General features: G+C 46.1%; 4 protein-coding genes and 1 pseudogene across 6 annotated transcripts; 3 read left to right on the plus strand and 2 right to left on the minus strand.

The window, feature by feature from the left end:
* Positions 1-11,831: 11,831 nt before the first annotated feature.
* LOC149334774 (NADH dehydrogenase [ubiquinone] iron-sulfur protein 5-like) lies at positions 11,832-16,098 on the minus strand. Its single transcript, XM_089551395.1, has 3 exons — positions 15,979-16,098; positions 15,669-15,886; positions 11,832-12,017 (listed from the first exon to the last, which is right to left on the minus strand). The coding sequence occupies exons 2-3, from the start codon at positions 15,849-15,851 to the stop codon at positions 11,895-11,897; spliced, it is 306 nt and encodes a 101-aa protein (XP_089407521.1). The 5' UTR covers positions 15,852-15,886; positions 15,979-16,098; the 3' UTR covers positions 11,832-11,894.
* Positions 16,099-16,327: 229 nt separating this feature from the next.
* Positions 16,328-76,142, plus strand: LOC149334775 (histone-lysine N-methyltransferase SUV39H2-like). Of its 2 annotated transcripts, XM_089551397.1 has the most exons (11): positions 16,328-16,636; positions 16,842-16,973; positions 20,976-21,016; positions 26,517-26,641; positions 36,412-36,559; positions 39,704-39,946; positions 42,915-43,148; positions 47,869-47,970; positions 63,817-63,987; positions 71,092-71,227; positions 74,278-76,142. In XM_089551397.1, exons 1-11 carry the CDS (start codon positions 16,465-16,467, stop codon positions 74,373-74,375), a joined length of 1,602 nt encoding a protein of 533 aa, XP_089407523.1. In that variant the 5' UTR covers positions 16,328-16,464; the 3' UTR covers positions 74,376-76,142. The 2 variants fall into 2 exon arrangements, with proteins under 2 accessions (XP_089407523.1, XP_089407524.1); XM_089551398.1 differs by lacking the exon at positions 16,842-16,973 and having other exon boundaries at positions 16,329-16,636.
* LOC149334776 (uncharacterized) lies at positions 53,486-54,422 on the plus strand (annotated as a pseudogene).
* Positions 76,143-79,109: 2,967 nt separating the features above from the next.
* Positions 79,110-101,645, minus strand: LOC149334777 (uncharacterized). 2 transcript variants are annotated; one of them, XM_089551399.1, is made up of 10 exons: positions 101,255-101,645; positions 100,132-100,239; positions 99,972-100,064; positions 99,345-99,472; positions 98,806-98,998; positions 91,926-92,120; positions 89,820-90,005; positions 86,874-86,971; positions 84,126-84,220; positions 79,110-79,382 (listed from the first exon to the last, which is right to left on the minus strand). In XM_089551399.1, exons 1-10 carry the CDS (start codon positions 101,405-101,407, stop codon positions 79,315-79,317), a joined length of 1,317 nt encoding a protein of 438 aa, XP_089407525.1. In that variant the 5' UTR covers positions 101,408-101,645; the 3' UTR covers positions 79,110-79,314. The 2 variants fall into 2 exon arrangements, with proteins under 2 accessions (XP_089407525.1, XP_089407526.1); XM_089551400.1 differs by lacking the exon at positions 101,255-101,645 and adding an exon at positions 100,352-100,621.
* A 434-nt stretch (positions 101,646-102,079) lies between these two features.
* Positions 102,080-124,550, plus strand: LOC149334778 (large ribosomal subunit protein uL16m-like). Its single transcript, XM_089551401.1, has 6 exons — positions 102,080-102,225; positions 102,718-102,783; positions 104,910-105,067; positions 109,406-109,537; positions 115,898-116,029; positions 124,263-124,550. Exons 1-6 carry the CDS (start codon positions 102,159-102,161, stop codon positions 124,455-124,457), a joined length of 750 nt encoding a protein of 249 aa, XP_089407527.1. The 5' UTR covers positions 102,080-102,158; the 3' UTR covers positions 124,458-124,550.
* Positions 124,551-143,136: the final 18,586 nt, after the last annotated feature.

A 143,136-nucleotide genomic window follows, 5' to 3' on the forward strand; every position in this document is an offset into this window, starting at 1 on the left:
CATCGTCATCATGTCATCTCGAGCAATATCCGGCTCAAACACAAAGTCCAAATCACTGTCGGACACTAATTCCATGCCGTCAGCAACGCTGCTTTCGGTACTACTCCAAGAAGCACCTGTTTTTCTCCAAGCATCGCCGCCACCAACATTCAGGTGAAGAGCCATCATGAAAAGGCAGTTGCCGGGCAAAACGTGTGCGAAAAGCGTGAAATACGGTTTTTCATGGACAACTATCGCCCTCTAGGGATGACATTTGGAACAAAGCAACAGTTTACCGTAACATAGCGGAAAATCGGGCCGGACGAGCGTGACTCGTCATTGGTATTGGTACAAACTCCCATGATGAGTACAGCTCGAGGTTGGAGGTTAAAGGGTTAAGGTTGCTGCTTGCAGCTGCGCTGTTGTCATACCAGCCTTCGATCATGGCTTCATAGCAGAACTAAAGTACCAGTTATGAATTTCAGCAATCGTTTGTTATTTGTGATAAACGTTAAAGATGAGGCCCCAATGCATTGCAATCCACCGTCATGATGGGTTAAACATGTCCCACGCAGCACACGCAGTTGGTGCCAGCTAGGAGGTCCGAGTGAGTGTGCGTGTTCGTATCCACTTGCAACAGTGCTTTATTGAAGCCAAGGGCACCTTGTAGAGCTTAGAAGCGGATCGCAGCCCTGGCCTTGCATCAGGCATGCCTTCTACGAGGGCTGACCTCTCGCGTGACCATACACTAAGTGTCTGTTCACATAGTATCGATATCCAGAGGCGGCAGAACCTACCCTTGAAAACTGCGATCTGCCCAAGGTGCAGCAGCGGAGGAATGAAAGCATCACCGGCTCTGTACGGGGGTCGGCCTACAGTTACCCTTCGGCTGAAATAAACAGACACACCCCTGAGAAGGAGGAGGCCTACAAGCGCACACCAGGACGAATGGGCACGCCAGGAGCGTGATCTGGTGTCGCAGCATGAGAAACTATGGTTGCCCGTGGAAGGCTCGAGGTATGTGTGCCTGCGTGCAGTTGGCATACTTGCAGTAATTTGGGGGCGGGTCACTACGATGCCATGTGAAAACAATGGAAATTTGTGCTCTTCGATTGGTTCAAGCCCAAGGACAACTAATTCCCTGCCTAGGCACCTAGGTACATTACATGGCTTAAAACATCGGGTTTCAGCATCGCAGAAGGCTTTTCTCTCAACTACATCATGTAAAATAAATATCTCTTCTGACTGGAACAGTCTGCTCCTTATTCCGCACTTCGGAGGAGAAAGCAAGAAACTTCGGGACCATCACGAAGTACGAACAAATTGTTCATTTGGCACAGTCAACAGGATTTTCCAACAACAAGCGAATACAATCAACAGCGGTGGACACCGGACAACAGGGCTGGCATGGATGGCAGACCCGACAGTGTCTTTGAGCAGGCAGCTACTCGCCATGACCAATCTCTCCAGCCCTGTGGAAGAGGTGAGCATCGCGGAGAGACTTCGGAAGTCGGGTGAGTGCCTCTTGGTTTCCTGTTGGGAACGGCTGATGACGGTGTCATGCAACTTGTGAGGTGGGGAGAATAACACCACAAATATGGAGTCGGACGCGGATGAAAGCTTGCAGGAGTTGGTAGTGACCATGTGACGTGGCAGGCGATCTGAGTAGCGTCATGTACGTCCGAAACAGTGTCGGAGTAGCAGATGAAGATGCTGGAGCTTCGATTTAAAATTGCTGAGGAAGAAAAAAGCAGCGCTTAATTCTGGAGAGCCAGAAGATGCGAGCTCAAGAGCAGGCCGAGTCCCAAGAGAACAGTAGCAGCGGAGCACTGGCTGTGGGTAGGTCAGAGGAGTATAGGCGTTTAAAATATGTGATATTAGAGGAGGGAGTACTAGCACCAATGCAGAGTTGGGAGTTTGTGGTGCCCGGATAGTTTGAGGGCATAGAGGTGACTTGATTCGTATGGCGTCCCATCAGAGTGGAGTACCGGGCTGGTCTTGCCACATTTCAGTTAAAGGACATGCAAACTGCGTTTTGTTGACAGCCCAAGAAAGAAGACTAAGAAAATTAAGGATGTTCTAGAGGGCACAAGTCATCAGATCAGCGGTACAATAGAGAAGGCTGTTTGTGGGGTGGCAAAGGCGTCATATGAGACGGGCCAGTTCGCAATCCAGCTAAGAAACTATTTCAATTTATATATGAAAACCTTGAAGGCAAGAAGTTCTGCAGAATTAAAGCAGCGATTGACTCGGGCAGGTTGAAACGGCAGGAGGAAATGGAGAGCAGCTGGTACGAACTGTCTCACAGCTGTAAAGTTGCAAACCTCGGACCAGTTAATCATTGCTGTGCTTGACTCCGGAGCTGAAATGATTGTCATCAGATGGGCATTGGTGCCAGAATGTGAGGCAAATAAAGCTGAGGGGAGCAATCTGAGAATTAAGCGCTGAGCTGGCGTACGTACGTTATTCCTCTTACAGTAAAAGAAGGTCCACTGTTCATCGTTCGACGATGCGCAACCAGCTTTGCTATGTGCGCTGACGGAGAAATTGTTGACTGGAGTAGATGCGCTCATAACTCCAGCAGGCTACAGTGAACTCCTTAATGAACGGCCAAATGCAGGGGATGTCATATTTCAGAGGTAGAGTGAACATAGCAGCAGAACAGAAACATGAGCAGATGGGTGTACCCTTGGCAGTCATGGGAATAGAGAAACGAGCTGAGCAAAAGCAGAACGCGCGACAAGTTTTTCACGAGGCAGAAGATAATGACTTGTCGTTTCAAGATGCTTGGAAACGGGATAGGCCTGGCAAGCAGAGAATGGTGATCCAGGGTGATCTACTCTATCATCAGGGCCACGTAGCGGGACGCATGTGCACAGTTAGTACTGTCATCGCATAAACGGCGGGAGGTGCTAGTAAGAGGACATGATTCGCCTTGGTCATGTCACCTGGGGGAACGCAAGACCTTGCATTGTATAAAAGCGTCATTTTATTGGCCGAACGTGAGCTGCGATGTCGGAGAGTACTGTCTATTGTGCCACCAGGGTCAGATTATTGCCCCTATGAGAACACAGGACCATGTACCCATAATGGCATTGGTCAGGCCTAGTGCACCATTCCGGATGGTATACATGAATTGTATCAGTCCACTTTATCCACCAAAGGGACACCGTTATGCACTGTGCATAGTCAATTTGCATACCAGATGGCTGGAACTTATTTGTTCGAGGTCTTTCACAGCTAAGGCTACCTAGCTGTGATGCGCTCATTCAGATACTTTCCTGAATGGGTGTGCCTGAGACCATATATACTCGGATCAGGGCAGAAATTTCACGTCAAGTTTGACTCGGATTGTGCTGCAGACAATGGGAGTGACTCTTAGGTTTTCCACCCCAGATCGTCTACAAAGCAGTGGATTGCTATAGAAATGGAGTGACACTTTTGAAAGGATGCTATCTCACATTGTAAGTGAGCACGGACGTGATTGGGGTTGAATGGTACCATTCCTGTTAGGGGCATATCAAGAGGTGCCACACGCTATCACGGGTAAGTCGCCACTCGAGCTCATGTATGGAAAGGTGCCTGTCGGAATACTGGCTGTACTGCAAAAGATGTGGTCAGGAGACTGGGTCTTGCTGACTCGGTGGCAGTGCTGGCAGCAGACCATCTCGAGAAATTACGAAAGGACCTAGAGGGAGCCAGTGAGAAAACCGCTAGAAGTAGCGATCTAGCTAGCACAGCAGGCTTATGTGGTTGAGGACAACAAGTTACGTCTGGGAACTAGGTCCTTTGGCTGGAGAAGGCGGTGAGAATATAATGGCGCATAGGAAAGATCCAGTAACAGTGGTTGCGAAGATGCGGCCATAAAGCTATGTGATGGTAACGCCAAACGGCAGTCTAAGCACAAATACGCCTATATGGAAATACAAAGGGAGTAAGTTGTCCTCTAGCCTCCTCTGTCCTCCCTTTTATAAAAGAGTGTGCCAGATGAGTGCTTACTCCCATTTTACGCCTTTCTGTTTAGGGTGTGTGCATGTGAATAAGCTTAGGCCATACTTCTAAACGCTAAAGTCAACAATATGTTGCGACGGGTCACCAACAACAGCATTTACTGATTGGCTAGCTTAGTGACAACCAAAGCATATCTAGTTCCACCGCGAATAGCCAGCTAGCACGCGGGTGCATTTTGTGTTTCGTCTGCATTGAAACGCGGCCGTTAAGAACTAATGTAATCTTTCTGTGGTGTGGACACGCAAGAGAGGATTTTACACAGGTCAGAACCAGCTGAATAGTGCAAAATCAAGGGTGTAATAGATGTTTTAAAAACTGAAACAGCACAATGCAAAACTTTGATAATGTCTAATTCTGGACGAAGGACAGCATAGAGTAGAAACAAAAGAAGACCATGAGGCAAACACATTGAAATACCCACAGAAGAATTGATACATGATCTATAAGATTGCTCAAAATTGTTAGTGAATAGTACAGCATTAGAACAAAAGCATAAAAAAGTATGATAAGTAGAGGTCTCCCAATTTAGCCTGCGTTTAAATGCTACTTTAGGCGTGTAACATGGGCTGTTGGACTTAAAACAGATTCAGCTGTCCGATGTGTGAGCTTATGGGAGTCATGAGTCATCTAAGTCCTGTTGCAGCCTGGGTTCGTGAGAGGTTTGGCGCTCGTGGCGTCGGTGGGGGGGCAAGGAGTGCTTGTCGGCAAATATGAAGTTGTTGCAAAACGTTGAGCCCTTGCGTCAGGTGTGTTAGGTACGTGCAGCAAATTTTGAAGACTGCAGCACAGTTCTGTGGGAGGTTTTAGGCTCGACATGCCCCCGCTCTCCCTCCACCATGCGACGCAGGCAGAAACCTGAGTGAGTGTACGTGTTCGCGTGCACTCATGAGCAGCAAGTTGCCTGCTGCCCGGTTGAGAGAAACTGCTGCTATGTTTGCGAAGACACCGATGCGTTATTGAAGCCAAGGGCACCTTGTGGAGCTAGAAGCGGATCGCAGCCGTGGCAAATGCTATGTAAAAGAAGCGCAGATTCCGGAAAAAAAAAAGCAAAATACAGGCCCGGACTGCCATGCAGCCACATAACCTCGGTTTTGTTATTTTCTCACGTTTTGGCGTGTGTTTTCCTTGTGCCGCGCTCACAGGCCTTATATATTTATTGTATCACATTTCCCTAATGGCAGTCTTGTTTTTTCTTTGCCTTTTCACCAATGTGTGCACCGCCACTGCAAGTACCACAGAACTTCACAGAAGTGATATAGCTGTACTGGTGTCAGACAGGCAAATTAAGTATGACTGACTGCCAGCGGGTGCATTTCATCTCATGAAGTGTCACTGTGGCGAGACATGGTGCTACACTTAGAAGAAGTAATAAGGGAGTAATTACTCATTGACGTCCACCCGAGCGCAGCTATACGGCTACTCCACCTTGGGGGATTCCCCTAAACATTTGGTCAACACTGTTCCCACTTCGAGTTATTGATCAATTCGCTCTCGTCCTACCATAAGCTTGCCGTCCCGGTTAGCTCAATTGGTAGAGCGACTAATCCGGTGAAGCGGTGGTCCCGGGTTTGAACCCCGGACCAGGACGAATTTTTCTTTAACTATGAAATTTCTGAGAAAGCTGTATAGCTTTCCTTTGTAGCCGTATGGCTGCGCTCGGGTGGACGTCAATGAGTAATTACTCCCTTATTACAAATCTACTCCACCTTAGGGGATTCCCCTAAACATTTGGTCAACGTAGAAGTGGTGCCATTCGAAACATACTTTTTCCAGCAACGTACTATGCATGTGCAAATTTCCCTCCACTACTTTTATAAGGCAACGCATCAGTGCCTGTCTTCTATGACAGGCACTGGGCAAAGACACGACGAACTTCGGGATTATACAGTTGTTGCTGTGCAAGCATTTTTTGAGCCCGCACAGAGGTGCAGGGACTTTCCACCCTGACCTACCTCAAAACTCAAAAAAGGCATGGTCTGGTTCATTAGCGTTCTTGAGTCGAAGATTAAGCGGATTAAACTCAGTGTTGGCAGCAGGTGTGTCCACGGATGGTGAGCGCAACTGTTCCCCCAAAGTAAATTACACCAGCGTTACAGAATAATTTTCGCCGCACAGGAAAGCCGACTGTTCACGCGCATACCGTGTAAGAAATGTTTCAACTTTCAGCCGAGTGGAGAGATCTCGTCGAACTTTCTGCGAGGCTGTCATTTTTGCAGCCAGTTTCAGTGAAAATCGTGTGACACTGCACGAATGACTCTGAATGCAAGTGTCACTAGTTTAAAATGACAGTTTGGCCGTGTGACAGAGTATTATGGTCACCAAAATTTAGGAGCTTCGATTAATTTTTATACGCTGGTGTGGAAGCGAATTGGTCACTGCAGATCATTCTATGTGAGTGGTTAGGCGCGTGAAAGGAGTTTCGAGGGAATGAAGATTTCTTTAGCACTGTAATTATCGGCAGTGCCAGTCTTATACAAAACATAAATAGGGGGATATTAGGAAAATAGTAACTGGAACTAAAACCTTCCACGGATTAATTCGCTGTCCCCTCCCCCCCCAAAAAAAATCTATTGTCTCCGTATTCGTGTGACAAGTAAATCTATTACCCCTCATCAAGTAAACAGCGCCACGTATGAAGTTAATGATAGTTAAGCGCGCATGATATTCAGTGTTATTATATTCCTCTCCATAGATTGACGTAGTACACATGTTGCTCGTCAGCAGCAATGAGCTTAGGCGGGTGACCACGCGCACTTAGCCTGGTATCAACGTTACTCGGCCGACAATGGCATACCTTTCTCTGGTTTGACCAGGTAATATTTGCTGTTCATTTAAGTGCTGGGCATGATGTGAATTCTTAAACGTTTGCGCAGTTTTCTGGGGCAAACTTTTCTCACTGTTGTGATGTGCACATGTGTAATAGCCGTAAAGCTTAACAGTAATAAACAATATATAAATGCCTTACGAAACCGATTAACACAGAGAGAAGAAAAAACTCAACTTGATCATGCAGATGGAGGGCATAAAAGAGCCTGTTCAAACTGCTGATGGCGATGTACAATCGCTGGGTGGCTGCATTCAGTTGTATGTACGGCAGCAACCTGTTTGTTGTGGTTTGACAGGGAACTTAACGGCATTGTCGCGGCGTTTAAGACGCCGTGCTGCGAAGAATCTGCCGTAGACCGACAGGATGTCATGATCCAGCATTACGTACTGGATATAAACAATTATCATCTTTATTGGAGCGTAAGAGGCAGACAAGTAAATAGGAGTGCCCTAAAACCTCGAAATAAACAACAATCACGAGGAATGTCTGTGGCACACGTGCACGTAAGGACGTGAGCGGGAGTCCACTCTTGGTCCACCCCATAGAGATGACCGCTAAGAGGTCGGTCCGAACTACTTCGTCCTCACGCGGCTTCCTTCATGCACACTCTGACTGAAGCTTCAGGCTGGCCTTCTACCTCCTACTGCCTCGATAGTAGCTAGAGTTCCGCTTTCTTGAGGAAGCGACACTCCGGTTTGGACTTCACTCTGTAATCTCAGTTGCAGGCCGGAACGGGCTGTTCCACAACCAAGCTCTGACCTGTGGAGCTAGCTACCTCTTCTGTGGTTGCCAATGAATCAGACTCGTTATTCTTCCACCCGGCCTCTCCAGGGGTAAGCTCCACTGGTTCCCTGACGCTCCCCAAATGCTGAACTTCAGCAAGCTTCCTCAGAAGGATTGCTTTCTCTTTCAAACGCTCTTTCGGCCTCTTCCTCTCCCTTTTTTCGTTCTCTCTCTTCTTCTCCACGTTTCCTTTGCCTCTTTCTCAGCGGCTTCTCTAGCGCGCTGTCTTTCTCTCCCTCTTTCTTTTGCAGCCCTCTCTCTTTCCTGATCGACCCATTCCCGCAGTTCGGCTCCAGACATCCTCATCAGGATGCCAACTTCCACTATCTCCTTCAAGCTCATATCTAAAAGAATGCAGCGCGAAAAGGCAAGGACAAACGAAGAAGTGGACAGGACTGGCACTGACTACCAACACATTTATTCCGAAAAATGAGCGGCATTTATAATGCCATCCAAGACCCATGCGACCAGATAAAGCAGCAGACGTGGGAACACTAGCGTCGGTAACCAAGGCAACGGATATCGGCGTGTCGTGGCGGCATGACGCAAGCTTCAGACCTTCAGGCAGAACTACAGATTCTGTCGAAAAATTCACTGTCCACAGTTCAGTGCTTCCATTGGTGACGGAAACCATGTCATGAGGAACCAAGATGTTTTTCATGCAGTTCAAATGGTTCGGCTCCACATTCGTATCAAACACGTCGAGAGTGGTATCGGGGCAGGAAACTGGTACACATACAGCCGAAGAAGGAGGCACGACAGTACCTCGGGTAACGCAGAACACACTCTCCACTGCATGAGCCTTCCACAAGGCCAGTGGTGGAACATTTGCCGACGCTGAGCTCACCGGTGTGACAGTCGACGTTAGTGCCACACATCTGCAAAAAGTCGAGGCCGTGCGTGAATAACGTCGTGCGTCAACCGGGCAAGCACCGCCATTTCCATGCTAAACACTTCACCACTCAAGGAAACCTTAACACTACACACCCCAACTGCTGGCAATAGTTCGCCACTTGCACCACAAAACTGGACATTTTTGTCCCATCGAAACAAAACTTTCATCCGAGGAGACACTTAAACGCAACACTCATAACTGAAACAGTAGCACCGGTATCCACTAAAGCTATCACAGGTACATCATCCACTAGCACATGCACTTTGTTCCCTAACATAACTACAGGCAGGGGTATCGCTTCCGGCGGCAGACTTCTAGCAGCCTCACCCCCATTGGTCGCACCGACTAGTTTTCCGGCGGAGGCAGGAGGAGTGGCGTTGGGGTGATGGAGATCGACGAGTGCTGAAAGCTAGAGGCGGTGTCACACTTCCATCCAATGCCGGCGAACGATTCCGCATTTGTGCAGGCCATGGGTTGCCGGAATCAGGCGGGTAGGATGGGTACCAAGAAGAAATGGGTTGGTAATCCGGCTGCGGAGGATAGGTAGAGGAGCCGTGACAGGATGGTTTTCGCTGGGGACAAAATCGGGAGATGTGACTGGGTTGACCGCAGCGGTAACAAACAAGAGAGGGACCGGGAGCAGGCTGCACCGGCAAGTAGTCATCATACGAAGGAGTGGGCCGAAAGTTCTTGTTGTATGTGGCTAGTGTAGGCTGGTAAAAGCGAGACCGGTGCTCCGGGGGTGATCACAATATGTTGCTTGGCCGCAGCCCTCACGGTACCCGGTGATCCTCAAAGTCCGCTGTGTTAACGGTGGCTGGCGGAGTAGGGCGTGTGAGATACACAGGAGGGAGCGCTGAGGAATTTCGAGCGAGTTCCAGCGACCTGTTCAACTCTTCGCGAACGATCTGGTGGATTATGGAGGCCAGATCATATGACAATAGTGTGTCTAGAGCTGCCACCATCATCACCCCGGCCAAACGTCTAAATTTTGGTGTGATGCGACGCATTTTCAATGTCTCAAACGTGCAGCAGTGCTGGGTGATGTCGGACACGGACTCAAGACTTTCTTTTCCGATAAGAAAATTTAGACGTCTCCGGAGAATCCTTTAAGTAAATGGCCAACTTTGTCCTCCTCTGTCATGACAGGAGAGACAACCTTGCATAACTTCACGATTTCCTCAATGTAGTACTTTGCACATGTTTCACCGGGAAGCTGAGCACTTTGCGCAAGCGCTTGTTCAGCCCGTTTGTTCGCGACTGAGTCACTGACGCACTTCTTGAGCTCCTCTACAAAGTGGTCCCATGTCGTGAGAGAATCCCCGTGGTTGTCATACCACGTTAGGGCCGTGTCGGTTAGGGAAAACACGACACTAGCAAGCCGGGCGGAGAAGTTCCACTTGTAGCGACTCACCCGTAGGTAGTGGGTGAGCCATTCATCGACGTCGTCACTGGATGAGCCTGCGAACAACCGTGGCTCCCGATAATGCTGCCATGAACTGCTGAGCACAGACCTCGGAGCGTCGCCATCCAGGGGCATCATGGGCACAGAAGGCGGCAGACCAACAATGCGACGACTGCGGTGAATGTGAAGCTGGGGATCCGTCTTTGGAGGAACGTGTATACCCGGCACCTTCCACCAGGATGTTACGACCAAGGGTGTATTCAGACCACGACGGGCGACTGAGATCCATCTGGGTCCACTTGCTGAGCATGAGACACATCCTTGTTCTCCTCATCTTCTGAGTAGTCAGCGATGCCAATCAAATAGAATAGGCATCACCTCTTCATGGGCGTCACATTATATTAACTCTTTCCCTACCGCGCCCATTGAGCATCGTTAGCCCACTAACGATGGTTTCATGCTCCGATTTCAGAACCTTCTGCACTGATATTGACCACGCTGGAGATATAGCTTGTATGCAATGAACCAAAGTTTTGTTTCCGATGTAGTTTTCTTTTGTCCCATGAGAAGGCACTGTTTAACGCGCTGTGAACAAATGAAGACGCGGACCTGCGCTGATTGCCCGTCATGTTTCCCGCAGATGACGCCTTCGCCGCTCGACTTCGGAGCCTTCCGCGTTACTTACAGGCACGATGCGCATCTGGCTTGTAGCTGGAGAACTGAAGTTTTGTTTCCGATGTAGATTTTTTTTGCCCCTACAAAACACCACTTTTTGAACGGCTCCGAAGATGCGGTGCCATCAAAGTCGCTTGGCAGCCTCCATATGCGCGCCACGCGCTATAAAACTTTGCAAATCTCAGGACTTCATTTGGTCTGCGAGTGATCCAATCGATGACCCATGCAACAACGAGCCTGAAAATGTTGCAAGGCGCTGAAGATTCAGTTTTCACATCGGTGATGATGGAAACCAGCGTGCAACACAGGCGGCTGCGCTCCGACGCACAACTATAGGATTTCCAGTTATTGTTTTGTAGCATGAATGCTATTCAAGATGGAAATGATTTTTTTTGCAGATAGTGACCAATGGAGTAACAAACATTTTGAATATTTCAGAAAATTTTTTGCATTTTTTTCTTTTTAAATACAAGCGTGTCTGAAAGTTTTGTTCACCTTTTTCCTAAAATCTCGTTTTTAACACATAAAAATTTTTGTTACAACATGCAATTTGTTGTTGAAACTTATATGAATAGAAAGCACCTTAATTCAGCTCTCTTTTGGGGTATTGCAATAAATATTGAATGCAATAGTTTTTACAGAAAAAAAAAATGTACTGAAACCTTCAGAAAATGGCCACTTTCCCCATGGTATGAAAAGAGTTAAGGGAGTAATTAATCACCGAAGTCTACCCAAGTGCAGCCATACAGCTGCAAAAGAAAGCTATACAGCTCGCACAATGCAATACCCTCTCTTTTGCTGTAGCTGCTACAGGCAGCTCCTCGCCCGTGCAAACTTGTCACACAATGAAGTAACCCACCCGCCGCTGTGGCTCCATGTTTGAGCGTTCGGCTAGTCAACCTGAGGGTGCTGGGTTCCCATGGAGGCGTAATGCACCGTGCGATGTCAGCGAACATTGCAGAACCCCGGACAGTCGAAATTAATGCAGAGCCATTCCCTAAGGAGCCTTTTTTTATTCCTTCACGCCTCTCCTCAAGGTGCAGTTGGGGTGTCCACTGAGAAATGAGGTAGTTACTTTCCTCAAAAACCAAATTTCATTTTTTGTGCACAGGCTCTGTGCACGCAATGGTAGGTGGCAGAAGGTGAGGGTGTTGAGAATTTTTTCACGAGCTATCCGTGCCCACAAGCCCTCCAAACCCCCTGCGAAAGGTAATGAAACAACAATATAGAAAAATAAAACAGCCTAGCTGACAGTGTTAACCTGCAAGGGTGCTGCAGCGAACACCAATTTATTTCCTACTATACACAACACCAGGGGATCAGTTGTAGGGATTCCGCATGTTGTAGCCATCCATGGTAGCAGGCTCGGCATACTTCTGCTCGCGCTCGCCATTCTTGAACTGTCTCTCCCGTTCCTTTTGCATCAGCTGCACTCGCATCCGCTGTGAAAAAGACAGTGGGGTGAGGCACAATGGCAATTTCTCTGTGCATACTGTCAGCCCCTAGGGCTACTCTCAAACACTGCACACTTTAACCTGCATTTGAAGCAGCACTTACTCAACTGATATGATTTAAAAACGTGTCGGGGCAAGCAGTAGTGCCACCAAAAGAAAAAAAATTGGAGGGGAAACTTAAGCTCCGCATTAAGGGTATGACGTGATAGTGTAGTGGGTTAATTCCCATATATGCAGAATGTCATTCCCTACTTTACCTTAATAGATCCTTAGGAGCCCTCATACCCCTCCTACATCAGCGGTTAAGCAATGCGCCACTGCCCTGCAATGGTAGGTGCTCCCAGCGGTGGGCCTTGTGTGGCCTAGGCTGATCTCCCCGAGTGACCAATTATTAATTTAACTGCCGCCAGCCACAGTGGACAGTTTGTTCACTATCCGGTGGGCAGGTTTTGATAATGCTGCGGGGTCACGTGACCTAGGTCGCCCACCTACTTCCTAGGCTGCTCTCCGGGCACCACCTGCGGGAGTCATGCTCATGACTTTTTGCTCGCAACGCCGACATCATATTTTCTGGATAATGAGACCTTCAACGCTATCGCATTAATATGACCAAAAAGGAAACATTTTGTAATCGCAGCTCAAGCAGATCATGCTGCCGGCACACAGTAACTTTACCACTGAGCACAAAACAGAGACAACGAGGATTCACACAAAGCAAACACAGCAGGCAGAGCTCAACATTCATTCTGCATGGCAGTCTCTCACAGAAAACGACAACCTCAGTGCCAATATAATTAAAGCGGTGCATTGCTTACTCAGCCAATCTACTCAAAACTGTTCAGGCTGTAAACATTCCGTTGTGAACTTTCTGGCGTGCTCTATACTCTGCAATGCAATGCAAAGAAAGACGCAGTGCTGTGACCAGAGTAACAAATATGAATATGGCTACGGAGAAACGACACAACAAAACTGCTGTTAGGTTCAGTCCTCTTCAGTAAAGTCTTCAGCCTTCAAAGGTCACAAAGGTAGATGAAGACTTCAGCATGCCTCTGAGCATGCCTCTGTTTATGGTGATTTGTGTGTATGCATCCATGTGCACAACACCAATCAGAGCTGAGAATAAATGAAATGTGCTTGCCTACATAGTCTTGTCTGTGTACAGACAAGAACTTTACAGGACGTGGCTTCAAGGAAAAGAAATTATTTCAGCATGGCCAGGCAAAGTAGGTCAATTTGAAGTATAGCAGCAGGAGCATGAACATGTGTGCTCCATCCATTAGAACAAATACCAACTGAATGCCTAGCGAGGCAATGCAAGAATGAATTCTTTTCCGCAATCCGTAAACCTTTTACTCATGACGGTCATGGCCACAAAATTATAGAGTATGCTTCAACTCCAAACTCTTCTTATGCTTTGCAGAGTGAACATTAGGAGGTACTTAATTGTAAGGGCCGCTGGTGCGCTCCCATATAACCCCAACAAACCTTCACACTTTTTTCTATGGAATGCACAAGAACAAACGCTGAAGCGCGCTCCCCATTATTTTGGCTGTATCTGTACTGGCTGTTCCACACTTAAGAGGGAAACTGGGAGCATGTGGCCACTGCGCTTTGTGAAGCGCTGCCGCCGACAGTGAGGGAGAATCGGCAGCAAAGACGCAAAACAAGTGTGGCCGGCTGCTCTTTCCGCGCATGCGACTTAAAGCGCCAATTCTTGCTGCCTCTCGCCGGCAGCGGTAGTTGAACCGCGGCAGCGGTAGTTGAACCGCGGCAGCCACGTGCTCCTGGTTTCCCTCTAAGTAAAGTAAAGTTTACAGACAAGCGCAAGTTTTGAGTTTTTAATATATTACGTGCTACTTCAGAGCGCACTGCAAACGGGAAGCAGTGGGGTGCAGACAACTTGTCTGCTCCACTGCCGTGAACAAAAGTGGTGTCAAAACATGTTAAAAAAGACAGGTAAAACATGCAGGTGTACACACCACTTCATCAAATATTTGTTCTTAGTAGGAATAGATTCCGTGGCTTTTTCTGTCTATGTTGATGTCTAACTGGCAGCAAAAGATGCACTGGTTGCCGAGAAGATTGCATTAAAGACTTTCCCTGCCACCCAATTCAAGCTCGCGACATCTACACTGAAAAGAAATCCATGAGCAACATTGTGAACAGAATGGTAGCGTAGGCCAGCCCCAGTGATCCATGCTAAAAAAACTGTGTTGATGCATGCAGTTTACTTTGTGAAATCTACCAGTGATGGCGACACCTATCGGTGGAGATCAGTAACCACCATCATCAATTTGTCTTCAGTGTCCTTTCTAATGAAATAAGCTGCAATGCTGCGCGATTTGGCGTCATCTTTCTTGCACTACAGTGCTAAAATGGGGGCTAGTTGGTTTTGTTTTGTTTTTTTGTGTGACTGTGTTGTAAAGTAGCACGCTTAACAATGATTTCTTGCACTCTTCTTTTACACTTGTTTGGTAGAAGTGCAACAAAGAACTTTAGTTGCAGAAGCTTCCATCAGTAAGCACAATGAATGGCATACTTGCATAGTATACATGCACAGAGTTTGTGGGATTTCACTTTGTGCACTTCCAGGACTTTAGTGTTTTAAGAAGGCCAGAATGAGCACTTATTTTAAACTGCATGATGCACTCGCATCTTTACGAACTATCAGCCAGCCTCCTGAAATAGTGAGCAAGCATATTTATGTTCTTGCAGCATGGATACGGCTGTCACAGGCTCTCCCACATGAAAGAGCAATCAACATCATTTGAGCGAGGGATGACCTTGTTGATCAGGAGAAGTCTCTTGGAAGGAGTTCTAGGCCACATTTCACACCAAACTGTGCAAGAAAAAGAGCACACGAGGTTCATAGGCTGATTCGAATCAACATTGTGTGTATGTCTACCCACTTCTGAATGCCTTCCGTTGCCACACTTACTTTGGCTGAAACAGATGGTTGCGTTCCAGTATGCACTTCATTATATTGCAATGCATATATGCTTGCTTTATGTCCCGCAGCAGCTCAAAGACACCAACTAGCCCCCACACAACTGTTACTACCTGCACTTGCTCCCGCAAATTCTTAGGTTCTAAAGTGCCTACTTTCACGAGTGAAAGCAGAGCTTTTGATGAGTGCCTTTTACAGCCTCCATATGTACCTAAGGCACCGGAATGAGGCCTAGTTTGATAACCAGGCTGCCTTTCACCTCATTTTCATAGATAGACAGGTAGATAAAGCACATGTTCATCATGAAATGGTATTCTCCCGTTCGAATCAGATGTTTTCACTCTGTTCTCTGAAACTGAAATGGAAAAAAAAAAGGTGCAACGTACGGGGTGGTTTATTTTATTCAATACAGAAGAACCAAAAGAGAGGAATGAGAGTTGATTGAAATAGGTTAAGCAGGATAATAAAACTTCGGTACAGTAAAGTCGTGCTTTGAAGCAGTGAAAAATGTTTCATCTCTATTGAAATGAAACAAAACTCCCTACACATAGCTCCTGTCGACCCGCTATGGGAAAGACGCTGCCACTGACCAGTACTAACGCTCATTTCGCCCCGCCAGGCACTTGCGGGCGACACCTGTGACCACAGCAAGGGACACAGGTAGGTCGGCTTCAAATTGCCGGGGTACTCGCCTGCTTGAAACCGAACATGCACTCTTTGAAGTCCTCGTCCTCTGCCTTGCACTTCTCAGGAGCCCTGTTCAAACCGTAGGCCTCCTTGCAGAGGGCTAACTGCATGGACAACTTGTGGCACTTGCGGTAGCCTTCCGTCTCGACTGAGGACGACACCAAGTCCGTGAACGGTGTGCGGAACATCGTGGCAGCTGCTTGTATCTCGGCTTCACACAAACCTGCAAAGTCGAACGGTCGACGTTGCTGCTCACCCCGCACCAATATGGCTTAAATCAGGGGCCCTTTTAAAGAAACCCAGCAACAACCCGACCTTGCAATGCGCTCTGGCAGCAGACTGTCCGGTGGACAATACAGCTTGCTGGATTGGCTATGTTTGGATTGTACAGCCGCCCAAAGAACTGGACTAAAGTCACTTCTGGCTTCTGGACTGCAGAAGTCCCTTTAGGCCCCTAGTGGAGATCGGTGGATTTGAGCCATACTCGTAGAAAAATTCGACAAATTGAATGCTTACAATAAAAAAAAACGCCTGAAAAAATATTTGATTGTCTAGGTCTATTTGTCTATTTGCTCAACTTTAGCCGAAACTGTTTACGACCTCTTCTGCTCAACGCGCAGTCGCGCACTACTTCAAACATAGAAACTCTATGACTTCAAACGGTCGTGCGTTTGACTTGTGCAGTACCTCTAGCCGGCTGATCGTCGCGTTCGCTCGGCGCGCATTCGCTTTGCCTTTCTTTCTCGGCGGTGTTCTGGCCGAGTTTTTCAGAAGAGTAAACTTAACCACAGGCTTTCGGCGATGATCTCGCCTGCGAAATCAGACAGTCAGCGGTGCGTCACTCCCTCTGCATTCTACGCCACCACTCTGAATGGCTGTATAAAGCGACCTCGCTCGCCGACAGCGAGTCCGTTGAAGCGGTCCCCACCACGGCCTGAGACAGCCGCCACCGGCAGCGTCACCGACGAGCCTGGTGAGCGTCTCACACTGTTTCAACCGTCCTTACACTTGCAACCGCCTTGGGCGATTTTGTGAGAGGCTGCGCGCGAGGCGCGGTCGATAACAGTGCTCGCTCCTTCGTTTGTTTACGTCGCTTATTCCCACGCCGCGCGCGCGCGCCGAGCAGCAGGGCGCTCATTAACAGTTGCGTGAACTTTGTGCTCCCCGCGATTCCGTAGGTACCCCAGGCGACGGAAGTGTAACTTTCGACGAGTGCCCACGCGTGTTACTGAAGCGGCTTACCGAAGAAGAGATTTTTACCGCAACAGGTTACTGCGCCTCGCAGTATAACGGGTCAGCCTTCAAGCAAGGTAAGAAATAATTTCGAGGCCCTGTAGCGGCGTCATTTTGCATCATGCGTATCGACAGTTCGCATCTGCTAGCATCCTAGTGGCCGCACCCGCGGTTCGAACCGCCGAGCGTTCAGGCAAATATTCAACAGGTGTCGGGCTGGTTATCCGACACCTTCCGACAGTATTCACAGTAGCACATCCTCTCATCATGTCTAACGACACACGTAAGCGCTTTTTCCCGAGAAAATCAAAAAGAAACAGTAACGGAACCGGGGGTGAAAGATGCGTAATGTGCGTCTTTGAAAGGAGTTAGTTCTCTTAATCTATCAAAATCTCGGAGAAAGTGACCTCTTGTTTTCTTTAATCTTTGGAAAGTAGTAATATATAGAAGCGATGCTCGTTCCAGTATCTCTTGAACTCGAAATGAAGGATCGCTTTATCTGCCTTTGATTGTTTTATATCTTGAGTACAGACACCATAACAGCTAAAGGCTATGTACTGGTATGTTTAGCATGTCCAGGAGTAGGTTTGTGAGTAATGATAATGATGAGGGGAGGCCATCTAACACCTTATTTCATAGATTATGCATTAGCTACATTTCCAATAGCCGAAGAAATGTGAACTGGTGTAAAGAATGAAGATGGAAGCATTGAGACATAGTTCAGACAACTAGTAGTTTAATGTATAAAAAAAAAAATGCTTGTGACTACAACTGTAATACACATACACACAAAAATAATAAATACAGAGGGTGACAGCTAGGAAGATCAGATGCAAGAAAAAGTGCTGGGAAGTAGACGAAGAGAATAAAGTGTATGCACTGACCCTTTCATGAAGGCAAACTCTTCATCAATGACTGACAGGGATGGCTTGCTGACACTCTTTGACCTTCTGTCATTGATAAAAAAAAAAAAACTCTTCTGTGATTTCTGTTGCTGTTCAAACTTTCGATGAATCCTGCCAGCCTTGGCAGTGCAAAACTGTGTTGCCACCATATCCATTTTTTGCCTGCTCATTATGCCTCCTTCCCCTGTCATTATAACAGTTTTGTTCTTGTTTTTTGGGCCAGTTCGCATTTCTTCAACTATATCTGGTAATGACCAGCTAGCTCAAACTACAGTTTTGCTATAGCTGAATCTTGTCAAGGTTACCTACTTGTTGTTCCCAAGCTTGTGAGTGCCATTTGGTCACAAAATGTTTGACACAGAGATTACAGAGGAAGGCACAGATTGCATGTGAAGTTTGTGTGCTGGCTGATTAAGTGGAACAAAATCACTTGTGCTGCCCTCTAGGTTATGCATCTCAGGGTGCTTGCCTGTCAAGACCTGTCATCACAGTTGTGTATCTAGGCTTGCATGAGCCAGAGTTTATATTGATTTATTTGAAAGTGCAAACCCATGTTGTGAACAGTATCTGAAATCAGAGAGGTGGGTTCTAATCCTGCATTTCCTTTTTTTATTTGAGAAGTAAATGTGCTTGATACATGACATGTGAAGGTTGTGCATTCAGCTTGCATATTGTTTCTTCTCTTTGTCTGTTGGCTTCCCTAAAGGGTCAGCGGTCAGCATTTTTCTAGTTCGTTGTGAATGACAGAAGAATGAAATTTCAGCTTTCATGTTCTTTCTTTGGTTTCAAGGACTGTTAATGGCCTCTTTAGGTTGTACACCCCAAGTTCTTATCTTTGCCTCTGTCACGTGCTTGGAATTTCATGGGAAGTTCCTATGCTCCACAAATGTTCTGAAACACAGTCTTTTTCTAGGATAACTTTCTTAGTGCATCTCTATTGAAAGAAGCAGTGTCATTGGACATGTTGAGGTAAAGTTGCAGGCGAACAGAGCTTCGCTGTGACTTTACGTAGTTGTCAAGTTTAGTGAAAAACAGATAAAGATTTTGATGGCTCAGTGCATGGACTAGACAAAAGAAAAACTACACGAATGGCAATGCTGAACTTTCAACTTTCGTTTCAGAAAAAAATAAACGAGCTCATGTTTACGATTTCATATCGTGGCACACGACTGAGGAAGCTAGGCAAGATCTATTTGATGTGAAAACATTATATCATGAGATTCCGAAACAAAACCAATGTGAGAAGAACGAAAAACTTGAGTTGAAAAAGGCACAAGTCATCAAGAATCTGCAGGGGTGTTTTTGACAACAGAACAGGGCAAAAAAAAAAAAAAAGCCAAAGGCTTTTTGAAAAGGAGGACCAACAAGAAACAGCAAAAAAAGAACATGGTGAAAAAAAAATACAAAAATTGAATTGATGATGTTCAAAACTAAAATTGATAAAAGGTCAAAGGTCAACAAGGAACATGCCAAAAATCCAAAAGAGAGAACAGTGCTAAAAGCCAAGCATAATACCATGAGCAGTGGGTGAATAACGCACAACCAAAAAGCTAAGAAGAGTACAACTTGCTACTACAGGAAACTTGAAACAGGAAATAAAAGAATACAACAGGAAACATGATTTACATGGCAGAAAGCTAGAGTTGCATCTCTACAATCGGGAATCTTGTGACAGATAGCTCTTTTTCTGACAATGAATTTGAAGGTCTGTTTATGCACTGGCTCTTCATCGCTGTAGTAGGATACACCTCAAGGACACAGCGGCAAATGCCCCTCAAAGGAGACCCTCCAACCAGTGGCGTTATGACTAATTTGAAAAAAGGAGCTGCAATGAGTCGTCCACATCAGTGAACTATAGCTGACTGTCAAACTGAACTATAGCTGACACTATATGTACTACAGTCGTGAGCAAAAGTGGTATACAACATGCAGCCAGTCATGGAGCTCTGAAAACTGCATTGCAACGCCATCTAGCAACAGATATATGGGATCGAGACTATTGTGGTTGTGCCTCATTTTATCGACAAGCATTTCAGTTAGCTCGGCTCGATGCGTCACTTTCCTTCTCGCCGAAACGCTCCAACGCGATAAAAGTCACTTGTGTAGCATTTTTTCTTCTAATTTTTGTTTTTACTGCATGGTCAAGATACGGTCCGCTTTGAGCTCTGAGTGAGCTATGAGTGCTTTGAGTGAAAAGGAAAGGTCGACAAATGTTTCTTGGTAAAAAAACAGCCGTTGGCTTGCTTCAGCATGACCAGAAGCCCTTTTTTAACCGATTGCGTAATTTTTATTTCAGGCAAATTTTCATTGCTGTTTTTTTGGTTAAATCTGGAAAGTACTCACCTAATGGTGTCTAAAGATATTCTCCAGTATTTGACTCGGAACAGCTTTCTTTAGTGAATACGAACACGGGTTTCGGGAGGGCCTTTCAATGGTCACACATCTACTGGATTGTATGCTTGATTTTTGTAAAGTTTTAGATGGCAGGGGGGATAGATAGATGTTATATGCCTAGACTTCAAAGGAACTTTCGATAAAGTTATCACAGAAAACTTCTAATTAAGATAAAAACAATATTGGAACATGACTGCATAGCTACATGGGTAGAGGGCTTTCTCAGCAATTGCACAGTGTGTTGGCATTGGAGGATAAGAAGTAAGATTTTTGCAAAGTTAGGTGTGCCACAGGGGTTAATCGACTCTATCCAGTATTCACGAGTAAAAGTAAGGCTGTTCACAGACAACAGCACCATCTATAACGAAATCATAGCTGCTGATGTCCAAGTTCAGCTAAATGATTATTTATTCTGAATAGAAAATTTGTGTACTCAGTGGCAGGTGTCCTTGAACCTGCATAAGACAGTTTGTGTGATAACTACTCACAAGTGTGGGCTGCTGAATTATGCATATTCTTTGCAACATAGCCCGCTTCCTCATGTAAATACTTATTCTTCAATCCTTGGCTAGTCAAAACATGTTGATAACACTGTCAGGAAAAGAAATAAAAGATTAGGCTATATCAGACGCATCGTGAAATATTGTTGCACGCTGAAATATTGTTGCACGCGGAAATATTGTTGCACGCTGAAATATTGCTGCACGCTGAAATATTGCTGCATGAAGAAATATTGCTGCATGCTGTTGTGATAGTCTGATGATTAACTTTCTGTTGCAGAGTATGAGGTGGAAGATGTCCTGGCTATTAAGAAGGAAAAGGTGCGTGAAACTTGCATGTTTTGGTGACAGCTCTTGTAGTTAGTACTGTGAAGAATGTTTTCACAGTGAAGCCTGTGGTTGAAAATACTCTGCTATCACTGCTGAAAATCCGCCTTTTCTGCAGGATGTGGCACCCTCTCTGCTGCACAAAAAACTCAAAAGAAATGCACACGGGTGCTGTTGTGCCCACTACAGGCACGGTCCACTTATGCGATGCGCCAACTGCGTATGTGCAGCTATTGCTTGCACATGATTCCATTCTCTGATAGTACATTACCCAAACTTCCAGTTTTAGCAGAGTCACCTAGGAGCGATAGGGGCAATTTATGACACTGGACCTGAACACAAACGAAAGCATTCGTTCCTGTCTGTTCTGTGGCTCTTTTGGATGTGCAAGGTAGCAGTTGGAATCCCCTCGCCAGCATTTCCCAGTCTTTTCCTTTTTTGCACCAAGAACTAGCAGCTTGCAAATCCTTCGCAATCTCTCTTATGTATGTGTTACCTTTTAGGTCAGACTCTCAGATGCTTTGAGCCGTATAAAAAGCGGTAAGACTAGCTGAGAGGCGGAAGTTGGTGGTGCACTGTGCCCTTGAAAGAATGGAATTGCTCATCGCTGCGCATGAGCTGCACGTGTGTGTGACACACGCAGGTGGTTTGTTTTCAAGCAGTGGAGCATGGCAGGAGAGGAGAGCTGCTCATGAGCAGAATGACCGTGAAAAGGGCATATTGGGAGTGTGTGCACTCATATTCGTTGTGTGTGACTATTTGAAATTTCCCAGCCGTGGCAGTCTCATTTCGATGGAGGTGAAATGCTGGAGGCCCGTGTAGTGTGAGATGTCAGTGCTCGTTGTAGAACACCAAGTGGTGGAAACTATCCACTACGGCGTCTCTCATAGCCTGATTCGTTTTGGGATGTTAAACCTTATAAATCCATTTGAAAAATTTAAATTGTTTGTGAATAGTTGTTACTATTTTGTTTGCACTGCACTTTGCTGTTTTTAAGTACCATAGCCTTTCAAATTTTAGAAAACGTGATACGTGGAAGGAACTACGCTCATGTCATCTTTCTATGATGAGGTGGTAAGGCAACGCATGCATTGTCGGCACCTTGCAGAAGCGCATCTCTGTTTACCTTATTGCTGCGATCTGACCTGTGAGCAGAAACTATCTGAAAAATTGTAAACAACTTATTTATTGTTATCTGATCAGAGTTAAAAAATTCTCACTTGTAAATGAGCTCAGCAGAGTGCTCTGCTACCGACTCCACACGTCTTGCCAGTTTGCTGCTCTCGGGTGCTTTGTTCCCATGCTCGATTCAGTTTCCCACCAATCACATGGGAAACCTTGCTTAGTACAGCTCGAGGCACCAGCTTCCAATGCCGCAGAGTGTTACAGCGGTAGCTGTTAGGGCTACCCTGAACACTTTGCTGGGGTAGCTTAGCACAGCTCGAGGCACCAGCTTCCAAAGCCGCACATCGTTACAGTGATAGCTGTTAGGGCTACCCTGAACACTTTGCTGGGGTAGCTTAGCACAGCTCGAGGCACCAGTTTCCAATGCCGCAGAGTGTTACAGCGATAGCTGTTAGGGCTACCCTCAACACTTTGCTGGGGTAGCTTAGCACAGCTCGAGGCACCAGTTTCCAATGCGCCGCAGAGTGTTACAGCGATAGCTATTAGGGCTACCCTGAACACTTTGCTGGGGTAGCTTAACACAGCTCGAGGCACCAGCTTCCAAAGCCGCAGAGTGTTACAGCGATAGCTGTTAGGGCTACCCTGAAAAGTTTGCTGGGGTAGCTTAGCATAGCTCGAGGCACCAGCTTCGAAATCCGCAGATTGTTACAGCGATAGCTGTTAGGACTACCCTGAACACTTTGCTGGGGTAGCTTAGCACAGCTCGAGGCAGCAGCTTCCAAAGCCGCAGAGTGTTACAGCGATATTTGTTAGGGCTACCTTGAAAACTTTGCTGGGGTAGCTTAGCACAACTCGAGGCACCAGCTTCCAAAGCTGCAGAGTGTTACAGCGCTAGCTGTTAGGGCTACCCTGAACACTTTGCTGGTATAGCTTAGCACAGCTCGAGGCACCAGCTTCCAAAGCCACTGAGCGTACGCATCTGTGTAGCGGTTATAGAGAAAGGCATTGTAGCAGTCTCACAGTGGTTGGACACCTGCCATGAAGGAGAGGATTAAGAAAGGCGTGAAAAGCGCTGACATTAAAACAAAAAGCTGAAGATGTCTTTGCTAGCTCTCATTGAATTTCATGATTTATGCAACAAACGCAAACATTGTTTATCTTTATATGTAGAAATTGCCCTCTGTAGATTTGCGGGATAAAACAGTGCATGACAAAAACCAAAGCCACCAGTTGCTGCAGACCCTGCTCAGTGTTGGCTATGTTTTGCAGCTTGGTTTCTCCTTTGGTCACAGTCACTTAGACAGCACCAGAAGCGTCATTTCAGGAAGGCAGTGTGGCGACTTGTTGAATGATGTTTGTACAAAATGCTGTGATTCGTGTTAATATTCTTCAATATCATGCTACTTTCACTCACCGCACTCTGCGCCTGGAAATGTAGTACAGCATGTCGCTGCTAAGGGTGGCTTTTTGCACTGATATCACCTTTGCAGCACCATCAGTGGAGAAACCCGATAATGGATCACGGATTAGCTCAGAACTTTTTTTTTATTCTTGCACCTGACAGTTTATTTTTTTGGAGGAGAAAGTGCAATTTCTGAAGGCAGGAAAGGTGTAGGAGCACGTGTAACTACCTTTTGAAGTTGCACAGTGCAATTTGCTGACCAAAGTCAATTTATTTGGAAGTATGCATGCATTTCTGATGAAGCCTAAAATTTTAACTAAAGGATTTAGTCTTGTGTTGAAAAGAATATACAAGCTTTGCCAAAAAAATTTGGCCGATGGTTACCACGACTATGTAATGCCACGCTCTGCAACACCAGTATGCGGGACGTCTGTTGTGTCTTGGCTATTGCGGCACGGAAGTGCACTTTTGTCACCTTTTGGTTTTGCCACAGCGCTTGCGGTTCTGAACTTGCTGTATAGAAGGGCTACATTCATGTTGAGTGCACAGAACACGAGGTGAGACTCGTCGTCTGTGCTTGTCTTGGCTTTCTGCCGGTCATCTGGTTTGCACTGTTTTAATTATGAGACTCCCCTCACTCTTGACTATGCTTGTCCTGTTGCTTTCTTATTATTTCAATGGCATTTGCCCATTGACTTCAGAACAGCATTGCACGAGAAAGCGATGCACCTTTTGTGACTGGCAAGTAATAATTATTGGCTGCGGGGAAAGGAAAGAAAGACAGAGGAGCTGTCTTGCTTCTTGGTCCTGAGGGTAGGGAGGAAATGATGAGTGAGGCACTGTGATGGACAGCTCCGGAATAATTTCAACCACTCGTGCTTCTTTAATGTGCACCCCATGTGGTCGAAGTTATACCGGAAGCCTCCACAAGGAGCGCCTCTTGTCACTAGGCAGAATTGTAGCTTAGGAAGCCTTGAGGGGTATTGCCACATATACTTCGTTTTTACGGAATTTTCTCTGTTTTTGGTAAAAATTGCGTACTTGCTCGGGTGGCCTTAACCTGTCAGGTGATGTGGTACTGTTTGCAGATAGCCAAAGCTAGCTGCAACTCCTCTCAGATGTCTGTGGGAAGGAAGTAGCAAACATTGCATTTGAATTCAGTGTTGAAAAATCGGGTGTTATGGTATAAAAACAACAACAGGACTAGAACAGTATCAGTACTGGGACGTGAAAAACCACGCATAGAGAAGTACAAGTATCTGGATGGCTGGTTTGTGGGTTTTAACGTCCCGAAGCGACTCAGGCTATGAGGGATGCTTCAGTGAAGCTCTCCGGAAATTTCGGCCACCTGGGGTTCTTTAACGTGCGCTGACATCGCACAGTACACGGACTTCTAGAATTTCGCCTCCATTGAAATTTGACTGCCGCGGCCAGGATCGAGCCCACGTCTTTCAGGTCAGAAGCCAAGCGCCGTAACCACCGAGCCACTGTGGTGGCGAAGTACAAATACCCAGAGGGCTGTTATTGAAGCAATAGAGTATTCAAAGACCCATGAAGAGCATCTCAAGGCGAAAGGAAGGAGGAATGTGACTATAGTGAAGAATGGAGCACTGTGGGGATGCAATAGATATGAAGCATACGAGGACTGTGGGAGGGTGTAATGGTTCTGGGACCGACTTTTGTGAACGCGGTACTGTGTTTAAGCTCGGATGTTGTTCAAAGACTAGAGATCGACTAAAGAACAGTTCTGTTCAGTTTATTACATCAAAGGCCCCGTTTTTTTTTGGGGGGGGGGTATTACATAAGGGGTGGCATTTCTTTGAAATGAGCAAACAAACAGCGAAAATTATTTAGCATTGAAGGTGGTTGGTTGCACGTTCTTGAAAAGTAGGTGATGAAGCAATATTGATGATGTCGTGGGGTAGGCCATTCCAGTCCGTTGCTGCTCGAAAAAAGAATGAAGAAGAAAAGGTGATAGTGTGCGATGGCAGCCAGGCAGCTTGTAGGGGATGACTAATGCAGTGAGATATGTGCGCTGTGGCTGTGGTATATGGTGACCGATTAAGTGCAGAATGAAATAATTTGTGACAAAGGGTGAGTAAAGCAAAGATGCTGTGCAAAAAGAAAAACACGGACATGAAGACGACTAGGACGGGCGCAGACTCTCGACTGGGTTTATTCAGAAGAACATGGATATTTATGTCGTCATGTCTGCCAAAACATTTGCTGCGTGTGTGCGAGAAACCTGCTTTCTTTCTGATACTACTTTATCAAGGTGTCGTTGACGCAGTCATCCTTTTTGTTCTTAATGAAAAAAGTCTCAGCAAGCTGGCGTGCCATCAGGTCGCCACTAGGCCTCAAAATTTTGGTTCTTCCCAGCAGAGGCAGGCGTGGATTATCGCGGGTAGTCGAAGGGCATGGGCCGCAGTGCAACAGCAAATTGGACCTTTTTCCAGTCCTTATCGAAAGCTGGCGATTTGAAAATCTTGATCCTATAGATACCCTGTTGATGTAAAAAAGTGGCCTTTTTTCTAGTGGCTTGTCTTGGATGCTCCTGTGCCTGTGGCATGTTAAAAGTTTAATTATCAGGTGGAGTCCCTAGGCTCACAATGTCATTGTAGAGCACTTCAGGCCGTTTGCATTCAAAAACAAAATTGGCCATAATAGGCAATCGTATTGATAATATGCCATGTGCCTGTACAGCTGAAGGTTTAGACCATGATAACTGCTATGTATCAAGTTTTGTGTCAATAATTTTTTAAAAAGTCTACATCTATTCTTAATGATGTAGTCAAGTTTTGAACAAACTCTCCTAGCAAAACTTGTTTCACCATGATTATTGAAATATGTTTTGTAAGGAGAACTTTGAGCAGTGCCTGGCTCAGTGAAAAAAAAACCTGATGGGCTCATTGCTAGTGAAAGTTAAAAGAGCTTTTGAAGGCCTGATTTCAGCTTCTCATTTTCCAGGATCGAACACTGTTCTTCATCAAATGGAAGAACTGGAGCAGTAGGTTCAACTCTTGGGAGACTGAAGAGAGCGTGCAGAATTGCATGTCCTTAGTTCTAGACTGCTGCATTCGGACTAACTCCAGGTTTGTAGTTTCCTCTTCTTTGATATCTCCCGCGCTGTTCATTTCTTTTTTCTCCTACCAAGAAGGTAAATCTTGTGAGGTCTTGTAAATCTTGTGTGAGCCCATGGTGCTGCTTCTGCTGTGGGACTGCATGGCTCTGTTGTATGTGTGTGTGCAGGTTAATTGTAGAAGCTGTTTGAATTTTTGCAGTAATAGCAGTAATATTTGCTCAGTAGTGTGAAATGCCTTGCAAGTAGGAGTGTCTGAATATTTTAAATCTTGGATTAGCGAATCGAATGTTCTGTTCGATTTGTTAAACTAATCAAATAGTGAATGCTCGAAATCACTTTAAACAAATCAAATTTATTCTCAAGTTTTTGAATAGTTGTCACCAAGTTCAAATAAGGCTCGGTGTAGTCTTCGTTGACGAATAGTATTGTGAAAAAAGGCCCACTCCGATGCCATTTAGCATGCTACCGCGGTCGATCTGCGTGGGATGGAAGGTTCAATGCAGTCCATTCAAGTTGCAGTGTTCCGAGTAACTAGAAGAATAAGAATGGGGTGGAGCGCATATGGCAGGTTATCTCAGATCATGAATGGCAGTTTACCAATATCTCTCAAGAGAAAAAAGTATACAACAGGTGTATCTTACCGGTACCCACCTATGGGGCAGAAACGTGGAGGCTAATGAAAGGGTTCAGCTTAAGTTAAGGACAACACAGAGAGTTATGGAAAGAAAAATGATAGGTGTAACGTTAAGAGATCGGAAGCGGGCGGAGTGGGTGAGAGAACAAACGCGCATTAATGATATCCTAGTTGAAATCAAGAGGAAGAAGTGGGCTTGGGCAGGGCATGTAATGCGAAGGCAAGACAACCGCTGGTCCTTAAGGGTAACAGAGTGGATTCCAAGAGAAGGCAAACGTAGCAGGGGGCGGCAGAAAATTAGGTGGGCGGATGAGATTAAGAAATTTGTGGGGATACGGTGGCCGCGGCTGGCGCAGCAGGACAGGGTTAATTGGAGAGACATGGGAGTGGCCTTTGCCCTGCAGTGGGCGTAGTCAGGTTGATGATGATGATGAGTACTCATACGCGGCCTTAAGATTGGGTGGCACAGAAGAGCTCTGGCAGAAACCCTGCTTTGATGCCCAGTCTTGTAAGCCATAATTCTTGTGTAATGTAGGACGTTTTCCAAGGCACCGTGTCGATAAACGGCTAGCGGTACAGTCCCGGTACAGACCAGAGGCAATGATCAGTGTAGCACGCGCACGAGCATTGGCACGGTTTTCATTTGTCGTCGTCTTCTTCCTTAAGCGCCAGCCGTCGATGGTTTGGGAGCCGAAGGCCTGTCTTACAACTGCCCCCGGGCGAAAAGGCACCATCCTGGCGGCCTAGGGTGATGTGACGATGGCGGGGTCGTAGTATGGTGAGAGGCGGTCGGTGTGGACTATTTCACGGCCTCGGTGACGATGATCAGTGGATGGAGTAAGGGGTTCGATGAGGCAATAGACGGCGGATGTCTGCTTAAAAATGTGGTAGGGGCCCTGGTACTTGCTGAGAAGTTTGGAGGAAAGGCTGGGACTTGAGGAAGGCACCCACAGCCAGACCAAAGAGTCGAGGATAAGTGGGAAGAAGTGCAGAGGGATCACGGGTGCTTTTTTGCTGCTGCTGGGCGTGCGAAGTGAAAGACCTGGCAAGCTGGCGGCATTCTTCGGCATAAGTGGTGGCTTGAGAAAGAGTCGTAAATTCAGAAGCATCAGGGCGGTATGGGAAAATGGCATCCATTGTGCAAGAAGGCTCACGGCCGTAGAGGAGAAAGTATGGAGAGTATGGTGGTGGCTTGAGCAGCGGAATTATAAGCATAGGTGACGAAAGGTAGAATGCGTTTCCAGTTGCAGTGATCGGAAGCTACATACATGGCCAGCATGTCGCCGAGGGTGTGGTTAAAACGCTCAACCATTCCATTTGTCTGCGGATGGTAGGCAGACATGGTGCGGTGAACTATGTTGCATTCCTGAAGGAGAGCTTCTACAACTGCAGATAGGAAGGCCGGTCCTCTATCACTCAGCAATTCTTTGGGAGCACCATGGCGAAGAATGATGCGATGGAGGATGAAAGATGCAATGTCGTGGGCTGTACCAGATGGTAAAGGCGACGTTTCGGCGTAGCGGGTAAGATGATCGATGGTAGATGATCCAGCGGTTGCCGGTTGATGTGCTGGGAAGAGGGCAGTAGAGGCCAATGGCAACACGCTCGAAGGACTGCGCTGGGCAAGGCAGTGGTTGCATAGGAGCGGCGAGGTGGGTTTTTGCGGCGTTGGCATGCGATGCAGGACTGAATGAAGTGGCGAACATTGCGGTACATCCCATGCCAGTAGTACCGACGTCGTAGACGGGTGAAGGTTTTCTAAAGCCGGCATGGGCACATTTGGGATCATCGTGGTAGAAAGAGCAAATGAAGGAGCGCAGATAGGTCGGCATGACAAGTAGCCACTTGCGACCATCCTGAAGGTAGTTCTGGCGGTAAAGAAGCTCGTCTCTGATGGCGAAATGGTGGAACTGACGACGGAGAGCACGAGAAGGAGGTCGAGACGACTGGCCAGATAAGAAATCCAAGAGGCAAGCGATCCACGGGTCTCTGCGTTGCTCGGAAGCCATATCAGCGGACTCAAACATCAAAGAATGCAGGGCGGATATAGAAGGCACTGCCTCAGACGGCAGAGGGGAACGTGAGAGGGCGTCAGCGTCGGCATGTTTATGGCCGGAATGATAGACATTGTGAATGTCGTACTCATGGAGTCGCAGAGCCCAGCGCGCCAGTCGACCAGAAGGATCTTTCAAAGAGGACAACCAGCAGAGGGCGTGGTGATCGGTGACATTAAAAGAGCACCCGTACAAGTAGGGGCTAAATTTGATGATCGCCCAAAGGATGGCTAAACACTCCTTCTCGGTGACAGATTAGTTGGCTTCAGCTTTTTTGAGTGTCCGGCTGATGTAAGCGACAGCGTATTCGTGAAAGCCAGGCTTGCGCTGAGCGAGTACTGCACCGAGGCCGAATGCCGCTGGCATCAGTGTGAAGTTCCATCAGGGAACGAGGGTCGAAATGACACAGAATTGGCGGAGTGGTCAGAAGGCGGCGGAGTGTCGTAAAGGCTTCATCACAGGCTGGTGACCAGGCCAAAAGGTAGTGGCCAGAGAGGAGCTTGGTCAGAGGGTCAGTGATAGTGGCGAAAATGCGGACAAAGCGGCGTAAGTAGGAGCAGAGGCTGACAAAGCTGCGGAGGTCTTTTACAGAAGTGGGTTTCGGAAATTCTGCTACAGTTCGCAACTTGGCCGGGTCCGGAAGAACGCCATCCTTTGACACAACATGTCCGAGAATGGTGAACTGCCGAGCTCCGAAGCGGAATTTTTGTAAATTGAGTTGGAGGCCAGCGTTGGCCGGGCAGCGAAGAACAGTCTCATGGCGCTGGAGGTGAGACGAAAAATCCGGGGAAAAGATCACAACGTCGTCTAGGTAACAAAGGAATATGTGCCATTGAAGCCCGCGGAGGAGGCTGTCCTTCATACGACGAATGTAGGGGCGGGGCATTGCAAAGGCCGAAGGGCACGACATTAAATTCATAGAGCTCATCGTGTGTGACGAATGCAGTTTTTGGGCGAACGGCCTCTGCCATTGGCACCTGCCAGTAACCAGAGTGCAAATCCAATGAAGAGAACTCAGTGCCCTGCAGGCACTCGAGGGCCTCATCTATACGAGGGAGAGGGTGAACATCCTTGCATGTAATCTTGTTCAGACTACGGTAGGTGACGCTGAACTGGATGGAACCGTTTTTTTTCTTGACCAGGACCACCGGCGATGCCCACGGGCTGTGCGACGGCTGTATCACATGGCGCTTGAGCATGTCGGTCACTTGTTCGTCAATGATGCGGCACTCAGCAGCTGACACGTGGTACGGACGTTGGCGCAAAGGGGCATGGGTGCCAGTGTCAATACAGTGGGTAATGGTGGTTGCACGGCCCAATGAAGATTGCTGGTAGTCAAACGAAGCTGTAAAACGGTGCAGGATGGCGACAAGTTGGGCTCATTGGGTAGACGTCAGTGTGTCGTCTTTCGCGCTGTTTTTCAGTAAGATTATGTGGGTAGAGGTAGTAATGACTGATCCGAACCTCAGTCTTCTGCCTCTGCAGAGGTCGTACAGGTATTCTAAGGAAAAGTGTAGAGTGAGGAGACCGAATGTATGGGCACAGAATTTTCCCACGACTATGTTCAGAAAAGACCAATAGGTGCACATTTGCCTATTAAGCACAGCTGCCAGGAAGGGGTGGTTAATGGTTTTGAAAAATAAAAAACCCTGGAACAAGTTGGTGGACAGAAAATGCACGAGGACTCCATTAAAGGTTGAGGACAGAAAGGTAGATTGAGTTCCCGCGGCAAAAAGACGAGTTCAGATTCCTCTTCACTGCACCTTTAAGGAAGCAAAAAAATTCTGTCGACGTATAGGCTCCCTTTGATAGCGCCCCAGAAAAGCCACAAAAATTCTATGTAGCCTGTGTATCTTCTTCCTCGCACAGTGCAGCTCTTGCAGCAGTGTCGCAGCGCAACGTCGCAATGAAGATGTTGCAAATCTGTGTCCGTGCAGACACGAAGTGCTGCCAACACGTCCTAGCATGCTTTTTTTTTTATCATGCTCTTTTTATGAGAACAAAAGAGGGTGACGTCATCAGCATTAGCCAAAATCTTGATTTTACACTGTGCTATAGAGAAGCCGCAATTAGCTGCGTTTTTTAAGATACTGAGCTACAGGTGCTCGAGATATATGACGCAGATTACAAAGGCGATGTCGAACAGGCGATTTAAAGAAATTATGTTTAATGTGACCTCTTGGTTATTAGGGAGGGCCAGTGTTCCCACTAGGCTCTTGTTGGGTTGGGGGCTGCAGGGGGGGGGGGACTGGCAAGTTGGGTTTGGGTCGACGGAAAGGGTCTGCCCGTATATAGCTGCCGATACAGAGCAGCTTCCTCTCTCAATAGTGTGCGGTAATGTGAAGGACACATATGGCGGTCCTGATGACGCCCATGTAAGTACTCATTGCAGGAGAAATTCCCTGCACAGAGTACGTACATGTGTTGTCGTTTTCGTTCTTCTTTCACCTGTCCTGTCCCATTCGCACATTCCTACTTTTTATCTGATATTCCCGACTCACATGAGGGGAGACCAATTACTCGCACAACGGCATATAAATCATATTTCATATATATCATATGAATCCTAGCATTGCATAGCTGATTTATGTGAATTTTGAGTTCATTTGATGTTGCTGCTCTTGCCATAAATTCCTATACTTTTGCCGCAGAGAGTAAATTAAAGTGGGTGGAGAGAAGACATTACAGAAATTCAGAATTTTTAATTTTATTTGCCATTGTTGCACAGAAAAGTAAACTGCATAACAAGGTTGATTAAAATCCATCTGCGTTCAAAAAAAAACTTTTATTTTTGTCCTGAACCCATTTGAACCAGTCTGAACCAATTTGTTGATTTATTTATCATACTCCTCTGGGAGTATGATAAATAAAGAATATGAATATGAATTGAATATGAAACACAAGAATATGATTAGAAAAATACAGCAGAGAGACAAATTTAAATAACACCCTGGGTATACAGTGCTAGCTATAGCTGCGCGGAACATTCCTGTCGCGCGAAGTAAGCGGCAAGAATGACTGAGAAATGTATTTGTTGTTACAAGAATCGAAACTGACTTAATGAGGATGGTCAGTACGTTGGATGCATAAAACGGCTGTGATATGTATAAGGCGACCGTGCAGTACAGGATGATGGTACAACTTGTGAAACAATGTGATACGAGACACTTTTCGACGAAGTGACTACAATAGAAGTGAAAGACTAGACTTCGTAGTAGTTATGCTTGCAATGTGGTGGTAATTAGTGAGGATGAAACGCGCAGAGTTGTTTTGAACCATCTCAAGAGTGATAATATGACTGTCATAAGGAGGATCCCAGACTGGTGTTGCATACTCCAGTTTGGAGGGAATTAGTGTTTTATATAACAAGAGTTTCAAAGAAGGAACGTTGAAAAAATCACGACGTAAGTAACCCTAGCATGCAATTAGCGTTGTTGATTTATGCGTTATTTGTGGTTGTTCCTTGAAATAGCTGTACACAGAGTTCACGGCACCTTTTGAACTGAAAAACTACAAGCTTTGTGGCATAAAAGCTGTCTCCTATTGTGCAGTGGGGCACGGGGCACTTCCTTTCCTTTGAAAAGCCATGCAAACACCGCTCTGTAAAGACTTGTGTGAAAAAAGCTCCAGAGTACGCTTTGTGACAACTGCAAACAGCGCTGTCATAGGCCCCTGCTACTGCTTTGCCATGTGTTGGGCAAGTGGCAGAAATGTGACACGCCCGCTCCATATCCAAGGTGCACCAATCCAACACCTCTCCTCTTTTCTACTGTAGTCGGAATTCACCTCCAGCTGAGTGATTTTGCAGGACAAAACCGAACATGTCTGTGAAAAATTCTTTGCTGTCGCACCACAGCTAACGCTGAAACTTTCACATTACATGCTCGTAACCATCCGGTGATTTTTTTCCTCGCCTGATGGCAGGGCTAGTTCCATGGGGCTGTTTAGTTTTTTTTTTTTTTTTAATTTCTGAAGTAGACTGGAAAAGGTATTATTTGTGCATGAGTTATATGCAAAGAATTCAGCTGTATGCGTAGTAAGATTTCTTTTAAGTTGCTGGTACTGCATTTGCCTGTCCCCTTGTCCTGCCAGGTCCCTTTTGTTCTCATTTTCTCATTTGCTGCACAATTTCAAGGCTGTCTTAGGTGAGCCTTATGGCTATTAGGATGTGTGTGGATGCGTGATCGACACTACTACACAAGAAGTCGCGGGTTTTTCCTTACTCGCTCCTGTGTAAATGTGGTGAATATCTGGTGTCCCTGTCTGAAACTGGTGATGTATGGCACTGGAACATGGGAGACCTGCTAGAGTTTCCCCAGCCTAGAGTCATACCTAGTGATGACTGAAGTGCGTTTTCTTCACAGCAGAGACATATTTTCCCGTGCAAAAGTTAGCTGGCTAGAGAAAGTTTCTTGTTCATTCTTTGAACAACAAAGGCTCAATTTTTGGCACCAGTTTTTGGCCAACTTTTGGCCAACTTTTGGCCAACTTTCAGTCATGTCACTGGGACAGGCTCCTCTTGGCACTTTTCCCAGCCAAGTGGATGCAGTGGCAATATGTTGTTCTTTTGATTATTAAGTGTTCATTTTGTAATTTCATGTGAACGCCAAGAGTGTATTTTTATTGTCTTTTGTTTGTACCCCCTCCTGCCTTGGCTGCCGAAGGGCAGCCAAGGCAGTATTGGATAAGTAAATAAAAAAAATGCACTCATGCCAGGCACCCTTGTGCTTAACTCTTTCCTTAATGCGAAAAAATGCCACATCTTGACTGTCCTGAAATAAAAACTGTTTCTTCAAGAAGTGCTAAATGTTTTGTGCATTGTAGTGCGTAAAATGAGCTTATCGGTTTAAACTTTCGAGCAAAAAAATGCCCGAGTTTGTCGGAAAATTTTTGAAAACTTGTTGGTTAAATATGCTGGTAACACAAAAAAAAACATACAAGCAATACAAAGATAAACCAGTGCACTCAGCCAGAAGTTAATTACAAAAAAATTAAATATACAATACGTTGCACATCTTGGCTACCATTCTTGCAATTTTCAGCTGCGTACGTAGTACACTGCGCTTTCTGTGTCCTTTCAAGTTAGGGAATAACTGCTGTGCCACTAGAGAAAGCATTCGCGAGAGGACCTGAAGAAGAGGTAGATATGGGATGTGCTGCACATTACACTTGTTCCAAGTTCTGTTCTTTTTTTATAGCGGAGCTTGGAGTTCCTCCTTTTCGTCATTTTTTTTTTCTGTGGGTAACAAATGGGTTCAGTGGGTTGAAAAGGGCCGTGGCCTTCCTTGATATCATCATAATAAAAATTCTGCTGGTGTATTTGGTAAAATATCTTGGCAATAGGTTGCAGAGACCCTAAAGCGCCAAATAAAACCAATCTCATTGTTTACAAATGAAGTGCACTATGATTACACTACATAAGAAGCGCACTACATAAGCGCACTGGTCCCCGGACCAGGACGAATTTTTCTTTAACTACGAAGTTTCTGAGAAAGCTGCATAGCTTTCCTTTGTAGCCGTATGGCTACGCTCGGGTGGACGTCAATGAGTAATTACTCCCTTATTACTACATAAGATACAGCGTGAACGGTAAAACGATGCACTTGTGAGCACGTACTGATGTCCTGGGCCTCCGGGACTAAGTCTCTCAGTCGAAACTGAAATCTGACCATTCCAAACGGTTGTCTAACTCGCTAAAAAAAAATAAAAAAAAGGACGGCATAAGAACTGACAAAAGTGCTTAGCGCAGCCTTTCGTCTTTGAGGTGAAATGGACGGCATGCTCAGCAACTGGCAGACTAAGTCTAGTCAAAGTTGCATTTTTCACGTTGCTTCCCCATGGTAGAAAAGGAAAAAAGCAAAACTGAAACCAAATAGATGGTGTTATGGAAGTAAACTAGATGGCGCAGCTTGTCCAGGAGTGCAGTATGGAATTTTTGGCGGCAGGTTCAAAACGTCGGTCATTTGTGACTGATGGCCCCTGGCCTAGTAGCGAAAGAGTTAACGGTGCAGCATATTGCGTGCTGCAAATGGCAACTGTTAAGACAAATAAAGAAGTTTTTGTTATACCGTATAAACGCGTGTTAGGGCCGCACCCGTGTATGGGCCGCACCCCATTTTCCCGAAGGAAATGTTTAAAAAAAATAAATCCGTGTAAGGGCCGCACCTGAATTTTCCATGACCCAGGCGGGAATAGCCTTCTAGATGCACACGCCGTGGCCTCCGCGATCAGCTCCGGCTGCGAACAACGATGTGCTCGATCGCGGAGGCCAAGCACGCGCACAAGAGCTTCCAAAAACCGTCCATGGATGGCGCCCGAGGCGGCAGCCATCATCATCGTCGTCAATTTTTTTTTTCCCCGCGACCAGTCTTTTACGGCGTGTTAGCGCGTTCACCGTAGTTGTGGCTTTCGCGTGCTGCCACCGAGCAATGCAGTTTTAGCCCGATGGGCAAGCACCTTATCAGCTACAGGGCTGGGAGTTAGCTCTCAAACACGGCAAGCGTGTGGCGGACAGGGAATTCGACGTGGTCGGGAAGTGCGTCCGATGATCATGCAATCAAAAGGGTGCTCTTTCCGAGGCGAGCCGTGCAGTTCCTCGAACTGGAAAAAAGAGCTGCTCTGCTATGTGATGGAAATGCGGAACAACGGCTACGCGTTGACGGCGGACATGCTGCGCGGCTTCATTGGGATGAGCGTGCACCAGAGCACAGCACCAGCTCAGAGTCTAAATACTCCGTGAGGGACGATTGAACGTAGAATAAATGCCGCTCATTCCCTGATTGGTGTGTTTTTGCTTTGAAAAAATTTTTTTTCGTAAATCGCGTGTATGGGCCGCACCACGAAAATTTGCCCCCGAATCTGAAAAAAAAAGTGTGGCCCTTGCACGCATTTATGCGGTAAAATTGTATGCCGCAACAGCTTTGAGAAGTGAAACTGTGCCGGCAGCATCTAGAGGCCTTCAGCAAACGAATGGGAAATTGTTGTTTATTGTGTGACGATTGTGCGCCCAGAGCCCTGTTTGCTGTTCTTCAACGCTGCCTGGTTTGGTGTGGAGAGGACTGATGGATTGGCTCTCACTTTTTGGTGGCGCAGCTACAGAGGCAGCCTCGTCCAGAGGGCACTTCGTCTTGCCTGCAGGGCTGAAGATCCAGATGTGGCCGTGCTGAGCAGGCTGTGTGGCTTCAGTATGCCGGACAATGGCTTTATCAGAAAGCAGAAGATTGCCGACATGAGGAAAGAGGTGCGTTTTTTTTGCTTGCTTGCTTTCCATGGGCACCATAACGACAAAGTCACTTACCTGTGAATGTGCAAAAATACAATGGCGAAACGGGGGAGTTGGTGATACATGCTTGAGGAAAATAGCGCAAAAAACGGTGGACGGAAAGAAAGGTTGTGAATTAGCACTCGTCCTGTTGTTTGCTTTCTTTCTGTTCTTGTTTCTTGCGCTTGTTTCTTGCGCCCGTGTCGGCTTGCCGCTCTGTCATCGGCGGAGTAATACGTAGTAGTCCGTAGTAGCAAATAGTCCGCGCCTATTTTTATTTCTGCGGGCTTATTTTGCGGCTATATTATCTGCGAATGAAACTATTTATTCACAGAAAACTAAAAAACAAAATAAAGCGAAAGCAAAGCCTCCACGGGACTGGGTGAAAGGCGCTCCACGCGTTGGTCGACTCCGCCCACCGTACGAGGCAGAATTAAAAAAAAAAAGGCGGGAGCCGGACGTTAATTCGTTTTAATTGGGGAAATCGGCCACACAGGGCAATAAGTCACTGTTTCTAAGAATGCTAGGAACGTGTGGATCGAGTTCCCGCGGCAAAAAGACATGTTCAGAATCCTCTTCAGTGCACCTTTAAGTACACAAATAGACTGGTGCTGATTTGAGCCTTCCACACTCGGTTCATCGTGCCGGTAATTTCCTCGTGCATCCTTCCCTTCACAGTCTCAACAAGCTTTGCGTTTGCTGCTCATGATCCCTCATCATGCAGTACAAATATCATCACAGCTGGCACATTTTTTGGTATGGTGAAGTTCCCTGGCTGAAATGCTTTGTCTGTAGTGGACAGATATTGCAAGCGCTCCACTGTAGATTATACGTATGTGGAAGCCGACAGCAGTAACGCAGTAGGGAGGCCATGGCATATTAGCGGCACGGTTGAAATACATGGTTGGATGAGGCAAGACTACAACACCGGCAGTCGCATGTGGACTAGTGGGCTCGCCTCTGCAGGCATTGAGAGTGTTTAGGGGCACAGCTTCCAGGAATCTCTGATGGAGGAGAAATGCTAGAGGCCTTTGTACTGTGTGACGTCAGTTGCCCTTTAAAGGGACGCTGAGGAGAAATTGAAGTTGGCTTGTATCGATAAATTACCTCCTCCTGATTACAAAAACGCCACTTATACTGACAACAAAGCTCTTGCAATGTAGAAGAGAGCAAGAACCAAAATACAGGTATCGCCGCCACAGGCCAAACTTGCAAGTACAAGCGTGGTGACGTCATAGGACAAGACAGTGTTGCTAGAACCAATGGGTCTAGCAACACTGGGACACGAGAAGCCCCGAATCACTGAGGCTGACAAACGAAGGCTACGCGGTTGAATACTGAAGTAAGCTTTGTTTTGAAACCAATAGTGCGCTTTTATCACACAAGGAAGACTGACAAAAGACAACCTGAATGTTGTAAGCGAAGAAAATCAATACACAGTGGCGCCACAGGCGGCCAGATGAGTTTCGGTATATCATGGCGCTTCGCGTCTGTGCGCTCTGCATGCCCGCGTGGTTTCGTTTTTGATGCGCCTCGATTTACAAGCGCGGAACAGCAGAGGAAATCCAAGTGCCGCTCCAAATGCTAGTTAACTTTTGAAGGAGCCTGTTAAGGTTGGTCAGATGATCGCCACTGTCGATGAAAACTATTTTTTTTATTTACATGATATACTCAGACCTTTTTGGTCCAAGCAGGAAGGGCAAGCAACATGAAAAATGGAACGGCAATGCCAATGCCACACATCAACGAAGGCTTCCATGGTGTGTGCTGGTCTTCACATATGGGAAGTCTTGGCTGATCAAGAGAGGCCACACCCATAATATGCAAATGACATGCTTATAAGTGTAAATAATATAGCAGGGGCCCATTGGTTTCGGTTTCCTCTACAGTCGGAGGACGGGCGCCACGAACAGATCCGCTTCCCCAGGGATCATTAAGCTCGCGTACTATGCTGTGAAGCCTTCGGATAAGAAACACAGAAAAGGCATTTTATTTTGCGGAGCTAAAAAAAAAAAAAGCTTTTCGAGCGACTGCTGCCGTCCATGGTGTGCGTGCACCTCAATGCACCTAAGTGCAGCAAACAGCACACAGCACGGGGTGAGAAGTTTGCAAGGATATGTTGGCTGCAGCTGACAAGGGAGGGTTACCTAATTGGAGAGACATGGGAGAGGCTTTTGCCTTGCAGTGGACAGGCTGATGGTGATGATGATGACATTCACAAAAAGCAAACCGCACAGGAATATATTCGACGAGTTTTTCGCAGTAAATGAAAAATGCGAAAATTACCTGGATTTTCACACAGATGGTTCTTAAACACCACTACGTTGGGAGTGTGGCAGTACAAGGGAAATGGGAAAAAGTAGCTGGGCTGCCTCAGTGTGCATCAATTTTTTCTGCAGATTGTTGCGCCATGGTTGTGGCTGTAGCTTCTAGGAAAAATAATAAAGGAAAACATTTCAAATAACATTATCTTCACTGACTTAATGAGTGTAATCACTGCACTGCACACCAGAAACTCAATTCAATCCATCATATGAGACATAATATATAATGTAATAAAAGCAGAAGCACAAGGACAAATAATTAATTTTTGCTGGGTTCCTAGCCACGTGGGAATCAGCGGCAATGATAAAGCTGATGCATTGTTGCAGCAGCCCGAAATGCAAAAATACAACAAGAAAGTATTCCACATAATGATGTCCTGAAATCTGAACCGGAAAACAAAGCAAAATGGCAGACTTCATGGGATAATGAAATAAACAGTAAACTATACACCTAGTGAAGCCGATTATCGAAGAATGGAAGTGATTTAATGTAGTCATCAAGAGCTTCTCATTGACGTAACTTTTGTTGCCTTCGTATCGGACACACTCTTTTATATGTGCAGAAAAAGCCTTGTGCTGATGGGCACTTCTGTTAGAATTGAGCTCACATCAGTGTTAAGAGTCTGCCAGTTGTGATGAAATATACTTTTCTGTGGTGGACAACGTGCGGGAAACAAAGATATCGATTTTCCCACTAAGCCATTCCGGAAATTTTTGTTTTATTTGCTATGTCCCGGAGGTTAAGGGTGTCTTGCTCTTGACCATGCGTAAGTGCAACAGAATTGGTGGCACATTACAGGTCCTGAAACTGTCGACGAATCGGTCAGCGCAGATGGTGCGGGTGTCGAAGGTTTTTGGGTCATGGGAGTCATTTTGTCGGCTTGTCGAGGAGAGGCAGGAGTTGGCCAAGACAATCCGCTTCTGGGAGCTCTACATCCAGGTGGCTTCTGGCGCATACGACACCTGCAGCACCAAGCCCCTGCTGCGCGTCGAAAACCACGTTGACCAGGAAGCGCCACCGACTGGCTTCGTCTACATCAAGGTAATCTGGTTCTCTCGGCTTTGTCGCAAGCTCACTGGTTGTGGTATTCCTCTGCTTTGCCTTCTGCTGTTCTGAGACTTTACCTGCTGCATGCAAGACACCAGTGTGGTGACGTGAGAGAGAGGAGATTGGAGACTTTCAGTTTAGTGTGACAGGAATGAAAAGGGTCCGTACCCAGAACTTGTTGAACACTTCTCACAGTGCTATTATGAATCAGTTCAAGAGTAGCGAGTCCATGTGGTGGAACATCCTGCTGCTTAACCATTTGTGTCTGTCAAGTTTTACGTGCTATGCAGTCATTGCGGTCAAGCTTAAGTTAAGAACAACGCAGCGAGCTATGGAAAGGAAAATGATAGGTGTAACATTAAGAGATCGGAAGAGGGCGGAGTGGGTGAGGGAACAAACGCGGGTTAATGACATCTTAGTTGAAATCAAGAGGAAGAAATGGGCTTGGGCAGGGCATGTAATGCGAAGGCAAGATAACCGCTGTCCTTAAGGGTGACGGAGTGGATTCCAAGTGAAAGCAAACGTAGCAGGGGACGGCAGAAAGTTAGGTGGGCGGATGAGATTAAGAAGTTTGCGGGGATACAGTGGCGGCAACTGGAAAATGACAGGGTTAATTGGAGAGACATGGGAGAGGCCTTTGCCCTGCAGTGGGTGTAGTCAGGCTGATGATGATGATGAACATCACAAAGATGCGCCACTAGTATTGTGCACAAGCAGCTAGTGTTATGCTGACTCTTTAGATGAACTCTTTAAACATTCTCATGGGTTCTCAGTCTTTTTTGCGTCAAGGAACCCCAAGAGTCTTCACTGTGTGCCAAGGGAGCCCCACCTCCATGCTTCATGTCAGTGCTCGCACAGGCAGTCTCAGTGTTTTTTATTTTTTATTTCAGATATCTCAAGGGCCCTTGGGGAGGGCTTTACATAAGGGTTGGAATAACAACCTGGCGTTAATAAATTATTGTCTTGATGGCTTTCTTGAAATGGTCCGGGTTTGTATGAAGGGTGGCACTTGTGGGAAGACTGTTTCAGTCACGAGCTGTTTAGAAGAAGGAATGCAGGTGGGTCCGGTGCAAGCAGGAGGGAAGATACTGCAGGGCAGATACTGGCTTCTTGGCGTAAACATGCTCACCAGTGGCAAAACTTTGCTGCGGTGCCGACGGCAACACCCATGGGGACCACGATGCAGCCCACACCTTCAGTCGCCATACACATGTACACGTGGCGCTACCTGCCAACGACAAATAGATGTGCAAATGAAGGCAGACAAAGATGTAGTGAACTTGATTGCAAAATGATGTCAGGTGTAATGCTCCAGCTGCCAACGCTTGGCCCTGACATGTGAGGAAATTAGTTTTAACAAGCCACGCCTGGTCCGCACGTACCTGCAAGAAGTGTTTTGAATAGGATGACTAGCCAGTGTGGGTGCTCGCAGAATCCACAAAAGCAGCCTGCGACACCCAGTTTGGGAACCCCTGCCTTAGTTGAATGCCATGATCTCTCTGCTGTTTTTGATGGAGGAGGATGGCATTTATTGCAAATGGCAAAACAGGTAGAGAAGACACCGTGCGCTATCTGCATCCGGCTGGTATTTTTTTTTTTTGTAAAGTGATGCCAGCATCGTCTTTATGCATGTAATTAATAATCAGTAGCTTGTTTTGTGTATTAGGAGGCTCGTATTTCATGAGAAATGCAGTTCACTGCTTGAAGATTTTGTGATTTTTGCCATTTCTGGTCTAGCGCTATAGAGTGTACCGTAAAAACCCGCGTATAATACGAACCCGAATATAATACGAGGTGAAGTTTTAGAGACGCGAAATGGGAAAAAAAGTTTTACCCGCGTATAATACGAGTGACGCAAGCTCATAGAAAACTAAATATTTATTCAAATCGCATTCCGCACTCCACTTCAATCACTTTCTTCTTCAGTAGCGCTTTCTTCGGACATTTCTTTGTCCGACAAATCATCCCAAATGTACTCATCTTCCGTGCTATCGAGGGCGTTCGAGATGCCAAGCTTCTTAAGCCCGCTTCGGCCGCCCGGTTGGCGTCACTGCAGGCTCACCTGAGCGCATCCACTCTGCGTAGCATCGCTTGATTGTGTCCTTGAACGGTTTGTTTACACAATCATCAAGCGGCCGCGAAAGCTTCGTCGTGTTCCGCTGCACGCGAAAGGGGCTTCTTTATGTTGTGGCCATCCACGAATGCTTCCTTCGACAACAGCAAACTGCCTCCCGGCCGCACCGTTGCCGATGTTCTCCGCAACTAAAATCACTTTTCGCTTGAAAGCAGCCAGGTACTGTTTTCGAGACCCTGACATCGTGCTCCCCAAAACAATATCCACTTCACGAAGCGTGCCTTACATGCGAGCACGTGCGTTGTCAACAGGCACACGGCACACCGCGACCCCGCGGCGCACCCAACGGATCAACAAAGAAACGACGTCGTGACGTCGTTTGTCGAGAGTAACGAAGCCAAGCCGTAGCCACGCGCCAATAGCAAAGCCAAGCCGTAGCCACGCCGCAAAAACGAAACCAAAACTTCGAGCAACTTCGAAAATTTTTGTTCGGATCTGCAAATAGTACGAGGCAGAAATTTAGGACGCTAATTATGGGAAAAAAACCTCGTATTATACGCGGGTTTTTACGGTATGTGCTGCCCTGCAACATTGTATTCCAGCAGGCTGTGTAGTGCTGTGAAGCTTGCGTCTAAAACATCCAGCTGAGGGTTTCTTCTGGGGGACAGCCGTGTCTGAGCAATGGGGCTAGAACCCTTGAGCACACTGCTGTACGCTGCGCTGCTTTTGCCCAGCAGCCGTGCCACAAAAATGACCAGAGGGCGTTAAGCCATTCCTATTGTTCCGTGGCCTCCGTGTTCAACTGCCGTGTGGTTGGGTAGCCGGGAGTAGTGAACTACCTTTACAGAAGTCTGACAACAGTGTCTGCTTGTGCAATTCTCGATGCAGGACTTTCTGCCGGGACCAGGCGTGGAGTTCCCCGATGACCCCAAAATGGGCTGCAGCTGTGAGGACTGCTACCAGGGCCGCAAGGGCTGTTGCCCGGCATTCAACGAGGTCAAGTTTGCCTATACGGCCAACGGCACGCTCTGTGTCCCCTTTGGCAGCCCCATCTTTGAGTGCAACCGCTACTGCAAGTGCGACATCAGCTGCCCCAACCGTGTTGTCCAGCGAGGCTGCAAGGTCTGCCATTTCTCTTGGCCTTGCTTGTTATGCTCACACACTGTAAAATACTTCCTCTTTGCAGCTTTGTTCCGTTTTTGTATGAGGTCGCTGTTTTTGATGGTCTCTAAATAAGTCACTCCCTCTAGAGCTTCTTCACCTATAGATCTTCCTTCATACTGTCTTGCCGCCTCTTCCTGGGCACTACAAGGGAAGGCTATACAGCTTTCTCAGAAACTTTGCAGTTAAAGAAAAATTCGTCCTGGTCCGGGGTTTGAACCCGGGACCACCGCTTCACCGGAGCAGTCACTCTACCGACTGAGCTAACTGGGACAGCAAGCTTGTGTTAGGGTGAGGGCGAATTGATCAATAAGTTGAAGTGGGAACAGTGTTAATCGAATGTTTTAGGGGAATCCTCCAAGGTGGAGTAGATTTGTAATAAGGGAGTAATTACTCATTGACATTCACCCAAGCACAGCCATACGGCTACAAAGGAAAGCTATATAGCTTTCTCAGAAACTTCGCAATTGGAGAAAAATTCGTCCTGGTCCGAGCTTTGAACCCAGGACCAGAGCATTACCGGAGCAGTCGCTCTACCAACTCAGTTAATTATGACGGCAAAGTTTCTGAGAGCTGTACAGCTTTCTTTTGTAGTCGTATGGCTGTGCTTGGGTGGATGTCAGTGAGTAATAACTCCCTTATTATACTCCGAGTCTTTTACTGCAGAATTAAATATTTCATTGGTCCAGAAGATATTTCATAAATGCATGAATTGAGTATTGCTGGTAGTCAGTTACCGCAAATGCCGCCGTGGTGGCATGGGGGTTATGGTACTTGGCTGCTGACTAGAAAGACACGAGTTTGGTCCAGGGCCACAGTGGCTCTATTTCGATGGAGGTAAAAGGCCTGTGTACTGTGCAATGCTAGTGCACGTTAAAGAACCACAGCTGGTCCAAATTTATCCGGAGACCTCCACTACGGCATCCGTCATAGCTTGAGCCTCTTTGGGACATAAAGCCTCATAAGACTATGGAACCAGTCAGGTATCGCAAATGTTTTGGCTATATCGCTGGCCAACAAATGTATAATATCAATAGTGTTACTATCAATAATGTTACTATTGATAGTCTTACTATAGACAGTCACATTATCGACAGTCGCACTATCAATAATTTTGCTATCAATAGCAATACTATCGATTCTGCTGTCGATAGTACAGTGCAATCTACTTATAACGATATTGAAAAAACGGGAAAATTCGATCGTTATAACCGATTATCGTTATATCTGGACCGCCAAAAAAAAAGCAAAAAAAGCAAACGAGAGCACGCATGCATTTTCCCGTGCATGCAGACTTACCTACTTGCCAGCGATGATTCAGTCGGATAGAACAAAGCTAGTCACTAAAGAACACTGAGCACTTTATTGCTGTACATATAAAGAGAATAAATAGGTTAATCACGCTTAAAAAAGTGAAATCCGCGCTTGCTTGAGCGGCAGCTGAAGCTTAATTATTTCCGTATGCATCGTCTCTAGTTGCTGCGCGTACATGTGCGGCAGTCCTGTACCATGCATAAAGCCTATCAGCGACTGGATGGACTGTAAGGCACTTCGTGAAGACATTGGAGCTGGCATGATGGTGTCACTGCCATCGTTGTCAATGCTGCCGTCATCGTCATCACTTTTTTCATCATCGCTCGATGCCGCTTTTTGTCGCAATAGCTGCTCCTCGGCAATGGCCTCATCGGTGAATTCCTCACACGAAGCAGCAGCGTTGTCAGCGTTCAAAAAGTCGTCTAAGAGCGCTCCGCCGGCGTTGTCGGAAGCGGCAACATGATTCCAGAGTGCACCCACATCGGCAGTTTTGGGGAGCAAGTCATCTGTCCCTTCCGAGACCGCACAGTCGGGACGCACGAAGCCTGCTTTTCTAAAGCAGTTCTTGATTGTGGACTGCTTCACCTCGTACCACGCACCATACACAAACCGCACCGCTTCGATCAAGCTCACCTTCAGGTGAGGAGGCCCGGAAGCATGCTCTGGCGATATCGAGCGGTCTATTTTTAAGATCAGCCATTCGAGCATGCGACGTCTGTAGAGGGCCTTGAAATTGGCAATTACGCCTGCGTCCATGGGCTGCAGACCTGCCGTGGTGTTCGGAGGCAGGAAGACCAACTCAACAGACGTCAGCTTCACGCTGACGCTGTGTGCAGAGCAATTGTCGAGGAGTAGGACAACTTTCCTCTTCTTTCGTTCCATTGCGCCGTCAAACTCGAGCAGCCATTCCTGAAACAGGTCACGAGTCATCCACGCTTTCTTATTATTCCGATAGCGGACTGGAATATGTTGGTTCCTGAAGCAGTGGGGCCTCTTGGATTTCCCAATCACAAACGGCTTGAGACACTCGCTACCATCCATGCTAGCGCACAAAAACACTGTCACTCGGACCTTGCTGTGCTTTCCACCGATGCACGGGTTCCCTTTGAGCGCGTGCGTCCTTGAAGGCAGCATTTCGTAGAACAACGCTGTCTCGTCCCCATTGAAAATGTTCTTTTCCTCATAGCGCTCCAACAGCTCAGGCAGTTTTGTCGCCAGCCACTCGTCTTTCGCCGACACGTCCAGCGAGGCAGCCTCCCCGACCACGCTTTTATAAACAATGCCGTGGCGATCCTTGAACCTCTGGATCCATCCTCCGCCGGGCTCGAAGTTTTCACGTCCCAGAAGCAAAGCGAATGTCTTCGCCTTTGCAGACACAATCGGTCCTGTGATCGGAACATTCTGGTTGCGAGCGTTCAGGAACCACTGGTAGAGACTCTCTTCGATATCTCTGTACAAAGGGTCTCTAACCCTCTTTCGTTGGTCGTCGTGGCCGCTGGAGCCGGCCTTCTCGAGGACATCTACAGCCATGATTATGGTCGAAATAGTCGACTGCGAAAGCCCATACTTTATAGTGAGGCTTCCTACCTTGTAGCCCTGCCGGAAATCCTTGTGAATCTGGTGCTTCACCTCGAGAGAGATCGCCGTCCGCTTAGTCGGCGCCATCTTCCACGTACAATCGTGCGATCGTGGCGATAGCGATACGGCCGCACCCTTTGCACGGCACGGCGGTGGCCAACGGACTGGCGGCCAAGCAAACGCTCCCCTTCTCACCACCTTCTCTCTCCAGCGATTGCGATGATGATGGCGCTTACTTCCAAAGGCCGCATGCATCGCCTCCTTGCGGATTTCTCCACAACGGTCTATTTGCGGCACTTTTCCCGTCATTCTCTTCAAATAATTTTATTTTTTTTGCAAACATTCATACGAAATTTCCTAGTAAATACTTTCCAGGCGGTCAAAATTCTATCGTTGTATCCGATATATCGCTGATAATCGTATCGTTATATGTGGTTTATTTTTACATAGGGGCAATGGGAAAATTGATAAATCTAAATAATTTGATCGTTATAACCGATATATCGTTATATCTGGTATCGTTATAAGTGGACTACACTGTACTATCGATAGTTTGTTTTACATTATCGATAGTTTCAAAAAAACTGTCGATACTATCGATAGTCAATTTCCTGATAATTTTGCATCACTATCTGCTACTGGTTTTTCAAATCATGTGACCAAAATGGCAACTTTTGGTTGGCTGGCGGCATGGGCCGCTTGCAGCCCGGCGCCATTTTTAGTGGGTTGCGCTGTCCCGCTACCACGGCCAGGGGAGGTTTGTTGGGCGCCAAATGCGAAATATTTTGATTTGTGCAACTCTTAGGCTAAAAGCACTAAAAGGCAGCGAAAGGAAGAGATCCGAAGCACACTGGGTACGCTGCATTGTCACATCCTGGTGTTCTATTATCAGCGACTGGTGTTCTACTATCAGCGACGACGCTCTGCGATGGCCCGATAACGCCATAACCGGTGGTGCTTAGCGTGACAGTGTGGAGTGAACACACATCCTGAAAGAGTGAAAGGTAGAGATCCGAAACACATTGGGTACGCTGCATTGTCTCATCCTGTTATCTACGATCAGCGATGAAGCGCTGACGCTTTACAATGGCCTGATAACACCGTCACCAGCGGTGCTTAGCACAACAGCGAGGAGTGATTATGGTAAATTCTGCTGCGTACAGACAGCGTAATCATGACTGTGCTGGTGAAGAAGCGATACTTAAGCAGCTTTCTTTGACAGCCAGCAATTGTGCTATAGATCGAGCTTTCCGGTAAAGCTGGTGGCGTGGCGCCAGCTGCGGTCGCGAAACGGCGTCCCATAGAGAGCGGAATCGGAAATGTTGACGAAGTAAATCAGCTGCTGTTTAACTACTACTGAACCTGGTTAGAGAGCGAAAGCTATGGGTATAGGGCAACCATACATGGCTTGGCGTCTGCAACGTTGAGTTCGTACCGGACACTAGATAGGCAGCGCGCCCACCCTGCCATCCTGGCAAGTGGCAGTTAATGGTTGATCTTGAGAGTTTGCTCACCCAGTGAATGCTTATTGCTGCAGTGCCACGTGTCTGCCACAACGTTGTCAGTGCTTTGGGCGCGTTAAACCCGCATAAACCAAACTAATAAGCCTGGCTTGGTGGCAGTATGTAGCAGCACCAGTAGCAGAGGACATGTGCTGTGTCTGTGCGAAATGTCTTACTGCAGCGCCAATTTTGCTGTCAGGAGAAGCGCTTGACTATGTTTTGTGCCCACCTAGGCATCTGCCTGGCATAACATTGAGTTGAACACCAGACCCGTTTTCCTTTTGTAGATACCACTGACCATCTTCAGGACAACAAATGGACGTGGCTGGGGGGTCCGGACAGACCAGCGCATAAGCAAAGGCATATTCGTCATGGAGTACCTCGGCCAAGTAAGTCTCTATGGGATCATGCTCACATGCACTTTATGCGAGTTCAGTTTTTAATTTTTTTATTTTAATGTTTAACATTTGTAGGGCTCAGTGGTGCTGTTGCTAGACTGGTAACGGTGAATGCATTTTGGACATTGTCACGATAACAGCAGTTGCCCCTTTGTAATGGTGAGGGTATCTTGGACTAAAGTTCTTCCTCGCACTCTGTCTTGTCCATTCTGCAAATGGGCACTGCCTCTTGCGAGGCCGATTCCACACTTAAGTAGCAACTGCGTGTTCCCCTTGATGATACCTTCGGCTGCAATAGCAGTCTTGACACTTGTGTAGGCCCAGGTGTCCGAAGAGGGTAGGATGCTAACTTTGTCAAGCACACCAGGGCTGTGCGATGTTAAGGGGTAGTATTTGAGGTTATGGCATCAGTCGTTGTAAACGTGATAGACTTGAACTTAAGGTCAGTGATCACTGAATGTGCTCGGTCAGGAATCCCATGTCTAAGATCACTATCATGAGAACTATGTTGCAGGACTATAAAGCTTGTAGGATGATTATATCCGTTGATTATTACTTGTGTGGTGCATCATTGTAGCGGCGTAATGGAGCGACCTCCTGGGGTGTGGGTTTAGTGGCCATCTCTAATAATCGTCACTTTCTTGCGGTGCAGAGTAACAATGTGGTAACAGTGTACAGCTAAACATGGATATAATGAAGTTGAAAAAAAGAAGTCCAGGATTTGCGTCTCATAGCCTTAGTAGCTTTGGGACGTTAAACCCCATAAACCAAACCAGAAGTCTAGGATTTTTCGTTACATCCAGGTTTTCGTTACATGCCCTTTTTACAAGACCTAAAAGGGCAATGCAGAACAACGGAAAGGAGATTAAGAAATAAGTGTAGGTGAAATCACCTTGAAAATGTTTACAGGAAACCCCATTACTTGAAGTCATAAGCACGGAGAGACGTTCCACGATTGCGCTGATAGCGTGACTGCCATGGCTTGCGGTGGGGTTGGGTGGGAGCACCGTGGCCAAGCTAGAGGAGAGTGTGCATGATTGTGCCACAGCCGTAGACCAGCTGCTGCTCGTGCCATTGCGTTTTTGTTCTGCCCTGTCATGGTTTGCTGCTTTTGGGCATGAACTCTTGTAGTGCTACGTGGTACGACGTTCCAAAAGCCAACGCTGCGGTGATGCGCCTACAGTGCTGGGGCACGATGCGTTGTGTCAAATGGTGTTGCCCGTTGCGGTTATTGGCATTCCTGTGATGTCAGTTCGTGCTTTATCGTCGTGAAACTCTTCTGCCAAATTTCATAACTCAGAAAACAGACAGTCGGCATAGCAAGTTCATTATATCGAGGTCAACTCGTTCGTTACATGGAGGTCTCAATTGCACGCGCTTCAATGGGGGGTGGCGTTGGGGAATTAAACGTCGTTATATTGCCACACACCTGACCCGCACCATCTCCACGCTGAGCCATGAGGACGATGAAGTGGGCACAGTCGCATGAGGAGTACTCGGGCAGTGTTAGGTTTCTGGGATTAAACTGGGCCTCTCTGAGGTCCCCTTCTACGTCTGCAGCTGCCTTCCTCGTGACAATATCAAGGAATTCGCTGTACGTTACATTCAGGTTTAACTGCAGTCTGCTCCTGCATCCACCAAGACAAGTGACTGTACAGCCATTTGCAGTAAAATCTCATTGGTATGTTCCTTGTTCATGTGTAAGTAAATTCAAAATTTCGCCAATTCTGATACTAGTATGATATATTTAGTGGTTGTCCGAAAGCAACAAACATGCAAGCTGTTTGAACGTGGTGGCATGCATTATCAGCAGACCAGTGGCAGTCAGCCGACAGGGTGGCTTTTCTGCGATATTTCAGTGCATAAGGGGCAGAGCATTTGAAAACGATGATGCGCAAGAGCTGGGAGCACGACGCAAGGCAACCAAAGCGCAGCCACAGTTACCTGCAAGAGTGGCTTCTCCCCAGCGCATTCATGCGGTGGGGTGAAGCATTCAAAAACGACGATGATGACAGCGAAGAGGGTGCTGAACTGGACGAGTTAGAGTGGCTTCATTGGTAGAATTCAGCGCTATATACAAGGACATAAGGCACACGCACAAGCACTGAAGAGGAATTTTCAGTTCAGCATCCTCCTGGTTCCTTTCTTCTACTTAGTGCTTGTGTGTGTGCTTTTTCTTGCTTCCTCTTGTGTTAACGCTGAATTCTGGCTGTGAAGGTCTTGGTTACTTTCACTCTTGCTGTCGCCGGCCTGGATACATTGCTGAGTTTCTTTCGCGTTACCTAAGACGGCACAGCTACAACTGAAGTCTAGAAGCACTGTAACAGCTGTTTAGATCTTGCGCCAAGTGCCTTTCCAGGAAGTGAAAGCGTAAATAAATGTCTTTGTACTTCATTCGTAGCCACATTTTTCAGAATCTTAGTGGGTGGATCATATGTTTTCTTTCAATAATAAGTTTTTTCATGCATTTTTGAGAAAACGTACCATCAGCACTGTTCTACTTTAGTCACTTCATGGTTGGTGGCTCACGTCCTTGTACTGCACTCTTGCAACTGTGCAGTGTCTGGATGGTTTGCTGAGAGAACTGGAAGCATTCGGTTGCATTAGAGGGTTCAGGTGTCGATGGTAGATGGCACTTTGGTGAATTCAGCGACAGTTTTGAGCGGGTTACTTGTGAGACCGGCCGGAAGTTGCTCACTGATGTTGCATATTAGGAATTTCACATTCATTTCATGGGCCTGGTAGGATTTGGTGCAGTGAAAGAGACGCTTTATTCTTCCACATACACAAGGACAGACTCATTCAGGAGTTGGACCCTGAGCTGGAGGAGAACCTCATATCTTTCTTTCCGGCTGGCACCTGTGAATGCCTGCAGAAGCTCCGTCTTGAATTCATGCTGTGCTGTTAAGGAGGTGTCTTGGTTTATGGGGGGCCATCTGGTGCAAGGAAGACATACCAAAGTTGAGCTTTGTCTGGTCATCCCATCCCATCTGTTGTTGAGCGCCAGCACACAGTCAGATGGTGCTGTGTGCCATGGAAAGCACGTGGCCTATGGCGTTGCTGAAACACCAGCACTGATGTCTGGTTGGAAGACTCCATCTTCAGGGGCATGATGACTCAGTGCTCCAGCACTTCCACCAAGTGTGATGACAGGCACGCACAATGTCCTGGATGACAGAAGGGCAGGCTGGCTTAGCACACTGAGACAAACCCTTTATTGGGGAACTTCCCAGTACTCCCAGCACCAAAAAATGGCAGGCGATTTAGCGCAGTTAGGCCATATGCGAATTAGGTGCACGAGCTCTTTGGTTCTCTCTTCAGTTGCGGTTCGATGCTCGGTTATCAAGGTCAGGCAGGCTTCAGACACAGATGGCGAAATCGGACTTAAGGGGGGCACTGGTCTTGAAATGAAAATTTTATTAATTTATTCATAGTTATGAAACTTTCAGGGCACATGTATTTTTGTGCGCCGATTCTAGATGTGTCATTTAATTTCATGTAAAACAATTCCTTGAGCACTTATGCACTTTTTATGCAAGTATTTTGCAGAGAGTTTTGAAGAAAATTTGCTGCAGGAAACTCGCTGAAATGTATGCGAGGTTCACACCCCGCAACGTCCAACGCGGGGTGTGAACCTCGACGGCGGGGCACACCTCGAAAAGCAACTGGCGAAGACACGGGTGAAAAAAAAACCTAAGCAGTCACATCACCATCAGATGATGCACCAAACGGCATACTCTATCGCGTCAACTCATAAGCACAGCATAAGAGTCCTCACAACGTTTTTTTGTGCTGTGACTTGTGAGCACTAGTTTTGCATGTCGCTTGCTGTGAGCTTGTGTGCACGAGATGTGTATGCGTGCAAAGTACTGCGCCAAGATGGTGAAGGAGAAAGGGGTGATTTTACATGGAGTGGACGAAGGGAAGGCCAGCAAAGTGTAAATCTCGAAGAAGTATGGGATTCCGCCAAGCACATTGTCGACGTACTTCCGCAATAGAAAGGCCATTGAAGATGTTTACAAAACAGATTTTGCCAGCAGCAGAAAAAGGCTACGATTAGCAAAGTACCCTGAGGTTAAAGCCGCTGTCATCACATGGGTGAAAGAAATGAGAAGTGGAAATATACCACGGAGCGGCTCAATTATAATGGCGAAGGCGGCTGATTTCGCCCTGCGCCTGAATGTGCAAGATTTTGTCTTCTCTGAAGGATGGTTCCACCGCTTTAGGGACCAACATAACCTTGTCTTCCGGGTGTTGTCCGGTGAAGCGAGAGAAATGGACACAGAAATGTGTGCGACCTGGCGAAGCGGTGCCCTGCAGCAATACCTAGAGAGCTACTCGGCACAGGAGATATGTAATGCTGATGACAGCTTTGTTTTACAAGCTTCAGCCCAACAGAACAATTACATTTAAAGGAGACAGCTGTGCTAGCGACAAGCGCAACTAAGAACGGATTACCATTTTGGTCGCCGCGAATATGACCGGGACAGAGAAGGTCCCACTTTTTATTGTCGGGAAGGTACATAATAAGCCCTTGTGTTTTAAGAGCATTCGAACACAGCCTACAGAATATGCTGCTAACAGCAAGGTGCGGATGACGGGTGATCTTGAAGCAGCGCGATGCACAGGACGAGTGAAAGAAACAAGAGGCGACACGAGCACGCTCGCTCGTGCCGTCTCTTGTTTCTTTCACTCGTCCTGTGCATCGCGCTGCTTTAAGATGAATCCGTTCCAACTTGCCCAGTTTTCTGTTCTCGTTAACCATATTTCTTGTACAATGGGCTCTTTTCCTTCGCGCTCGTGTCGTCTCTTGTTTCTTTCACTCGTCCTGTGCATCGCGCTGCTTTAAGATGAATCCGTTCCAACTTGCCCAGTTTTCTGTTCTCGTTAACCACATTTCTTGTACAATGGGCTCTTTTCCTTTGCGCTCGTGTCGTCTCTTGTTTCTTTCACTCGTCCTGTGCATCGCGCTGCTTTAAGATGAATCCGTTCCAACTTGCCCAGTTTTCTGTTCTCGTTAACCACATTTCTTGTACAATGGGCTCTTTTCCTTTGCGCTCGTGTCGTCTCTTGTTTCTTTCACTCGTCCTGTGCATCGCGCTGCTTTAAGATGAATCCGTTCCAACTTGCCCAGTTTTCTGTTCTCGTTAACCACATTTCTTGTACAATGGGCTCTTTTCCTTTGCGCTCGTGTCGTCTCTTGTTTCTTTCACTCGTCCTGTGCATCGCGCTGCTTTAAGATGAATCCGTTCCAACTTGCCCAGTTTTCTGTTCTCGTTAACCGCATTTCTTGTTCAATGGGCTCTTTTCCTTCGCGCTCGTGTCGTCTCTTGTTTCTTTCACTCGTCCTGTGCATCGCGCTGCTTTAAGATGAATCCGTTCCAACTTGCCCAGTTTTCTGTTCTCGTTAACCACATTTCTTGTACAATGGGCTCTTTTCCTTTGCGCTCGTGTCGTCTCTTGTTTCTTTCACTCGTCCTGTGCATCGCGCTGCTTTAAGATGAGTCCGTTCCAACTTGCCCAGTTTTCTGTTCTCGTTAACCACATTTCTTGTACAATGGACTCTTTTCCTTCGCGCTCGTGTCGTCTCTTGTTTCTTTCACTCGTCCTGTGCATCGCGCTGCTTTAAGATGAATCCGTTCCAACTTGCCCAGTTTTCTGTTCTCGTTAACCGCATTTCTTGTTCAATGGGCTCTTTTCCTTCGCGCTCGTGTCGTCTCTTGTTTCTTTCACTCGTCCTGTGCATCGCGCTGCTTTAAGATGAATCCGTTCCAACTTGCCCAGTTTACTGTTCTCATTAATGACGGGTGAGTTGTTCAAGAAGTGGTTGCTGAAGTTCGATCGTTCGTTCAGCACACAAAGTCAATGCCCGAGCTGAAAGCCACAAGGTCAGTCTTTCTGCCTGCCAGAACGACTGCGGCCCTGCAGCCGATGGATCAGGGTGTCATCAGAAACATTAAGTGCGCATGATTTTGTGCACGGGAAACCAGAAAAGCAGCAGCATCATGTTGCTCACAGCAATGCACATGTTGGTGTGTGCATGGGAGCAGGTCACGCCGTCCACAGTTGCAAACTGCTTCCACCACTGTGGCCTTGCTGCTGGAAGTGGAGACAACGGGAGTCGAGAGCTCCTGCCTGCGGCTGTGCGTGCTGCGCTTCAGGACAACAGTTTTGCTGATTACGTTGAAGTGGACACCAGTGCAGCGGTGTTGGGGAGCAGTCTGTCCCAGAAGAGGCAGAAGACTAGGACGACGAAGAGGAACAGGTGCCCGTGCGTCCGTCCGCAACAGAAGTAATGGAAGCGCTGAATGTCGCGCCTTTTCTTTAGCTTTGAAGAGGGGGAAGAAGACTTCCTGCGTTGCATTTGTGCACTGGAAGACAGAGTGACAATTATAGCCCCCAGAGAGAAGAAGCAGAAGGTGATAACAGATTTTTTTTGGTAAATAAATGTTTTTTGTGCCCTCCGGGCTTCAAACGCATCCATTTCTGCTCACTTTCATTAGTTCGAATTTTGGTTAATTCGAACTGGCCTGGTGGCCCCGTGGAATTGGAATTAACGAGCTTTTACTGTACTTGTAATCCTATTTTACATTTATTATTTGATCAGCATTACATTTAGAACAGAAGTATCATAACGGTAATTTTAAGAGTTGAACTGATGTTTGCAATGCGACGGTATCAGCAAGGACAAAGCTGTTTTAAAATGAAAAGTGAATTGGAATGGGAAGCGCTGTTCTATCGTCAAATAAAACTCCACGTGAAGTAGTAGTTCCCAGAATTTCACAGCACGACTGGAAATTAATAAATATAGCTACTTAAAACAACCACATTACATATCCAGACACACTGATTATGACTTCGAAATTCGAGAATACCTAGGATGAACCTTTACACTTATTCATTCTTTGCACGAATCGTGAAGGAATGGTATCAATTGTACAGTGGTCAGGGTTGCTATAGCAATGATTTGTTCTTTTCAAAACTGTCAATCCCCCAGCTAACACGCGCCGGGCAAAGCGGGGTATTTCTGAGTGAAGAATGAAGAATTGCTAAATTTTAACGTCAGCGTAACTAGAATTGGTGCGATGTAGGATTGTCTTTATTGCCAGTTACATGTTTCACAGCACTGATCACAATTGCCGTTCTCCTTTTTTTGACACCCTGCAAATAAGCTTCACATCGATGGGCCACCAGCAGAGCACCAAATACCATTCACGTTTCTTTTTGCGAGCAGCCACTGCTGTTGTGCGCTGGCAAGCGTGTGCAGCCTCGCTTGTTGAGTCGCCTGCCTGCCTTCCTTTTCATTGAAGCTAATGAGTTGCACTTGCATGCACACATGCTTAAAAATCTGTTCTCTCCCGAAACATCTCTGCCATTCCATTGTCACCAGGCGCCCATTCAAAAGATTTTTCAACAACAAACTGCATTTTATCAGGCGTTTAGTACTTTGGTTTGATGATAAATGTGAAGAGTTAGCTGTACTAGATGCTCTACCGAATATATTACAAACACATGGATATTTGCCACCATGGTACAGCTACTCTGCAGTATGTGACTTCACACTGACACATTTACACAAAAAGCAAATGCCACAAGAACACATGCTGCAAGAATTCTTTGCAGTGCAAGAAAAATGTGACACCTACAATGAATTTTATGACTCAAAAACAGAAGTGCATGGTGGAGGTGCAGTAGTTCAAGGCAAAAGTGGAAAAAATGATATGACTGCCACAGTGCGCATTGGTTTTGACTGCTGATTTTTTACCATCTCTGTGCTGTAGAGCAAATAGTAAAAGAGGATGTCAGAAACGGCATCATCGACACTGATTCCCCGAGTATGCTCATAGCACTGCACTCTAGAAATGCCGCTGAACCCTTAATAGGAAACATCATTCATATTATAATTAATGTCACAACACAGAAACATAGCGTTAAATTTCGCTGGGTTCCTAACCATGTTGGAGTTTTGGGTAAAGAAAAGCAGATGCGTGTGCTGCACAGTCGCGATATGGTCAAATACAACAGGTGGACATACCGCACAGGGATTGTTTGAAGTTGATGCACAATAAGCTCAGAAGTAAATGGCAGGCTGCATGGGAAGAACAGGTAAACAACAAACTGCAATCTGTAAAGCCTCTTTTAAGAGAATTGAAACCATGTGGACTCTAACGGCGTAGACTCTGTCAGTTTAGAAAGTAGACCTTGCCCTATCCCAAGCACATGCGTTCCGTTAGGACACACATCAGCAAGAATGACAAGGTTGCTTATATGACAAGATGCGGAATCTCCGGCGACGCATTTGTGGAACTGCTCACTTTCTACCTCTCCTCGGCATATGTGGAATGGGAAGGAAGCACATATCGGCAAGAGTCTGGAAGGCGTATCATCTTGTGTGTCGCTCCGGTGCTAAGCAACATCCCAGGATTGACCAAAGCATCAAACCGGACATCAGTGGAATGATGTTGAAGGCGTTTAGGTACGTCGACGGTTTTATTATCTTTGTGGGCAAAAACACTTTCAACTGCCTCCTTCTAGACATACTAAAGGCGTCTAAGGAAAGTTCATTCAGCCTCAGTTTCATCTTTGAGCAACGTGCTGCAGTTTGCTGACCTATCTCTTCACTTCCAGGATGACCATGTGTGTTGGAAAAATAATCCGAGGACTGCCGAACCACTACTACATTCCAGCTTGGGACACTCAGAACTGGTGAAGAATGGCATAGCCCAGTCCTCCATTAGAGTATTTAAGACTTGCCATCACATGGTAGAAGAAAAAGCCTAGACGTGCAGATTACCGTGCTGGTAACTGCTGGCTATCCTCATTACGTCATTTCCGGGGCATGCGAGAAGATGGCTCAAAAGATAAAAAAAAACCCTAACGGCCAATCTAAATACAGGCAGCTCCAGAAGATTGCTGTTATTCCTTATGTTCATCGCATGTCTCATGGGCTTAAGAAGTCGCAGCACATTATAAAGTTGATGTCGTTTTTTTCAGCGCCAAAAAAGCTCAACAGAATTTGTCATGCGGCAGAGGATAAGGCCAAACAACAAAACATTGGTGCGCGCAAGAAATGTGGCATTAGACATGCAAATCTGTTTATCGCCTGCAATCGAAACATGGTGCATATGATCCCTGCCACATGTGGGGTTGTGTATATCAGTCAAACAGGTCGCTGCATCAACACGTGCCTCTCAGAACACCGCAGAGCATTAGAAAACGGCACGGGCACACACACCATGCAAATCATGTACAAAAACGCCATGAACAAGGCAAATCCTGTCAAGCTCAACTGGAGCAAACTACGATAATCTTAGTGCATCATGATCAGAGGACAACAGAGATTGTGGAGTTGTACCATATTTTGCCAAGACTGTAGGCTGTGTCGACGAACCACCTATTCTGCTGTCGGGGAAAGAACTTGCATTTTTGGCATATCATCTTTTTCTTTCTTGTTCCTTTGCGTTTCCTCTTTCTTTCTCTTTTTCTTTCTGTGCTTTTTTTCCCTGATTCCTATTAATTCTGAGCATGGAAATAAAACACTTTTGTTGCTAGTAAACACTTGTTGTGTGTGGCTTTTCTTCTGTGTACTGGTCTTTTTTTGCGTTTTAGTATCCATTATGGGACATGAAGGTGGTTTTACAGAAGTTGTTTTATGTCGACTGTGCATTGGCACACACACCTTACACAAAACTTCTCACTGACAAAATAAGACAAACCTCTCTGCGAAATATGTGGTGGTGAACTCACAGTAAACCACATTTTAATTTTATGTAGGAAACTTGAACCACAAAGAGAAAAGTATTTGACAGCATTTCACAATGAATACATCCCATTACGCCCCATGTTGCTTTTAGTAATTGTTGATTTTTCATCTATTCTTAAGTTTTCAAGGAAGCCAGAGTTTTGAACAAACTTTAGTTATAATAAGCTTCAATTTTTACACATCATCATCAGCCTGACTGCGCCCACTGCAGGGCAAAGTCTTCTCCCATGTCTCCAATTAACCCTGTCCTTTGCCAGTTGCGGCCACCGTATCCCCGCAAACTTCTTAATCTCATCCGCCCACCTAACTTTCTGCTGCCCCCTGCTACGCTTGTCTTCTCTTGGAATCCACTCCATTACCATTAAGGACCAGCGGTTATCTTGCCTTCGCATTACATGCCTTGCCCAAGCCCATTTCTTCCTCTTGATTTCGACCAAGATGTCATTAACCTGCATGTGGTTGTTAGCTGCCGCGGTGGCTCAGTGGTTATGGTGCTCGGCTGCTGACCCAAAAGACGCGGGTTCGATCCCGGCCGCGGCGGCTGGAATTTCTTTGGAGGAGAAATTCTAGAGGCCCGTGTACTGTGCAATGTCAGTGCACGTTAAAGAACCCCAGGTGGTCGAAATTTCCGGAGCCCTCCACTACGGCGTCTCTCATAGCCTTAGTCGCTTTGGGACGTTAAACCCCATAAGCCAAGCCAGCCATTAACCTGCATTTGTTCCATCACCCACTCCGCCCACTTCTGATCTCTTAACGTTACACATCATTTTTCTTTCAATAGGACTGATGCTTGGGCGAGTTGGTATGCCATGTTCAAGAAGAACAGCGCGAAAAGACAAGGACCACAGGAAGATACACAAAGACAAGCGCTGTCTTTGTGTATCTTCCTGTGGTCCTTGTCTTTTCGCGCTGTTCTTTCAATAGTTCGCTGCGTTGTCCTTAACTGACGACGCACTTCCTCACCAGAACAGGATTTGGCCACCCTGGTGTAGTACTTGGCCCCAACCTTCTTTGTACAAACCAATTAACCATCTGTATTGAACTTGCTCAAAATCATGCCACTCGATTCATCTACTCAAACTACTTATACTCCACCATTGTTACTTCACTCAAGAAAAATGCATGCCTACCTAACCTTCCAGCAGTGCTGTATAGTTGCAAGGCTATGTTTGTGTCATAAAATGTATCACAACTTTCCTTATGCTCACAATGTATCATAACTTTCCTTCTGCAGAAACCTTATGGATTTTATGTTGTAATTGTAGAAGCATCCTGCTTGTTTGTCTGACGGTTTTAAGAAGTTGTTGTCCGATTGTGGTATTAGTTACCTGGATAATAAGTCTGCCAGTTTGCTCAGAATTTCATTGCAGAACCCTTATGTGGGATCGGAATCTAGTTTCTTAAAATGGCAAGGGTTGCCGAGTTGTCTGCTGGCCCCTTACTTTCTTGCGTTCTGTGAACTCGCCCCCATGCTTTCTCTTTTTCTTTATTTTTCTGGTACTTCAATCTGCTATGCTGACTAGGGGATAGAGACTAGGTTATAGAGAAATGCTTAGAGTATAGCCAACCCCCATATATAGCGTTCATTTATTGCGAGAAAGCATTTGACTGAGTGGAAACCTCAGCTGTCGTACAGGCACTGTGGAATCGGAGTGTAGAAGAGTCTTATGCGAAAATACTGGAAGATATCTATAACGACTGCATAGCTACCATAGTCCTTCATAAAGTCAACAATAAAATTCCAATAAGGAAGGGTGTCAGGCAGAGAGACAAGATCTCGCCAATGCTATTCAGCGCCTGTTTACAGGAGGTATTCCGAGGCCTGGATTGGGAACAGCTGGGGATAAGAGTTAATGGAGAATACCTAAGTAATTTTCAATTCGCTGATGGGATTGCCTTGCCAAGTCACTCAGGAGATGAACTGCAAAGCATGATCAATGAGTTAGACAGGCAGAGTAGAACGGTAGGTCTTAAAATTAACATGCAGGAAACGAAAGTAATGTTCAACAGTGAGTCTTGCAAGGGAACGGCAGTTCACAATTGGCAGTGAGGTGCTGGAAGTGGTAAGGGAATACATGTACTTAGGGCAGGTAGTGGCTGCTGATCCAGATCATGAGAGGGAAATGACTAGAAGAATAAGATTGGTGTAGAGTGCATATGGCATATGGGGCTGTACCTTACCGGTACTCACCTATAGGGCAGAAATGTGGAGGCTAGCGAAAAGGGTCCAGCTTAAATTGAGTACAACGCAGCATGCTGTGGGAAGGAAAATGATAGGTGTAACTTTAACGCAAATGATAGGTGTAACGGTAACGCAGCCAGTCTTGCCAAACCACCTATCGCAGCTGGACACACACAGCCTTTCAAGGCCACGCTCGCTATCTTTCCACACTCCACACCCTGGGATTCCTTTCTGCTGAGCTGGCCTTTTTCTTTTCACAGTTTTGCTGGTCAACTGGTTAATCGACTTTAGCAGCCATCATGCCTGGACAATATTCACCCTCCCCATCCTAACACCCTTCCCACTTCCAACCCTCCTTCCCCTCTCCAGGCCTTCCTCCTCCTCGGAGGGATGACCCTATTTAAACCTCGCCAATGATGAACGCTTTGCCAGACAAAAACAAATCCTCTTGTCGAAATGTTGGCAAGTGCCCTGACGTTGTCTCTCCCTTGTTCACTTTGTGCTGTATGGTAAACTTTTGAAGCAAGCAATTAATTTATTACCTTCAGAAAGTGTTGAGTAGGGCATCTGTTGATACCTTCCCTCTTGTCCTATATATACTCCGTCTCACAAGCTGGTTGTGGCACTGTGGAAGGTAAGGGCACCTTGAACGAAAAGGTTTACTAGGTTTGTCAGAAAAGGTTTACTATTAAATAGCTTTTAAGGCGAAAGCCTTTAATGCCTCATGGTGTGGCATGGCTGTGGTGTCCACAGATGTTGGTGTTTTGATGGGTGTCCATGGAGATATGTGAGAGGGTTACTGTGCAATTTCCTTTCCTCAAATACAATTTTCAGTTTCTTCATTACCACCCCTCTTTCTTCTTTCACTGCCACTTCCTCCCTTCCTGTACAGTGCGGTTAAGGTGTCCACTGAGATGACTGAGAATTACAGCGCCATTTCCTTTCCTCAAAAAGTGTTGCGTTCAAAGGGCAAGGCAGCCAAACAGATGGTGGTGGTGGTGTTCCGTGGACTCCCGTTCCACTCCTAAAGGCAAAGCTTAAGCGCCATTAATTAGTGGTCAATTTGTGCCGAGTGATTAATCAGTAATTAGTCATTAATTAGTACTTTGTCATTACTTCATCATCAATTATGTGTGACGTCACCAGTGTCACATAGGCAAAGTGGTGCGGAAAACGCTTTCGCCTCTACGCACTTTAGACAGTCAAAGTACCCCCTGAATTTTTTTATTTCTGTACCAGCTGGTGTTTGGTCTCTTTATCTTTTCTTTTTTTTTATCTTTGAACAGACTAAACACCGTTTCAGAGGGACTGGCCCAAATTTCTTTTTTTTTTTGTCACCACCAGTTCTTTTGCTGTCACATCAGGTTTTTTTCTCAATGTTTCTGCCGCATGTATGTACAAATATTTACTTCAGCATGGCCACTGCCCAAGGAAGCTGGGTCGTATACAGGCTGGGGCAGCTGTATGTCGATGGAGGCGAAATGCAAAGCAAGCCCGTGTGCTGTGCGATTGTCAACGCACAAGCAGTCAAAAGTAATCCGGAGCCCTCGACTACGGTGTCTGCCATAGCTTGGTGACATTCGCATTCTCACTTTCGCTACTCTCGCTGTGACTGTAATGATTGATCCTGACTTGTACACACACAAGTCATGAACCACGTTAGTCCGTTAGAGGGGTTCACATCACAACTCAGACCAGCACTGCTGGTTGTTGTGTCCTCCAGGCTGATTACAACAGCAGGACCTTGGTTAACAGCATCATCAATGATGTGGTCCAGTTTTTTCATCAGGTAAATTGGTTTTTGGTTCTTGAGGAAAGGAAATGGTGCAGTATCTGTCTCACATATCTCGGTGGACTCGTGCCGTAAGGGAAGGGAGGAAGGTGGGAGTGTAAGAGAGAAAGAGGTGCCGTAGTGGAGGCTTTTCTCATCACATCTTCCTGTTTGAGAGCATGCTCCACATGGCTCTTCCATTTGTCAGCAAACACTTGCATGATGCCTTGCCATGCCAGAGGCTCCACGTCTTGGAACTTAAACGTCTTATTTGCACTTGGCACGAAACTCTTGACGTTGCTCCATACAAGCTCTATAGTGTTCAATTGGCAATAGTATAGGGTGGCAGCGCACAACGCGTTGACCAGCAGCTTCAGCTGTGCAGTCCATACGGTATCGGTCCACGTCTGTGTTTACGCTTTTGACAAGCTTCATGAGCTCCGCCTTCCCCATGTTGCTGCTTCACGCTACACCTTTTCTGGACAGCCAAGCCTGTATGTCCTTTTTGATACTACTCGTGTATCACTTTATCCTGCTTCACAGAGTTGTTTATGGGGGTTTAATGTCCCAAAGCGACTCAGGCTATGAGACACAGTGTAGTGAAGGGCTCCGGAAATTTCGGCCACATTGGGTTCTTCAACGTGCACTGACATCACTCAGTACACAGGCCTCCTAACTTTTCGCCTCCATCAAAATGCGACCATTATGGCTGGGATAGAACCCGCGTCTTTTGGGTCGGCAGCCGAGCGTCATGACCAACGAGCTAGTGCGGCGACATCTTCACGGAACGATATGTTATGTTATCCTGACTATAACACCACCTGGTGGTAGTTGTGGGAGCAGTTTCTGGTTGAACAACTTTTTGTAGTGGTCCCCGTTCATTTCCTCATGGTTGTCACCCGAGCTTTTCTTAGCTCGGAAGACTTCTGCTGTGCCTTCGACAAAACCACATTCGCTACCGCAATGCGTCACAATCTGCCGCCTTTGCCACTGGGGTTTTGAAGACTGGTCGACAGTCCAGATCGCCGTGCTTCTTAGAGAGACTGGATGGTGCTATCAATGCACACCCGACTACGCGTGTGGCCGGCGTTGACCTGCATTTCATTGGTGAAAAAAATTGGCCTACCCTGGTGTTGCAGCTCTGCTATCTCGTGCAGGTACCGGTGGGAACACTGCACAATGTGCTTCGCTTCGATCAACAGTGCATTCCGAGAGCGTTTCTTGTACTGGAAGCCAAGCTTCTTCAGCATCCTTTTCATTGTCGCTGGGGGACAGCTGGTAGCGTGTCGTCCTGTTTGGAACGCTGCACCACCTTGGCGATAGCTGGTATTTCCCCTCTCTGGAAAAAGTTGTGCACCACCCTTTCACAACACACTCAGGTTGAAATCGTTCAGCTTCTTTATTCGCTTCGAGCCTTTTCCACAAGAATGCTTCTTCAGTGACAGCACTCTGCCCACCTTCCCCGTCTACGTTGTCCACTGGTAGAGCATTCGCTCGCTCACCTGGGTGAGTTTTGCAGTCCTCTTGATGAGCGAGTTCAAACTTGAACTGCCCCCCCACTCGATGCGAAGCGCTTCAAGTAAGTTTAAAGCTAACTGCGTTGCCAGCTTGGGGGAACCGTGCACTTTTGGTGGATGGTACACAGGCAACACGGGCAACGTAGTGTTGCTGAAAGACTGCACATCACCTCTTAGCCACAGGCCTCCACAGAGCTGTGTCTGTGTGGGTTTGTCTATGAATTTCATGACTGATTGAAACACTCTCTATAGTTTAGGAATGTCGGTCCGAACTATGTTTTAAATTTCTGTGTTGCTAGTTTGCAAAATAGTCCTAGACTGCTCAGATATTTGAGGGACTATTTGCTGTGCTTCTGCAGCCCTGATTGGATGAGAGAGCTCTACCTTTGACAGTGCTGCAAACAGCTTGTGAGACGGAGTATAGTTATGTTCAGGGATATAATGAAATGGGACAAAGAGTGCATGTTTGTTCTTTAAGCTCAGTTTCAAACAAAGGCATTTGCCATGTTTCTGTGAGTGCAAAGTGCAGTATATCCTGTTAGCCTAGAGGGCATCCATGAAGCTACCCTCTAACTGGCCACATCTCTTCCGCATGTATGTGCAGGTGATCACAGAGGAGGAAGCCAATAAACGCGGCGAGTGGTACGACGCCCAAGGCACCACATACCTGTTTGACCTTGACTACCACCTCACAGAAGAATCTTTGGATCAAGGGCCTATGTACACTGTGGATGCCGGAACATTTGGGAACATTAGCCATTTTGTGAACCACTCGGTAAGGATTTGAGGCAGCGTGGAGGAATGCGTGCCGCTTTTGTCATCAGCATTCTTCCCTGCGTCATCATCATCAACCTGACTACGCCCACTGCAGGACAAAGGCCTCTCCAATTAACCCTGTCCTGTGCCAGCTGCGGCCACCCTATCCCCGCAAACTTCTTAACTTCATCCGCCCATCTAAATTTCTGCTGCCCCTTGCTGCGCTTCCCTTCCCTTGGAATCCACTCTGTCACCCTTAAGGACCGTCGATTATCTTGCCTTCGCATTACTTGCCCTGCCCAAGCCCACATCTTCTTCTTTTTCGACTAGGGTGTCACTAACCCGGGTTTGATCCCTGACCCACTTTGCCCACTTCCTGTCTCTTAACATTACATCTATTGTTTTCTTTCTGTAGCTCGCTGCGCTGTCCTTAACTTAGGTTGAACTCTTTTCATTAGCCTCCATGTTTCCGCTCCATAGGTGAGTACCAGTAAGATATAACTGTTAAATATTTTCACTTTAGGGGTATTGCTAAACTGCCATTCATGATCTGAGAGAGCCTGCCAAATGCGCTCCACGCCATTCGTATTCTTCCCGTTGTTTCACTCTTATGATCCAGATCTGTGGTCACTACCTGTCCTAAGTAGACCTATTCCATTACCACTTCCAGCACCTCGCTACTAATTGCAAACTGCTGTTTCCTTCCGAGACTGTTGAACATTACTCTGGGTTTCACAGTACTGCTCTGCCTGTCTAACTCACTGATCATGTTTTGCAGTTCATTTCCTGAGTGACTTAGCAAGGCAATGTCATCAGCGAATCGCATGTTACTGAGGTATTCTACATTAACTCTTATCCCCAGCTGTTCCCAATCCAGTCCTCGGAACACCTCCTGCAAAAGGCGGTGAATAGCATTGCCTAGATCGTGTCTCCCTGCCTGACACCCTTCCTCATTGGAATTGTGTGGCTGATTTTATGGAGGACTATGGTAGCTGTGCAGCAGTTATAGATACCTTCCGGTATTTTTGCATAAGGCTCTTCTAAGCCCCGATTGTGCAACGACTGCATGACTGCTGAGGTTTCGACGGGCCTGTGTCCTACCAGGATGATCAATCACTGCCTCTTTCAGCTGAAGGTGCATGTCTTGGGCTGAGAGGTGCGGCCGGAACCCGAACATGGTGTCAGGGAAGAAGATGTTAGTTTCAAAGTGTCGGTGGAGCCAGGTTGAGCCAGAATCTGGGTACTAAGGCGCTCGTCTACCAAGCGGGGGTACCTGGGTTCGAACCTGACCGCGGTAGCCGCGTTTCGATGGAGGCGGAACGCAAAAGGTGCCCGTGTGCTGTGCGATGTCAGTGCAGGTTAAAATCACCCCAGGTTGTTGAAATTATTCAGAGACCTCCACTAGGACATCTCTTTCTCTCTTTCTTCTTTCACTCCCACCTTCCTTCCATCCCTTAGGTGCGGGTCAGGTGTCCACCGAGGTATGTGAGACAGATGCTGCGCCATTTCCTTTCCTCAAAAACCAATTTTTTAATCTTCATCGCACAGCACACAGATGTTTTTTGTATTTCATCTCTACCAAACAACAGTCGTCAGGATTTGACGCGCAGCTTAGATTGCACATAAAGAAGTTAAAGTTAAATAAGCAAGCAACATATTTATAATAATTTTTAGCGGAATGGATAAATTGAAAATATCACGGAGAATCGCTTCATTAAAAACAATTTGTTTCTGGGCTGTATTTGTTTATTCGACTGAATGGACAATGCACAATGCCGTAATTCCTGTACCCTTAGTTTCTTCGTGCCGCCGCTGTGGCTTAGGTTATGACGCTTGGCTGCTGACCCGAAAGACTCAGGTTTGATCCCGGTCGCGACGGTCAAATTTCGATGGAGGCGAAATTCCCGTGTACTGGCTGGGCGTTGTCAGTGCACGTTGAAGAACCCCAGGTGGTCAAAATTTCCATAGCCCTTCACTACAGCATCCTTCATAGTCTTAGCCGCTTTGGGACGTTAAACCCCCATAAACCAAACCAGTCTTAGTTTCTTCCATGCAGACTTGGCTGTTTGTGCCACGTACAATTCAGAAGATGTTTCTGTTGATGACCTGAATAGTGGCGCACTTGCAAAGATTGAATGCCATGGAAGGCACACACTGTCATTCACTCTTTCTTTAACTCACGGAAGGCAACAAGTTCTTTTTCTTCCAGATGTATTAGATGCACAACTTTCAGTTTCTCGGTGGAATCAGTTACAAAGTCTCTGGCTGTCCGAATTGCACTCTCAGGGTTTGCTCTCAGATTGTTGAGCACAGCTTGGTGCTTAACGAGTCCTCCAACTCCGTCGCACGCTTTTCTCCCCGTGTTCAGTTGCTAAGAGTATTCATTGGGTATTAGGACAATCGTTCTTTCCAAACTTGAAAAGCTGGCATCTATTTTTGAAATGACTGGTGGCTCCATCACTCACGTATGTTACTTTGTAATACACCGGCAGGTTGTTGTCTACCCATTCTTTCACTTCCTTTACAGCCAAACGGGCATGAGCGGAGTCATGGCTCAAGTTGTCACTAACAGTGATGAAACTTTTCTAGATTTTCTTGTTGTGATCACATACGTAGATATTCATACTCTTGTGTCTCGTCGTTTCTTTCCTTGTGTCCTCATCCATTGTGCGCTGTTGAGTCCTGTTATTGACACTTGTTTCTTTTGCCAGTGGTATGACCGAACCTCTTCAGCGGCCCTCATGGTGGCTCAGTGGTTATGGCGCTTGGCTGCTGACTCGAAAGACGCAGGTTCAATCCCAGCTGTGACGGGATGGAGGCGAAATTCTAGAGGCCCGTGCACTGTGCGCGATGTCAGTGCACGTTACAGAACCCCAGGTGGTCGAAATTTCCGGAGCCCTTCACTATGGCGTCCCTCATAGCCTGAGTTGCTTTGGGATGTTAACCCCAATAAATCAAATCAATAAATCAAGGAACCCCAGGTGGTCGAAATTTTCAGAGCCCTTCACTATGGCGTCCCTCATAGCCTGAGTTGCTTTGGGACGTTACATCTCCATAAACCATAAACCTGAACCTCTTCAGGAAGCACGACAGTCCAGTTTTAGGCAAAATCAAAGTGGCATACAGTGCTGCCACACTGTGTGCATTGCTTTTCCTCCTAGATCGCTTTACCTTGTGTCTTCCTAATGTGGTTGTGCACAATCCATCTTGCTGCAAACGCCCGAAGATGATTAAAAAAAAGTGTCAGCATTCAAAGCCTTTTTCAGAAAGCTAGGTCGTCTGACTCCCATGTCCCTAACAGTATATCTTCGTCGTCTGGGATATAAAGTTCCTCCAGTGACAGAGACCTGCCTTTTAAACAGTGATTGCATTCACCTAAAAGGCACTGCGTTGATGATAGAACGCAAATGAATGCTGGGTGAATGTCGTCAGCATCGGTTCGGTGGCCAGTAACGTTCTCAAGAGTGGCGAGACAGAGTTTGTAGTTGGCGCAAATGATACAAACATACGCATCATGCTGGGAGTAACATTTGCCCATCGTGGTAGCAAGGTGTACAATTTTGATAGGCCAATGCCAGAGTCAGGATGGTCATCTTAGTATTTGCGAAAAATATCTCTAATTGATCTTGTCATGAGACGTTTTGTTACTGATTTTTTTTTTTCTATCGATGGTAGCAGAGAGGACATCCTTTTTTTGTTAGGACTTCGTCTGGAACATTCCAATTTGTCCTTTGTGTAGTACTCACACGCCACAGAAATGCACTCAGGCTAACCTTATGCCTGTACTCTCGACAACCTTGCATAGCACAGCTCCCCAAATGTATTTTTATTCAATATCCTGTATTTGTACTATCCCTCCCCCCTTTCTTTCCTTCTCCCTGTCCTTTTATTCCAGCTAGCCGCAGCTCAGGTGCTTCAGGCTTCAATGGCAGATGCCACGACTAGCAGCATCTGTTCCTTCCATATTTATTTTTATTTTTCTTAATAATAAATAGCTACTAACAACAACAACAACCTTATGCCTGTTGAAACGATATTGTTGGTACCACAATTTTCTTTCAGCTTTCCGGACTTGTTGATTAGATACATCGATGCTTGAGGGGCAAGCTTCTTAATCAGTTTTTTTTTGCCAGTATTGATGGCAGGAGAGTGAGAGGTTGGAAATGTCGTCGGTTTGTCGCACATGCTACACAGGCTTGCTGAGTGCTTTCGAAAGGTCTACTGTGTGTACAAGGAGCACCTTTCTTCTGGTGAATTTCCCATTCCTTAAATTGGCTGTATGCCCGGCGTGTCTTGCAGATTACGCTGCCTTCTGCACCTCACTTTGTTTCCTCTTGATGTAATCAGGCCTGCCCCGATTTCTCACTGTGCCTGGCGGTTTCAGCGGGTACACGTTGGTAGCCACACTGCTTCGGTTGAAGTTGATTTCTTCCTCAGGGGGCATAAAAATATCATTACTCAACTGCGTGCTCCGTGAAGGTATTTCTTTGCAGAAATAGCGAAAGCGCTCGTTGCACAAGCAGTCAGTCTCATTGACATTCACATGTCTTTCGGATATTAGAAGTTCCTTCAAAACATTGATGTCTGGGTTGGCAAAGCTGTGAAAATTTCCCTTCTTTGCAGTGAGCTTCTTGTGCTTGGAAAGGTAAGCTGCAGAAAACACTTGCCCAGAGCTATACTTTGTCACCATGAGACGCACTTGAGCAGTGGCATAAGAGCAAAACAAAAACACAAGCACGTCTCGCGCTCACCTGCACCAGAAGTGAACATTCGACAACCGGTCAGGAGTGTTGGGCCTGGGCTCCCTTCCAGCCTAAGTGGATTAGAACATGGACTCTTGTCTGGCGTAGCCATGATGGTAGTGGCGACCGCAAGTCTCCTCTGGAAACAGCCAGCACATCTTTGCCAGTGCACCCTTTGTCTACTTGACGAAGATTGCTCCCAAGGCCTGCCGTAATGGAGGGCTCGGGTGTCTTCTGGCTCCAATCGCCCTGCTGGGCTGTGTCACAGTGCGGCCGTTATCCACCAAAAAGAATGTTGCGCTGAACTTTGAGCACTAAAGGCCTCGTTTCCAGTGGGTTCCTTGACATGCCGTTCCCCGTGGCGGTGGCCAGCCGTGCATTATCCCCATTTGTTGCGATCATGTCTGGAGACAGACGACCAGTTTCAGGCGGCTTTCTCTACTCTGTGTGCCTGTCTGAGGACGCGAAAACGAACTCCCACCATGTCGCCTCTTAAAAGCGTCTGGGGCGCATGCGCGCCTGCTCGGTAGCCCTGCGCTCATGGCCGTTTCGGAGCCCAAATCGCGTTGAAATTGAAGTCTTTGGTGCGGCCAACATCTTTTCGCTACTCCAGGCCTTTTCGAAGAACCTGAAGATCTAATCCTGTCTGCATTCTATACATTCTGTAGATGTGGCAGGCAAGAAGTCGGATCTGCATCAATTGTCAATCCTTGTGCAAAGGTCTCATTGGAGGGGCCATAGCTACTACAGCAATCAAATTATACAACATGTTTTTAATGATTTCAAAAGCTGATATGGAGGAAAATATGTGGGAAAAGTTAAAAAATGTTAATGTTGTCAGAAGTTTCAAATTGTTCTTTGTTTTCTTGAAGTTAGTGTGATCATATCTCTTTATCAAAAAGCCATATAAATATGAACTTCAGCAGTTTGATTGATCAGTTTGCATAGAACGTAATGCATAATGACTGCCACTCTGCCACAAGCCTTTTTTGACATTAACACCTGCAAAGTAGACAGAACAACATTTCCTGGGCTGACTTTGACAAATTTTTTAAAATATCTATACCTTCCAGACAGACAAAAATAACTGAGCACAAATAAAGACATCTATATTACTCAATTTTCAGATGCTTAACATTAATATATTTTATGTAATTCATAACAATGTTGGCCAAAACAGCAGGCATGTAAGGGCGAACTCCACCTCTTTGTTGTTAATAATTTCCAGTGCTTTAAAAAAAAAAAAATTTCCTTGAGGGGGGGGGGGGGGGGGGAGAGGGGAGGAGATCTCTTCTTTCCAGTCATCAGGCAACGATATATAAAAATTCCAAATTAATTTAACAGGTCAAACGGCCATGCTTTGTTCAATCTCGTGTGGAACCACCTTGTATAGCTTTTTTACCTGCCGCCTCTTTTCGACTTGGTGAAATAAAAACGCTTTGATTGGTTAGTTGGTTGACTGATTGATATCATTGAATGCATGTTTTATTTATTGATGTCAGATTTAAAGCAAAGCCAGAGGTGCAGACAATGTGCTAACACCATGAAAGTTCACTTGACGGAAAGCACGATAGATGATGGATTGCATTGCATGGAGGTGAACAAACCTACGGGCATGTCAGTTCCTACATATCTGCTTACTTAATGTTCCACAGCAACTATAGTTTGAAGAGCCTTCGCTGATGAGCATTGCTGTGCTGTGGATAACATAACCGTAACTTTTGGGCCCATTTTAAAAGAGCTTGCTTGATCGTGTCGTGTTTTCATCATTAATTTATTTTTTCCACATTTTTGTTCTTGCCTGGTGAAGTTTGCTTATGGCAACACTTGGACAAAATACACATTTTGTTGTATATCCTTTTTGCTGAAAAATAAGTTATCAATGAGCCTGGACCCTTAGATAAAACCACTAGTGACACGATTAACGAGACATCGTCACGCCCAGTCCTTAACGCCTTATAGTGCCAGAACCAGCTTGTATAAATATTCTTATTTTCTGCGAACAATAACTGAGTGGAACAAGCTTCCTTTGACTGCACTCTTAAGCACTGAGAGCATTGCCAGTTTTTTATAACGACTTTTGTATGCTGTACTTCCAGTTCTGCCGAGTCATTGTGTTCAATTTGACTGTTTTTTTTGTTCGAATCATGCATTGGTTGTCTTTGGTTTGTTTATCTTTTAGTTTGTGTGCTAAGTGTTACTTTGCCTTGTGTCTCGTATTGCCCCTCCTGCCTGGGCCTACTAAGGCTGGCAGTATTGAATAAATAAATAATACCCAGTGTGATGACGCAGTCCGTACAAGTGCGCTCAGTTGTGAATAGACCAAAGAGATAAGAGGGAGCTATTTTTGAATCTCCTTCTCACCTTTTTACGGGTTGCAGTGTGAGCCAAACATGGCTGTCTGCATGGTGTGGATTAACAACCTGGACGTCCGGATGCCGCGCCTGGCATTCTTCACAAAACGGGACATCTGTGCCCATGAAGAGCTGACCGTCGACTACAAGATGTCCAGTGCAGGTCAGTACCTCGGACTTGTTTGCCACTAACTGAGCAGCGATACTTTTCAGTTATGCCACCCTTGCTGGTACTTTCACTCTTGGTGTGAGTGCAACCCAAGTAGTACCCCAGTGCTTTGGGCATGTTACTCAGGTTTCTGGCCGCTGAACACACAAGGGTAGGGAAATGAGAGGCTCGTTATGATATACACGTAAAAGAAGCCAACAGTCAATGGAACCATGGAATGATGGTCCACAGGGGTGGTAGATCGGGCTAGTTGGTGCTCAGATGGACCCGCCGCGGTGGCTCAGTGGTTACGGTGCTCGGCTGCTGACCCGAAAGACACGGGTTCGATCCCGGCCGCGGCGACTGAATTTCAATGAAGGCGAAATTCTAGAGGCCCGTGTGCTGTGCGATGTCAGTGCACGTTAAAGAACCCCAGGTGGTCGAAATTTCCGGAGCCCTTCACTACGGCGTCCCTCATAGCCTGAGTTACTTCGGGACGTTAAACCCCAATAAACCAAACCAAACCAAACCAAACCGGTGCTCAGATGTTATATAGAGCTCACTCAAATTCGATGTGGACAAAGTGCTCATCCGTGTCTACCATCCCTTTGTGTCAAATTTCAGTTCTCCCTCAGTGAGATTTAATGGTGGTGTTGGTCAAAGTGGGAAATTAGTAGCGTAATTATTTTTCAGATGAAAGGCAACTTAGCAGAAAAAGCCAGCCGCATGCTGCTGGTGGGATCCGAACCCGAGAGGTTGCGTACTTGCCTTGCCAACCAAACAGCACCGCACGAGACCAGTGGAGGTTGTGTGGGTTTTGATCCCACCAGCAGCACGTTAATTTTTTTTCTCCTAAAAATTGTGCTACTGATTTCTTTCTTTGATCAACACCACCACTAAAGAAAAAAATTCAGGAGGCACTTTGACTGTCTAAAGTGGGTAGAGGCGGAAGCGTTTTCCGCACCACCTTCGCTGTTTCTGTGGCACCGGTGGCGTCACATATAATTGAGTACTAATTACTAAGTGATGACAAATCAGTAATTAATGGTTAATTACTGATTAATGCCTGAATACTAATTAACTGCTAATTAATGACGCTTAAGCTTCGCCTTTAGGAGTGGAACGCGACAGCGCGTTGTAGCGCTGCCAGGGAGTCCATGGAACACCACCCGTTCAGCGCGATGCCTTGCCCTTTGAACGCAACGCTTTTTGAGGAAAGGAAATGGCGCAGTAGCTCTCTGTCATCTCGGTGTACACCTGACCCGCACCGTAGAGGAAGGGAGGAAGTGGGAGTGAAAGAAGATAGATAAAGAGGAGCCGTAATGAAGAAAATGAAAATTGTATTTGAGGAAAGGAAATTACGCAGTAACTGTCTCACAAAATTCAGGGGGCACTTTTTTGACCTAAAGTGTGGTCACTGATGTCCCTAAGAGTGGAACGCGACAGCGTCTTGCAACGCTGCCAAGGAGTCCATAGAACGACATCGCCCATTCGGTTCTACGCCTCGCTCGTCTGTAAATTGGTTTTTGAGGAAAGGAAACGTATCTGTCTCTCATTTGTCGGTGGACACCTAAACCTCGCGGGAAGGGAATGGAGGAGGATGAAAGTGAGTGAAGACACCGTATTCACTAGACGCGCCTTTGTTCATTCCAAACCATCGAGCTGGCATGGCGTAGTGGATAGCATGCTCGTCTCTCACGCCGAAGACCGGGGTTCGATTCCCGAGCTCGACCAATTTCTTAATCGGTTTTATTTATTTATATGGCCTGACTAGTAAAGCTAATTAGGCTAATTGGGTAATTAAGCGGTTAACTAAGCTCAGTCCCACTTGGAGCATCACTATACGATCCCTTCAATTGGTTGCATGGTTACTTGGCAAAGTACAATTGGCCCCGTTTGAATTTCGTGCACTGTGACGTCACGACCGTTTCCACCAATTGAAAAGCGTGACATTTTCTGTCGACAACTGCTGCTTACAACGATGAGACATTAAAGGCTTCCGCCTTAAAATTCCCCCTTGCTCTCAGTGAGGGGACATAGGGATGTTCACTGCTCTTTGTGCAGTGGACTACCTCTGAGATGAACACGAGAATATCTTGTAAATCTGTCCTGCTTGTCAGAGTTTGGGTTTAACGACAGTGTGTGAACTATCGGGTCCTGTGATAGCATATATGCATTAGAGTAGTGGAAGGAAGCAATAAAAGATAAGGTGGTGGTGACGAAAAACTTTTTTTGGCGCAGCCCTCATTGTTCAAAATTTCAGAGGTGGGCTGACTCCTGGTCATGGGTGGGGGTCCTGCATGCTGCTTGCAGTCAGCCATTGTGCCAGCAATCACTTTAAGCTCCCAAAAAGAAGTGTGTGAAACAATCCTGCATGCTGCTTGCAGTCAGCCATTGTGTTGTTCTACGGCAGTTGCTCATTTTGCCACATGGAAGGACACTGGCATAATGTTGACTGAAGGTGTTTGCTACCCTCATGTTTCCCAAAGAAAAGAGGAAAGTTGCCACATCATGAGAGTGCCTGATTACACGCAAGTCCAGCTGCAATCCACCATTGCTGTTGCTGGCTGAGTGCCCACACCACAGCATCCATGGTGGTGCCCATGCAGATCATCCAAGTGTGCTCAAATCTTTCTCCTTTTCACAGTGGTAGCTGTTATTCGCATTACATCTAGTGGTCTTGTTGTTCTGCTCTCAGTGTGCGAGGCACAGGATTGACGCGTGAAATCATACTTACATACGCAAGAGAGAAAAAAAATTCATAGTGAGATACCTACGGCATATATGCGTTAGCATTAATTTCTTAAAGCATTCTACGAGAACCAACATTGTTCATGGCACATAAGTACAACCACTCTGGAGACTCTAGGAGACCGCTCAGCACATGTTCAGCCCGTGTTAGCGTTTCTACCTTGATTTTCAGCGTTGATCTGTTGCTATAAGACATGATAATGCTGCTACAAAACACTTCTCGCCACTGCATGTAGCTTGGCAAGGCTCTTTCATGCAGTGTAAAGCTATCTGAGCTACCTGCCATACTTTCACCCGTTTACTTTTCCTTTCAGCCACTGAAGCGCACGACCGTGAGAAAAGCCACCTTTTCAGCCACGTCCGCATCGAGTGCAAATGTGGGTCTGAAAACTGCCGCAAGTTTCTCAATTGATGATAAGGACATGGAATCCTAGGCTTGTAAAAGGCGACGGACGCTTCGTCGCTACTTGTGCCACCGGTGGTGGTGGCTGCTGTCTGTTTCATCATCAGTTCAGTGGATCCAGCCAGTAAACTGAGCCCTGCTATGGGCTGTGTTAGTTTTTGCGAATGTTACATGACAGGTTTGACTGTGCTGGCTTTGTTGCTGTGAATGCTGCACTGAGGCAAGAGGTGATAAGTGCTTTCTGGCGTAGAAAACAGTGGCACTGGGTTGTTGCCAGGATGCAGAGAGTTTGCAACTCTCTTTTCTTAGGGCCTCATTTGATTGTTACACCTGCAGCCTGTTGGTCAGTTAGGAGCTGCTCCGAACCGATTTGTCTCAATCCATCCATGTAGTGTTTCTCCGTGTTTGTGTGTGCTCAGACCTCATACCCACAAAACAAGACTGCCTGCTTGAGAAATGAGCCAGCAGCATTCGGAGCAAGACTTGTTGAGACATTTTGTTAGATGTTATTAGATTTTTGCAAAGGTGGTGTGGACTCTGCCTTATAGTAGTTATTTTGCTTTATATTTCAACTGATTGGCATTATGTCTTTTTTATTTGACCTGTAGGAAGGCTATAGCAACTGGTGATTTTTGTTTGGCTTTCTTATGGAAATTGTTAGGTCACTTGAAGCTAAGCTAACTTGCGGCAGTGGCGGCCTGCATGAAAACTATAAGTTAGCTGACCAGCCGAGTCCCTCTTTTGCAGCAGATGAAGCCTGTGCAGTGCAAGGGTCTTTAAACAGGGGTTATCTCAGTGGCTCAGCCCAAGTGTGCAACTGTGGAGGCCTGTTCATATACCTCATCACGTCCATTGCATCAGTCATCAAGTATAGTAGCTGTGAGTGTGCATCTTTGTGCAAGATGGTAAAAAGAAAGCTGTAATTTTTTTTTTTTTCTGCTTTCTGGCCGGGACGTGCCCCAGCGCAACACTGCCTTGGATCATCTGCAGGTTGTTTCACCCTGCTGTTCATGTTTACACACTCGTGCCAACTTCACATTACTACTTGAGCAGCCTCTGTGCCCTGCTAGGCCCTCTGTACATACAACTTTTGATGCTACTTGTTGGATTGCCCCAAAGTTTCCGAATTTGTCTTCACAGTGTTGGTAATGGGGCTGTTGCGCATCATTGTAAGGTATGCAGCCCTCCCTTTGTACGGAAGACTCTGTGCAAACAAATTCTAGTACAATGTGCATATCCATTTTCACTATTAAGGGGGGACCCTGGTCTTTGAAAAAAAAAAATTTATTAATGAAGTCACAGTTATGAAATTTCCAGGCCACATGTAGTTTTGTGCGCTGATTCTGGATATGTCATTTAATTTCGTGTAAAACAATTCCTTGAGCACTTGTGCAATTTTTATGCAAGTATTTTGGGAAAAGTTTTGCAGAAAATTTGCTGCAGGAAACTCGCTGAAATGCATACCATTGGGTTCTCTTGACATCAAGGATGCAATAAGGGTAAATTATCACCCTGGCTATCATAGAACTTGAGTTATAGAGTTTTGAAGTTGTCGCTTCAGAAATGAGAAGAAAAGTGTGTATTCCTGTTTGTGAAGTGGCAGCTTCAGTACCCTGTAACTCAGGTTCTATGATAGCCAGGATGATAATTTTACCCTTATTGCATTCTTTGGTGTCAAGAGAGCCAAATGGCATGCATTTCAGCGAATTTCCTGCAGCAAATTTTCTTATATGCTCTCTCCAAAAGACTTGCATAAATATTGCACAAGTGCTCAAGGAATTGTTTTACACAAAATTAAATGACATATCTAAAATCAGCACACAAAAATACATGTGGCCTGAAAATTTCATTACTATATCTAGATTAATAAAATTTTTTTTTCAAGACCAGGGTTTAAAAGAGTGCCCGAGAAGAATTCTGGCTGTTATCATTCCTGTATTTATGTTTGTTGAGGAAACTACTACTGCATTACAATTTTCTGTACGCTCACGTAATTAAATAAAGGTTTGTGCTGCATACATTACCAGTGACGAGTGCTGATGAGCAGTACTGTATTTACTCGCATCTAGGCCGGCCTCAATTCTAGGCTGACACCCGAAAGCCAATTAAAAAATAAAAAAAAAACGTAAGCCAGCTGAAAACATAATTGGGAACGACAACATGCAAACGGCACGATCCTGCTCCCGCTCGCTCGTCCTCCCATCACTGACACACCTGACGTCACGTTCTGCATCCATCAATCTGTAGAACCTTTTCTTTTGGTGGCAGCAATTTATATCCAAACTGCTGCAACAGTTGGATGATAACAATTTGCATTTTCATATATGTTAATATGAAAACAAAAGTTGCACCTGAGCTAGAACTTTATCGTGAAGCATTTAAAGCAGCATTTTCTGATTATGGTTTAAGGGGGGACGAGGGTCTTAAAACGAACTTTTTTATTTATGGCTAGAATCTCATGAAATTTTGCACACAGATGCATTTTTCTCTTCTGATTCCAAATATGTAACCATAATTGAGCTGGTGGTCTTAGATCTTACAAAGTCTAGAATGTAATTAGTTATTTCTTACACAGCTTTAATGAACTTTCTCGTTGCATTGTCGCTTTTATTTACATGAATTGATAGCCAGAGAGTTCCCATACCCGATGACATTCTTCGTTTTCCTCTAAAGGCATGTCATCTGATATACTGTGTCGAGAGTAAAAGGTTGCAGTATTTTACACTGCAACTCGTTAAGCTAATTGTAAATTGCTATTTATACATGGCCTAAACAAAAAAAGTAAGAATGTCATCGGGTATGGGAATTTGCTGGCTATCAATTCATGTAATTAAAAGCAACAAAATGCAATGAGAAAGTTCATTAAGGCTGCGTAAGAAATTACCTAATTACACTCTAGAATTTAAGATAACTATTGATCTAAGACAACAAGCTCAATTATGACTACATTTTTGAAATCAGAAGAGAAAAACACATCTGTGTGCAAGATTTCATCAGATTCGAGCCACAAATAAAAAGGTCAGTTTTAAGACCCTCGTCCCCCCTTAAGTACCATGACATTTTACAACACGTGAATTCGCTGCTTGGCAAATATAAAACCAGCATTCTTGGATTACCACAACCATGTCTAGTGCAAAACAGCAGTCTATCTTGGGTAGCAAGGCTAGTCTGCCCAGTGTAAGGAAGAGTGAACTAAGCGAAAAATGTCTTCGAAAGGCTGGTAATGTTTTGCAAGTTAGGCAGATCTTAGTCACGGTGCTCCTGGCATTTTTGGCATGCCATTTTTGTGCAGTTAATGTATACAGGTTTTATTTTGTCAGAACTGCTTTGTAATTGCTAGTGAGTCAGTTTTGTGTGGCCAATGTGAAGGCACTGAACACATACAGCAGCCGTTATGAAGGTAGGTAAGCCTACATGGGTTCCAAGGAGTCTTTCTGTGGCAGCCTTCCACTTAACCCTTTCACTGCTTGGTTTTTTTAAATCACCGGAAGTGGTAGTGAAAGTGTTAATGACTGCCACCAATAGATGTAGGTCTGGTCAGCAGATGCACCAATGAGTGAATAAGGTCTGTACATGTGAGAGTTTGTGTGGAAGATGAAATTCTCTGCCATCTTATTGTTGGTTGCAACAGTCGTAGTGTGCCTGTGCTCATTTACATTGTTCTGTTGCTGTTGGCTATAACTTATGCCAAATATGTCATTAAAGTGATGTCAACACTGAGAAATTCCTTTCCCTTATCACTGTCGTATTAATGCCAAGCGGTGGCAACAGCAGCACACGCAAGCTGCGATGTTACCCATTTATTACACTGCACTGATAGTGTTCACAGAATGCTGCAACTTGCGCAGAGCACTGCAGAATGAATTTTGTGGTCTGCTTTTTGAGCAAATATTAAGCAAAATCATCCGATGTTTAAAAAAAGAGGCAAAAAATTGCCGACGATTTCGTTACTTTCTAATGCGAAATTTGAGCGCAGCTCATCAGCTGTTTCAGCTTTTCAATAGACTGAGGCAAAAAATTTTAGCAAGACATGTATGCACAATTACAGACAGCTTTTTATTTGTCACACATATTCCTTCTTCAATAAACACTCCACTAACAGTTCTTGTCATGAAGGAAGCTTTGTGGTCGGAGAAATCGATGGATGTATGCTCGACTTGCTGCACCAATGCCTGGTTCTCGAAGACAAGGCGGTCTATGCAAGTATTTCGCGAGGTTGTCACGAAGGACTCCCACTGGTTGCCTCGCTCATGGCTCAGAAAGAACTGGCAGAGAATAAACTATTTATATAGGCAAGTGGTTCGCAGTGGCGAACGATGGCGGCTATGCGTTTTGGCTCGGGCGTGAGAGAGGTGGCGCCAGAAGCGCGCACTACCCCGGTTACGAGGAACAACGGTGACGCCGCGATACGGGCGCCAAAGAGTTGCACTCTAAAACTGAATATGTGCTATGCGTGACAAAAGGGAATGAAGTACTGAGCACAAGAATACACAACTCTCCACTGCTGCCAGTTACTGTCACACTAAAGAGAAGGCGATTCATGCACTGGTGGCACTTGGTGTCAGTGGAACCAAGAGACAAAATGAGCCGCCGTATGTGCAGTCAGGTGTGTGAACACATGACTGAAAGGAGATTAAATGCAGCATGGAGATAGCTTTCTTTCTAGCTATCAGATGCAGCGAGGGAAAACAGATGGGGAGCAATAATGTGCACTAGCAAGTGACTGCAGTTTGGGAAACTCTGTAGGGTCGCCAATCTTTCAACATATTTATTTAAAACACTCATATTGTCTACAGGCAGTGAGCAAAATGTGCGCAAGAACGATGGGTGTGAGTATGTGAATGCAGACCACTTTTTCACAAAGAAAAGAGTTGCATGTGGCTTTACAAAGTCTCTAACGGCGACAATCGATTGAGTCTGTGCACAAGGTGACAGGGTTTGTCTTCCATCACAATCCATAGCTGTCTGCGAGCCCTGGGTCCACTTCTGATGCTATGGCAAGTAATCGTGCCAGTCCTGCATGTGGTGGGGAAAACAAAACGATACTATAGTGACATTGTCAAGGCTAGCTGCAACAACAAAATATTGTTAAAGCAAGATACTGGTAAAGTACGCTCAGATCACCATGTGAATAGTGTGAACCTTCTCTAGACAGAATCACCTTGAATTTTAAGCACGAAAATATTAAAAAGCCATTAATGCCATCTACACTAAACTAAGTTCTCATGCCATTCATAGCAATTTTTTCCCCCCTAACTGCAGACATTACTATGTTGCATGCTTGCAGCTAAACGGGAAGCTGTTTCTGTAGCTGTTCTATGAGACAAGTTTACAGCACAGGGGTATCGTACTGTCATGAGGTCTTTGGGACAAGAGCTGCTCAGGCAAAAGAGCCCTAGTGTGATTGTCTGTAATAACATATGATACGAGACAAAATACGGACCCTATTCACTTTCAGATTTGGCAGGCAAGAGGAGGCTCCTGCTTGGTAACACTGTAGCTCCCCCAGCCCCCGTACTTTTTTGCAAGGTTTGAAAGTACTGAGGTGGAGAGGAGGCAGGGCACCCCGCTTCTCCAACTGGTTTGTTGAAGAGCAGCGATAAAAGTCATTTCCACCGCGTCTTGAAGCGATGATATAGTACTCTAAAATACTGGGCAGTGTGATGACAGTCTCGAGTAAGGGCGCTGCGTGCAACTGGTACTCTATGCTGGCCGCCCGGTGCGTAGTGGGTGTGGTGGAATCGGGGCTACACCAGAGCGGTGTAGTTCTCGTCGCAGGTGTTTTCGCGCATGATGCAATAGCTAGTATAGTTATTAGAGGGGAGCGGTTCCACGTAAGATGGAACAAAGGGTGGCTGATCAACCTCTTCAATTTATTTGAAATTTTTATATATATTCTTGCCTAATCACTGGAAAGGAGTGATCCGCAGTTGGTTTTGCCCCCTCCCCCAAATTCGAAGCATGCGATATTGCCACGTATCATTGTAGTGTTTGTTCGTTCGTGCTCAAGGCCGCAGGAAAGGGGTTTTATCATTTTTGTTGGTGATGCAAGCGACCGGACTAACCTCGATTGATCACAGCCATGAAAAGCTGCATCTACGTTTTTCCAGATCACTGTAGATGACCTTGACCTGTTATCTCGAAGTTCCCTTGCCGGCTTTAAATTGAGCGATGCCACGAGCGGCGGGCATTCGTAGTTTGACGACTGACGAGTGCGTTTGTTGCTTACGCCGCTGCCGAGTGATTCAGTTCTTTTGCGGGCGCAAGTCAGCCCAAATAAAGAGCTTCGTTTGCAAGTCTTGTTGCTGTTTTCCTGACCGCTGGACTGCCGTCACTACAGCGTGACAATATTTTTAATGATGGAGAAGTGGAGTTCCGCGCTTCAGTGCTGTGCTGTTTTGGCCAACTTTCCATCCGTCCGTCCCATATATCACAAAGAAAAACGCGTTCGGCACATCACCTCAAAGTCGTCGTTTGATTTGCCGGCAGGTCCTCAGATGAAGACAATGAAGGGCCCTCAAATCAGACAGGTGCGCCGAATATCCTCGCTGCCACAGTGCTGTCTAACAGCAGGTGACACCACGCCTAGTCGCTAAGTTAGAAAGTCATCTAATCCGCCAGCACAGTGATTCCTCGCATTTTTTTCAAAAATCAGTAAAGTCTACTTTTGAACACCCTGTATATCAAGAATCACTATGCAGAATGTAGCATATCAGGAACACATTATGTTTAGTGTTTCTCAATGCACTCTACAACTTCTTGGGAGGGACGTGGGTTTTGGAGGCGATCTTTAACAATTTTCTGCGCAGAGCGATAAAATTTGGCACGCTTATTGTGAAGTGCAATAAATTAACAAACACAAATTTTCACTCATATATCTTCAGTAGATTGGAATTATATATTTTTTTGTCCTTCACTGCTATACCAAACTTACAGAAAGCCTGGTGTGACAACAAAACAAGGTAGGAGCCTAGAATTGCATTTTAGCCAAAGGAATGGTTCATGCAGCAACATTCTTAAAATATTTTCATCAACCTGAGGTTTTCCCACACAGAACATCATATCCACGTTTGTATAATACACTCATTACTATCATGTCAAATTAGCGACCGAGTGAAAAAAATGAGAAAGTTTCTTCTATAACACCAACTCTTTGGTTTCAGTTTTGTTTTTCATTTTCTAACATGAGGAGGACATAACAAATAAAACCTTGTCCGCACATAGTCCGGACATAGTCCGGACAACCTTGTCCGTTCCACTGCACGCTCCTCAAATGCGAAAGGCAGTTTTGTCGAAGCAGTTTTGTTTGTTCTCATGCCGCCTCTCTCTCTCTTTTTTTTTTTTTTAAAGCAGCAGTGGTGAGTAAGACAACGATATGGAATGACTGGATTTTAGTTCCAAGATGGAGACTTCACCTCAAAGGCCCGCGACACCAATGTGTGCTCAAGACATGTTTAATTTTACTAATCATGTTTTATTTTACATAGTGCATTTGATTTATAAATGATGAGAGTGGCTTTATTTGGTGCTCTAGGGTCTTCGCAACAAACTGCCAAGATATTTTACCAAATGCGTCAGCCGAATTTTGATTATGACGACATCAATGAAGGCCACGCCCCCTTTACACCCACAGAACCCATTTGTTACCCACTTTAAAAAAAAATGGAAGAAAAGGGGAAACTCCAAACTCTGCTATAAAAAAAGAACAGAACTCGCAACCAGTGTAATGTATAGCACATCCCATATCTACCTCCACTTCATGTCCTCCCATGACTGCATTCTCTAGTGGCACAGCAGTTATTCCCTAACTTGAAAGGACATAGAAAGCGCAGTGTACCGTATTTTCCGGTGTATAAGACGCGGCTTTTTTTCAAAAATCTTGCTGGTGCGTCCTATACAAGGGTGCGTCTTATATGCGAATTTTTCGTCTTTTTTTTTTGCGAGTTCACCGATTACTCAGGAGCTTTTTTCACCGAAAAAATATCACTACCAATAACACGGTTGTAACACGGTTAATACTTCAATACCGGGACAGCCATGCGCGACATTTTAGGTGACCTTTATCATGAAACGCCGGAGATGACGACTTCCAGGATCACAAACGCGCGGCCGTTTTGGAGGCCCCAAGCAAAAGTAATGAGAAACGCCAAAAGATGGCGACAATCGCGCTTCTCGCCATTGTTAAAACAATTCAAGACAAGCCGGTGTTCTTTTTTAGTCACCCTTTGCAACTTTGTTTGCTGCGTGTACGTAGTGCGTGTTTCAGCCGAGTTCCCTCCAGAAAGGGGTGAAGCTTTGATAGCGCATCTGAAGATGAAGACTTCGAAGGTTTCAAGTAGAAATAAAATGTTATCGACATACGGGGAGCTCTTTCGTTTTTTCTTTCTTTTTTGCTAAAACGTGGGCGGGTATGGCGTGAGTGTTGCCTTTTTCGAACACTTAGCGTTGCTTAAGAATTGCTCATAGGTACGGTGCATTTCGCGATAGTCGCGCGAGCGTGTTTAATTAAGCCTCACTAGCCTCACTAGGTAAACTGAGGTGCGTCTTATACACGGGTGCGTCCTATATACGAACTTTTTCAATGACAGCTTGCATATATGGCGGGTGCGTCTTATACAAGGGTGCGTCTTATACACCGGAAAATACGGTACTATGTACGCAGCTGAAAATTGCAAGAATGGTGACTAAGAACATGTGCAACGTTTTGCATGTTTTAATTTTTTGGTAATAAACTTCAGGCTCAGCGCAGCGGCTTATTTCTGCTTTGCTTGTTTTGTTTTACTAATGTATTTCAACTATAATTTTTCAAAAAGTTTCCCACACACAACTGTGGCATTTTTTTTTTGTTCTTAAGTCTAACCAATAAGCTACAGTTTGATGCATTACAATGCACAGTGAATTTTGATAATTTTTAATTTAAAACACTCAAAATGTTAAAAAAGTTAAAATGGGAACCGTGTTGTTCACACTCAGTGTTAACCCTTTCAGGCGCTTTGTACACAATTGCGTATGTGGCAAACTTACAGCTTTTTCTGGGAAACTGGTGTACTTAGCAATGATTTTATTTCAGTCAAACTGAGCACCCTTCTTGTTGCAAATAAGTTTTTTTGTTGTACCATGTAGCGAGCGCAGTAAATAATATTTCACATAACAGCGAGCTAGGTAGCGCTTTGTCCGCCGTTTTTGTGCAGACAGAATTTGCCGCGAGTGAAAGCATCGATTGTTTTTGCTAAATTTCGAGTCTAAATATGCATTTTCGAAACATGAAGTGATTCTATGATCCCTAGGGTGTTCACCCGACACATGAGTACATTTCTATGTTACTATTTCTAACAAATCTGATACTTTGTACAGAATTCTCTACATCATTGTAAAAACTTATCCGCAGGTCTTTCCCGCTCGAAAACTAACAAATTCCCTTTCTTGAGGCCTGAATATACTACTTAGGTGAAAAAATAATTGATTTCAGCAAAAACAAAAAATGGCGCCTGAAAGGGTTAACAACACTGTGGCTATTATTGATCTCAGCAAAAACAAAAACTGGAGCCTGAAAGGGTTAACAACAACGGCTAAGTGGATATTATGATTTACATATAATAAACATAGTACAGCCGATCACTGACTCACACAAATGCTAACAAATGACAACTGATTCCATTTATATAGTGCCCACACTTTTTTGTTGACATCTGAAATGGAACAATGTGCATGCAAAAATAGTCCCCATTTATGCAAACGTTGAAGAAACTTAACGCTCACTTTTTTTGTCTTCGCTTCCAAGAAACATGATTAAGGTTGCGAATCGGCCTATTTTTGGCAGGTTGCTCATGATGGGGCAGATATCGACACCATCCCTGAAACAAGGTAGAGCAACAAACATTAGCAATGGCGAAACATCACTTCCTTATCACCACATGGAACTACTGTACCCTCACACAAATGCAAAGATGAACAATGTGCAAAATCCCCATCACGGTCCTCAAACCGGCACTAGTGTTCTTAATGTTTTGCCTTTCTTCTAACAGCCATTCTTTCCAGCAGGAAATTCATCATCACCCATTTCCGCAGTCCAGTTTTGGATAGCATTGACAACAGCATCACGAAAGAAGCATGCGTAATTACTAGGCATGTGCTGACATCCCACAATTTCAAATATTCGGTTGAATAGTAAACTATTCTATACTCGGTTCGATCCAAATGTTTGGTATTCAAATCTCGAAGTATTTGCCTCAGTGAATAATGTTTCTGGAACTCTTGCTGACTGGTCCTGACAGGGCAGGTGTGCAAACAGCTAGCTGGCGCCTGGCACCTTGAGACATCCTCAGGATAATCTGTGCACGCGCAGTGGCTCACGCTTTGTTAAATCTCTTAAACAGGAGGATGCGCGGCTCCCGACTTCCGTGGGACGAGTCTGAACTGACTGCAGCTGCAGCAGCCGCTCTTCTCCACGTGAAATTTGCTAGCCAGGCGTAAAAGCGTCAAGCACGAAGGGAGAGCTAGCACGAGACCTGCAGGATCACTGCAAAAGTTTTCAGAGTACCACAATCCCCCTCTCCTCAACCTGTAGATTTGTAAGGTATATGGCGGCTGCTGCCTCATGCTCCCGGCATGATAATCACGTCTGTGGTGCCCTGTCTACATGCCTTTGTAACATCAGTATGATGAATTGCACAATAATATTCTTTGCAGTTGACAGAGGCAGCTTCAGTGACGTTGTGAACAAACGCTCGGAAGAAATTGGAAGCAGTGATTTTTGCAACTCATTTGAACAGCACATTGTGCATGTATGCAGTCCCTAGAGGAGAGCCCATAGGCTTTGGATGGCCACAGCAGCATGCTGCAAATTTTTGTGCTCGCTGTTCTTGCAACTCTGAGCCACGGTGGCCATATTCCTTCCAAGCTTGATGGCGCAGGGAAAAGGAACGTGGTACCCTGAAATTTTCCAGTGACTCGAGGCGCGCAGTCCGTACACCCAGCAGGCGTCATGGAGTCGCAGCTTAAAAGCAAGAGGCAACAGCTGCACAACAACGCAACTGCAACTGAAAGCAGCAGTTGGAGGCCCCACATCTAGGTCTCTATAAAGTCACCATAGTCCTCGATAAAGTCAGCAATAAAATTCCAATAAGAAAAGGTGTGAAGCAGGGCGACATGATCTCACTAATGCTATTCACCGCCTGCTTACAGGAGGTATTCGGTATTCAGAGGCCTGGATTGGGAACAGTTAGGGATAAGAGTGGATGGAGAACACCTTCGTAATCTGCGACTTGCTGATGACATTGCCTAGCTAAGTCACTCATGGGAATGAATCGCAAAGCATGATCAACGACTTAGACAGGCAGAGCAGAACAGTGGGTGAAAAAAATTAATATGCAGAAAACCAAAGCAATGTTCAACAGCCTCAGAAGAGAACTGCCAGAAAAAGGTGTGTACCAGCTTGGTACTCACCTAGGCAGCAGAGACGTAGAGGCTAACGAAAAGCGTTCAACTTAAACTGAGGACAACCAGCAAGCTATGGAAAAGAAAATGATAGGCGTAACAATAAAGCGCTAACTTGATGGATACATCCTATGCGTACGGGTGGAGCGCCTACATGCATGGGCGTACGCTGGAGCCTGTCTGTGCATGCACGAGCGGGGCGCAGATATCTGTGTGTGTCAGATACCGGCGCCTGTGCACGGGCACGCGCGTTGGAAGCGGGGTCCGGAATACAACCATTGGAGGATCGCAGTGCTCTCGGGGACTCTTTTCTTCATGGCTAGAAGCCCGGTCAGCTTCCCTCAACTTTCCTTGGAATCCTTTCCGTTCCCCAGCCATCTTTTGTTCACTGTTTGAAATTCTTTGTTCACTTTGTTCACTGTTTGTCGAAATCAAGAAGTAGAAATGGGCTTGGGCAGGGCATGTAATGCGAAGGCAAGATGACTGATGGTCCTTAGGGGTAACGGAGTGGATTCCAAGAGAGGCAAGCATAGCAAGGAGCAGTGGAAAGTAAGGTGGGCAGATGAGATTAAGAAGTTTGCAGGAACAGGGTGGCCGCAACTGGCGAAGGACAGGGTTAACCGGAAAGACATGGAAGGGGCCTTTGTCCTGCAGTGGACGTAGTCAGGCTGATGATAATAAGATAGGTCTCACACCTCACAGATACGCCGGCTAAGTCGGCTCCCCCAATTTTCGATGGTCATTTTTGCAGAAGGTCGACATATAGCTTCAATGAGTGTGGCAAAGCTTCAATGCACTCTTAGCTTTTTTCAGGTAATGGCCTTGTGTGTTTGAAAAATACAAGATTTTGAAACTGCCTCTTGTGCCAGTCAACCTTTTTAGTGTGCCAGAAGTATTGCAAACATTTGCTTCGAAATTATTCGAAGAAAATTACTGTTCACTTCGAATTTGCTTTGAACCATAAAACCAACATTCGCACATGCCCACTGATTACACATACAGGAGTAGCAGTCCAGTCCAATCCTCCTGGACACTAGTCAAAAACTCCTCTGGGAGGATCGTCATACGCACCTCACAAACTGGTTTTCCAAGATGCCGAGAATTTCGCAGAAGAGTTCACTCTCCATTGACTCTTGAAAGTATGTTCCTATTTTGCTCGCGTCCAGTTGCTGTCAGTGAGAGAGAGAGCATGAAAAGGAAATCAAAGGTGTGCATCCCATCGCTTAGAGGCAGCTCCAAGCACAGTGTTTGCCACAAATCATATACATATAACTGTGCCACTGAACTAATTAATACTACTACAACTTTACCTTGGCATGCCAACACTCATTTCCACTTGGCTCGGTTCATTCACTATCACTGCTGATGTGAAAAGGATTTCATTAGCATGTTCAGCGCAGTGGACTTTTGTTAGGTGAGTATTGTTATGGCTCGAGGTAGCGTGGCCAGTTGTTGCAACACCAAGGGGGCTCGTCCGGGATGAGGAAACTGTCTAAAGCTTCTAAGGTTGGGGAATACGAAAACAAGCAGGTTTAATAGCAAGAAACTAAGACACTTATTTACATAAATTTACAAAAGAAGAGCAAGGAATCAAAAATTAAGAGTTCATGACGTCGAGCGACTGGATGAACCTTTTACCCAGGGCCCAGAGCGTTCGTGCTCACTTTGGGCGCAGGTTAAATAGCCCAAGGCTCCGCCCTTTCACCAGGCGGCAATTCATCGTGACACAAAAGATCGATACTACACCACACAGCCAACGAAGACACCTGTGGTAGAGCCCACCCTTGGAAACTGGCGAGGAGGGAGCGTAAGTCCGCATCCCTGTCGCACTGTGTTGGCAGCTGGCGTCCATCGAACACAGGTGTGGCATGATGACGTCGCAGCCGCAGCTGCGCTGGCTTCCTCTGATTCGTTCCGGGTTTTTTTTTCAGACGAGGGGCACCCTTTTTTTCCCGGTCGTCGGTTGCTTTTCGAAGGGAAGGTCGTTGGCACCGATCGCAGCCAGTCATCCTTTTTTTTTCTTTTTGGTGGGGTCATCGAGGGGTCAACGACCGCAAGTTGAATCACGACAGTATATACCTTGACTATGCTCAAAACGCCTGGCAGGTGCATTTGCTTTTCTATAAGGAAGAAGTAGATTGGTTCAAACTTACGACGACAAATATCACGTAGTTCTAGTACTCCCAGATGGAGGCTATCTTGGGCGACTTCATTACACAATCCTCTGTTAGAATATGAGGGCTCATTCAAAGTGTGGCACATACACAACTACAGAGCAACTGCCAACAAGCTATTGGCTACCGTGACCAGCCAGCACCTCACTGGCAAGTGCAACAGAGTGGCCCGAGGGCCCGTCGCTGTCCTGTTCAACGTCCCTTCCCCTTCACCCACCCTCACCTGATCCATTGAAATGGGTCTAATAAAGTTATTACCAACCAACCAACCAGCTGCGGTGACAGTGTCAAACTCAAGTTCAAGTTTATTCATTAATGCATACATTAATAGTGAATACAATAAAATTAGTACAGAAGGAGGTCTTATGGTACATGATTGCCAGGGGTACAACTGCAAACAATGGGAAGCAGTGTAGTAAAAAAAAAAAAAAGTTAGTGCTATGCAACGATTGAAATTTTCGAACACGAATCAAATACGAATATGAAGAAGAAAAAATGGCTTCGAATATCGAATCAAATGTTAAATAACTGTTCACTATAAAATAAAATTTCAGAAAACGATACAGAGGCAAATGCTGCGGCACTTTTGTTCTGCGGCACTGTGCATGTTCTTTGCAATTGAAATAAACTGAAATAAACAAATCCAGACCACGAAGCAAAAATGTATTCAGTAGTAAGAATGCACAGGAAGCTCGCATTTATCAACATTCCAAACTCGTGCCCAATCAGCATCATGGATTCACTTGGGACCATGGGATTGTTTGACCTCACATCATGGACTTATTTTATCTGAAGGCCCACACTCTACCGCACTGACCAGGAGGACTCGGACCATGGTCTGAATGTGAGCCCACTCTCACCACAACTCAGGTCATGATCTGAACATGAGTCCGGACTCACTTATGACTCAGATCAAGATCTGAAATGAGCCTGGGTGAGCCCGAGTGAGTTGACTCATGAGTGAGTGTGTCGACCTGTGGATTCAATAGTCAAGAACACATCACGAACAAAAGCCTTTTTTCTTCATATTCATATTTAACCCGTACCCAAAAATTCTATTTGCACACCCCTGCTAAAAATTAACACGCAGAAAACCAAAGTAATGTTCAACAGCCTAGCAAGGGAACAGCAGTTCGCAATCGGCAGTGAGGTGCTGGAAGTAGTAAGAGAATATGTCTAGGGCAGGTAGTGACAGCTGAGCCGGATCATGAGAGGGAATTAACTAGAAGGATAAGAATGGGGTGGAGCGCATGTGGCAGGTTCTCTCAGGTCATGAATGGCAGTTTACCAATATCCCTCAAGAGAAAAAAGTATACAACAGCTGTATCTTACTGGTACCCACCTATGGGGCAGAAACGTGGAGGCTAACAAAGAGGGTTCAGCTTAAGTTAAGGACAACGTAGTGAGCTATGGAAACAAAAATGATAGGTGGAACATTAAGAGATCGGAAGCGAGCAGAGTGGGTGAGGGAACAAAACGCGGGTTAATGGCATCCTAGTTGAAATCAAGAGGAATTAGTGGGCTTGGGCAGGGCATGTAATGCGAAGGCAAGATAACCGCTGGTCCTTAAGGGTAACGGAGTGGATTCCAAGAGAAAGCAAACGTAGCAGGGGCCAGCAGAAAGTTAGGTGGACGGATGAGTTTAAGAAGTTTGCGGGGATACGGTGGCCGCAAATGGCAAAGGACAGGGTTAACTGGAGAGACATGGGAGAGGCCTTTGCCCTGCAATGGGTGTAGTCAGGCTGATGATGATGAGCAATGACGCTAAAATGTACACATATTGCTGTTCTGGTTTCAATTTGCCAGAATGAAGGCAATGCACACTTCTGAGGAAGTTACTGACCTTGAGGTATTTGTAGCGTAGCTCGGGAAATGAGGCCAACTGCCTCCAGTCAATCTGAAACTGGTATGCACTGGTTGCAGGTGGTGGAAGCTCAGGTTCGTGCCGTGTCTTGGAGGCTGCCACCCACTCTTCTTTCAAGGGTGCACCACCTGGGACATCCCGGATGGTCACCCTTTTCAGCGGTTTCTGCAAGGAAGCAGTCACATCTTAGCTTCTTCTTGGGACCTGTATTGCTTGCAGGCAGAGTCAGCCAGGTGTCAACTTTGTTGGTGAATACTTCTCCTCAAGGCAGCACATGCCTTCGCTGCGCCAGACGGCTAACCAATGGTCTCTTCAAATGGGATACAAGCTTATCCCCTGGTTGGATGGCTTGTGAAAGAAGCCTGAACCTTCAAATCCATTTTTACAGAAAAAGGGCCACAATGGGCTTTACCGCATGAGGCGGATCTTGGTTCCACGAAAAAAAGAAAACTGGATAAACTAGGTAGTGTATGGCTTGCTTAAAGCACCCGGTGAGAACTGTCATGCCCCTCCATTTTTTCCTCCTTCTCTTCTTTGGCACGGCTGTGACAACAACTAAACGGGCTTCAATTACATAACCACTTGGGGAGGGGTCCCAGTAATGGCTTTCGCCGTAACGGCCACCAGTCGCTACAGGAGTCGAACTTTTGTCACTACCAGCACATGCTCTGGGAAGCTAGTGCTGCTGGCAGAGCCTACAATGTGAATCGAAGGGAGAAGAAAATCTCCACATTTGTCCGCACCTTCACTCCTGCCTAAGCGTGGCGCATATGCCAGATCTCGACATTGTGCACACTTCACATGGCATGCATTGCCACCGGCAGACTCAAAGGCATGTACTTAGGGCTTAAACAGTTGGCAAACGAATTTTTAACCAACACGGTGTCGCAACATGGGTTATTGCGGCCTAGAGATGGCCAGATATCGGCACCTCATAGCCAATGCCTGCAGCGGACACAAAGGTGCATGGTGCTCGTAGAGTTGACACCAGCTATAAGGAGGACTGAGATTAGAGATAGAGCTACCCAGCTTGGCACCTTCAGAATACTTGGAACACACAGATAGCATTCGTTGCAGGAAGAGAGAGAGAGAAAAAAAAAAGAGAGTGAAAAGAAGAGTCAGACCAATGCTGTTTTGCTGTTATATGCTGTTTTGCTATCTAATCAAACAGTATACATTTCTGTGCACATCTTTTTTTTTTTTCACATGGTGCTCAGTGCGTCTAGGTTTGTTTAGTGCGGTTGCCCAGGTCATACACAGTCTTCAAAACATAAGAACAGCAACATCCAACTTGTCTTGTTCTTAATTTTTTTTTTAATACTGAAAACATATTCGATTCGATATTCAAAGGCAGTTTTTCTTCATATTTGCATTCGAAAATTTAAACATTTGCACACCAGTACTAATGAGTAATTACTGCCCAACTGTTTCCCTTAACCCTTTCAGGTGCCATTTTTTGTTTTGACTGAAATCTATCATTTTTTCACCTAAGTAGTATATTCAGGCCTCAAGAAAGAGAATTTGTTAGTTTTCGAACGTCAAAAACCAGCAGGTAAGTTATTACAATGATGTCGAGAACTCCGCACAAAGTGTCAGATTTGTTAGAAATAATAACATTGAAATGTGCTCGTGTGGCAGGTAAACACCCTAGGGATCGTGGAATTGCTTTGTGCTTAAAAGATTCATATTACACTCGAAATTCAGCAAAAACAATTGGTGTTTTCACTCACGCTCGGCAAAATCTGTCTGCACAAAAACGGCAGACAAAGTGTTACCTAGCTCACTCTTACGTGAAATATTATTTACTGCATTTGCTACATGGTACAAAAAAGCAACTTATTTGCAACAAGAAGAGTGTTCAATTTGACTGAAATAATGAAATCACTGCTATAGTGCTCCAGTTTCTCAGAAAAAGCTGTAAGTTTGCCGCTTACACAGCTGTGTACAAAGCACCTGAAAGGGTTTTTAAAAGCACTGACACTCTAGATAATATCTCAATCAACACCTTGTGCACAAGAAACCAGAGACAGTGGTCGAGTAGCATTCATTATAGGCCACCAAGAACTGCCAAGTGGGCCCACTTGCCTCCGATGCCTTTCTGTCCTTGGGAGCCTTAACCAGCGGCTCCACTTTAACCACTGTCACCGCTCTGCTGACCGGCGGCAGGATATCAGTAGTGGCATTCGTGGTCGTAGGTCGTTCAACCGGCACCTCGATGTTCGGTGGCTGGCAGGCTGCGGGCTGCTCTGTGCAAACACCGGCACCACCGGGCTTCAACTCCTAAATGGAGAATAGAACAAGATGTTTGAATCATTATGCCTAATCCAACGAAGAAGAAACAATGCACTGCCTTCATTAGTGGAAAGTAACGGACTACTCGGCAACGTTTCGACAAGAGGACTTGTCTTCGTCTGGGCAAAGTGTTCATCATTGGCAGGGATTAAATACGGCCTGCACTCCGAGGATGAAGGCACGGTGAGGGGAAGGAGGGTTGGAAGTGGTAAGGGTGTTAGGATGGGGAGGGTGAATCTTGTCCAGGCATGACGGCTGCTAAAAGGAATGTTAAACGGTTGATCTGCAAAGCTGAAAAGAAAAAAGCCAGCTCAGCAAAAAACAAAGCGGAGATGTGGAGCGTGGAAGAGATGGGAACGCGAGCTTGAAAGACTCTGTGTGTCCACCTCGATGTATGGCTTGGTATGACTTGCAGCATTGACCTGAAAAACTCAGATAAGGAAGTAGTCAGCATGGTGGAATGAAATACTGGGGGGGGGGGGGGGGGGGGAGGGGGGAGGATATAAAGGTTTGGTTTAGTTGGTTTATGGGGTTTAGCGTCCCAAAGCGACTGAGGCTATGAGAGACGCCGTAGTGGAGGGCTCCGGAAATTTGGACCACCTGGGGTTCTTTAACGTGCACTGACATCGCACAGTACACGGGCCTCTAGAATTTCTCCTCCAAAGAAATTCTAGCCGCCGCGGCCGGGATCGAACCCGCGTCTTTCGGGACAGCAGCCGAGCACCGTAACCGCTGAGCCACCGCGGCGGCGGGAGGATATAAAGGAAAAAGAGGAAACATGGGAGTGAGTTCAGAGAAAGCATGAAAGGAATGCGGAAGCCAAGTGTTCCTGAGAAATGATGGCACAAGAGAAGCAGGGCACTAGCCAAAGATAAAATTGAACAAAGAGAGAGAAAGAAAAAAAAGAAATTGTCATTGAGGAGGTAAAGAACAGGTAGGGGTGGAAGGGTAGAGTGAAAGAAACCATAAACTATAAAGCGGCATTATGGAGTACTGGGAAACGCTCTGACCACATGCAACACCTTTTTGAAGAACTACGCCAGTCCTGGATTGTACCTGAGAGACTACTCTAAGTTTCCTCTGAATATGTTCATCACTGCTGGTTGTAAGGTTTAAATTTGTGGATTAGAAATGCATCTCTGTATTTTCTATCCCTTGCAGGTTTGAAGCCTGACTGAAGAATTAACAGTTTCAGGTTATCAAAGTTGATTAATATGGTCTGGCTCTGCCTTCTGTACATTCTTTGCTGAGTCAGCTCGATGGCCATTTAGTCTGGTGCTCATTGATTGCCTGGTTACTCCGATGTATTGTTTCTGACAAGAGGGGCACTGAAGAATATAGATAACATTAGACGATGCGCCGTTAAAGCTTTTCTTTATATCGAAGATGAAATCACTTGCCCTGCTTCTAACAGAAGTGTTGTTTTGTAAATGCTTGCATGTCTTGCATCTAGGTTGAGAGAATGAGCTTACTGTCCACAGAGGTATCTTATGGTGTTTTCCAATTCTCTAGACGTCCAACAAGACGTTTAGGAAGTCGTCTACATGTCGACATATTGGGACGTGTTTCTTCACGTGCCGCCTTGCGGCATACATACTGAACTAAAATTTACGAATAGTTGCACTCCTATGTTCTTAAAAATTGTTACTAAAACAAGTTAAAAACGCGCTGTTAGCAGTTGGCTTGTTTTTTTTTTTTTTTGCTGCAATAATGGTGCGTTCATCGCTACCGCTTTAGCAGACGATCTCACTCGCACGATTTCCTCCCGCGCGATTCACACATATAAGCTGCTATAGCAATCGTAGGTTCATAAAGACTGCTTTATTGGCCGCCAGTTCTTACAAAAATCAATTTCACGGAATGACTCACACTTGAAAGATGGTGTGTCTCCGGGCTCCAGTGCCCGCCAAGAGCACAGGTCGCTCAGCTCTGACTGCACCAACTGCTCCGCCATGTTTAGAGTGGAAGTTAGCCTGCATCGATGTTGACTTCGGCGAAGCAGTCTTCTTGGACGGCTTCTTGAAAAACGGAATGCGTCTCAAAATGGCGGCTGTCCGGCAAGACGTCTAAGTATTGAACGCACCCATAATCTCTCAGGTTTGTGTTGCATCTGTATGTTACTTTAGTGTGTCAGGAAATATTCTCTTGAGACAAAATAGGGTGGTACTTCTACAGAATACTGTTCATGTTCGGAAGGGCGAGTATTTCGTTGTAAGTTCACGGGCCGCTCACTGTTAAAGGTGCACTGAAGAGGAATCTGAACTCGTCTTTTTGCCGCGGGAACTCGATCTACACATTCCGAGCATTTTTAGAAACTTCGATTTATTGCCCTGTGTGGCCGATTTTCCTAATTAAATCGAATTAATGCCCGGCTCCCGGCTTTTTTTTTTTAATTCTCCCTCGTACGGTGGGCGGAGTCGACCAACGCGGGGAGTGCCATTTACCCAGTCCCGTGGCGGCTTGCTGCTCTGCCATCGGCGGAGTAATACGTAGTAGTCCGTAGAAGCAAATAGTCCGCGCGTATTTTTATTTCTGCAGGCTTATTTTGCAGTTATATTATCTGCAAATGAAACTATTTATTCGCGGAAACCTATAAAACAAAATGAAGCGAAAGCAAAGCCTCCACGGAGCTGGCTGAAAGGCACTCCCCGCGTTGGTCGACTCCGCCCACTGTACGAGGGAGAATTAAAAAAAAAAAGGTGGGAGCCGGGCGTTAATTCGATTTAATTAGGGAAATCGGCCACACATAGCAATAAGTCGCAGTTTCTAAGAATGCTAGGAACGTGTAGATCGAGTTCCCGCGGCAAAAAGATGAGGTCAGATTCCTCTCCAGTGCACCTTTAACTTTTGTTCGTTTTTTAAGTACATCGCCTCGTTTTACTAAAGAGTGGTTGCTTACTGGAAAGCATTATCAAGGGAGTTCTGAACATGATTCCTACCAATTAGGGTGTTTTTTAGAGATGTGGAGGTGTTTAAAGATAGTCATTGGTACATATTCTTCTGAAGCGTGTTGCCTGTCCTACAAATATGCCTTGCTTACAGTGTTTTGGATGACGGCTAGTGAAATCTGGGTATTGGTGTCGGTCTGTTGGCTTCCTTTGGAGAGTGGTTTTAAGCTGGCTAATTTCTAAACGGATGGTATCGTCGAGGAAATTTACTTTAGAGTATTGAAAGGTAAACTTAATGCTAGAGTGGAATCAATTAAGGTGCAAAACGAAAGCTTTTAGGGTCTCAGATCCATGTTCCCATATGATGAAAATATTGTGTGTGCAAAACAGGTATAAGAACGGACAAGGGAAGGGAAAAAAAAGAGGGGCTCATTATGACATACATGACAGAAGCCAAAGGTCACCGAAACTCGCGCCCGCCGCGGTGGCTCAGTGGTTACGGCGCTCGGCTGCTGACCTGAAAGGCGCGGGTTCGATCCCGGCCACGGCGGCTGAATTTCGATGGAGGCGAAATTCTAGAGGCCCGTGTACTGTGCGATGCCAGTGCATGTTAAAGAACACCAGGTGGTCGAAATTTCCGGAGCCCTTCACTACAGCGTCTCTCATAGCCTGAGTCACTTTGGGACGTTAAACCCCAATAAACCAAACCAAACCAAACCGAAACTCGCACAGCTTCCACCCGCACTATTTGATGACATTCCAGCTGCATTCAATTCAAAGCACCAATCCTGAAAAAGTGCCGTTGGTGCCAGTGCATTAGCAGCACCACACCTCATAAGAGCGAGTTTTCAATCAAGCGCGTGGCAGGCAGATCTCGTCGTCTGCTCCTTATGAAGACGTGGAGGTGTTCAGTTCTCGCATGTATTTTTTGTGTGCGGTTGCTTTTGTACCTAACAAGACTTGAGTCGGCCATGGAGTTGGCCATAGTCAACGACAACGACATCGCATAGTTCCTTGCTATAGAATACTTAGTTCTACTCTTCCGACAGTGCTCGCCGCCGCAGTGGCTCAGTGATTATGGTGCTCGGCTGCTGACCCGAAAGATGCGGGTTCGATCCCGGCCGCGGCGGTCGAATTTCGATGAAGGCGAAATTCTAGAGGCCCGTGTACTGTGCGATGTCAGTGCATGTTAAAGAACACCAGGTGGTCGAAATTTCCGGAGCCCTTCACTACGGCGTCCCTCATAGCCTGAGTCACTTTGGGACGTTAAACCCCATAAACCATCTTCCGACAGTGACTAAGAGGAAACCAACTCCGTGCTGTCTTTTGCTGCAACTCATTTGTTTGGACCAACCGTGGATGAATTCCGAAGTACTATAAAAGCATGGTTGCAAGCTACTTTAACTGGGAATTCATAAGACTCTTCAGACTCTCTGGAGAGACGTTCGAGGAATATTCGGCGCACATCAAGGCCCCTGCATATTTTCTGACACCTATGGGAGGGTGCCCACAATCACCGCCGAGAACCCACCTCGCTCATCTAGCTCTTCATAGACCTTTGCAATAAAAGGCTTCCTGGGCGCTGTCATATTGTTCACTGGACTGCTGTGAGCACCTCGCGCTAGCACGCTGGAAGCGGCGGCGGAACCGGTTTACGCCAGTCCAAAGAGGAGGCATTTCGACAACTCCCTCGCCCGATGCAAAGGTCTATAAGCAGTGATTAAAAAAGAAACAGTCCTTTGGCAGCACCAGAGGACTTCCTCGCTGCTTAGCGTTAGGCCCGGCATCCCCGTAGCCGCAGCAGTATGGCGGAGCAGCAACGAACCAGCGGCAGCTGCCTGCATGCTTAGTGCAGCAGGCAAAGGAACCTGCGCTGGTTGTAACAAAACATGCTCAGATTCGCCCTGCCTGCAGTTTGCCAGCAGCCCACACACAACGTTTTGCGTGAAGTTTTGTGTGAACTCCCATGGACAGGCCGTCACAACATGGCAGCTACAACACAAAACACAGAAAGGATACCTGCTGTCACGTATATTTCAGCACCATTTTTTTTCCAAAATGACATTGGACCCGTCAGCTGAAAGCTGTCTGCACGTGCACAACTTTTTTGCAGGTCCTTGGCGGCTGGTGTTAATGCTCCTTGCACCAAAGCAGCACCACGGCTGCACCCAAATCAATCGCGGACGGCGGTGGCGCTGTGAATCGAGGCCTTTGGTGCAGCGCACCATGAACCGGGGCAGGCGGTGCAGTGAATCATTGCTGGATCGAATTCAGCTTTCATGTCACACTCGCAGTAATACAGGACACACTACGTCCACTACTATGGACGAGGGTGGCGCTGGCAAACTCTCAAGATTAAGTTACACGCAATACATAAATACACCTGAAAGCAGCAGATTGGACAGCCATCGCCGTGGCTCAATTGGTAGAGCACCGGACGCTTAATTCGGAGGTCGTGGGTTTCATCCCACCGGCGGCATGTGGCTGCTTTAAAGCGAAAGCTTTACTAAGCCATGTTCCGCGAATTTTGCCGACTGTGTCGCTCTGACCTTCAGCAACCTTCAGCCGCCCCGGAGCTGCGCCGATACCGATGAAAAGTGGGAACTTAGAAAGCAAAGGGAAGGAGCATAACTGGGCCCCTGGGGTAGAGGACACCTCAGTCGCGCTTTAAGCTACGTGGCGGTAGCGACAGATGTCCGCTGCATGTGTTGGCATTGACAACATTGCGGCAGAAACGCGGCACTGAAGCTATAGGCTGTTGGCATTCATTGTGTTCATTGGCATTGGCGTTAACAACACTCTAGACTCTGATGATTTCGAGGAAAGGAAGTGCACATAACTGGCTCTTAGGTCAGTGGATGCCGTAGTCGCGCTTTGATGTAGGTGGTGGTGGCGAGAGAGAGATGTGGGCTGCATGGGTTAGCCGATACGCTGACAACGTTGTGGCAGACACGTGGCATTGCAGCAATAGCAACTACATGCTCGCATACTATGACATACTATGACATAAGACATACTATGCCCACCACTATGGACGAGGATGGCACTAAGGAACACTCTCAAGGTTAGGTCACACGAAATACATAAATACCCCCGAAAGCAGAAGATTGGACAGCCGTTACCGTAGCTCAATTGGTAGAGCACCAGATGCGTAATTTGGAAGTCATGAGTTCAAATCCCACTGGCGGCATGTAGTTGTTTTTTCTTCTGCTTTCTAATCAGCTATCTTAAAAAAAAAAAAGATTACCCTATTAATCTCCCATTGATGAACACCACAAATAAAAAAAAAAGTCCCCTATGTCCTTGCTTTCGGTGACTGTTGGCTTCCGTCAGGTGTATGAGCGGTTTTTCTGAAAATGAATTTAGGAGTTTATACCCCTTCCCACTTCATGCCCTCCTCCACCTCACCAGGCCTTCCTCCTCAGAGTGAAGGCCCTATTTAAACCCTGCCAATGATGAACGCTTTGCACAGACGAAGACAAGTCCTCTTGTCAAAAGTTTGGCAAGCAACCTGAGGCTTTCCCCTCACTTGTGCACTGCACCTCACACTGGTAGCTGTTATTTCTTTGCTCCTTTTTGTTCTTTACAAATGCCCTTACTTCTAGGATTTAAAACATCTCCACACACAATAACCACACAAACACTAAAACAAATGATCTGCCATGCAAGCATGAAATGCATTCTGAAGTACTGCAGTGGAGGCTATTTCAGCATATGTGAAAGGCTTGCTACAGAACACCTGGTGATCCCTTGGCTGCATTGCTTTGCAATCGGTCAACTCGTGCCTTTTCTAGCTGCGTCAGGTGCTGCCTGGCTTCCCGGTTGTGTGGCTCCAGCGACAGGACCTTGCGGAAATCCTCGGCGGCTAGTGCCCGCTTAGAGAGGCCTTCCCGGGCTAGTCCACGACGGTGGTAAGCCTTGACGTAGCTGGGATCCCATTCTAGGGCCCGACTGCAGTCTTCCTCGGCCGCACCAAGCCTGCCCAGACAGAATTGTGCCCCTTGTCAACAGCATGAAGGCTTTGGAATGAGCATTTCTGAAGCGAAAGGTAGGTTCTCAACAAGCAGGTTTGCAATGACACAAAATGTAGCCTTTAGTCGAACTGTAACTTCAGTGCGTCTGACTGAGATTTCTGTTTCAATTCTTCAGGCATACAAGAAGAAATGCTAGTATTATTTTTCTAAAGACAACCTCAGAAGTATAAGTGTTTTTAACAACCACTGATATTTCCAGCAATTTCAATGTCTTAAAAATGATTCTTCAAATCCAAGTATTTCAAAACCATGCGTGGACATCAGCTTCAGCAGAATGATCAACAACTTACATGTTTTTACGTAGAAAAGCCATAGCCCTGTTGGCATACAGCACTGCGTTCTGGGGGTCACACTCGATGCCAATGCCATAACTCTCGATTGCTTCATCGTAGCGGCCATCTTTGAAGAGCCTGTTTCCCTGTGCAAATTGAAGGGGACCAATCAGACCTGAACGACAACAAAAAAAGCAGCAGGTTTCATGTCTGAAAGCAAAGCCTTGGCTGTGAAAGTTGACGCAGTGAAGGATGCCAATTGGGTCCACATCTGCCCGAGTTCTCTATGAGTCAACAGTCTCGGTTCACAGAAACTTATTTGCACATTGTGTGATTGACGCAGATGCAGACTGAACACCTCACATCTACGTAATCGAAAGCAGACAAATAATGGCAGGACTGCATAGAGGTTCTTGCTTAGCAACCCAATCACATCCTGCATATAAAGTGCAGCAGTGAACGCACAAATTTGTCAACACGACTGCATGACAATGTACTATGGGTTATGAATATTCATCGACACAGTAGTCTAGCTGCACAGCTGATGCGTGCAATTAACTGGAGGACAGCAAAAGAACACATCAAGTCCAAAGCAGCGCAAGCAGTGGGTGCTTGGAGGATGCAGCCTGTCCCAGAGGCACCTACCTTTTCTTTCTCAATGAGCGCCCGCTGACGCTTCCACTCGGCTTGGAACTGCTCGTCTTCACTGTCAGTAGTGCCTGATGAGCTTTCCTCTTCCTAATGATCAAGAGAGATTGCTGGCAGTCACAATGCGGGAGGGGGGCTACAAACCTCAGACACGCACATTTATCAATGTTTCTAATGCAACCGTGGCTCCTGGCTCTCCCGTCGGTGTGCTATCAGGACACGGGTCGGTCTCCAAAGATGCGGGTCTTTTCACAGGCATGGGCTCCTGAGCACATCAAATGACACATGTCCAGCAAACTCAGAGACACTGAGCAGTTTGGACAGATGCTGAAAGGGCTAGGAAGAAAAATAAAGATGCCCTCCCTGTTGGCACAAACCTGACACTCGTGTTGTACTCCTTGACAAAGACATGAGTGAAGCACATGATGCAAAATTCCAAGTGGAACCGGCAAGTCTCTCAGAAATGCTGTGAAATGGCATTTTTTTGGTTTGGTTTATGGTTCCATACAGTTGACGTAGTATGTGCAACCATGAAGGACGCTATACTTCAGTACCCAAACATATGCTGTGTAATGCTTTCAAACCACAGCTGTAATTTTAATGCAGTGCCACAAACACTCCTGTTAGTTTGTGACATGTCATTTTTTTTTGGGGGGGGGGGGGGGGGGGTGAAAGATGTCCTGTGATAACTGGATGGGATTAAAGACTTGGAGCATTCACTTTTGTTTCACAATAAATTACATGCACACATTTATTCTGCAAATTATTTTTATCCCCCCATTAGCAGCCTTGATCAAAGTCTCACGCGCATCCATAGTTCTGCTGCACAACAGAATACATCCTCTTTACTTTAGAGATACGTCTAGGAATAGGCACACAGCAGACAATTTAAATGCTAAGAACAGCGTAAGTTTGAGCGTGGTTGCTGCGCCCCAACCGTGAGGCCCCATGATGACGGAAATAAAGTTCATTCATTCATTGAGCGTGGTGGTGGCTAAAAGAAATAGAAGCGCACAAAGGCAAGACGAACGAGAAGACGCGGGCAAGCGGTCGTGTCTTCTCGTTCGCCCCGTGTTTTGTGGGCTACTATTTCTTTTTAACTAAATGTTAAGGCTCGCTGTCAACTGCGCCAACCAGACAACGTAACACGGCCGAGCGCAGCGCGTCAAAACAATGCCACTTGCGGACGCACAGCAAAAACGCGCTTCTGACATCCTCGCGCTAGTCAAAGCAAAGCCGTTGATGGGCGCACTGAATAACGAGGCACTGCAATTTTCTACCGTGGCCGGCTGAAGCTTAGACTTCAGGGACCGCAGATGAGCGTCTTTCATTTTGACGCTGGCCTCCCAATTTCGCAGGTTGCGTAGATACTCTTCGTAGGCGGCGGTGTGGGCTTTCGTCGTGCTTGCTGGATAACGCGGCTCAGACGGCATGCCTGCGTCTCATCGATTGATGGCACGCACGAACCGAGTTACGAGACCAAATCAGCGAGCTCGAATAACTAGCGATAATCACGTGCGAAAATTATACAGCACTGCAGCAGATCTCCGCCTTTATAAAGCGCTCCAAGTACTCCGCTAACGCCCTGTTGCAGACAAACCACCAGTACAGGCGCGCGACCACATGCTGCGGCCACCAGCAGCGGTAGTTGTTGTTCTCAAAATAATGGCGTGTACCCACTGCAGGGGAAAAAGAAAGCGGTTGCACCGCGTTCTATTTTATTTTTCTCACAATTAATTCTAATAAGCGTGTAGGACAGTGTAGGAATTGGTGAAGGGGAGGCAGAATTCAGGAAGCTTGCGCAAAGCCATGCGCAAAGCGAAACGAAGCCGTTTTAGCGGTTTTAGGTTTTAGAAACGCTGATCGCGAAATTTGTGAAGCGGCTAAAAACTGTGTATGCGTAACAAAATAACCACACGAAAACTATACCAAAGCCAATCAAATATGAATCAAATCAATCTCTTGTTGCTCTTGTCTGAGACGATGATAGTGATAAGTGGCAGTGTAGTAACTGAGAAAGCAACACAGGCTGTAATATTGACGTGATTGTTGCCTATAAATTATAATTACAATTGCAATTTTTGTAAATTTCCGCATCCTTTTCCGCCGTCCACCATTGGTACACACACGCACACGCATGTACCGTACACACAGGTACACACGCCACACACTTGCGGCCAAAACATGGCGGCGTCCATATCCGTGATGCGTGCTTTTGCAACAAGGTCCTTTCAGCTTTTGCACTGCAGACGTAAGCGATCTCTGCCTTCTTTTCTGATTATGATTATCCTGCAGAGAAAGCTTACTGTGTAGTTAATCTGTTCTAGTAGTCTTGCAGACTAACTGCACTGGATAGCTATTGTGGATAATGCTTAAAAGCAAGTTTTATAATAAGTTTTAGGAAATAGGGTATCGTTTTTGCAAGTCCAAAGTGTATTGTATTTAGGAAGCTGTACTTTCCTCAAAATCAGCGCTCAAGGTTGGCGGTGTTTCTCATGCTGGGCAGGCGTCCCAGTTTCTGACATGGTTTCATGGCTATGCGCGAAAGACGGAGTGGCGAGAAAAGCACAGACAGCGCAGTGTGTTTAATTTCCTCGCCTTTTCGCGTAGCATTTCGAATTTACCGACATGTGCGAGCCAGTGCTGCCAGAAAATACTGTTATGAGCACTGTTGCGATCAGAACAACACCTCGCTGTTCTTGTATTACTGTACTAATATGATTTTGATATTTATTTCGCGAAGCACGGACCCCACAAGTTGCCTGTTGCGTCGGCCTGAAGCTATGGAAGGCGCCTCCGGACTACGATGGTAACACTCAGTAAATGCTACTATTATTTCATTTCACGTTTGTTTACCATTAACGTACTCATTTAAACTGCACGCCGTAGTTAAACCAGAAATTGCAGTAGTTAAACCCAAAGGAACCCGACCTGTATTATTTGTGTGTTGGTGAAGTCATTACCACTTAGTTAACGTGGCTGAAACTGTCGTTTTTCTTTACTTTTTCGCTTTTATGTGATGCTTCTTTACCAATGGTTGCATTGCCGTTGGAAACATGAATGCCTCCACTTAATGCACCAGTGTTTATTTTGTGTCCATATTTTGCACTTGTATATAGAAGAAGAGTTTCACAGCACAGACAAGGCGGGGAATAAGATAGTGAACAAGCACGACAGGATGAGCGCTGCACTTCCAGCTGACACTTTATTAGGTCTCTTCTGTTTGGCCGCACTTTCTGCACTAGTTCACAAAAGTGCCACGCCAGTGCAGCACCAGTTTTTGCGGCGCGAGTGTAGCCTGACACTGATGCCGTGTGTGCAGCGGCCAAAATCGAGTGCAAAAGTGAAGAAATGTTGGTCTGCTACAGCCGTGTGTTAGTGTTTTGTCGCATGGTTTAACGTATGCAGAGGATTGTGCTGGCTGCATTGAACGCTGTGCATTTGTTCGAAGTGGTGCATCTCGTAGAGCGACTATGAAATTTGTTAATTCCAAAAGTGGTGATGAATTTGACACCGTCCTTTCTGTTGCGTTGTGCAAAGTGTTGCCATTCGAACATCACCAATTCGACAGGTACTTTGAAGAGGCAACAAACTTTGAATTCGAGAGGTTATTCAGACTTCCGCTCAAGACGACCTTTGGCAGTTCATACACGTGATCCAGGCTATTGCTGTTCTATTGAAAAGTGACTGCGGTTGTCCGCCAATTACAGAAGGAACGAGTTACCTGATAACTTGGACTATTTTGAACACAACAACTCGCGTTCACTGTTGGCACATAGTGACGCCGGAGTGACTATCGGAGACTAACTGGCAGGCGAAGGTGTGAGCTGACTGCGACCTCAAGGTCAGTTGCTGCTGTGAGTGGAGCTAGCTACTGATGTCGCTGCGAGTCATCACAAACGTTGCAATCACCCGAGTACTAAAAACATCTCACCATCTGCCTCTTATGGAAACAATCCATCATGCTGCGTGTAATAATATTTGCACACAAAAGAGAAATTGTGTAAAGTGTATGCGTGCGTATACACACACATGTGCGCACTGTCATTTCAGCGGTTTGGTGAGGGCACGGCGTAGATGCCGCGTATAGCACGGGTATGGAGCCGTCTCAACCATGGTCTCACCGCCGCTCATTAAAACAAAAATGGCCGCGGCGCCTTCTGCTGCAGAGCGCAACAAGCGCCTTGCACTACTTGCACGAAAAGAGAACTTGTCAGGAGACTAGTGCAGAAGAACTCGTGCAGCGTGAAGTCAAATCGAGTGCTGAAGTGTAGGTGGCGCTAGCTGCACTGGCAAATGAGTGCGCGAGTGCAGCGCCGCCTGAACTGGTGCAGAAAGTGCAGCCAAATCGGCGAGACCAATTGAAAAAACCGCAGCTTAAGTACAATTCTCAAGTTTCCAAAAATGCCATTTGATTATCGTGCAGTACTAATGACGGTGTGCTGACACATTGACTGCCTGCTAGTCTGATACTTATACTAGGCAGTTGCTTCATCTGCAGATATGTCTGGTTGCCTGTTTTGTTCAAACTAAAATAGCACTTGGCTCACCGTGAGGTCATACTGAAAACGTGGAATTCAGTGTGAGTAGGCTGTCATTCATTGCTAGTTAGGTGAAAAGTTCTGGTTCCTTTGTCTTCCTTGCTGATGGATGGTGCCATGGTTTTCTCTACACAAAATAGTGCGCTTTATCAGCTGGAACTACACTTGCAGGTGACAGTTTTGCTGTCATTTAGAGGAACTAAGGAAACACTCATTTAACTTGGTACCAGTCCAAACCAGCTACCGTTTATGTGCGAAGTTTGAATGCAGTCTATCCAGCCATGTAGCGGCCTGTCTTAATCAAGGCTTGGATTTCACTGGTTGAAAAAGGTATTGCGCTGTCATTGTTGAAAAATTCTCAATTGCCAATTTTAGCTACGATTTCTTTTGTTAGGTGTCGAGCTTCCAGAGGAGCGGAAGCTTCGCCACCTCGAGAAAGTGCCGACGTACCCGTATGGTGTTCGACCTCCCAAGATGTTCAAGGACCTACACACCATTCGAGGTCCTGAACTGGTGCACAACAGGCTCCTATACAACCAGTATGGCATAATGGTGGGTGTAGACAAAATTTCTGGGAAAATTTTTTTGACCGAACCTCCCATTTGTATGGACATGCGACTTTATTTCTCCCAAAAATTGTCCTTGATTTTATTCAGAAGCTAGATATGCAAGTATTGAAATTTCCGACTACTATTAAATACAATGTGAAGAAAAAATGGTTTCGAGTATTGAAGATCTGTTCAGTAGGAAAAACATTTTTCAGAAAATGAAGAAACATGCAAATGCTGTTGCCCTTATTTTTTTTACAAAATAGCGTATGTTCTTTGCAACTGAAATGAGCAAAATTAGACCGAGTCAGCACCATATAAGAAAGCATGTGCATAGAAATGTATAATACTTGATTAGATAGCATAACAGTATTCAACTTACGTGGTCATGCATAATGAAATGTGTAAAATGACAGGACAAAAAAAAATAGCATGGTGGCTAATAAATAACCTCATTAGTGCCTAGTTCAAGAGACCAAAAGAAATGCCCAAATTATTCCAAGGCCGATTTAATAATGCCGAGCACCCCCCTTGAAAAAATTGGCGGGGGCTTAGCTTTGGTTAAGCCTGGTAAGCTACGAAAGCGAGCGCAGCGCCTCTAACGGAAGGAACGCCTCTAGCGGGAGGAGTGTGGCACGCAGTGGCTACCGGCCGCCGCTGCACTACGAGCCGAGTTGGTAGCCCGTCTCTCGCTCCTGGTATGACGTCAGGGGTCATTCTAAATGTCACGCGTGGCTGCCGGCCGCCGCTGCACGACCACTCGACTTGGTAGCCCATCTGTCACCCTGGTATGATGTCAGAGGTCATTCTAAAGGTCAAATGTGGCTACTGGCCACTACGCGAAAGGCCGTTCATGAGCATAGTATTGCTTTCGCAGTAAAATAAAATATACTGTCGAAAATGTGATGAAGCCTTATGAGGAGGCACCATCGCAGAAACACCGAAAAGCCCGCGTTGAGTGTGCAGTTTCGGTATGTTGGGAGAAGAGTGCGGACGTAAGCAAGGGGATTGTACACTGGCGTCGGAAGGGTGAGGCCGCTTATAAAAAGGAAAAAGAAATAACCAGTGAAGCGTTAGTCAATCCAAAAGTGGTGCCGAGCTAGGTTCAGATGACTGACGAATGCGCGGTCCGACAGCTGCCTTTGCTGTGGGTGAGTGGTGAAGCTCAGAAAGTGAAACTACGTGGCCAGGTTATTTTTTGGCCTAGCGATGAGGGCCCTCTGATCATTGTCACGCCTGTCATTAACCCTTTCAGGTGCTTTGTACACAATTGCGTAAGCGGCAAACTTGCAGCTTTTTCTGAGAAAATGGAGCACTTAACAGTGTTTTCATTATTTCAATCTAATTGAGCACCCTTCTTGTTGCAAATAAGTTGCTTTTTTGGTACCATGTAGCGAACGCAGTAAGTAATATTTCACATAACAGGGAACAAGGTAGCACTTTGTTCGCCGTTTTTGTGCAGACAGATTTTGCCGCGAATTAAAATATTGGTGGTTTTTGCTCAAATTCGAGCATAATGTGCATCTTCGAAACACGCAGTGATTCCACGGTCCCTGGGGTGTTTACCTGACACACGAGAACATTTCGGTGGTACTATTTCTAACAAATCTGACACTTTGTACGGAATTCTCCACATCGTTGTGAGAAATTACCTGCTGGCCTTTCACAGTTGAAAACTAACAAATTCCCTTTCTTGAGGCCTGAATACATTACTTAGGTGAAAAAAATAATTGATCTCAGTCAAAACAAAAATTGGCACCTGAAAGGGTTAATCATATTTAAGAGGTGCGCGGGTTACAATGCACCATGTAATAGGTGGGATTTGTACATGATTGCTCACCCTGCTGTGACACCTCGACTCACCCCTGTGGGAGCCTCACGCAAAGTTCCACAAGTGGGAGTTCTCCCATATATCATGGTTGATTAAAGCTAGATTAGGGAGCTCACGCCAGGAGAGTTATGAAGGGGACACGATGAATGACGTGGGTGTTAAGTACATAACATGTTACAGAATAATAAAAAACAAACAAACAAAAGACAGCCTGCTTCTTGTGATTGTTCGAAGTGTGTGGGAAAGCCCACTTGCAGAATTTTGCGTGAGGTCAAGTCTAGCAGCATCCAAGTGCGATCGGACCACGTGATAAATGGAGAAGGAAGCTGATAGGACCTTTGTATCGCTTTCATGACACTTTAAACTCAGTCATGTGATAATGTGTCCAGATATTTGCCATGGTTGAATTTATGAAATTTGGCATGGTGTATGACTGCTGGTGTACGCATGTAAATTCTCGAGTATCCATTTCTTGTATACGAATATGTATCGAATATCAAACATATTTGATGCTTGTTTGAAATTTCAAGTATTCTCCCTCTCTCTATCAGAGACATTTTTTAGGAAAAAAAACGGGCTGTACACATGGGCAAGCCATAAACCCCATTGCAGGCTTTCTTGCTGGCCGAAGCCAAAGTGACCAAAGCTGTTACAGCTGCTGGCCAATTGTTCATATCTTAAGTGTGAGCTGCAAAATTTCCTGTGGGAATTTTTTCAAAGGAATAAAGTCCAAAATGTTGGATTGTTGAAATAAACGGCATGTGTGGCACTGACCTCGCTGTGGAGACGCCGCCGTGTTGAACTTTCTGTTGGTTGCACTCTGGTGGTCCTATTGAGCTTTTATTGCACGTAACCTTGCTGTTAGCCGTTTTCCTCGACATCCTTAGGAGGTGTTTGTTTATATATTTATTGATTGATTTATCTTGGGGCTCTTTCGGGCATTACATAGTGGTGAGGTAAAGTTGTATAAAGTGGAAGGAACACGTATATGAAGAAATACTGTAGAACCCCTCTACGGCAAAGTGACTCAGACCAACAAAAATCCTTGCGACTATATCAGGGTCTTTACTATATTAGTTGTTAGTGATAGCATGGATCTAAGGGTGCTCTCTGGTAATTAATTGGCTACTTACTAAACACAGAGTGTTGGTTTATAAAAGAAACCCTTATAAATGCCTTCTATCCTGCTCTTATCATCCCTCTATATGATGTTTATTTTCAGTTATCACATTTTATGGTATCATGTTTTTGATTTCATTTATGTCTTATGGAAGTACTGTATTTGCATGAATAATATGCAACTATGGATATAGGCTACCTGCAAATGCCAGGGGGTGCCACAAACACCGGTGCCGACTAACATGCGTTGGCCGGCGTTGCTGGGTTGCTTTCGAAGCAGCCTTCGGGAACTTGAGCAAGGCGCTTCATAAAGTCGCGATAATCGTTTTTTTTTTTTTTTCGGTTTCAAGGCCATTTAGGGCCTCCCTTTTGAATGTTGTCGGCCACCAATATTGCCGTCAAGACGCCGCCTCTTTAAAAATGGCCATGTATAAAGTGTTGCAGAACTGAGTGGAAAGTCCTTACAGCAAAGCGCCTGTCGGAGCGAAATAAGCATGTATACAGTGTTTAACTTAGCAGAGTATCTTATTTAAGTTTCTTATTTGCACGTTTTATATGGGTAGCATCAACAGATCGATACGTGTAATGTTTACCTCTGAAAACACTGAACACAAGAACGAAGTTGAAGTGATACCAGTTGCTTCTTGTTATGATATATTTCGCTACAGCACATACAGAGTTTCGCCTGCCGCGGTGGCTCAGTGGCTATGGTGCTCGGCTGCTGGCCCGAAAGACGTGGGTTCGATCCCGGCCGCGGCGGCTAGAATTTCTTTGGAGGAGAAATTCTAGAGGCCCGTGTACTGTGCAATGTCAGTGCACGTTAAAGAACCCCAGGTGGTCGAAATTTCCGGAGCCCTCCACTACGGCGTCTCTCATAGCCTTAGTTGCTTTGGGACGTTAAACCCCATAAACCAACCAACCAACCAACCAACATACAGAGTTTCGTTGCAATTTCAACCTTTCATTTCACATCATGCCTGATATTTGAGTTCGCTGCTCGCAGCTTGCGACAGCACTGCTAAGGTCAGAGGCAGGCACGTGCAGCTGCTGGCACGACTGCTGTGATGACTGTAATCACTGGTTGGAAGCAGTGTGCTTCGTTAATCAGCCCGAGCGGGCACCTTGAACCAGCATGAAGTGAGTGGGGGGGAGGGGAGCCGGCAGGTAAGCAAGCTATTAACAACAAAGCGTTCATCAGAGAACTCAGTGAAGATATGATGCAACGCACAACCAGCCACCGCGAGGCACTCTGAAATATTACCTACTGTGTCATAACCGTGCGCCGCTTCTCTGTGCCTGTGTATGTTGTCTGGTTGGGTAGGGTTGTTTTGTTCTTAAGCTTTGTCACTGTATGAAATATCCGAACGATGTTTTTGACTTTGTGGTTTCCAGGCACTGTCCGGTGCTTTTCTGCGGCCGGGTCACATTGATATGATCCGTGTCACAATAAACAAGAAGCTTGACATATCCAGGATGTTTGCAGTGTGGAGGATTGACCCACCGTGGAAGCCCATCACCAAGAAGGTATTCTTTATTTTCTACTGGGGCCAAGTCTTGCTCACCTGAGTCGTTACACGTAGCCATATTAGGATAAGGTTCCAGTGTAGAGTAGAGCCATAGCTGTCTATAGCGGGAATGCATGATACGGAGAGGAAAAAAATTTATGTACATACAGACTGCAGGATACAACACCCACTGTCCGTAGGCTGCCTATATTTAGTCGATGTGGCGAGCCAACGTAGTTACTACTGCCACTCTGCTGCAAGCCGTTTTTGATATAACGACCCGCAAACTAGGTAAAAAAACATTCTTTGGATGGATTTTCGAAGATTTTAGAAAAACATCGATTGCTTGCAGACAGACAAAAATAATGGAGCACAAATAAAAACATCTATATATTTACTCAAACAATTTTCAGGTGCCTAACTTTAATATATTTTATGTAATTCATAACCAAAGCTGGCCAAAACTGCAGAGCACCGAAGTGCAGAACTCCACTTCTGCATTATTAGTAATTTCGTTTGCTTCGAAAAATTTTTTTTTTGGGAAAGCCAATTGCGGACTGTTTCTTTCCAGTGTTTAGGCAACAATATATAAAAATTTCAAATAAATTGAAGAGGTTGACCAGCCACCCTTTGTTCAATCTTACGTGGAACTGCTCAGTTGTAGAACGGTCCGCAAAACATCCTACTGATCAATTTCTAACTTTCTATCTATTACCTATTAGCTTTTTTTTTCTCTCACTGCAGATGCCTGCGAAAAGTAAGAAAATGCCATGTGACATGTCCGCTTGGACGCTGAGAAATGAGCTTCTATCTAAAGAAAACAGCAGAAAAGAAAATTAAATAGGTATTTTCATTGCAGGCTGTTTCTGCAACTAAACTGCAGTAGTGTCTAGGGAGATGTTTTGTTGAGCAGAAAAGAAAGATTGTATCTAGCGTCCCAAGTGCACTTTATTGCACAAGTAAGACGAGAAACTAACTGTGGGCCGCAGGAAGGAAAGCTCAGGAGCAGAGCGTTTCTTACTCTTCACTAGAGGGAAAGCTGGCGGTTTAGACGCCCGAGGCATGCCGGGAAACCAGAGCTTTGGATTGACATCATGTGGCTTGTTGACTGTGATACAGATTGGATTTTTTTTGGTTGTTCAGTTTCATTTTCACCACTGTAGTTTTTACTGATGTTTTGTGTGCTTTGTGATGGTGTAGTTATCCGTGCTACATAGGAGTCTCGGAGACACTTATCTTTTAAAAGTGCAAAGCACTTTGACATGTGCAACTTATGTTAACTGTACTTGTCGAGAATTGTGTTAGGTTCATTTCGAAGGCCAGCGGTGGCCGTGTATTGCATGCAGGAATGACTTCCACTTCATGGATTAATTCACGCAAATACCCGCGTGTACCACTTGTCAGCATGAACGCAGCCATCACTTACGGGTAGGACAGGTTTCCGCTTCCTAATTCATGTTTTTCTTGGCAAGATCTGTGAGCGCAGCGCCAGGACATGGCGAGAGCCGGCACTTGGTACGTGCAAACTAGTTTCTCAGAGAAAAGCGAGGGCTCGGGCAAGTTTCTCATGGTACACGAACTAAAGCCTATGCACGGATATGTTGCCCGTACCTGTGATAACAGACAACACCAGTGAAACATTTATATTTTTCACAATGCGTAAACGAAAGCTTCTATAGTGTACTATTCTAAGCGCTAACATTTTTTTTGCGAGAATATTTTCGATAAGAAGTGGTTTTGTTAAACGCAAAAAATTATTTTCCATGGTTCGCTATATTTGATGGCATCAAGAGAAAGCCCTCACTTGTAATGGGCAAATTCAGTGCTCGTGTATGCCTATCTGCTTTTCTGCTCTTTTATTGTGACGTACAGCGAGCATATTTTATTCCAGAACATATTTATAGCGAAACAACTCTTCTTTAAACAGTCAAGCCCACTTATAGCAATCCCAGTTATAACAATATATCGGATATAACAATGGTCAGTTGCGGCACCATCAGCTTTACCATGTGTTCTATGGTAAAATAAATTTGGGGGGGGGGGGACTTTGTTGACCTAAAGTGCGGTGAGGCGAAAGCCTTTAGCGTGGTGTTGCTGCGTGTGTCACTGATGTGTGGTTAAGATGTTAATTAAGTGCACAATTGTTTGTGAATCTTAAATGCTGGAGACACTGGAGGGCGTTTGGGAGGCATCCGTCTGATTCGACGCCTTTCTGCAAACACTCTCCAGCGTCCTAGACAAGGAGAACTACATATGCAATGGCAGGAAGTAGTGTAGCCTTTAGCACGCTCGGCTGCGGAACAGAAGGATGGTGGTTCGAATCCCATCGTGCACTGAGATTTTTTTTCTGGTCTGACTAGAAAAAGCTTGACACCTCTGCTGACAACCTTCTGTCGACAACGATGAGACATTAAAGGCTTTCGCCTTAATAAACCGCTTATAGCAATGCTGCAGTGGCACATTATCAGTTATAACAATTAAATCTGGTCATTGAGTGTCAGCCATAAAAGAAACAAAGACACGGAAACGCTACAACCGCGCCGGCAAAACCATGCTTACAACACAAAAGCACGCACGTGTGGAGTCGACCGACGAACCGAACCGGTTCAGCGATGCAGCGAAAGCGAAAGAACCTGCGACAACGCCGGTAGGAGAAAGGGCGGATTCGTTCCCCTGTGCAAAAGGCCCATGCAGAGATGTAGGGAGCATGGTCGCATTGTAGGGATCCTTGGTGCAGCAGTCCGTTATTATGTTTCTGAGGGGTGCGCTGCTCGCAGAAAGAAAACTGGCAGCGCGCACGTTGTCCTATCTTGCCCTGTTCGTCGCTAACTTGGCCACTATCCCCTTTTCCACGTTTCACAGACTTCACGTTTCCTACGGACAGGTGTCACTGCGTCAGGCGAGCTGCTGCATTGCTGCATTGGCCACGCGCGCCATGTGAACTCTCATCAGTCGCTGCAGTGCATGCACGTTGCCAGTGTGGTTTTCCCCTTATCAGCTGTGTCAGCTGTCACCATTCCCTCGATTCTGCGAGCTTCTTCAAATATTTACTGTAAGAATTGCTTGCAGAAAGAGGGCTTAAGGGTGCACTGAAGAGGAATCTGAACTTGTCTTTTTGCCGCGGGAACCTGGTCTACACGTTCCGAGCTTTCTTAGAAACTTCGATTTATTGCCCTGTGTGGCCAATTTCCGTAATTACATCGAATTAACGTCCGGCTCCCGCCTTTTCTTTTAATTCTCCCGCGTACGGTGGGCGGAGTCGACCAACGCATGGAGCGCCTTTCACCCAGTCCCATGGTGGCTTGCCGCTCTGCCATCGGTGGAGTAATACGTAGTAGTCCGTAGTAGCAAATAGTCCGCGCGTATTTTTATTTCTGCGGGCTTATTTTGCAGCTAATTATCTGCTGATGAAACTATTTATTCATGGAAACCTAAAAAACAAAATAAAGCGAAAGCAAAGCCTCCACGGAGCTGGCTGAAAGGCACTTCACGCGTTGGTCGACTCCGCCCTCCGTACGCGGAGAATTAAAAAAATAAAGGCGGGAGCCGGACGTTAATCCGATTTAATTAGGGAAATCGGCCACACAGGGCAATAAGTCGCAGTTTATAAGAATGCTAGGAACGTGTAGATCGAGTTTTTGCGGCAAAAAGACAAGTTCAGAATCCTCTTCAGTGCACCTTTAATGCCAGGGACATGGAGGCGCGCGAAGCTCCCATCGGTGCAGTGATGACTGTGCTTTGGTCATCGGTGAACGATGATGATTGCAGCGTGTCGAGTCCAAGAATTCTTGCACGCTGACGAAGCAGTCATGACAAATGAAGACCTCACCAATGAGGTGATCATGGCAGCTTTTAGTGGCACGGACAGGAACAAACAGGAACCTTTGCGGGTTGTGGTATAACAGTAAAAGCTCGTAATTCGACGTACATTAATTCGAAAATTCGGATAATTCAAACTGCCAGCACAGTTCCAGGCCATCTGCCATGTAAATCTATGGCGTCGTAGGGTTTGCTAATTCGGACATTACCGGTCTTGTACCGGTTAATTCGAACGCCGTTAAAGAACCCTAGGTGGTCGAAATTTCTGGAGTCCTTCATTACGGCGTCCCTCATAGCCTGAGTTGCTTTGGGACATTAAACCCTATTAAAACCAATAAACCAACCAATGCGAACGGGCTCCCCAAGGGAGGCTGCGTCCTGGTATGGCTAGCACGGCAAGCAATTGACAAATAGCCCTGTTCACACCTGAATTTTATGCTGCAGAGTCATCCATGCACCTGAAACGTTTGTACAATGCCAGGCATGACGACAAACGCACAGCCTTGTCTCGAAATCAATCGGACCGCATAGTTTCGGTTTCGCTTTTCTGAGCTTCGCGCAAGCGTGTGGCAGCCAGCTAACCAAGCCCTGCTGTGCGTCGTTTTGGGCGCTGATTGGCGCGACTGCATTCATCCGCGTGGTTCTTTCTCCGGTTCTTCCAGTGCGCCGTAACTGCGCGCTCGTCACGTGCTGTTCGCGGTCTGTGCAGTGAAGCCTCCTCACTCCTGACACTGATGCTTGTGAGAGGTGTGACGCAGTAGTGGTGGAGCTCTAGCGCTACCGCGTCGCGCTGCGAAGATTCTTGGGGAGGCCTTCACCACTTCCGAGCAGTCCTGCTTTGACACTCCCAACAATATGCATGTAATAAAGCATTTATTAAAATGCGAAAAAAAAAAAATAATAATCCTCACACCGTTCTCATCTCAAAAGCAAGCAACCGTTGTTTTTACTTTCACCAAACAACTATACTGTGATGCAATCGGTTCTTAGCTTTTCAGGATCATTCAATAATTTGAACATTTTTCCGGTCCCCTGAAGTTCGAATTAACAAGCTTTTACAGGCATTAGAACAATCAAACCCCTCCACATCTTCCTTGTCTACAAATGTTCTAATGTTATAACCTGATTATAATAATTATCGGTTATAAGATGGTATTTCCGTGGCACTTCAGTATTGTTATAATGGTACGACTAAACAGCGCTGACGGATGGGACGGAGCAAGCTGACTAAGAACCAAACAGCCATTTCGGTTATTTTGGTTGTTAGTCAGCGCTGTTTAGTCGTACCTTTCAACATGAACCAACCAGCCTGACTCAGCCCTCTCCTTCAATATTGCTATAAGTGGATTCGAGTGAATTTGTATTTCTACAGTTGTAGTTATGTTTTAGGGCGAAGCCAAGTACAATACGTTCTCGTCCCGGTATTCCCACGGTGGATGAAGTGGCTTTTCAGAAACTCCCATGGACGGTGGCGCCAGGTAATAATAATAATTAGAAACTCTAGTCCCAGCAGAGGCCCTCGCTCTCCGAGCTGCATTGCCAAAATCGCCGGAAGTGTGCCGCGAGTCATGCGCTTTGGCAAGAACGACTTGGAGTCTTTGGCCGAGGGGGCAGCCAGTGATAACGCTAGGCGTAGTGGCGTCATCTGCTGCATTGTCTGCTGCGCATGCGCTAGCACGGTGACACGGCAGCCAAGTAGCGGGGGGGAGCAGGGGTGAGTGGTTTCAAAAAATGTGATGTAACCGCCTCTAAGTTCTTTCCTTCCTCCATGGTGGGCAATGAAGCGAACCAAACCAACATTTGAGGCTTGAATCGGAGGGGCAAGAAAGCACATTTGTGCTTAAGTTTCATATTTCGTATTAATGCAAGCATCTTTTGCAGTTGGATCAAATTAACAGCCTGCCCATCGGATTTTACTGACAACAAAAAGAGATGACGTCCTCAGCACCCCCTTCAACCTCTAAACACTGACGTTTGTGTGTACGCTGGACAACTTGTCAGCACAGCAATAGCTTTGTTTCATTTTCTCAGCTTCTGAATTTCAGCTGCCTGCTGCAGTGGCTCAGTGGCTAGGGTGCTCAGCTGCTAAGCTGGAGTTCCCGGATTCGAACCCAGCCACGTTTTGATGGAGGCGAAACGCAAAGGCTCCCGTCTACTGTGCGATGTCAGTGCACAAGATCACAGGCGCTCGAAAATAATACTTAGCCCTCATCTACAGCATCTTTCTCTCTTTTCCTTCTTTCACACCCACCTTCCTCCCTTGGCACAGTCCGGGTGTCCAACGAGGTGTGAGACAATTGCTGCGCCATTGTGCTTTTCTCAGAAAAAAAAAACAAAACAAAAAAACGGAATTTGAGCTACCTGCTGTGACAGTTCAGTCACTGAGGCATTTCGGTGCAGAGTTTGATTTCACTTACCTATGTCGTGGTCACATACTGAAGCCGTAATGGTTGATGGGGAGGCCACTACTGTGGGCTGCCTCATAGCCTGCAGTGCTGCTTTAGCGTGTGGAATCCCAGTAGTCGTTAGAGCTTTATTTCATGCTTTCTCATGCATCCAGGGCCAGGGGAAAAGGATGGGAAAGGGCAAGGGCTCCATCGACCACTACGTCACTCCCATCAAGGCAGGCCGTGTCATCATTGAAGTCGGGGGCTACGTGGAGTTTGAGGAAGTCCGGCCACTCCTGCAGGACGTCAGTTCTTTTTTTCATCTTCTTTGTTTGTTTGATCGTTCTGTTACCCCCATGAAATGGCTTTTTCAGGAGTAACTCGCACTTACCCGAAAATGCAGAATTTCGAGGCATGTTACACGAGATCAAGACACAGTGCACATAAAGCAAAAGTGGCATGGTCTTAACAAAAAAACCAAATGTAGTATATCTTTGATGATATGATCATGGCTGATATAAACTTCGACATGATATGAATTTGTAAAATTCAGATGTCCTACTTCATTGTCCTTGATCGTATGAGCATTCTTTGTTTTACATAACTTGAGGACCTCCTCTATGTAGGTGGTGCAAGTTTCCTGCAGCAACTGAGCCCTGTGTACAAGTGTTTGTTTAGCCCGTTTTCATTTGCGCGAGGCAGTCACCAGAACACTGTCACAAATCAGTACCGAAGCAGTCCCAGGTGGTGAGAGAGTCCTTGTGCTTCTCTAACCAGACTGGAGCAGTGTGTGTCAGAATGTAAACCACATTGATGAGCTGAGTGGCGGCGTTCCACCGGTTATAGTGACTCACCCTTTAGTAATGGCTCAGCCACTCATCCAACATCCTCACCTGCTGCTTCTGCAAAAGCCCGAGGCTTCCGATAGGGCTGCAAGGAACCGTTCACAGCACCCACAAGCCAGTCTGCAGCCTGGATCGCAGCGTAACGTAGAGCTGTGCACGGGCCGCAAATTTCAGCCCGCGCCCGGCCCTAGCCCTACACTACTGCCGGAGGCCCGGCCCGGCACGACACTTAAGAAACCTAAGCCCGCCCGGGCCCGGGCCCGGCCCGACCTGCAAAACTGAAATTGAAGTGACGATGAAACAGAAAGAGATAATTTAAGGAAAATCAGTTTATTTCAATGTTTTTAAAAAGCTCGGCTCTCATGGTCTAGAATACTACAGGAACCTTACTACCCGGAAACCCGCAGAGCTCAACTTTTGACTAAAGGCTAATTCACTCTGGTGACTCGCGGAGGCACTCGAATCGTCACGGAGGGGACGACCCCAATGAGTCGCCAGCTACATGTTTGATGCCCGATTCCGCTGTCCTCCGTGACGAATCGAGTCGCGCGACCTCCGTGCATTCACGTGACGGCAACTAAACTATGCGCCTACGCACGTAAACATGGCGAGCAAGAAGATAATGGTCACAACACTTCGTTGTTGCCACACGAGCGAGAATCCTGTTGTCCCGTACATGTGATAATAACCCCTTCACCCCTCCCACCCGGCCCCCGTCAACGCGTGGCGGAGGGTACTTTTGCGAGTGCCTTCGGTTCGACACACCTCACCTTCCTTTGTGCAGTGTACATTTGGGCTCGTGAGACCACTCATGTGGAGATTAGTTTCGAACCTTGCAACAGTAGGGCGGCTGGAGCCACGCAGGAGCAATCGCGATCGCGAAGCCCGGCCGGCCCGTCCGAGACAAATATACCGTGGCCCGAGCCCGGCCCGGGCCCGGGTGAATAGACTTCCACAAGGCCCGAGCCCGGCCCGCGGGCCGGGCCGGGTACGGGCTTTCGGGCCGGCCCGAGCCCGTGCACAGCTCTAGCGTAACGACGTGCTGCGGATGGCTCATCGGCTGGTTGCATGGTGCCATTCAGTGGTCCCAGGCTGGCAAGGCGACGACTGGCGAGGCTCCAGTAGCAGTTGCACCGTTTGTAGTTGGGATCATCACCCAGCTCCTCCACCACAGTGTTGCGGCTGTAACATCACAACTCGTTCTAGCCAGTTCAATGGGCCAGGGACTCACAGCCAGCGCGAAGTAATACTGGGGCCGCTAGATGGGCTCAAACGCGCCGAACCACTTCAACTTCCTCTTCATTGCTTCCTCTGCCTTGCCCCTCGTAGGTCTTTGCAAGTCTCCAACAATGCACATTAGTACAGTACAAGTGCAGTGTTCGTTCACCATGCCTGTGTTCTTTCTCGCATATATGTGGGTGTGTGTTGCAGTACATGATCCCATGATCTTCGGTCCATGAGTAGCCCGTCACTGGAGAGACGACCCGCAGCAAATGATAGGTGTAACATTAAAGGGATACTGAACCAAACTTTTTGAAGCTGCTCTTTTACACGTAAACAAGAGCTTGACTGCTAATATTGATAAATATGACAAGCATTTTAGCGAAAAAGGCGGATAACACGCTTTTTTTTTCGCAATTTATTGCCGTATCGTTGCACCTGGCGGCCGCCTGTGGAAGCTGCAACTAGACGTCATTACACCCGCGCGCCCACCGTTCCCGCAGAAGCACGATTGCCATCGCTACTCGCGACTTTTCCATGTCTGTCGTCTGCTCACAGCGTACACAGATATGTCAAGATGTTAATCGATGCTGTCTACATACATAACCGCATGCACGCTTACGTCCACTAAATGCAGCTACTTTTTCCGGACCTTACACCATTTCTAACATTCTCACTTTTAAAACAGAAGCGCGACGATGTTCAGACTAGGGGCGCCATCTGGTGGTCAGGAGGGGAAGCATTGTTGTCAACAAACGGACACCCCTCTTAGCCTGAAGGGGCAGAATCGTCACTCTCAATAAAAAAATAAAGCAAATATATATTACTCGTAAGTTTTCTTATGGTTGTCAGGAGACGAAGCGAAAGACCAGTGGCCCATTTATGGCCAGTGAACGCGTTGAAGCCAGTAACGACGACGAAACCGGTCCAGAGCGAGGTTTCATGCATCGAAGGGCGCCGCCATATTTGTCGCCGCGGGAGGGTGCCATGACGTCACGCTCTTCACCTCGCGCCGGCCGGGAGGGCTTGGCGCGCGCTCATGAAACATCAAAAATAAAACCATCCGCTGAAAAATATGCACAGTGACGACTAGATTTCGGTGTAATCACATTCCGAGAATCTATTTTCAGCGTTTTTGTTCAATTTTAAGATTTTGCTTCAGTATCCCTTTAAGAGATAGGAAGCGGGCGGAGTGGGTGAGGGAACAAACTCGGGCTAATGACATCCTGGTCGAAATAAAGAGGAAGAAATGGGCTTGGGCGGGGCATGTAATGCGAAGGCAAGATAACTGCTGGTCATTAAGGGTAACGGAGTGGATTCTAAGAAAAGGCAATAGCAGGGGACGGCAGAAAGTTAGTTGGGCGGATGAGATTAAGAAGTTTGCGAGAATACGGTGGCCGCAGCTGGCAAAGGACAGGGTTAATTGGAGAGCCATGGGAGAGGCCTTTGCCATGCAGTGGATGTAGTCAGGCTGATGATGCATGTAAGGTCACCTTTTTTTTTGAACCCGGCTTTATAGTGAACTGGGCACGTCTTTGCAACGATGTTGCCATGCTTGCTCAAGTCCAGGTCAGTGCCTTGCTTCGTTGTTACAGAACAGCGCAATGGCACAAGGATGCCTCAGCTGTCAACTTCAGAAGCTTTCTCAAGTTTCGCAAGTTGCTGCTGACACATCTTTTTTTTTGTTTGTTGAATAGTCGCGTCGTTGCTGCAAGGTATGAATTTGGAAGATGTTCTGTTAGGTCCAATTTGTGCTTGGCACATGTATATTTAATGCTGTACAAGCATTTCAGTGGAAGGGAGGTTGTACCTTTCAGGCTCTACAGAATGTTTTCTGAGAACTACAGTAGAACCCCGTTCATACGTTTTTCACCGGACCGGGAAAAAAAAACGTAACAGCCGGGAAAACGCAACAGTGAGGAAAGCACCGAAAATTAATGAAAACAGTGCAGCTTTGACTTGAAACAATTAATTTCCGCAAATTGACCCTAGGACTTTAAAAAATCGAGAATGGTGGATTGCAGTTTCTTTCGCTCGCTGGAAAGAACAACGCGTTTCTCAATAGCAAAGGCCGCATTGCTGTCAGCGTCGCTTTACGGTGCGGCCACACCGCACGCACGCAGCAGTGCTGTGCAGTTCACGCGCTCACTGCAGTCCACGCTGAAGCGACGTTGTGCACAGCGTCAAGCACTGAAATGTTCGTAGGCTGCTCGCCGCGCTGCTCCGCATAAGCCGCCCTGGCTGCCTGTCGACTGCGTTTAGTACGTCCAGCTTTTCCTCAAGGGAAAGCCCCTTCCGCTTACTCAACGCTATCACGCCATCAAAGCACAATAAAGATGTTGTTGCGACTGAGAAGGATGAAAAGGAAATTGCACGGGCCCTGCCGACTGGCTCCAGCCGAGCCACCACCGCTGTCACTTGCAGATAGAGGAGAGTTAAAAGATAAAAAGAAAGAGTGAAAGAAAAGACGCGCTGATAAGCGACCGCAGCCGCACGCCTCCTCCTCACCACCTCCCACGATAAAGATCGCGGCGTTCGGCGTGCGAGGCAGATAGCCATCTAGTGGCGGCCTCTCCAACTCGCGTGCGGCTTCTTGCAGCCAGTTCCGTAGCCAAGCCGGGCCAAGACTCGTCAAAAATCAAAATGGCGGTTGGCGCGCATTGCCCGGGCGGGTTCGGGGAGCCCGGTTGCGACGTATCATGCGGGATCGTTTCCTCAGCTACGACGTAACAGCGGGGTTCCCAATACATTGGATCCTATGGAAGCTATGCCGGGACCCGAAGAAAACGACGTAACAGCCGGGAAAACGCAGCAGTGAGGAACGTAACAGCGGGGTTCTACTGTACTTCCGCTGGCACAACCATTGTCAAAATGCTATTCACAGTCATAGTGGGGAGAACACGGTTTTAAGGGGAATGACCTTTTGCCGCTGTTCCTGTGAGTTCAGTCTGTGGGAGTGTTGAAAAGTGATACCTGGTTCTTGCAGGATGTGTAGCCACTATCGCAGTCAGGTACAAAGTTCTTCTTATCCATATTGACACATAATTGTGCATTTTTTGCGATAGCCAAATGCACAAAAGATTTAAAGCAGCGAATTAGAGCATGTCTTTGCAGTCGTGATCGCAGAAACACGCGAGACGGTCCTGCTTATCGTCGTACGCCTGTAAGCTTAGCTGCTGGTAACCCAATCATGCATTATTATTGGTGGCATGATACAATGAAACATCTCTTTAATATGCCAAACAAAGCGACAAATCACAGTGTGTGCCTCCAGTGCCGCTTCGCAGCGCATCTCTACACGGTCGAAAATAAAAAATATTTGGAAAGTGAGCGGTGTGAAAGCTTCTACCTGCTCAGAATAAATTGGTTAAATAAAGAAAATAGGCATGTATCAAGGTTGAAGTCATTGAACGCTGACTGAGGTTGCAAATTCTCCGCAATGTGCCGCTGCTCCATAGCAATGCCAGCAGAATCGGTGGAGAGGATAGACCCTTGAACACGTGCCGCCACTAACGTTGGCGCTCACTTCAGGTCACAACAGCGCCGTTGCATCGTCGGAGCGCCTATCTTTCTTTCACCATGCTCTGGAGCTTGCATCGTGCCAGAATCTGAAACTGCAGGACCGTTTGCAGTTCGATTTGCCACTTACCAGGCTAGCCAGACAAGCTGCATGTGAATGCAGGAAACCTGAAATGTGCACTGTGTTATCGTCTTTGATCTCCATTTGCTTCCATCAGTTCGCTTTGCGCTCGCATTGCTATGCGTACGCTACTTTGAGGTGCGCATGCAGCGATGACAGCAAAGAACCAGCAGAAGAGTGAAGCGTAACATGAAACAAACATGAACAAAGTTGTGTTGATTCTTTTCTCTCGAACATAAAAATGGGGTGCATGGTACAATAGGGCAATTTGGTTGTTTGTAGTTTTTTACTTGATGGTGGGGAAACTCTGGTTTCGATTAACAAAATTCTTTTACGGTGCCTTACTACAAAACAAACCAACTCTGTGGCTGGTGTTCCTTTTAAGCAGCGATTCCATTTAGCTAATTTTTGTTTATCGAGATTCTACTGTATTTGAATGCATTATTTCATGTAAGTGGCTGTGGTATGTCCTAATGTGCCTCTGTGCGAAGTGCTGCTTGGTGGTAGTTCGTCGAAATCAGATAGGTCGATTTTTACCTAGTCAGAATAAATGGGAATAAGTTTTGGCAATTGTAAAGCATTTTCATTGCATGCCTTTTCATTTTTAAGCATTATTTATCCTGTCTTTTTTGTCTCAGCACTAGTGTTCGCATTCAGAATGTTCTGCATGCCAAATTTATATGAAATTTGTTGTGACTTTCTTGTCTCATTTCTCTTAACAGCTCTGTTGTGAATTTTGTCATGTCCCCGTATTGAAGTATTAACCATGTTACAACCGCAGTGATATTTTTCCGATGAAAAAAAGCTCGAACATGAACCTGAGTAATTTCTGAACTCGCAAAAAAAAACTGAAAAATTTGCGTATAAGGCGCAACCTTGTATAGGATGCATCAGCAAGATTTTTGAAAAAAAAAGCCGTGTCTTATACACCGGAAGATACGGTCGTAAAAATGCATTGTGCACCCAGAAGTATCCACCCACTCAACCCTCTAGAAGTCACTTCCATCACCCACCTACCTACGTCCCCCAGAAGCTCACGCAGTAGTGGAATGTAAGAGCGAATTGTACAGGGTTGTCCACTCTTAGAATGTCGCTCCGTGCTGCCGGCGCTGCACGGACACCAAAGACTTAAAATATTTGCAGATCCTAGTGCTGTTACAGTAGTATACAACGCCGTGACTATTACGTGGCGCGTATTTTCTCCCCAGTGTTCTTATTTGTATGTTCCAACTTAAGCAGGCGAACGGAAGACTTTGCTATTGTTGCTGCAACGGGGTAAAAGCAGCCGATAGGCTTCTCATCAATCTTTTGTTTAGTCAGAAACGTTTCTCTGATCTGCGTTATGTGGACGCAGTGCAAAATTGAAGCCCAGTTCACCACAATACAGAGCGCACTGTAGCAGACGATGAGTGAAACCCCGCCTACGGCTCTCGCTGCTTCTGCGCAATACAGTGGAACCTCGATTATACGACGTTCAGGGGACCGCGCGAAACCGTCGTATAATCCGGGTGTCGTATAATCGAAAATCAATCGTGATATTTTTTAACGTCTGAACTTCATCGTCATCTTTTTTTTTTTTTTCGGAACACAAATGCAGCACATTTATGCCGGCAGAGGGCTAGTCTTCAACAAACAAGATAAAATGGCCGTTGAGGCTGCCGTGCAGCAGGGCAGCGGCTCGCGCGGTTTTCTTGATAGGTGGAAAGATTAAGGCGCACCGGTTATCAACTGGCTAAAGTGTGCCTACCGTATTTACTCGATTCTAAGCACCCCCTTTTTTTCACGATCGCGATGCCCAAAGTGAGAGGGGGTGCTTAGATTCGAAAAATCTAAACTGACCCCCCTCCCCCCCTCCCCCGGGCCCCTCTTTTCGCGGTGAAATCTCGATGAAACGGGCGCGAGAAAAAACATTTTATTTAGGGAACATTCAAAAGAAAAATAGCTGCAGACAGTTCTGTGCCGCCATCTGTCTTGTAGTGTCGGAACGCAGCAACACAAAAAGTGCTGTGGACGCCCCTGTCCTCGCTTCGGCGAGCGCGGCCTCACTCACTTATCTGTTTTTTCAGCAGCGTCCACTCCGGCGGACGCATTTGTTGCTGCGACGGGTGTCTTATCTTTTCTCTTTATCTTTCCTCTGATCTTTTAACTCTCCTCTATCTGCACTTGGCAGCGGTGGTGGCTTGGCTCGAGCCAGTAGGCAGGCCCATGCAATTTCCTTTTCATCCTTCTCTCAGTCACAACAACAACAACGCGCAGGCCGCGCCTCCTCGGGACTCCGACTGCACAGGCTCCACGAAAAAGAGAGCAAGTGCACTTGGCGGCCTTGGCAACGCTCTCTTCCAAGCAAAAAAGGGGGTGCTTAGATTCGCATGCAAAGTTTTTTTCAGAAATTTTTTTCCGAAAATAGGGGGGTGCTTAGAATCGCGAAAATACGGTACATCCCGGCCTGCATTTGCTGACGACCTTTTTTGACGGACGGTACGAGCCAGACGTCGTACGAAGCGGGGTCCTTCTAAAATTTGCGTCGTATAACCGAGGTTTTTAATGCATTGTCTTTATGGGGATTTTGCCGGGACCGCACAAATTCGTCGTAAAATGCGGGTCGTCGCATGACCGGGGGACGTATAATCGAGGTTCCACTGTAGTAGTTTGTACAGCCCCCAGCGGAGCACCAGCAGCACGGAGCGACGTGCTAAGAGTGGACGACCCTGTACAAGCAATACTGCTAGCGCAGATTTGTCGCATCACATTGCATATCACTTGTGCATTTTTTTTTCACCCATAAGTGCAGTCTAAGATTTCTTCTTATGTGCTTCATACTTTTATTTCCAGGTATGTTACAAGCTTCCTGTGGATGCTATACCAGTCAGCAAAGAGGTGCTTGAAAAAATAAAGCGTGAAGAGGATGAGTTGGCAAGCAAGAACATCAATCCATTCACCATCGAGCGAGTTATCGATTACCAGATGCAGGACTCTGCACGATGGATCAGCAAATATGATAGGAAATACTATACCAAATACGTCTGATGTTACAGTAGTGTAAAAGCTGGTGTGGCTGCAGGCTGACTTGTTTTGTTTTGTACATAGAATAAAGCTCAGTAAAATAATATGTTACTTTTTTATGGTTTTCTTCATTCAGTGCAGTGCCTTTGGTAGCAGAGCTTGTGTCTGTGGTTTTATGTTGCTCATCCCCGCCGGGGCTTCTGCAACATATCAAGCGATGGTGAGTTGCGACAGCAGCGTTTACTGAGCACTCGCAGGGGCACTCTCGCAAGGGTATGCTGGTGAGCATTGTGCCACCACAGACCTGAGCACCCACATCTGGCCATGTGTGGCATAGCCGTGTCCAGGGAAAAGGAGATCCTGGTGGTTGTGCCGATGCCAAGTGTTTGGACTTTTAAAGGGGCTGTGAAACACTGCCTGGGGGAATACCGGCTATACTTCAGGTGGGTTCTTTATGTCACACAGATGCTGACTTAAAAAGAATTACAGGAATCGATGCACAGGAACGGGAGTTATTCAGTGAAGAAATTTCAAAATACAAGCAAACAAAACGCTGCCCTCAACTCGATTTTGGCGGGGCTTCCCACTCCTATTTCGCTCTCCCAATGACGGCACCTGGCGCAACCAATCAAAACAGCCAGCCAGAGCACGTCGCGGAAGTTTGTACTCCATGGTTGCCTGCTCTCTGTGAGACTGGCAGCGTTGTTTCCATGCCAGAGCGCCCCTGGTGGTGTATTTTTATTTTACTTGCTTTGCAGGGCTTTTATCTAAGACAAACAAATTGTTTTTGTTGATCTAATATAAAACGCAGACAGGTGACAAAATGTGTCTCTATTTATTCACACAATTTGCAGGATATTTACTGTTTGTCCGGTCATCAAGCTCGCGCCAGTGATGTCATATCCGCTGCTAAAATCCCGCCACTGTGTGGCGACACCATCAGAGCCATGAAGTTGTTTTTGGGAGGACATTAAAATATTAAAAAACGGAATATACGCGGTATTACCGACGCTAATAGCACCATTATAACTAACTGTATGCAATCAACAGGCAAAACAGTTAACTAAGATTGTGTTTCTGGGCCCCTTTAAGGCCCCTCAGTGGAGGCAACACACCACCATGGCCTCAGCTTCCTGTAGACAGCACCTTTGCCCTGACCCGACCGGGGAAAATTGGTAGTCACCTATTCCTATCCTCTCCTCCACCTTTCACTTTCCTCCTTGTCATAACTTTCGTGTCTTATTCTTCTCCCTTGTCTTTTTTTTTTTTTTTCATAGGTAGCTAGGGTTGACTTTGCCGAACTACCCTTAGTTCCGCCACATTTGGTTTAGTTTTGTATAGCTGGCATGGGCAGGGCTTGCAATTTCCTGGCCCGTCCACCTGTCGGGCTTCATGGTGGGAGGCTGGCAGCTTGGCTGAATAAAATATACTGTTTACAGCTCCCCCAATTCAAAAATGATCGTTCTCTGAAAAGAGAGCCGGATGAAGCAGCTGATTTTTTTCAGCAAAGAAAGGTAGCTTTCAAAATCCATCTCGCACATAGTGAAGTAGGAGGAAAACAAGCAAGAATCCTGTCCCTGTACTATATGCCAAAGTGCTTAACAGAGGCCTTGGGCCCTGGCTACAAGGCATGCAAAATTGCCAGCGGTGATTTATGCTCGAACTCCGTAACAATGTACAAAACTCCAAACTCTCAAACATTGTGTCTATTGGGGACTTCCCTGTCTCCATCACAGAGTTTCCGTGGCTGCCAAATGTACACGAAATGTGCCTTGAAGGATCGTCCTTCAGCGAACTGCTACAGCACTATGCAAACTGTGAGGGACAGCACGCTGCCTACACAAGGTCATGCACATGGAAGAAGGAAAAGGAAATAACTCTAAAAACCAAGGAAAACGTCAGTTTCAAAGAAGCATGAAGGTGATACGCCTTGAGCGCTTTCTCCTTCATCCCCGCGTACAAACTTCTTCGATACGGTGGTTGCGGCAAACCACACCGGCCTATGGTACCTGCTCAGCTCACACACACATTGAGGCTGAGGCAGAGCCACCTGTGCCTCTGGCAGACGCAATGAAAGCTGCTATGCCACCCCCGAAAAAGGGCCTGTCGGCAGCCCACCAAGCTTCTCCATTTCAGGAGAAGCCCATTAACTTTGCTTGCGGGAGCTCTGCGGAACTCCAGTGAGGCAGGTGGGCCACCTTGGTCACATGACCTTGCAGCGTCATCACAACCTGTCAGCCGGATAGTGAGCTAACTACCCACCGTTATAGACCAGATTTTTTTACTCTCGCACGCAGGCTGCGGGCGCGCTCCTACTCTCGACACCAGTCGCCATCTGTCGGCGCGCGCGGCCCGAGGGACTGCGGGTCGCGCCGGCGCCGCGCGTCGAACGCATGTTTACGCGTTCGCTTCTGCCGTTGTTGTGCTCCATCAGCTAACTTATGAGGGTGTGTGCTGTGCGACACTACTCACATTTTCCCTCTTCCGGACAGTACTGCGGTTATATTGCTCGCAGTTGCTCGTTAACGTCACATCCGAGGGTAGTCGACCAGGTAGTGTACGGACTGGAAACCGGCACTTCTCAGCAGATTTCTGCGCTGTCGTGTCGTTTGTTGTCGCCTTTTACGTGCGCTATCATCTATGATAATTTTATGCATCAGAATGTAGATCTAATGATTTGACTAAGTGGAGTAGTAACTGGATAGGCGAGCTGCAGACTGAAGGTTGTCCCGACGGAGCGCGTGTTTTCGATCACCAGTACGTGTTCGGCATGCTTGCGCTGAGCTTGCTCTTGTTCCCATTAAACACATTTCATGCACAGGATTGTAAGCACGACCGCTACCGATTTCAGCTGCTTTTTCCGCACGCATGTCAGAGGGATCTTGGGGGTAAAGGTTTATCTATAGTATCTTTCTGCTGTTGGTATCTACACTAGTTTGGTTTGGTTTATTAAGGTTTTACGCCCCTAAGCGACTCAGGCTATGAGGGACGCCGTAGTGAAGGGCTCCGGAAATTTCGACCACCTGGGGTTCTTTAACGTGCACTGACATCGCACAGTACACGGGCCTCTAGAATTTCGCCTCCATCGAAATTCGGCCGCCGCGGCCGGGATCGAACCCACGTGTTTTGGGCCAGAGCCGAGAGCCGTAACCACTGAGCCACCGCAGCGGTGCGGTATCTACCTTATTCATAGGAAAATACTATGCGCGATTTCATTACATTTTCCACACTTAGCCAAACGGCTACGCAACGCTCTCACACGCGGCGAGAGCTCCTGAATAAAATAACGCGACTTCGGGCGTCAGAATTAGTGAAAGCTGGATTAGCTGCTCATATCTATTCAAGCTTTGATAAATTAAGCGAAAGTACGTTTTTATGCACCAGGTTGCATAAACCACGACAAAATTTGTTTTCTGTTGACGCTGCGACTCAGTTGAGCTCACAGCGGTAATTTGTTGATAAACTGGCGCGGCGACAAGAAAGCCCTGTTTGTGGAGGGGGAGGGGGGGGGGGCTTTATGGCTGGCCGGCAGGAAGGAATAAGAGTGCATGGGAATTGGAACTGCATGCTATAGCCGCACACCTAATTCTTGATATTGAATAAAAAGTTTCTTTGCGGTGGAGCACCAAGACGGAATTCGATTAAGCACGAGCGCGTTCTAAGCGCCGGCACAATTAACCTGAATGTCAAACTAAATGTCATTAAAACGCGTCAATGTTATCGCTTTGATAACGTAAATACTTCCTGCAACACAGCCACGCAGCGGAAGTATGCTCGACAATGTTTTTTTAGCGCCCGAAGCGCGGCTATATGCAGGCGCGGCCGCGGAACTGCCGCAGCCCCGCAGTCCCCAAAGAAACGCCCGCACCGCGGCGCGCCAGTCGGTGCAAAATGGCCGCGCCCAGGAGAGGCTCAAAAATCTGGTCTATAAGTGGCAGTTAATTTTTGGTCGCTTGGGAATAGCAACTTGGTCCACACAAAGCCCACCGCTGTGAGCACCTGCCATCGCAGGGCAGTGGTGAGTCGCTTAACTGCTGCACCACTGCACCAGGATCGAGGGGTATGAGGACTCCCAGAGATCTATGAATGCAGAGTAGATGATGACCTGCATATATGGTAATTAACCAGTTTCACTATCACGTTATATCCTTAAGGTGGTGAATAAGTATCCCCTCCAATTTTTTAAATGTATCCCTATAAATCATTGTGGCATTCCTAATCCACTGGAACTGCTGAGGACTACAAAAGAACTATGGCGATGGAACAGACCTTTAAAATTCACTGTCGCCTGTAGCATTATATCTACTTGGGGCGTGTACACAAATATATTTTCTAAAATTATGAAGTCTTTCGACGAAACCGGGAGCAGGTGAGTAGGCTGGCTCTCTGTGGGCATTGCTACCATAGTCACAAGCTGTGTTGGAACCCATGAAATCGAGCTCAAAACAAGATATGAAGCAGTTGTAGTCGTCGTTCTTCATTTTAGAACAATTACATGTGCTCCATATATTTTCAGCCACACCTCGCTGCAACACTCCATGATCTAGAAGCACTTTTTAATCAGTTAACAGTGCCATATCTAGTTGTAAGGGATTTTAATGCACACTCCTCGTTTTGGGGAAGTGAAGAGACAGATACTAGAGGCTTTATTTTAGTTTTTATTTTGTCCAGTAATGTCTGCCTGCTCAATACAGGCAAGCACACTTGGTGCTTCCCGAAGTTAGCTAAACTGAGCTGTTTAGATATGTCCTTTAGTTCACCTTCTTTTTTACTGATTTTAAGAGAGATGTTTTTGACAACCCCTACGTAAGCGATCACCTTTGTGTGGTAATTGCCTTATCATCACTCTAAGTCTTCCCTTGCAAACCCCTCCGCTGGAAACTGCACTTTTCCGATTGGCCGCTGTTTCGAAAAGGGCCAGTCTGCTTAAAATATTTAGTTATGATCGTGGTGTCCACAAACTAAATGATTTTCACGGCCTGTATCATCGCGGCTGCATGCCTCGCTTTTCCGCAGATCGTCGGGAGTAGTACGACAAGATATTGACAGAATGTACCGCCCAAAATATTTAATGTATAGAGGGTGTCTTTGAATGATCACACTTTGTCCATTCTGTGTCTAGAAGATGTCCCTATTGCCTCGGAATGGACATCTACAGAATATCAGCAAAAATTATTTTGACAGAAATAGGCAAAACATGCATGCGTGGAAAAATAGATTTAGCATACCGGAGGCGTACTGGTAGAGACGTATACCAGTTTTACGTACGCCTGTTGTGCATGCGTAGTGGTCCTACCCAGCCACGTCCTTGCCACTGCATATGCGCAGCTGCCGTACATAACACCGGTATGCGTCTCCACTAGTACGTCTACGGTATGCTAAATCTCTCTAATATTTGTGATCCTCTTTGCATAATCTGCAAAGGCAAAGCGAAAAGAAAATTTTTGATATGCAGTAAGCTAATTGCAAGAGGAATGATTCGCTCGGATAGGTGTGATTGTTTGGACAGATTATTGATTAATTAGTATCAAACACTACCGTGGCAATATAGTCGGGAAATAAATCATACGCTAAACACTGTAGCCACAAACACTATGAAACAGAAAATGTGATGCAGTTTATAGACTAGCTGCGCACTTCTGCTTTTAATGAATGCATCGACCTTCGTACGCCACGGAATTGACATTGCTTTGAGATCAGCGGTTGATCATACAATGGTAGGAAAACTGGGGGCTCATAATGACATGCGTCTCAAAGAATCCATTAGCATCCTAAAGCGAGGAAAACATAAAGGAATTGTGTGTTTTTTAATTTGTATTCTTTATTATTATTGTGAAACTAGCAGTACTCTATTTTTATTACTTAACGATACTTTATTACAAAGTTGAAGAGAAAACAGGCATATGCCGATAGCGGAATACTAATCCATGGCCTCCTTAAGTCGCGTACGGTGTTGCACCAGCTCTTCAATGACGCCGAGTGTCCAATCTTCTACTGTTGGGGTATTTATGCTGCGCGTAACCCAACTTCGAGAGTGTTCGCCAGGACCACCTTTGTCCACAACGGCGGACATATATCCTGTGATCGTGAATTTCATGTTGAAAGTGATCGAACAATGCGGACGAAAGTGGTGCGCTGCATTAGGGGGTGTGGCGTTAAGCTATTGAACTCACAGCGGTAGGACAATGAGGGTGTCGTTGAATCGAAGATATGAATGAGGCCTTCGGTAAACGAAAGGAAGCAAATCATGGCGGGTTCTATTTTACTGGTTTCGCGGTACAATTCACAATCAGCGAGCTTGGCCGTTACACCCCTGTTCAATGGGTGCACGACGATTGCTTCGTTGACGGCAGTACGACAGACCGTGCCTCTCTATTCCTGCTGTCGATGGTGTATAGCGTTACATGTAGACTCCGCATACGGGTACAGTTTTTATTCATTCTTGCATATTCCTTTGTTCCCTCTCAGAGCAAGGCCCGCGATCGCTCGGTACCGCTCCCGACCACGATATGGGATCGCCGCCGCACTTAGGCGAGGAGAACGTATTTATTCCTCCCTATTATAACTGCACAGACTAGTATATGTAATTTTTGAGGGCTATATTGGAGTTACAATGTAGCACAGTTTAAGTAGCTACTCCTTAGTGGCAGTAAAATAACATCATAAACATATGTTGGACTTGTCTTTTGGCAGAAGGTGCATATCACCACAAAAAAAAATAAGCAATAGGATTAGGTTAGGTTGGGTTGGGTGGGATTAGGTTAGGTTGGTTTAGGTTGGGGTGGGTTAAGTTGGGTTGGGTTATGTTAGGTTAAGTTAGGTTGGGTTAGGTTAGGTTGGGATAGGCTAGGTTGGGTTCAGTTGGGTTGAGTTAGGTTGGGTTAGGTTACGGTAGGGTAGGTTAGGTTAGGTTGGGTTGGCTTAGGTTAGGTTGGGATGGGTTTAAGATAGGTTTAGGTTAGGCGAGACTAGGTTAGGTTGGGTTAGGTTACGTGAGGTTAGGCTAGGTTAGGCTGGGTCAGGTTAGATTAGGTTGGGTTAGGTTAGGTTAAGGTTAGATTAGGTTAGGGTAGGTTTAGGTTAGGATAGGTTAGGTTTGGTTAAGACAGGATAGGTTAGGTTAGGTTTAGGGTAGGTTAGGTTTGGTTAGGTTAGGATGGATTGGATCAGGTTAGGTTAGGTTGAGTTAGGTTAGGTTAGGTTAGGTTGGGTTATGTTAGGATAGGTTAAGTTTAGGTTAGGTTGGGTTGGGCTAGGTCAGGTCACGTCAGGTTGGGTTAGGTCAGGTTAGGTTAGGCTAGGTCAGGTTAGGCGAGGTGAGGTCAGGTCAGGTCAGGTTAGGTTAGGTTAGGTTAGGTTATAGCTAAGTTAGGTGTTATAGCTAAGTCATCCTACAACAATCCTCTAAATAAATCATGCATTCACTCACAACAAGATAGTTTCAACCACCAAACTGATCGGATTATGAAGGCAGGCTACTCAAGCAACTGCTCGTGTCCGTATCTGAATCAATGCTAGCAAGTTTAATCAAAAACAAGAAGGACAAACTGACAGAGTCCGCCAAGGCAAAAGAAAAGACAGTTGTTCCTTACATTCCTAAATTTTCCCATAAACTAAGGAAGATATAAGCAACCGCGCTCACGTAAGAGTTGTTTTTTCGGCTCCCGAAAAGCTTGCAAATTGTGCAAACAAGTTAACGACGAATTCACGCCACAAAAGTGCCCCATAAAGAATGAGAATCATTTTGTTGCACGTCGAGAAGGTGTCATCTACTCCATTCCACTTTCATACGGAAAACAGTACGTCGGCCAGACGGGTAGATGCCTGAACGAGTGCCTGAGAAAACACAATAACAATGTCGGCAATACAGTTGAAGCGCATAGTGGCTTCCACTGCCAGGATTGTGAAAGCAAAACTTGCCAGCCATACTTACAAAAAAACAACAGTGTTGAGTAGACACCCCAACACGTTGACTCGAGAAATTATTGAAGTAGCTGAAATCACCTGGCTAAAGTGCGGATGTGTGAGCAGTCCCTCCTTAGCGTTGTCAACAAAAGAATTAGAATTTCTATCTGCAGGGAAGTAATGCTGCTGTATCATTCTGGCTTTTCGTGTGCATGAACAAGTGAGCATCACCCCTATTTTTTTTTTGTGGTTTGGAGCCTGATCTATTTAATTCCACGTTCCGAGGAATAAACCTTAAGTTGCAAGTCAGCGCCCGTCTGTGTGTCTTCCTTTAGTCCTTGTGTATTTCGTGTTTTCTTCTTGAAAACAACTTTGTCTGTCTCGGACATCGAAGGGTCGACTCGTTTTCATATATCAACGATGTCTTCAATATAGCTCGTGAAAGTTTCTGCCAGCAGCTGAGCTCGAGCACGGAGACGTTGCTCGGCGCGGAGTTTCTGCATGGCGGGATGGCCAAAAGCGTCGGCGAAGCTCGTCTTAAATGAGGACCAGGTAGGTTGTCCTCATGGTTAGAAACCATAGGTTGGCAACGTACGTCTGTGAGGTAGAAGAGGACAATTCTCAACTTTATGGAATCATCGCACCAATTGTAAGTGCTATTACATTGTACTATTATTATTTTATTATTGTATGATTATAAGTGGAGAGGCGAGCCAGTCGTCAACGTCATAGTTGTCGGTACGACTGAATGGAGAAGGGCCGTGCTGGCACTGCACCCCCGAACAGAGGACGGTGGCAGGGATGGCCGGCGATGGTTGAGTCGGACTGTTTGGCATGGTGGCCGGGGCGGGTTGTGTTCGATTCCGAAGTTCTAAGCTCAGGACCAGTACTGCGATCGAGACACCTCCACCAAGTGTAAAGGTGTGTCGTCACAGTGCAGGTCGGTGGTTGTTGATCGAAGAGCATCACAACAGGCACACTTCCAGGAGTCACCCAGGAACCAGAACTGCACTTTGTCGACCTCTTCATCCCACTGCTTGAACAGCTGCCGGTCGTTCTCACTGCTGTATTTATTTGCGCCTGTACTTGTTTCTTTTGTTCGAGCCGCTATTGACATTTTCCTATCTTGCATCCACTCCTGCTTGGGTTCAAAAAGGGGGTTATATCTACAAATAAATGAATAAATTTTGAGTTGAAAAGTATTGTCCTACATTAACCGGTGGCTGTGAGCTGGCCGTGACTTGGTTTCCATTACAGGGCACAGGGCGTTTTCAGTACAGCGGTGTAGTATATCAGAATAAAGGGGATCGTGTCGCAGAAAATGGGGTCGTTGAGCGTTACGAAAATCCACACAAAAATCCCCACCTAGGAGGCAGGTGGGCTACTTAACCTTGAGTCATCCCCGCAACCTGCAATTGTGAGCAGACCATGTGGCTGCTCAGCAAGAGCAATTTGAAAATTTCGAGCCAGTTATGTGAACTGGAGAGGTAGCTTTGCCTGCAAGCTCCTCCAAACAGGCAGCCTTGTTGGTGGCATGTAGGTTAGGTTAGGTTAGGTTGGGTTAGGTTAGGTTAGGGTAGGTTGGGTTAGGTTAGGTTAGGTTAAGTTGGGTTGGGTTGGGTTAGGTTAGGTTAGGTTAGGTTGGGTTGGGTTAGGTTGGGTTAGGTTAGGTTAGGTTGGGTTAGGTTAGGTTGGGTTAGGTTAGGTTAGGTTGGGTTGGGTTAGGTTAGGTTATGTTGGGTTAGGTTGGGTTAGGTTAGGTTGGGTTAGGTTAGGTTAGGTTGGGTTAGGTTGGGTTGGGTTGGGTTGGGTTAGGTTGGGTTGGGTTGGGTTAGGTTGGGTTAGGTTAGGTTGGGTTAGGTTGGGTTGGGTTAGGTTGGATTAGGCTAGGTTAGGTTGGGTTAGGTTAGGTTAGGTTAGGCTAGGTTGGGTTGGGTTAGGTTGGGTTGGGTTAGGTTGGGTTGGGTTAGGTTGGGTTGGGTTAGGTTAGGTTAGGTTGGGTTTGGTTAGGTTAGGATAGGTTGGGTTGGGTTAGGTTAGGTTGGGTTGGGTTTGATTAGGGTAGGTTAGGTTAGGTTGGGTTAGGTTAGGTTGGGTTAGGTTAGGTCAGGTTAGGTTGGGTTGGGTTGGGTTAGGTTGGGTTAGGTTAGGTTGGGTTGGGTTGGGTTAGGTTGGGTTGGGTTAGGTTAGGTTGGGTTAGGTTAGGTTGGGTTAAGTTGGGTTGGTTTGGGTTAGGTTAGGTTAGGTTGGGTTGGGTTAGATTAGGGTAGGTTAGGTTAGGTTAGGTTAGGTTAGGTTGGTTTGGGATGGGTTAGGTTAGGTTGGGTTGGATTAGGTTGGGTTAGGTTAGGTTGGGTTAGGTTGGGTTGGGTTAGGTTGGGTTTGGTTAGGTTGGGTTAGGTTGGGTTGGGTTGGGTTAGGTTGGATTAGGCTAGGTTAGGTTAGGTTGGGTTAGGTTAGGTTGGGTTGGGTTGGGTTAGATTAGGTTGGGTTAGGCTAGGTTAGGTTGGATTAGGTTGGGTTAGGTTAGGTTCGGTTGGGTTAGGTTAGGTTGGGTTGGTTTAGGTTGGGTTAGGTTAGGTTAGGTTGGGTTAGGTTGGGTTGGGTTAGGTTTGGTTGGGTTAGGTTAGGTTAGGTTAGGTTAGGTTGGGTTAGGTTAGGTCGGGTTGGGTTAGGTTAGGTTAGGTTGGGTTAGGTTAGGTTGGGTTAGGTTCGGTTGGGTTAGGTTGGGTTAGGTTAGGTTAGGTTGGGTTAGGTTGGTTTAGGTTAGGTTGGGTTAGGTTGGGTTGGGTTAGGTTAGGTTGGGTTAGGTTGGGTTAGGTTAGGTTGGGTTGGTTTGGGTTGGTTTAGGTTGGGTTAGGTTAGGTTGGGTTGGGTTAGGTTATGTTAGGTTGGGTTGGGTTAGGTTGGGTTGGGTTGGGTTAGGTTAGGTTGGGTTGGGTTGGGTTAGGTTGGGTTGGGTTGGGTTAGGTTAGGTTAGGTTGGGTTAGGTTAGGTTAGGTTGGGTTAGGTTAGGTTGGGTTAGGTTAGGTTGGGTTAGGTTGGGTTAGGTTAGGTTAGGTTGGGTTAGGTTGGGTTAGGTTGGGCTGGGTTAGGTTAGGTTAGGTTGGGTTGGGTTAGGTTGGGTTAGGTTGGGTTGGGTTGGGTTAGGTTGGGTTGGGTTAGGTTGGGTTGGGTTAGGTTGGGTTAGGTTAGGTTGGGTTAGGTTAGGTTAGGTTAGGTTATGTTAGGTTAGGTTAGGTTAGTTTAGGTTAGGTTAGGTTAGGTTAGGTTAGACAAAGTGATGCTCTGCTGGGCACTGCGATAAGGACAGACTCGCCATGGGCGGCCACCTGGTGCGGTACGTTATGGAGTGATGTTAGTTCACGAGGAGTGATTCGTACTATCCGCGTGCTTTACGATGTGCTCGAGACCCGGGCGACGCCCATTTTCTCAAAGCACTTTTTTAATCTCGCGAGAGGGCTTGAACTGGTACAATAATAGCACTTCGCCAGACAGCTGGGGCGGAATGCAGTGTACCTCTATATCTCTGTCCTGCTGATTATAATTGTGAATCAGGCATCTTCAGCTCTTGACACATCATCCTCAGAACACTAACCAGGATCGTCACTGTGATCACATCGACGGATTTGAAGAGTGCAGCGGTGACACAATCAATCTCGTACGGACTTGCCGAAGAGACACAGCGTAAAAATAAAGAATTTTCAATATTCTTGCCTGTAGGCAACGTTGACAGCAAAATCCTATATTTTGAGCCAGCGACAGCACCATTCAGACGAATAGGAACACAGTTAATGTGCTTGTGCGCCTGCCGCTCCAGCAAAGCTCGTTCCCTCCGTTACAGTTCCTTCTAAGCGAGGCACACAGACTGTATCCACTAAGCCTCCGCGAGGACAGAAACTGGGTGCATTATTTTTGCTTGTCAAGCGTAAATGCTCCTTTACGTAGTTTGCATGTTTTCGTAAATTGTATAAATTCGCCAATGCCCTGCAGTTCTCACATTGTCATAACCTCTCAAAGCTGGCTGTTTCATCGCCTTATAAGAAGGCATGTAATTCTTGCTATATGCAGACTTATTAGGGCCATCAATTCGAGGCATAATATTTTATTTATTTTCGCATGCACAGAGTGGTGTGGCGACACCAATAATACACTTCGAACTAGGCATTTCTGGGCGTAAACCCACACGGAAACATTAACGAAAGACAGTTAGGCTCGGTCACTTTCATAACTACAACAGTGACGGACGCAGAAAAAATTGCGCAAAACAGGCCCATTGTTCTCATTTTTTTCATCTCCTTCCACGCTGCACGGTTAACCCATTGCTAGTCATTTACTTCCGATGTTTCACTGTATTCGCACTGCTGCTTCCATTACGCCCGTCCATAAAAGGTAGTGCATTCGCCAAAGCTACTTCATGCACTAGCTACTTCCCCGTCAGTGCAGCTTCCTACGCATATTTCAATGGCCACCACCATGTTTCAGTTACCATCCAGCATATTTTCCAAGTTTCTGGCGAAAACCTGCTTCCTTGCTTTCATTTATGAGTTTTAAATTCTTCAAGTCACTCACGTGAAGATATGCCGCTACATCCATCAAGTTGCATCAAGCGGTTATTAGCTCACCTCGAAGCTAAGAGCAATAACAAGAAATTTCATATCACTAAGTCTCACTCACGCATATCCGGTATGAGCGCTATGTCACACACAGATAAACCTGTTTAAAAGGCAACTGCATAGGTTTCAGAAATCCAGACGAATGGGTGAAACTTGCAGGTAAAGCATGCGGAGTATTTTTGGGATAGCATTTGATATAGTGACGTAATCGCCGATTAAAATCGCGATGCCTTTCAATCTTCTCCGCAGGGCACAACGCAAAGTGGGGGATAAATTTTGCCGTCATGGAAGTAGCGATGCAAAACTATCGACAGTACTGTTGATACTATCGATAGTTGAGTCACTATCTATCTAACTATTGATGGTAAAAAAGACTATCGTTAGCGCACAAACGATAGTATTATCGATAGTTAGCACTTTCGATAGTAGTATTTATAGTATTCTCAATAGTACTGTCGATAGAATTATCGAAAGTACTCTATCGATAGTAATACCGATAGCCGTATTGATACTACTTGTAATACATAGTACCATCGATTTTATAAAATCAACCAATCGTACCCACCGCACCCTAAACTTCGTTTCCCGAGTGTGTGGTATGGAGGTGATGGTATGAGTAACTGACAGGACTCGCCCGGTTTCGCGGCCTGCGCATCACCGTGCTCTGCACATGTTCCGTATACGTAAAGTTGCTGGACAAAATGTTAGCGTGCGAATATCCTAGTTGCGAAGCATGTGTGCGTGTGTGCGAAAAGCATTCCTGCAACGGTTACGTCACTAAGACGACGTCTGCAGTGCACGATAGTGTCGTGTATGCCAGCACAACTTGTGCTGTTTGTTCTTGCATCCCGTGCAGTTCCAGGTATTTTTCCGAACTGTCCCAGCCCTGCTGAGAAAAAGTTCTATGATGCAATTATCTCATAGAGGCTTCATCATAGAATATTATCCAATTTGTATGATATAGCATGCAATTGTATGATATTCTATGACACCTCTATGACGACTGTATGATTTTACAGAAATGTATGACATCTGCATGATAATTTTCTATTATTTGTATGATAAGTGTATGATATTTGTATGACAAACTGTATGAGTTTATTGCATCATAGAACTTTTTTCGGCAGGGAGTGCCCGTTAAAGAATCATAGCTGGTCGAAATTTACCCGGAGACCTCCACTACGGCATCCCTCATTGCTTGTGTCTCTTTAAGATGTTAAGCCTCATCATACCGTGAAACCAATCAGGTATCGCAGATGTTTTTGTTGTATCGCTGGCCAACAAATCCATAATATCAATATTGTTACTATCAATAGTTTTACCATCGGCAGTCTCACTATCGATAGTTACAGCCACAGCGATAGTCATAGATGGTCATAGCGCATAGCCTGAGTCGCTTTGGGGCGTTAAACCTCCATAAACTAAACTAAATTATCGATAGTCTTTCTATCGAAGTGATACTATCGCTTGTAATACTATCGATGGCAACACTATCGATAGTATTACTATCGATAGTAGGCTCTCGATAATACCATCGATAGTCTATCGATAACACCATCTGTCGGGCTAGTTGGTTGCGATCCATATGTATCAGCAGCGCGAACACCACACAGGAAGAAGAAGGAGAAGAAGGTAAAGAGCGCTGAACTTCCAACTTTTATTTGAGCAAAAATTGAACCCGCACTTTTATTGGATTTTACCTGGTATGTGTATAAAAGTGCGGGTTCAATTTTTGCTCAAATAAAAGTTGGAAGTTCAGCGCTCTTTACCTTCTTCTCCTTCTTCTTCCTGTGTGGTGTTCGCGCTGCTGATACATATGTCTATCGATAGTAGCACTATCGATAGTTTTTTTACACTATCGATAGTTCAAAACAAACTATCGATAGTATCGATAGTCAATTGTCAGATAGTTTTGCATCACTACATGGAAGGCATGGGTACATTTCCATGGCATAAACGCCTGCTTTAAAAGAAAAAAACCAACGCCACCGAAGGCTAATCTCACCGAGCGTTTTTTGGCAGCGTCTAACGAGGCACGGCAGGGTGTGGCTGACGACAGTGCTAATTTGAAAGCATACCTTCCGTGACGTCGCACTGAACATCCCAACACTCCTCGTGTGCATTGAGAAAAAGCGCAAAATTCAATCATCCATTATATAACTATATTAAACGCTAATGTTGCACTTGGCATGCTTTACCTATAGCCTACACAGATTTGAATCCTTGAATACCGTGAAATTCTCAAAACGTGGTGCCATAGCCCTTTACGCGCCGAGCGGTTCAGGCCTTCCCGATAGAAGTGCAATCTGACCCTTCTTGAACCTCTATAAGTACCGAACAGTACCGGTATCTCCGTTACTCTCGCTTCATTGTACTCGCTTAAAATTTCCGAGCTACAACGAATTTATTTATGAGTGGTTACGAAAGAAACAACTGTAATCAACAAACAGGAGTTAATGAAACAGAAAAGGTACAAACATGAATTCTACACATACATTATTAGCTAAGGCGTTCAGGAAAAAGAAAAAGAAAAAAAAGATAACAGTATAAAATGAATCCTAGTTAGACAATGTTGGCTATGACATTCTTGAATAATTGATGATCGGTGATGAGGGCCGTAGAAGAAGGAAGGTGATTCGACTCATTCGATGTGCGTGGTACGAATGACTGGAAAGAAGTTTTTGATCTGCAGAAAGGGATGCCAACTTTATGAATGTGATCTAAGCTTGGTGATACGTACTGAGGTGGTGAGATAAGTTCGGCACGAAACTGCGGGTGATAGAATAATTTGTGAAAAAGGCACAGGCTAAAAATTTTGCGACGTGATGACAAGGATGGTAAGTTAAGGCTAGATTTCATGGCACTGATGCTTGTGCTTGTGTTAGGTTTGCTTGACCGGGATCCCAAATTCATGCGGCGTACTCGAGCTTGGGCAGTATTAGAGTTTTGTAAAGGAGTAATTTTAGAGAGGACGGTGCTTTGGAAAAGTTGCGTCGTAAGTACCCAAGCAATGGGTTAGCACTGGATATTGTATGCACGATGTGAACGCTCCAAGTTAGATCAGAGCTGATGTGAAGGCCTAGATATTTGTAAGTGCGGTGCGTTATTAAGAGAATAAACAGGAAGTTCGTTAGCATTTCTTGACGCACGCATATACTTACACTTGTTAACATTTAGTTCCATTAGCCATAACTTACACAATGGAGAAACAGCGTTAAGGTCTGATTGGAGCCTGGTTACGTCTTCATCACAAGTTATTTCGCTGAAAATTACAGTCATCAGCAGCCGTCGCGGTGGCTCGGCGGTTCCGGTGCTCGGCTGCCGACCCGAAAAACGGGGGTTCGATCCCGGCCGCGGCGGTTGAATTTCTTTGTAGGAGAAATTCTAGAGGCCCGTGTACTGTGCGATGTCAGTGCACGTTAAAGAACCCCAGGTGGTCAAAATTTCCGGAGCCCTTCACTACGGCATCCCTCATAGCCTGAGTCGCTTTGGGACGTTAAACCCCATAAACCAAAACAAACCAAACACAGCCATCAGCAAATAAGTGAATGCGGGAGGAGACGCAGGAAGGTAAGCCGTTAGTATAAATGAGAAATAAAAGGGGCCCAAGCACAGAGCCTTGTGGTACACCCAGTCAACTGGACATTGCTTCGAGGTTACATCATTAACTGAGACAAACTGTGAGCGGTTAGTCAGGAAAACCTCAAGCCAGTACAGAAGTTTGGAATCAAGGTTTAGTTGATGGAGTTTGTAGATTAATAAACTATGACACACCTTATCGAATGCTTTTGAAAGATCTAAAAATATTAAGTCAGCTACTGCAGAGTGATCAAGTATTAGGTTCAGTTTATGCGTGAACGTTACTAGTTGGGTTTCACATTAGTATGTTTTGCGAAAGCCGTTCTGAAGTTGCGAGAAAAATGAGTACGCTTCTAAAAAGTTGGCAATCTGAGAAAAGAGGATATGTTCAAAAATTTTGCATGGTATACTGGTTAAGGAAATGGGCCGATAGTTAAGTGGGCAATGTTTCGTATCTGATTTGTGGAGTGGAATCACCTTCCCAACTTTGCATTCAGCAGGCAGTGAACCTTTGTCAAGTGATTGCTGAAAAATCTTTGAAAGTATGACGGAAAAATATGAGTTAGTGCTTTTCGGAAACTTTGGATTAATTAGGTCACAGCCAGGAGCAGATGAAAGTTTCAGTGATGTGATTACTTTATCTACGCCGACTGGTTCAATGGATAAAGGGTCCATTACAGCTAAGTCGTAAGAATGTTTAGGAGGACAAGTGGCATGAGTGTGTGTCGAAAAGTTGCGCGTGAAAACCTCATTAAAAATGGATGCAGAATCGGCAGTGTGGACACCGGAGTAGCAACAGCAACATGCCCTACATTCCGCCTTTCTGCACTTCGCAGGCGTTCCTGGTGTCTTTTCTGCTGTGGTCCGCGCTTGCTACAGAATCTTCACCGAGACATTCAGATTGTTGTGGCATCACCGAACCACCACGCCGGTCCCGAAATCTACGTCCCGCTGCACCCACCCAGACAGATGCGCCCATCCTACGGCGCATATTCGTCACCCACGATGACGTCGATTCCCAGCGCCTGTTTAAATTCCTGGCTGCGCAAAACCGTATTCAGTGGGCCCCGATACCTCCATTTCGAGCGCTAAATTAGACCTGGTTAAACACCTTTGAGCTCGGAACAGTACGATTCTAGCCGATGTCAGCGCTAAACTGGCATCAGAGAAACCCGCTTAAGGCGAGGTATCCACCTGTTTGCTGGGAACAGGACCGGTGTAAAACATATTTCTTCCAGAAAAATTCGTTTTCATCACATTAAAATTTTGCCTAATCTATTCAATGCTATACTCAACTGATACTCGGGACTACGCCAAAGGCTTTTCTTTTTCTCTCCTGTTTTGCTTGGTGCATCGGAAGGGAACTTTCTGAAGCGGCATGGAGCCTGCGCTCTCGTTATAAGGAGCTTAATGTCAAGGCCCCAGCCACCCGCACCGAAGGACGTTTCGCAGACTGTGTCTTGCATGATATTCCGCTATAGGATGCAAATTACCTAATCCGTGAAAGAGTTTCAGGAGGCTATTTGTAATAATTACATACACGGGGAAAAAGGAATACGTATTGACTACTTTGACAATGCATTGTTGTGGTCCTCGAAAAAATTTATTTGTGTACAGGTAATTACTTTACATTGCCTTTCGAGGCAACATTTTGAAAAAAAAAAGTGCTGAATAAATTCTAACCACTATATAATGTCCAAGAAACCTTTTTTCTACAGCTCGCCCAGTGCTACCACTTTTTTACAGGCTTGCTTACGCCCAAAAAGTTGTTTTCGTAGCGCTAAGAACTTGACCCCTTCCATTCTTCAAATATTTCCTAACCGGTTTGTTTCTGCAGAATAAAAATAGCTCTTCAATCGTTTCATCGACATTAGAAAGCTTCAGTTTGCAGCAACTGTACTGATGGTTCGCAGTGGTGTTCCGCAATGGACACAATATACCACGTTTTTCCTTATCCAGGAGGCGCTTATGTCCCTACCATTGGATCCAGTTTTTATGCGCTAATTTCTCAATGATAAGTAATTTATCAACTACAGAGCGAAAGTAGCGACCGATAGCTTGCACAATGACGCTATCCTCTCGGCAATCTCCTGCGCTGTTCTGAATGTGTCAAGATCTGTCAACCTGGTGAGTTGTTGAAATGAAACCTTAACCGAAGACACTTTCTTGTGCGCTCAAGGCAAAACATGGGTATCCTTTCGCAGCGTTGTAGCGGCCGCAGTCTAATGACTGGAACACGGAACCCAAACCCACATAGTCTTTGCACGACCGGCCCTGGGATCTCTGATAAAAAAAAAGTTATATTCGGCCAGCCGAAGAATGAGGCGTGATGAACAATGAAAAAGATATAATTTAAGGGCAGCTGGCCTAGCTGGAACGCTCCGTCGTGCGCCACTGCCAGCTTTGTCTTCTTCGCCACACTACCCGGGGGCACCGAGCGACCCCCCCATTCGTCACAATATTACTATTTGGAAGTTGCAACATTTTTGTTCCCATGTGTTTGCCGTATGGACAATAAATAGATGCCTAAATACTATGCTCTCGAGCTCACAGCTTCTCCTCCATTAAAGCTAATCCTCATAGTTAAAGAAAAAATATCCTTC

The sequence above is a fragment of the Amblyomma mixtum genome, chromosome 7, assembly GCF_055824585.1.
Source record: "Amblyomma mixtum isolate Tamu chromosome 7, ASM5582458v1, whole genome shotgun sequence".
Lineage (NCBI taxonomy): Eukaryota > Metazoa > Arthropoda > Arachnida > Ixodida > Ixodidae > Amblyomma > Amblyomma mixtum.

Coding starts and splice junctions, on each gene's coding strand:
- LOC149334774 (XM_089551395.1), bottom strand. CDS start 15,851: ATGTTCCGCACACCGTTCACGGACTTGGTGTCGTCCTCAGTCGAGACG. Junction 12,018..15,668: donor GCATGTTCGGTTTCAAGCAG/GCGAGTACCCCG, acceptor TCTTTTTCACAG/CGGATGCGAGTGCAGCTGAT.
- LOC149334777 (XM_089551399.1), bottom strand. CDS start 101,407: ATGCCGTCTGAGCCGCGTTATCCAGCAAGCACGACGAAAGCCCACACC. Junction 92,121..98,805: donor ACCTGACGCAGCTAGAAAAG/GCACGAGTTGAC, acceptor TTCTCCATTTAG/GAGTTGAAGCCCGGTGGTGC. Junction 86,972..89,819: donor TACGCTACAAATACCTCAAG/GTCAGTAACTTC, acceptor TCTCACTGACAG/CAACTGGACGCGAGCAAAAT.
- LOC149334778 (XM_089551401.1), top strand. CDS start 102,159: ATGGCGGCGTCCATATCCGTGATGCGTGCTTTTGCAACAAGGTCCTTT. Junction 105,068..109,405: donor ACAACCAGTATGGCATAATG/GTGGGTGTAGAC, acceptor TGTGGTTTCCAG/GCACTGTCCGGTGCTTTTCT. Junction 109,538..115,897: donor GGAAGCCCATCACCAAGAAG/GTATTCTTTATT, acceptor TCATGCATCCAG/GGCCAGGGGAAAAGGATGGG.
- LOC149334775 (XM_089551397.1), top strand. CDS start 16,465: ATGATCTCGCCTGCGAAATCAGACAGTCAGCGGTGCGTCACTCCCTCT. Junction 16,974..20,975: donor CGGGTCAGCCTTCAAGCAAG/GTAAGAAATAAT, acceptor TTTCTGTTGCAG/AGTATGAGGTGGAAGATGTC. Junction 71,228..74,277: donor CTACAAGATGTCCAGTGCAG/GTCAGTACCTCG, acceptor TTTTCCTTTCAG/CCACTGAAGCGCACGACCGT.